General features: G+C 36.3%; 3 protein-coding genes across 4 annotated transcripts; 1 reads left to right on the top strand and 2 right to left on the bottom strand.

The window, feature by feature from the left end:
* The first annotated feature begins 34,061 nt into the window (after positions 1-34,061).
* On the top strand, positions 34,062-118,130 carry LOC128867177 (uncharacterized). Its single transcript, XM_054108271.1, has 7 exons — positions 34,062-34,254; positions 55,096-55,514; positions 70,459-70,680; positions 83,355-83,452; positions 86,518-86,649; positions 116,074-116,493; positions 116,916-118,130. The coding sequence occupies exons 1-7, from the start codon at positions 34,062-34,064 to the stop codon at positions 116,926-116,928; spliced, it is 1,497 nt and encodes a 498-aa protein (XP_053964246.1). The 3' UTR covers positions 116,929-118,130.
* LOC128868453 (transcription initiation factor TFIID subunit 4-like) lies at positions 106,886-107,822 on the bottom strand. Its single transcript, XM_054110554.1, has one exon. The coding sequence runs from the start codon at positions 107,686-107,688 to the stop codon at positions 107,017-107,019; it is 672 nt and encodes a 223-aa protein (XP_053966529.1). The 5' UTR covers positions 107,689-107,822; the 3' UTR covers positions 106,886-107,016.
* Positions 118,131-133,238: 15,108 nt separating the features above from the next.
* LOC128866559 (uncharacterized) lies at positions 133,239-138,845 on the bottom strand. Of its 2 annotated transcripts, none has more exons than XM_054107389.1 (10): positions 138,749-138,845; positions 137,698-138,685; positions 137,461-137,638; positions 137,244-137,402; positions 136,887-137,152; positions 136,662-136,785; positions 134,584-134,864; positions 134,249-134,516; positions 133,943-134,179; positions 133,239-133,597 (listed from the first exon to the last, which is right to left on the bottom strand). In XM_054107389.1, the coding sequence occupies exons 1-10, from the start codon at positions 138,772-138,774 to the stop codon at positions 133,314-133,316; spliced, it is 2,811 nt and encodes a 936-aa protein (XP_053963364.1). In that variant the 5' UTR covers positions 138,775-138,845; the 3' UTR covers positions 133,239-133,313. The 2 variants fall into 2 exon arrangements, with proteins under 2 accessions (XP_053963364.1, XP_053963365.1); XM_054107390.1 differs by having other exon boundaries at positions 137,698-138,682.
* Between the last annotated feature and the right edge of the window lie 5,334 nt (positions 138,846-144,179).

Genomic DNA, 144,179 nt, shown 5'->3' with positions numbered 1-144,179 from the left:
CGAGGGGGCCAATTCTGGAGAAAAGGGAGGGTTGAGGGGGATGTGAAGTGAATTGGAACCCTTTTGTCATTAATTTTGTGACCACAGCTGCTGCGGTGTGAGCTGGTGCGTTGTTCTGAAGGCTAAGCATTTTTTTGAAAATCACTCAACTTCCTCGATTCAAACGACTGCTGAACACGCAGCCATAGGCCGATTTGGCTGAAACTTGGTGTGGGTTCTTCCAAGACATGCTGCTAACTAAGTATAACCTCGGTACGTGCCAATAGTGCCATTTCTCTGACTTTGCACGGACTTTTCTAACTCATTCGTTTTCTGAATCACAGCAGCAACTTCCTAGACAGAAGCAGAACGATGGCCGAACTAAATAGAAAACTGTCAGGCGGGGGAAAGGTTTACTGCTTTAGCAAATTCAAAGTTTGTGTTGGGAAAGGATGAACGAATGTATTCTAAAAATTGGTTACTCTCCTTTTGCTAGAGTTAAATTAAAGGCCTTGTTAAATCTTATATGTTTGACTGCCTGATTGACCGTCGCCTTTTAAAAATGAACAACACAGCGAAATTTCTCTTTGAATTAGTTGGGGAAAGTAGCCTTGTGTTACTGATGCTGGTCCATCCAGATATACCTCAGGAAAGCTTCTTTATCTTGGATTATGGTACTGCTATACTTCACTAGAGAGGAGGTGTCGCTTACTCTATGAATCTATGAAATAAAATGTCAGAAGTTGTATGCAAAAAAAAAAACAAAATAAATAAAAAAATAAATCGATGCTGCTTCCCCATAAAATTTATTGTATGGTATTTCAGTGCTCTCACCATAATATTTCGGAAAAAATATTAAAATTTACCCATTTGAAAGTACAGTATGGCGCAAAATTAATCATCCTATCGGAAAATTTATATTATAAAGTAAAGATTTGCATCACTAAAGTTACCTTTTTTTATTTAGTAAAAAATGTATTTAAAAACAAAATTAGATATTTAGTCTTGCGCCACCTCATAGCAACAAAAATATCATCATTTCGATGCCGTTGATAGGTAGGTGAAACGGTTGAAATGCCAGTGTTGCACACCTCAAGTTGCACTAAAGCGTCGTTTTGATACCATTATGAGACCTCCGACAGGAAGATATCTACAGCCAACCAGAGCTGTTGATAAGATTCTTCAACATTTTTATACAGACCTTTTGAGCTTGAACTTGTACGTCGTCTGCGGGGATTTCTTTGGGAAAAAATTATAAGAAATTAATTATGTTTGTAAGAAATCGTTTACTGCAGGTATTTTGAAGTCGGCTTAGGTTATGTAAAACTTTATATTTTTCCGGCATATTTAAAATCTTTAATAATATATTTTATATTTTTCTTGGAAAACGGCAAACTTTTTTCGTTAAACGCTCTAATGAACCCTCTTATATGTATATTACTTGAGCTTCCACTGTAAGCGCTTCTTTTTTTAATAATTTTTTCAATAATAAGTTATTTGACCCTTAAAGCGACCAATCACGACATCTGGCGCTGTACAAACTTACGCGTTTTAAAGCTTACTAAAAATATAAAAAAAGGCGACAAATAGGCGAAAATTCCAAAAGTTTCACTAAACATACGAAACTACGAAACAAATTGTCTGACGAGAAAGTAAAAGTTCACAATTCACTTTTTCGAGGCGCTCAAATGTGTTTCTAGGGGCGCAAATGTGTACATATAAAAACTTTTATAAAAATAAAAATATGGCTAATGAGCTCATTTTCATAAGCGCTCTTGTGTGAATACATGCAAAGTTACATATAAATGGAGGACGAACCTTCAGTTTTTCACTAATTATGAACACACATTTTTTGTGTGCAATTTACGTTTGTGCGCCGGAAAGTATGCCTTACTTGCGCTTGCAGCCCGCTTATTAAGCAAAATTCGCTGCATCGACGCAGTATTTATTCAGTGTCATACACTCGCCTCGCCATCGCCTTCAACAGTCCGCATTTTCACCGTTCACCGTTCACCGTTCACCGTTAACCGCCTTCGTTCGTCACTCATCGCTGCACTTATTAACGCGTTTGCGCTCTGTTGCAACGAGGCTAACAGCACACTTGCATCACTTTGAAGTGCCTCTAAAAGTATGCTAATGACATTTAGCTTATTGCACGGCAGCATATGCATGTTTGCTCGCACACACACACACACAGATGCAAGCGTGCAAAAAATGGTTATATATATTATGCAAATATGCGCTTGTGTGCGTTGACATAAGTGTAATTTCAAAGTGCTCTACTTGGCGCTCAAGGATAGTTGAGTGGAAAAGTGAATTTGGTGTTACATCGAAAAATTATTTGAAAATTTAAGCGAAAACTTTGATTGAAATGAATTCTGATTTAATTTTTAGTTTTAAAAGTTGGGAAAAATGCAAGAAATTGGTTGAAAATTTCCATATCAAATTAATCAAAAAATTTCCAATTAAAAAAAGCAAAAAAAGTATCAACTGCATGCAAGAAAAATCCAAAATTTAAGAATTAATAAAACTTGAAAAAGAAAAAATTTATTTTTGGCTATTGGCTCCGAGGTTTTAAAAAAAAATAAGTTGAAAAATCTGAATTTTCAAAATATCGAAATATATAAAAAAATAATATAAAATTTACCCACTAGGAGCTTCATGCCTAAAACGTCAAAAATTGTCAAATTAAAAAAAAAAATATTTTTTTTTAGTTTAAAAACGAGCCTGAGGGTGTGGCTTGGTAAGATTGACTATTTTTTTACATAAAAAATTCATTACGCTTTTAATAAAACATTTTAAATTTCATGCTGCAAAAGTTAAAGTTGCTGAATTGTGAAAATGTTTATTTTTTTAGCTGAAGAGCGAGCCTGTGGGTGTGGCTTGGTGAAGCTAAAAAAATATATGGAGTGATGAACAAAAGTATTGGCACAGCAAGACACTTTCGCTTTAACATTACTTTTTGTCCACTTATGAAGTGATTTTTAATCGCAAAAAAAAAAAAAACGGGCTAGACATAAGAACTTATTACCAATCATATTTCCTTCAATTCATTTTATTATCTGTTATATTTAATTAACACTAATTATAATATTAAAAAAAGTACTTATTATAACGAAACAAAATTATTTGCACACTTCATTAGAATATAAAAAAACAATAACAGAATAGTAAAATATAAACAAATTAATATTTTGTAGTCAAGCCCTTTTGCTGGTCAAGCCCAGCCGTCTTGGCATCGATGAAACCAATTTTTGGGTGGTTTCTGCCCCAATATTCTGCCATTCCTCCACCAGTGCCACCTTCAACTCTGCTTTTGTTGAAATATCACGCTTCTTAACGCGCCTATCTAGCTCTTCCCACAAATGTTCGATTGGGTTTAGATCAGGCGACTGAGGCGGATGCGGCAATGTATGTTTGATGTGGTGCGCAAGCCACATACGCACATCATGAGCAGTATGCTTCGGGTCATTGTCGTGTTGAAATGAAAATGAACCGTGCAATTTCAGCTTTTCGGCACTTTTTTTGACGTTTCTCTTCAGGATTTCCATATAATATTTTTTATCCATAATGCCGTCAATGAATTCCAGCTCACCAACACCTGCAGCGGACATGCAGCTCCACACAATTACTCCTCCACCTCCATGTTTTACAGTCGCAGCAAGGTTCTGTTTTTGCAGTTCGGTGTAAGGCTTTCTCCACACAGTTTGGCGGCCATCAGATTGAAAGATATTGAATTTGCTTTCATCCGAGAAGAGTACATTGTCCCAAAAGTCACTTGGCTTGCTTAAGTACTCCTTCGCATAGGCTAAACGCTTCTTTTGGTTCACTTTAGAAATGAGAGGTTTGCTCTAGCCACGCGAGAATTGTAGTTCTCCTCATGCAATACCCTCCGGAGCGTTATTGGATGAATATCCTTTCCCATCTCTTCCTTAACTTCTGCTGCGATTTGTGTGGAGGATATTCTTGGGGGTTTTTTTACCTTCTTGACTATTTGGCAGCGTTCGCGGTCGTTTAAAGCCTTAGGCCTGCCCGATATTGCGAAAATAATAATTTTTGAAGCTAAAAAGTGACCCCGTGGTTTTGGTTGGGTAAGACTGAATACAAATTTTATGCAAAGATTTGAATTTTAACATCCACTATTTTTTTGTAAAACATTTTGAAAAAGTCTAAATTCGGAAACTGCAAAATTTTTTTAAATAAAATTTTCTATTTTTTCATTCATTCATTCATTTTAAATTTCATGTTGAAAATGTCAAAATTCTCAAATTGCGAATATAATTTTTTGTTTTAAACTGAAAGGAATTGCCGAAATCATTGCGATTCCATAGCCCAATAAATACGCCACGTTTTACATCGTCGTACCGATCAATAAGTCTGCTACCGACAATATCCAAAATATTTGAGAATCTACTCTTTCATCGCTTAGAGCCCAAAGAACAGAAATAAATTATAACAGAAATAAATCTAATTCCCCAACATCGGTTCGGACTTAGGCGAAAATAGTCGAGAAGTGCAAAGAGTCACTCACAAAATGAATAAAGACTTCAACAGAAAGGTAACCATAGACTCATTAAAGATTGGAAATTCCGACGCGAAAACTGATACGAAAGCTAAATACTTAGGCATTACAATTGACTCTAAACAAAACTGGAAGAACCATATAATAAAAAAAGAAATGAAATTAAAAATCGTTTGCGACAACTGTACTGGCTGCTAGGACCTCAGTCAAAGCTTTCGCTGCAAAACCAAACCTTAACTTACAAAACTAATATACAATTGCACCAATTTGGAAGTATGGTATAGAAGTTTGGGGCACAGCTTCTAAATTCAATTTGACAATACTGCAACGTGCTCAGTCGACGATACTTCAAACAATAACAAACGCACCATGGTATATACCAAACGCCGACATTCACCCCGACTTACACATCGACACAGTTGACGAAGCAATACAAATAGCGTGCAACAGGCACATAAGCAGACTTCTGACGCACACAAATCCCACGATAAGGAAGCTTCCTGCTGAAGAAAAATTCAATAAGAAGAGACTTAAACGAAAAACACCAACTCATCTTTTGTAACATAATAATAAGAATTATATTTGTGTACTTATCTAAATTATTGTATCATAATAAATATTGCATCAGGTCAGTCCATAAATTCGTGCGCTTTTTTAAAGGTGGTTTTAAAATTAATAAAAAAGATGTTTAAAGTATTTATTAATCAATAATATATTTTCCTTCATTTTTTGCAATGTCTTCCCAACGTTTAGGCAAATTTTTAATTCCCTGCTCAAAAAATTGTTTGTCCTTGAAGCCAAAATACGCTTCGATATCCCTTTTTATAGCTTCTTTTGAGAAGTAGTTCTTGTTACTCATATGGGATTGAAGTCCACGGAAAAGGTGATAATCACAAGGTGTAATATCCGGAGAGTATGGTGGATGCGGCATTAGCTCCCATCCGAGCTCGTTCAGCTTGCCTAATGTTTGCCTTGCGGTATGAGGTCTTGCATTGTCGTGGTGAAACAAAACTTTTCACTTTTATTCACTAAAGACGGTCGATTTTTTTGAGTGCCTTATTTAGGCTTGATAGCTGATGGGAATAATAATCAGCAGTTATCGTCAGGTTTAGTTCCAGAAGTTCATAATACACAATACCGGCCATATCTCACCAAATAGACAGGAGAATCTTCTTGGGGTGAAGGCCATCTCTAGGAGTCGGTTCTGGTGTTTCATCTTTATCTAACCATTGGTGTTTGCGAACAAGATTATTATAAAGGACCCATTTTTCATCACCAGTAACGATACGGTTAAAACAACTTTCGATTTCAAGCAGTTGCAGCAGCTGAGAACAAACACATTCACTCCCTGCTGAAGCTTGGGGACGGAAAGTCTATGCGAAACCCATTTTCCCAACTTTGAAACCTTTCCCAACTGAATTAGGTGCCTGTGAACTGTTCCATGCGATGAATTAAACCTCTGAGCTATTATATCGATTTGAAATTTGGCTCAGCTTCCACGAGTTCGAGCAAGGCATCGGAGTTAAAGACTTCAGAATGACCAGCGCGCGGGGCATCCTTCACGTCGCAGTTACCACTTCGGAATTTTGAAGACGAAGTTATGGAATGGCTCGACACAAATGAATTACGTATTCTTAAATGATTCTGAAGAGCAATGGCTTTACAGTATCACTTAGATAGCCAAATATCTTTAAAACAAATTACTTACTGTTAATATAGACAGGTGTAATATTTTTTTGGAGGCAATAAAAAAAACAAAAAAAGAAAAGCTGAAAAGTCAACCTGTGGGCTTGGTTAGGTAGACCGAATTTATATAAAAGACAGAAAATTTAAAATTTTGAAATGAAATATAAAAACTTTAAAACAGAAAGAGGAAGCCCAGACTTTCATCACGGTTCCTATTTGCAATGCGGCCCAATCTATATTAAATATAGAAAATTAAATTTTTTTAATAAAAATTCACTTTTTTTTTTAATAAACTACTTTCAACTTCTTGTTGAATAGTGAAAACTCCGAGAATTATTTGTTTTCTATGTTGAAAAATTAATTTGTGAATTTGGCTTGGAAAGACTAAAATCAAATTAAATGCAAAGATTTTAATTTTTGAAACAATATTTAATTTGTTTTTAATAAAACAATTTAAATTTTATGTTAAAAAAATCTAAATTCCTAAGCTGCGAAAATATTTATGTTAAACTGAGAAGTGAAGCTGTGGGTTTGACTTGGCAAGTCTAAATTTATACGAAGTGTATCGGCCGCCGTAGCCGAATGGGTTGGTGCGTGACTACCATTCGGAATTCACAGAGAGAACGTAGGTTCGAATATCGGTGAAACACAAAATTAAGAAAAAACATTTTTCTAATAGTGGTCGCCCCTCGGCAGGCAATGGCAAACCTCCGAGTGTATTTCTGCCATGAAAAAGCTCCTCATAAAAATATCTGCTGTTCGGAGTCGGCTTGAAACTCTAGGTCCCTCCATTAGTGGAGCATCATCAAGACGTACGCCACAAATAGGAGGAGGAGCTCGGCCAAACACCGAAAAAGGGTGTACGCGCCAATTATATATATATATATACGTATCATATAAAAAGAGAAAGACAAAAAATGTATATGGTACTCTATAGCAATTTTATCACGAAAACGTTCATTCCTCTTATCCTCACTCAAATATTTGAAATTTTCCGTTTTCATATCTCCCTTGCACAAAATAAATACTCTTACGCCCATACATTTATGCCAGATTGCAAAAACTACATTTTCGAATAGAAATCGCTTTCAAAGTATATGTCGCCCTGTAGCATCCACTCATTTGTGGTCAGCTTCAGTTACTATTGACCTGCCTCTCCGAAAAAACCTCTGCCAAATGTATTTCTAATGTCCAAATAATGATTTTGGTATATCAAACACAAAAAATGTTTTTAATTAACAGTCAAAGTCAACACAGAAGCCAAACAGATGCACACAAAATGAATCGTACGCAGTGCATAGATGGTAGAGAAAAAAAAAACATTTCATTGGAATTTGCGCATTCGTAATGAAGGCAGGTCACCTCTATAGTAGATGCACATCGACGTGTGCGTACGGCTGTGTGGTGATATTTGCCTATTAGGCAAAAGCTCTGCAGCAGGTGCTTGATAATAAATTGAAATAGCAATTCTGGACAAAAGTGTGTTCGAATGAAGAGACTGTAGATTTTCAGCTTACCGAAACTACGTATTTGCTTTGAACTTCAGAGGTATGGCTTGATAGTGCGTATCAGTGATGTGAATGTGTGTATGTATGCGTTTGTTGAGAAGGAGGCCCAAAATTGATAAATTAAAATTTTAGTTTGCGCTTTGGGGCAAGCAATGCGATACATTCAGAAATGATGTACTGACAATCAGTTGGAATTTAAGCTGATTCAAAAACTAGTGCCGGATTTTAGTTGCTGAGTTCTTCGGCGGAACTTGCAGTGAATTGCTCGTTTTTGCTATTATATTAAATTTTCTTTTGTCTTTTTTCCAAAAAAAACGAGAAAAAAGCATATAAGCTGGTTTTCATTGTTCAGAGTATTCCAAGAATGGAGAAGACAATGACAACGTGAACTAGAATAATTAACAGAAATCAACACGAATTTTGAGCCTTTCTTGCATTTGCACGATATTAAACGAAAATTTAGTAGGATATAAAACTTCGTACCCAGAAATTTTCTAATAATTAGGACCAAAAAGTCTTAAAGCTTGTCGACATTTTTTTTATATTTTTATAAAATTGTGGTTTATATTACAACAGAAACCATATATGTATGTATGTAACTTAAAGTTTTAAAGTTTGTGCAATATCTTAAATTATTGAAATATATTATAGAGGGAGAAAAAGGCCAGCAATGCACTATACGCAGTACGAGTTACATGGGGTCTATCTCCTGCTATAATGTATTGGTGCTACTCAGCTATAGTAAAGACAATTTTACATACTATACGGCGCTCTGGTGTGGTGGACTGCACGTAGAAAACTGACACATAAAAAGCCTATGGAAAGCATTCAACGTCTTGGTGCACTCTGCACAACAGGTGCATTGAGAGCTACTCCAACGGCAGCGCTCGAAAGAATACTCAACTTGTCACCGATTGATATTGCGGCGGAATGCCTAGCAGCTAAATCCGCCGTAAGACTCAGCGCGACAGGCGAATTTACCTGTAAAACATTCGGACATAGCTCAATAGGCATTAGTTATAGGCTCCGAACGGACTGTATGACTCCGAAATGGAATTGGGTGAAGAAATTCCGAACAACAATAGAAGAAGAGGGATGGGAAAAAGGGAATGAACCCTAACCCAAATACTCTTAATATATTTACTGATGGCTCGGAAATGTTACACGGAGTAGGGGAAGGGATCTATTGCGTTGAGCTAGGCATCAGGCAACCATTTAAGCTTCCTGACCACTATAGTATTTTTCAAGCAGAAGTCTTTGCTATAGGTAGAGCTGCGGAAATAGCATTCGCAAAGACATCAAGCAACCCCAAAATAAATATATACGTTGACAGCCAAGCTGCGATAAAAGCAATAAACTCATATGAAATTTTATCTAAAAATGTTCTAAGAAGCAGGGAAGCCATAGAGGGATTAGCCACAGACAGACGGTGGAATATCTACATATTGGGAACCCGGACATAAGGGCATTGTAGGAAACGAAATTGTAGATGAGATTGCCAAAAGCGCTGTTACATACAATTTGAACAAGAAAACGACATACTGAAACCTCTAAATACGATATACAAAGACATCACTGCGGACACGGATAGATAGGAGATGGAATAATCTAGCCACTTGCAAGACCGCCACTTGCAAATACGTCCGATTCGTATTAGCGCTGTCTAGAAGAGAAAGCAGAACTATAGTAGGTATGCTGACAGGCCACAATTTGCTAGCGGCGCACACATACAAGACAGGAGTTACGAACAACGATAGCTGCAGATTTTGCAACGAACTGGAAGAGAGGGAAACGCTAGAACACCTTCTATGTTCCTGTCCTGCATTAGCTAGAACCAGATCAAAATGCTTAGGAGCTTTACAATATGAGAAGTTAGAATACCTCTCGGGGATAGAGCTCCAAAGTTTACTTAGATTCGCAAAAGGCGCAGGCTTATTACAAGGTGTCTACTAGAAATAAACGTAAAGGTCTAGCTCCATCTGGTAGCACTAAGGATCAATAGGTCTATGTGATGGTTTTCAGCCAGCCACGTCAACCTAACTTAACCTAAAAACAAACCTATTCAAACAATTTTTAACGAAATTTCAAAATTTTAATACGCAATTTCGAATAAAAATTTGAAAATTCTTATTAATTTCCACTGAATTCTCAAACTTTTAATTTGGCTAGCGATTTTCTGCACTTTCCTCCATATAAAACAATTTTGGAGAGTTCGTTATATGGAAAAAATGCAGGACGCCGTCATAAAAAAGTTATTAAAAATCAAGGTAAATTTTGAGTCAATCAGCGTTCACACAATAATAAAACAAAATTTAATGGGCTATACAACTGCATACCAAGAAATTTTCTAAAAATTTTGCAAAAAAGTTTGAAATTTTGAAAAATATTTTCTAATTTTTTTTCGTTAATTTTGTACGAAAGTGTAAAATTTTGAGTTATATGGTTTCAGTTGTAGTACAAAAGCTGTTTTTGATAAAATGTAAAAAAATTAAAAAAAAAAAGTTGGTACTTTGCAATATATCACGATGCTATTGGTATATACCTATGAAATGAGACTTTCAGCTATTAGTCCATAAATGTCGCTAGGCGTATTTTTAAACCTTAGCAAATGTTTCGTTTTTCTCGTCTGTCACCTTTCCACAATATTCAGTTCATTATTTGTTTCATTTCACACAACAATGCATTTTTGTCGCTCTTAAAAATGTCGAATTTCGTGCCTTCAAACTACGATTTGCGGATATCGAAAAACCACTTGTGAAATGCTGCTCTCCCGGTGCAAAATGAAGTCTTTTTTGCACCGAAACGTTACGGGTGATGAAAAATGGGTGTATTTCTCGAATCCCAAGCGTAACCCATCGTATGGTCCGCCCGGCCACAAGCCAAAAACAACGGCCAACCCAATCGCTTAGGCCGCAAGGCAATGCTGTGTGTTTTCTAAGATCAGCGTGGTATGATTTGGTACGAGCTATTCAAACTAGGTGAAACAGGTGACGGTGCACGCTACCAACGACAGCCGATTTACCGTTACACACCGAAAACGCCCAGAATATGCCGATCGGCGTCGCAAAGTAATTTTTCTTGATGACAATGCACCGCCGCATCGAACAAGGGTGAGCGGGTATTGGTGGAGACGTACGATTGGGAACCGCTGGTGCATGCGGCTTACTCATCAGACTTGGCGCCTTCCGATTATCATTTGTTTGCATCGATGGGCCACGCACTTTCAGAGCAGCGCTTCAATTCTCACGAAGAAGCCAAAAAATGGCTCGATGATTGGTTTGCGGCCAACGACGGCCAATTTTTTGGCGGGGCATCCACAAATTACCTGAGAGATGGAAAAAATGTGTCGCTAGCGATGGTTATTATTTTGAAGATTAAATTTGTTACCATTTTTTGTTAATAAACGTTTGAAATAAAAAAAAAAAGTGAAGTGAATTAATGAACAGTGTGAACAGAGCTGTATGTAAGACTTGTTTTTTTACTGAGTTCGCGAAAAAGTGCATAATCTAAAGAGAAAAAAAGTTATAATCATACCATTTAGTTGTGGTTTACCAGGCGACCACTGCGCCAGTTATTAAAGGCTCAATCATTCAGTTCAGCATTAAATGATCAGTGGGCGAATATTGTGGGGATTATCCATCAGTAATGTAAAAAGCTCTCGACTTTTCATACCTGCAGTTAAAAAATATGTGGGTAATTCATCAATTATAATTACTTGGCATATTTCATATTCAGCGCATGTTATGGGACATATTTTCATAGTGACACAAATGAATGGCAGACCATAAAGTATACACAAGAAATTAAAGAAAAATATAAACAATGAAAATTTCTAGCAATAATAAAAAAAAAAAAAAAGTTGCGAACATCATGAAATCAGATGCGAAAAACAATAAATCGAATGTTTGCGAGCACATTTGTCACAGCTGTCAATATTAGTTGTCCTTCCGTGTGTGTGTGTGTGTGCGTGTGTGCTTGCTAACCACTGCCATAAATGCGCTGAATGCCAGCTGGCCACAACAGCAAATAAAATGTAAATCATGGCAAAAGTGCTCGCAAATGGGCGGAAAAAACATAAAGTCACATTTTTTTTAATAATGCACACAAACACACGGCTATGTTTTTGTGTGCGGTCGTATTGTATTTGTATTTTAATTAATTCTTTAAATTTCAGGCTCATAATTTGTATGCTTGTAGTGTTCATTATGATTTTGTTATTGTGCTCATATTGCGCTTGGAAGTCATGTATGCATTAATGCTTATATACAAATACAAATACAACTACCCACCGCATATGTTTGCGCGCCTATTTTTGAGTGAAAGAGCCATTAAAAAGCATACTTTATTGCATTAGCAGAAAAACTTGAAAGCGTCGAAAATCATTTGCGTGAAATTAACAAAAATTAACACAGCTGCAAAGAAGGCCGCAAAACATGAAAAGGCGACAACAACAAACTGTGTCAGCGCTAACAAGTTGGCGGTGTACATGCAAAGGTGCGTATGCGAACTGATTAACATTTCAGTGAGTCATGAAAAAAGTGTGGCACAGCCAATGCAGGGAAATGTTAGCTTTAAGTGAAAAACAATTGAGAAACGCAAAAATTTAACAATTTGGAGGTAAATATCTGGTGGCTGATAAAATAAAAATTGGCTAAACTGCAGCAGAAGGGAAGTAATTTATGCATTGGGTAATCAATTTCTTCTAATGCTTCGCATTGCACACAAAAAGGTTGGTCTGTTGTTACCTGAAAGCATGGTGCGCTTAATTCGTAAAATCGAAAAATTCGTAAATTGTTTTTCTTGTCACTATTATTAAGGGGGGAGCCTGGTTTATAAGGTCAAAAAAATCATTTTTTTTTTTCATTTTAAGCGATTCCTAATATATTCCAGAATATTCACTCAAAGTTACAGAGCCTAATTCTCAATATTTCCGTAGATACAAAGCCAAAGGTAGGCGAGCGTTAGGTAGTTACGCTGTGACCGAACAGCTATAGTACAAACTTTATCTTCTTTTCTCGACTTTTCATTTTTATGATTTCTTCGAATTGGCGTACATGGATGAAAAAAAAACTAATGAACCTTTTGAAATGAATCATAGCTTGTTCCCTTCAGTATTAAATTCTCTTCTATTTGAACTAACAAAATAGATAAAAAAAAAATTTTCAAGATTTTTATACCAAGTTGAAGTGAATTTTTTTTTATAGAAAGGCATTTTTTTCTTTAAAACCTCCAAAAAGTTGAAATTTTGGAATTTCTCTCAGTTTTCTTAGTTCATCTAGAATCAAAAATCATGATAATTAGAAATCCATTTGAGTTTTTTGCTTTAGATAATAATTACGAGCTGCATCTTGTACGCCAGTTGGAAACTCCAGCGTTGCAGCGCTCTACTAATTTCTATGTTAAAAATTTTTTTCAACTTATTTTAACCAGTACAAAAATTTTTTATACTTTTTAAATGTTCTTTAAAAGAAAGGAAAAATTTTGCAGTGCTAAATAAATTTTTTCCTTAAAAAAAAAAATCGCAAAGAGATGCAATTTTTAGACCTCATAAACGAGGCTTAAGGGATAAGAGTAGTCAGAATTAAAAAAAAAATAATTTTTTTTTGCATTCTCTTAAAGTATAATATCTTGAAAATATTGTATGAAAATTTGAAGTAAATCCGACAAATAAAGGGTGGTTAAGTTTTATGGGCCGGTGTTGATATTGAATAAAATACAATTTTTTTAGCAAATTATTCTCATTTCTCTTTATTATGAAAATATTGGTATAGCTCAATTACGCACGGAATAAAATATCGGCCAAACGGCCGCCGCGACGGCACACCTCCATCCGATGGTCCAAATTTTCGATGACGCTGTGGCATAATTGAGGTTCTATGCCGTTAATCTGCCGAATTATCTCATTCCTTAGCTCTTGAATTGTTGCTGGCTTATCGACGTACACCTTTTCTTTCAAATAACCCCAAAAAAAGAAGTCCAACGGTGTCAAATCACATGACTTCGGCGGCCAATTGACATCGCCGCGACTTGAGATTATTCGGCCATCAAATTTTTCGCGCAAAAGAGCCAAAAAGCCTGAATAACTTTAACGCGTTGCTCGATTGTGTATATTTCCATGGTTCCAATTAAGTCAGTCTGAAACTGAAAAATGCTAAATGAAATGCAGAAAAAAATTTGGCGTTTAACCACCCTTTACTTTTCGAGTAATTCAACAATTAACAAAGGGTGCTCGGGCGCTCCGGAGTTCGATAGTGAAATTTTAAATGCGTTTTTTAAAAACAAGGTTTTTTGAACTGGACATCGCTATAGTAGATTTCAATAAAATCTATACTACTTTTGAAAAACATAACAAATCATGCCTGATCGAATGATTTTCTTTTCAAAAATGTCTAATTTTTTTAAACAATTAATTGTCGGTTTTTTTCTCGAAAATCTGAAAAATATTTCCTGAGGCCGCTATGTTGTCAATTTTGAAAAAAAAAAAACGAAAAAGCTTCGATCAGACACAAGATTATTTATTGATAAAACTAATTTCTCTTGTCCGTAATTTGTCTTGTCCTAATTTTATTTTTGTAAAATAGCGCAAATGGATTAGCAAAAAAATTCAAAATCATCATTTTTTCGGGCCTCTGACTACTCCTAACCCCTTAAGTATATCTTATGAAACTAAGCAATTCTTTTTACAGCTTGGATTTCATAACATTAATAATTTGCAATGTTGCAATTTGGTTGAGTATTTGTGTTAGTTTCCAATGTATGTAAAGGGTGGTTACATTTCAAGGGCCGATGTTGAATGTGAACCACACCAAAACGTCAACGACACCGTTGGACTTCTTTCTTTGGGGTTATTTGAAAGAAAAGGTGTACGTCGATAAGCCAGCAACATAGAATCTCAATTATGCCTCAGCGTCATCGAAGATTTGGACCATCGGATGGAGGTGTGCCACCAAAGCGGCCGATATTTTGTGCCATACGTTATTGAGCCATTCCAATATTATCGTAATAAAGAGAAATTGTATTTTATTCAAAATCAACACCGGCCCTTGAAACTTAACCACCCTTTACATAACTTTAAATTTTTCCAATTATCTGCTGAGTTGGTGTTGGTCGTTTGAGCCGCCTAGAGCTTGCGCTTTCAGTTGATGGAAGTTGTCGCACGCCAGTATTCGTATGATTTGTTCTGCGTTCGCGTTTGATATCTGCTACTGTATCGATATTTTTTGTTTGTTTTTGTTTGGTATGTGGGGTCTGGTTCAAAATGATTTCGTACATGCAGCAACCGTCGTCTACTGCGACGTGTGTCTACTACTAAAATATTCCCTCTTCCTTTTCTGGGGAGACTCCCTTCCCGGAACTACTTTCTGCATTACTTCGGGTGAGCCCAGAACGAAATCCATAAATTGGACCAGTTCTATTCATCCACATCTGGGTGCACTATGCTTGTAACCAAATTCATGCTATAGGCTCGTTATATTGTGTCTCTATCTGTGCGGCTTCGCTTTACTGTACTGTGACGAGGTCTCTTCGTAATTCGCCTTCAACGTATCTTTTAACAGCATTCTAGTTATCCTCGCATTCACTCAGCTGGCCGATCACGTTGGTCAGCGCCATGCCCCCAATCTGCTGCCTCACAGCACCTCTTGCCACGAGCCATCTGTCGCAATTAAAAAACGTGTGTTCAGCGTCATCGTTCGGTGCTTCGCAGTGTATGCACCTGGGGTCACTTACCTTACTCATGCGGTATAGGTATGTCGATGTTGAGGTCGCGATGAATATCTTCATTTGGGACGTACCAAGGAGCATCCGTTATTGTTCTGAGTATTTTCGATTGTAGTCGTTCAATAATGTGGATGTTAGTTTTACTTGTAGTTCCCAGATTTCTATGCCGTATACTCAGATTGGCGCAATCACAATTCTGTATATATGTATCTTATTTAGCAATGACACTTTCGAGTGTTTGTCAAGTAGCCAGTGAAGTTGTCTGAATCTGTTTTTTATCTCATTTCTTTTCAGTTTTTTTCCTTTTCTTTTTCTTTACCTCTACTTTTTTCCAGAGTAGTTTAGAGTCAATAGTCATTCCAACGTATCTTTGGTGTATTTCGAGATTTGTGAATTGTTTATTGCCAGGTTCTTATGTGCTTGTGTGAAGGGAATATCAGATGTGTGCTACACATATAGTACAGGCCCTAGTAGGCTTGAAGGACTTTAGGTTCCATGAGATGAATGTTAGAGAATTTGTCTCCATATTTTACACAAAAGTATTTGTTTGCTAAATAGCTGTTCATGTACGGTTTAAATTTAAATAATAGTCCCTTGTGCCAAGATACACAGCAACACAGGTATTTTTGTTATCAATTTCTGACAATGATTTATTTGTTACTTAATGTACCTGTACCTGTTGACATAGTCCGAAATGGTGGGCAGGCATTAAGTTTCGCGCCAGTAGTATTTGGTCAAGGCGGTTACGAATAAGTTTTTAAAAAAGTTTGGATAATGATGGCTATAAGCTAATTGGTCTGTATGAATAAGCTTCAGAGGCGTCTTTATTAGGTTTGGGTATTGCAATGATTTCCGCAACTTTCCATGGCAGTGGAAAATACTTCATTCGTAATGCAGTGTTAAATATATTTCTCAAGTAGAGAGTGGCTTTGTCAGTTAACTCTTCTTGAATTATTCCTGTGATTCTTGTGGATTTATTTACGTCAATTATTGTCTCAATTTCCGTGCGTACTTCTTTCGAAGATATTTTTTTATTTGTTAACTCGAGTAAAATTAAATTGATAAATTCGTTAAATCGCGTAGTTGTTTTCACCGCCAATACAACTGTGTATTCAACTAAATAACTAAATGTATTCATATAAAAACAAATATTGTATTCGCTTCAATTCAACGGAAAAACAGAAAAGCCTTGAATTTATGTTTTGATAGTTCAATTTTCTTTGCTATTTTCCAGATGACACATTTCGCCAATCATTTATTGCTTTCTCTTGTTTAATCTTGTGTTATTTGCTGCGTCATCCACATAAGTAGTGGAACGCACATCATCTTCATTCTCGCTTTACTCGGAATTTGAAGAGTCCTCACTATAATTCCACTCGTGAAGATCATTAATTTTTATTACATTCTCTTGCTTTTCTATAAATAACTCCTCACTATCAGCATTAGCTGACAGCCTTTCCCCACATTCTTTAAAAAGACGTATTCCGAAGCGCTTTTTTTTTAATTTAGGCATTTGACTATCACCGGCAAAAAAATAACCTTCGCAAAATTTAGAACGAAACTATTTTGCCACACCACTAACAGAAATATAATTTGGACGTTGGGTCATAAAGCCTTTGTAGAAAGCCTGCTGCATTTTAGGAAATTCATTTTCTTACTGTTTCACTGGATGCATTTCTTTTAACGTATTTCCCGATTTAAAATTTTTATATCGCACAAACCGATGACTTCAGAAATCCATATTTAGCTGATATGTCTTTAACTGTAAGCCGCTTGGTGGAATCGTTCAAAATTTTGAATTTAGTTTTGAGTGATAAACATTTTCAATTGCTCTTTGCAGCTACTTGACAACACGGAATAGAACCGAATAGAATAGAATATTATGTAATTTTATTACGGGTTTCACTCAGTTTTACTCCATTGTTTAAAATATACGAGTATTTATGCAGCAGGCGTTGTGTGGTCACAGTTGAAGGAGTTTCCTCTGAAACTTCCATTGCCTGCTCTGGAAATGATTTAGACGAAATGATTGAGGCCCACTACTCTTTGTGTTATTTATCAGCGACCTGAGCAATTGCTTCTCATTTGCGAATTTTCTGTCATATGCTGACGACTTATAAATATTTTCAGTTATTAGGTGCGCAACTAAGTTCCCGCTGTTGGTCAATAGATGCCGCCAGCAGTGTGTGCTAGTCGATTCTAACATAACCTAAACGTCATAAACCAAGCTTAAACATATGGTAAGCAAACTGCTTCGACACATTAATGATTTAGTTTTGGTATCATAAACTTTTGGTTTTGTGAAAATGTCTGATTTTGTGCTGAATAATCGTCATTTGCGGGAAGTGTTGATTTTCCTCTTTCATTCGAAAAAAAAACGGCGGCTGAAGCGCATCGAGAGCTATAAAAAGTTTATGGAGATGCTGCTTTAAGTGAAACAACGTGCCGAGATTGGTTCCGTCGCTTCAAAGATTTTAATGTGGGCAACCGTCCGCGTGAAGGAAGGCCAAAAACCTTCGAAGACGCAATGAGGATCCGTGTCAAACGCAAGAAGAATATTTAGTATTAGAAGTTAACAACCAATCCATTTCCAAGCGATTGCATGCTTTGGGAATGATTCAGAAACAGAGGACTTGGGTTTCTGATGAGTTAAAACCAAGGGATGTTGAACGTCGTTTTTTCGCCTGAGAACAACTGCTCCAAGGGAAACCATCACTGGGGTTCGGTATCGACTTCAGTTGATGCGATTGAGCCGAGCACTGCGCGAGAAGCGGCCGCAATGCGCGGAGAGGCATGAAAAAGTGATTCTACAGCATGACAACGCTCGGCCTCACGTTGGCAAACCCGTTAAAACCTACCTGGAAACACTGAAATGGGGAATCCTACCCCACCCGCCTTATTCTCCAGATATTGCGCCGTCACTTATCATTATCACCTGTTCCGATCGATGGCACATGGTCTAGCTGACCAGCAGTTCCATTCATATGAAGACATCAAAAAATGTCTTGATACGTGGATAGCCTCAAAAGATGAACAGTTTTACCACGACGGTATATGAGATCTACCAGAAAGATGGGAAAGAGTAATAGCGAGCGATGGGCAATACTTCCAAGGATTCACTTGTAACCATATTTTCAGAAAAAAGTTGTACTTTCATCAAAAAAATCTGCGATATAAGAAATAAATAAATGGTCAAAATTTTGCACTAACTCACTTTTATATACAATAGTTGCAAAACGTTTTTGTATATATGCAAGAAATTTTCCATTATAAAAAATCTAAAAAAATTTCCTCCAAAAATACTTTTATCTCCACAATCGCAACTAAATATCTCATGCGAAACTATTCAATCATCACCAATCAACTGAATCGGGTACATGGCGGCGTTTCTTGGCAGCTGCAATGAAATTAGAGATCCCACATACAGAAGCGTCAACCGCCAGCAGCTAAGTATTTGTGTGTGTGTGTGCATTTGTAGTGGTGTCTGCAAGCAGCATAGATTGACACCGACATTAATTAAGAGGCAGCACATTAGCTACAACACCTACATATATATATACACACACACGCACATACACACATAGCATTTCGATTTGTCACAATGAGGCCGATTCGCAGGTGTTCTAGCCACAGTTGTTGTTATTGTAGCTGCCAACACACCACCACCCGCATTATCAACACGGGTAGCGGTTGGGTTCACATTTGGTTATCTACCTGTGCGATTTCTCTACAATATTTATATGAGTACACAACATATGTATATACATATCTACATACAGACTGTGTGTGGCACGCTGGGCATTTTGCCAGCCACATCTTGGCAGCGGTGATGATTAATTTGTGCCATCGCACATCTGCTGCGCTGTGCTTACATACATACAAAAATACACAAATACAAACTCATATTTGGCTATATGCCTATATATTATTATATATATATATGTGTGTATGTATATTTATATAGCAGATACTTGTATTTGTTGTATGTCTATATAGTAGATACGATTTATATGAATTAGAGTAGATTAATTTGTATGCTGGCGCACCGGCTGTAGCGAACCGGCAAATGACTAATAACCGGCAAGAAAGCACGCGCTATTTGCTATGCGAGCTACAAAAGCAATAATGGCAGCAGCAGCATCTCGATTGAGTCAACAAAATCTGCTGGTCTATTGTCGAATAAAATTTGTAGTAAGAAAAATAAGATATGCAAGTAAACTGAGAAGAAAAATCATCGAAAACATTAACAGCCACATTTAAAATGTTTATTTATTGCAAATTTTACTATGCGCGGAATTTTCAATGAAAAATTAAGTAAAGCCGCTAAAGTTTAGAAATTTATTATTTTGCTGAATTTTCGCTTGAAAGATATTTAAAATATTTGTGTTTTTTGAAAAAAAATTTTTTTTTTGAAAGAAAACATTTGGATTTTGCATTTTATTTATTTATTTCTATTTTTTGTGTACGAGTATACTCGTTCAGGATATACTTATACACTGCGCGACAACACGCTAGCACATTAACATTTTTACCAAATTTTTTTTATTGGTTTTTTTGAGTTCTCATACTTTTTTGTAGAAAAGTGTGGCACGTTGTCTAACAAACGCTGTATGAGTAGGATTTTTAAATTTTATACAGTGAAGGACTGAGGTCTACATATACAGTAGAAGCCCGATAAGTGCAATACCGATAACTGCAATTTCGCGGAAAGTACAATTCGATTTTGAGTCCATAGAAAACTCGAAAAGAGCAATAAAAATTTGCAACTTTCGGGCGCAAAAGAATTCTTGTTCGAAGAAATTTTTTACTTAATACGGCAATGTATTTGCGTTCATCACGCGCGAAGACACAGCTTTATAGCTATGCACAGTTATGGTTCTCGGAATTATTGCGACCAAAAACACTGTTCTCACGCTTTGTGATTTTTGATTTTTACAAATAACTGAAAATTGTAGCACTGATATCATAAAATATGGCAACGAATTGTTTGTGACATTCAACACGCGTTAGTTTCAAGCTGGTTCTTGAGAGTAAAACAATCGTTCGGAGTTTGAATCATTTTTTTGCTTTCATCAAATAAAATCATTGGAAAAGTGAAAAAGAATCTACATTTTCTTACACTGAAAGAAAGAGGTGAGATTCTCCAAAAAATTTAAAAAGGCGTTAAACAACGAGATCTTGCATTCGAATACAAAGTTGATTGCGCAACGATTTGGCGAATAAAAAAACAATCCCGTTCATTAAAAGAAAATGCATACAATTCATTTTCACTTGGAAATAAACGGAAAACTTTGCGGTTTGGCAATCATCCAGAGCTCGAGAAGCGTTTGTACCAGTTTTTTATGAATCAGCGGCGACAAAAGATGAAAAGAGTGCTCCAGGCAACAAAGTTTCAAAAGATCGAATCAGTGTTCTTTTTTGTGCAAATGGTGATGGCAGCCACAAAATAAAACCATTAACGATCGGCAAATCTATGAATCCGCGTTGTTTTAAAAATTTTCGTCTACCGGTGAATTATGCTAGCAACAAGACTGCTTGGATGACGCGGGATATTTTCAAAAAGTGGTTCTTTGATAATTTTGTCGAAGAAGTGAAAAAATTCGCCAAAGAAAATGATGTTTCACCTAAAGCATTACTCTTGCTGGATCAAGCCCCATCTCATCCGCCCGAAGAAGAATTAGTTTGTGGTGAGATCGAAGTGATGTATTTTCCGGATAATTGCACAGCGATTTTACAGCCAATGGATCAAGGTGTTATTAACTTGACAAAAATTCAATACAAAACATTGCTAATGGAAACCATAATTAGTGAAAAAGATTCTTCATTACATGAACTATTGAAGAAAATTGATTTGAAAACCGCCATGTTGAGCCAAGCATGGGGGAAATTGCTCCCTGAAACGATCGCTAAATGCTGGAAAAGCGTATTGGGTACAAGCCCAACAGTTGACGCGATTATTGAATCTAATTCAGACGATATGCCATTGGATATCGAAATTGACGACCCCCTTCTTGTTGGAGGATTACAACGGTTAAATGAGATGGTCGAAAACTATGTGGCTGAAGCAGACACAGATGAAATCCGCAATTGGGTTTTGGAATTAGGAATAGATGAAGGTGATAGTGAAGCCAATGAACCCGAAGATACTACTCAAGAAGAAACAACCGAAAAAGTCCAGCATGAATCGATTTTTGGCTGTGTCAATACAATTTTGAAATGGGGTGAACAGAACGATGTACTGTCATTCAATCAGATCGCTTGTTTGCATGATATCCGATCAAAAGCACTTGAAAAGTGTTACGAGAAAACGTAATCGAAAATAACAAAGTTTTTCCAAAAAAAAAAATAATTGAATTTTGGAGCACACACTCATATGCCCTTCGGCATTGATCTCTTTGTATTAATTTCAATAAATATGTGTTCATTTTTCTTGAATATCGACCTTTTGAGCTTATTAATTGCATTGAATAGAGTTAAAATATTTTTCCCTAGGTATTCCTCGATCCACAGGAGAAATTCGCAAAAGTGCAATTTTTCGCTAAGTGCAATCATTGCTGAAATTTTCCAATTGTACTTATCGGGCTTCTACTGTATATATGTACATAATTGGCGCGTACACCTTTTTTGTTTTGGGTGTTTGGCCGAGCTCCTCCTCCTATTTGTGGTGTGCGCCTTGATGTTGTTTGACAAATGAAGGGACCTACAGTTTCAAGCCGACTCCGAACGGCAGATATTTTTCTTATGAGGAGCTTCTTTATGGCAGAAATACGCTCGGAGGTTTGCCATTGCCTGCCGTGGGGCGACCGCTATTAGAAAAATGTTTTTCTTAATTTTGGTGTTTCACCGAGATTCGAACATACGTTCTTTCTGTGAATTCCGCGTGGTAGTCACGCACCAATTCATTCGGCTACGGCGGTCTACATACAGCAGGATATTTTCTTATTTCGTAGAAGGTAAATAATAATTGAAAAAAAACTGTTGATGAAGTTTTTTCAGAATTCATATTTATTTATAAATTTACAGAAATTATGTTACTTCACTTTTTTTATAACAAAATAATTAACAAAAGTACAAAAATATGGTATGACAAAAGTCTCCATACAGCTCAATTTGCTTAAAAAACAAATGTTTACATTTTAAAACTAGCTTTTTGAAGACTTTTAGTATTTCGTAGGCCCGCCACCAATCAATCACTATTCGAAGACATCGTGGCATTGATCCAATTGGTAGGATAAGTAAGCTCTTACTGTATTATTTGGTTCAATGCCTTCATCAGACAGTTCTTTATCGATTTTGCGCTGAATTTAACTCTCTATAAGCTAGCAAATATGCTCTATTGGACTCAAATCCGGATTCTGCGGCGGTGTGTTTAGTTGCCTGGGTGCGTAATATAAGAGTCATTCTTTGACATTTAGTGTTTAGGGTGATTGTCCTGTTGGTAAACCCAACCTTGCCCAAGACACAAGCATTCTACTGATGACTTCAAATATTGCTCCAATATCGTTTCATTGTATATTTATTGTATATCGGTTCATAGTACCTTCAATAAAGATCTTATTTCCAACGCCAGATGCTGCTATAGCTCCCCAAATCATTACGCTACCACAGCCGTGCTTGAGAGTTGGTATTTAATTTTTCATCAAATTTCCATATTGACATTTCTTCTCCTGAATATTTTAGTACGGCCATCACTTCCAAGTTCAATATTTCTTCAATTTATCAATAAATAAAACTTCACACCAGAAATTCATTGGCTGGCCAATATGCGCCTGTGCAAACTCAGAGGCTTTTTACGTGGTGTCCTGCTGAAGTGGCCACTATTATTAAGATATCTTCTAATAGTTCTTGAATGAAAACTTTTTCTGGATGTCTCGACGATATGTTGCACCAATTTCGGAGTACTCATTCTCAGCCCTAGGGAAGGACTGAATGCTAACCCTGGGCAAACCGCTGTTCGGGAGTCTCGAACAACTGTCTGGCTTAGTCGTTATCAACCTAATTAGGTTTTTAAACCGCACAGACTGGATATGGGTTTGCTGTAAATTACTGTTAGACAAGCTGGTAATGAGGATGTGGCAACAAAATGCTGCGGTAGCGCTAGTTGGTTTCTGGAATAATCGCTGCTTTAGTCAGCCAACAAAACTTTCAGATTTTGCTCGATTTCCTTTAATTTATAATTTCTAGAAAAATGTTTCATATGAATTCTTACATTTTAGAATTACATCGACTTTTTTTAATTTTTTTCTTTTTAGCAGTTTAAAATTTGCGAAAAATTGTCTTGATTTCTTTTTTTTTCATTTTTCCTTCACACGACATATTTTTTGATATGGAGAAAATTCGCAACATCGTCAAACGGAAAAAATTATAAAAAATCAGCGGAATTTTTCAGTATTTTCAAATTTGCACTTTATTATAATAAAATTTAATGAGCTAAAAAACAGTTTACTACAATTTGTTCCAGAAATTCTAATCAAGAACCTATGGAATTGGGATGAAAAGTGTGCGGAATATTTTACATTTTTGTATAAAATTTGAAACTTAAATTTGCATAGTTTTTTTCAGACACACTTGTCTTTATATTATAATACATTTATTATAAAAATATACTTAAGTTTAAAAAATATATTTATTTCTGAAAAGAATCAATAAACATTCAAAAAGAGAAAATAGCAAAAACCGGCAAGAGTTGATGTGCTATCGCTTGCCGTGGGCTGTAATATCAGTATTTTCGCTTTGATTTATTTGCTTGTGATTTCAGGCGGCATTCGTTTTTAATCTCGACAAATTTATTCGCTTAATTAGGACCACAATTTATACGCCACTTAGATAATGGAAGCATTAAATTTGCCACACATACTCGCATTATCTGCATGTATATGTGTGCAATATATACATATGTACATACATACATTATGTCTTGTATATATCATTATTAAACAATGCCATACGCCATCTGTCATACGGGGCGTAGAGTGGCAAGCAAAAATACTTTTTTTCGCTAAAAGCCAAGCGCCAAATAAATTTAGGAAGCTTCTTATTTGGCACAAACATTATTTTTGCTTTAGATTTTTTATAATATTCAGTCATTTTCATTCTACTCGCTGGTATTATGCGTTTCAACGTGAATTGAAATCTAGAAATGCTGGTAGTTTCAATTGAAAAATTCTGAACCTCTTTTTCATGTGTTTGAGTTATTGAAATATTTACATCAAAACACCATCAACGGGGTCGCTAAATTTTGATTTGCTGATCTTATGCAGCTCATTTTTCCATCCTCTTTGTGAAAAGCGCAGTAGCAATGCAGCTGAATTTTACTAGCGTATGAACGAAGCAACATAGATTTTGTACCGTCCAGATATGGTACATTCATTCTTCAATACGACAGGTATTCCAGCAGACTTGAAAAGTGTGGTTTTTTGTTAATGTAGAGAAGCATTTACTTTTCAGTTATGAGCATGATTTGACCTTGGATTGCCGCGGTGAAGTTGCACTCGATTTAACACGTTGAGTGCCACCATACAACAAAAAAAATGGGGTTCGTCCGGCCACGATTTTTTTTTTACATAATACAATAGAATATTGTTCAACAATTTTGAATATCCGACTTTTCTTAAAATATATGTAATATTCGATAAATAGCGGTACTTTTTGTTTATGGTGACACGTTGGTTTCACAGGGCCTGGAGATTGACCGTTAGAACTTCTGTGCCACATGCGACCAACGTGTCACCACACATTCTTCTTTGCACTTTAAACCGATTTGATCATGTTTTAGCCTTCAAGCTTTAGCGTCTATTTTGATTTCAAATTGTTTGAGTGAATAATTAGTTAGTGATTCTGTGTGCGTCGGTGAAAAAGTAAAAAAATGTCGTCTTATGAAAAAACACAAGAGCATACACTTGCGCTGTGGCAAGAACTTATGTCCGATGAGGAAAATGAGAGGAGTGATCCGTTTGCTAATAATGATACATCGGATGAATATCAACCAAGCTCAAGTGGTTCCGACTGTAGTGAATATAGCGAACCACCTCCTCGTAAAAAAAGAGCAGAAGTAAATCTTGAGGATGAACCATCAACTTCAAGACGCGAAATGGACGCTTTTGATCAAACGTTTTCTAGTGTTATTGAAAATTTGCAATTTTCCGATTCCAAAGAAGAAAATGAAGAAGTAAATTTATCTGAAAATATAGCAAACAGATCTCACACAAACGAAAGGAGTACCTTTGACTGGTATCATGCAGATGGAAACAAATTTAAAACTTTTTCTTTCACCGATGAGTCTTCTGGCTTTCAAAGTAAGCTATGCTATATGTACAATAAAGAGCCAGTGGACTTCTTCAAATTGTTTGTAAATAACGATATATTGGACCTAATTGTAAGTTGTCGCCATTGGAAGCAGGTAGATATATTCAATATCTTAATTTTTTTGTGTTTAGGTACTGGAAACAAATCGCCATGCTTCTCAATGCACCCAGAAAGACTCTTTGCCGAATTCCCGTATTCAAAAATGGACTCCAACTAGTCGTAATGAAATTGAAAAACTTATCGGTATAATCATCTGGATGGGGTTGTGCCCATATCCTTCATTGCAATCATATTGGCAGAAAAAGTCGATTTATCAGAATTACTCGCCCAGCATAATGCCAAGAAATCGTTTTCAATTATTGCTGAAAATGCTGCATTTCAAACAATAATGAGGATCTAACAGAAAATAGGTTACATAAGCTTTCACCATTAATTGAAAAAATTCGGGAATCATTTCAGCAACGTATTATTCCATCTGAATATGTCTGTATCGATGAAACACTTGTACCCTTTCGCGGAAGACTAAAGTTCCGCCAGTATATTGCAAATAAAAGACACAAGTTTGGAATTAAACTATTCAAGCTGTGCTTGGAATACGGGTATACCTATGATTTCAAGGTATACTGTGGAAAGTCGAAGGATGAAAACATGATTGTACCATCTAAAGTTGTCATGGACCTTATGGAAAAACTACTTGATCAGGGTCGTACACTTTGTACAGATAACTATTATACGTCTGTTAGTTTGGCAAATACTTTACTGCAACGTAAAACACATTTGATTGGTACTCTGCGATCAAACCGAAAATTTAATCCAAGAGACGTAATTCAAAGAAAACTGAAGATAGGAGAATGTATATCCATGGAATCTAAGGAAGGTATTGTGGTTCAAAAGTGGAAAGACAAAAGAGACGTTCTTGTCCTAAGTACGAAGTACGGGGAAGAAATGATAAAAGTAAAACAAAGACAACGAGAAGTAGTGAAACCAAAAAATGTAGTTGAATATAACAAATACAAATCCTACATAGATATATCTGACCAAATGAAATCTTACAATACCTGTCTTTGCCGTTCTTTGAAATGGTATAGGAAACTTGCCATAGAACTAATAACAGGAACGGCTTTAGTGAATGCTTTTGTGGCTTATAAAGAAGTAACCAATGAAAAGGTATCAATAACGGAATTCAAGGAAAAAATTGTTGAAAGTTTATTCGAAAAGGATCATGAATTGGACGTACCAGAACCAAAAGCTCATAGATTGGAAGATCTTGGTCGATCAAAGCGCCGTCGGTGTATAATATGCTACAAAAGAATAGCTGAAGAGTCGGGTTGAGAACTGGCTACCAGGAAAACACCGCAAACCACATTGAAATGCGTAGCATGTGAAAAATACTATTGTCTTCAATGTTTCTTTGACTGCCATAAAATAACACAAAATTCAATAAATTGATGTAAAAATGTTAATGTATATTACTTGAAGTGAGTTTATTTTCTTAATGAATTGATGTAAACATATTTAGAATTCGCTGTAACTAATAAGTTTATTTTAATCAAAAACTGTATCCAAAAGCTATTATTTCTCCCTACAAATATAAATAAAACCTAGACGAGTAAAACAATCCGTTAATTTTAATCACTTTTTGAATAGGCCATATGATGCCACATTGGTCTCATACCCATAGGCCAAGCAGCATAAACAATAACATGGCTCTAGTATGGCGTGAATACACTACTACAAATAGCCTCTATGAAGCAGCTGCATCAGCACAAACCGAAATCTCACACATTATACCGTGAGACCAAGTGTCACCACGAGGCCTGAAAGTCTCTTCGCACTGTGAGACCAACCTGGACTCACATGGCACTCAGCGTGTTAATTGTGGTGAAAGCCTTCACTCGGAATTCACGGTCATCCACAAATCGAAGAAAACACATACGTAATTATCTTTTCATTTTCTCTTACTTATTTAAGATAGCAATGCAGCTTCGATTTCTCAGAACTGTCTGCATAATTTTTCTATAGCGGTTTGCTTTTAAAAACTAAACATGAAATTGAGGCATTTTGTCCATGAGTTTTCCTTGTGAAGGCCTTTTATTCATTGCTTATCGAAGTCCTGTCTGCGTTTTTGATGCATCAGAAGTTGAATGCTCGGTCTTAAGGGAGTATGACCGTTTTAAACTTGAAGATTTTTCCAAATCCATATAATTTGAGGTGGATCATGGTTTTATGTATTTCTTTATGGGTAACAGCTAATACTGCTGCACAAATAACCAGCACCCATTTTCTGGGGAAGTCCATCAATCAATCGTTTAGCGGTGGTTTTTTCACTAAGAGAGAACTGCCATAAGCAGACGGTTGGATCAAAGCAGCATTCCATTAATACTGGAAAATAGTGGACATATTTTCATCATTATAGCTGCTGCACTTATATGTAGGCGCTTAGCTCCAATCCAAGCCAACCGGAGAGTTGAATAATTTGTGTCTGTACGCGCCCGTGTGGGTGAAGTCCATGTAAATTCTTGAGAGCCATTTATGAAGCTACCAGAATAGTTGACAGTACTTGGTGGCAAAATCTTCTTTATAACTCAAATCTTGTATGTACTTGAGAGCGAAGGTACCACTTTTTTCTTTTTCTTGAGCAATTCATCTCGGCTCCTGGATGGTGGCTTGAGAGCGTTAATATACTGGGAAGCTTTACTCATTCGCAGTAAGGAAGCAGATATTAAGATATATAAGTCATCATCATCATCTATTAGCGTTACAGCCCGGAGTGAGCTCTAGCAGCCTCAGCAATCTCCCTCCATTCAACACGAGCCAACACTAGAGATTTCTAGTTGTTGACGCTTAATTTTTTTAAGTTCTTGGTGACGATATGAAACCAATTTTCTTTGTGACCTGTCATAAAGGATTGTAGTCTAGCAGCGGGTTTTGTGGCCATCCATCATCCATGCGGACGACGTTACCTGCCCGTCTGGTGCGTTGCGACTTGCTGCGTCGTACAATCACCATTGCAGAAACTTAGCAGCTCATTGTTGTGCCGGATTCTGTACTCTTCCTCTTTCTTACGTAGTGGGCCAAATACTTTATGCAATGTTTTGCGCTCATATATTCTCAGGCGCTCCTCGTCTGCAAAATTCGTGCTCGAAATTTCAGCGCCTTAGCTCAACACGGGTCGAATGAGCGATTTATAAATATCGAGTGTGCACTAACGTAAGAGAGATTTGGATTTCAGGAGATTTATGTTGGTATAGTATGCACGATCCGCCCTCTTTATCCTGTCAAATATATAGTCCTGCATACTGTTGTCGTTACTTATGAGTACGCCAAGCTATGTAAATTTGGACAAGCTCTCAAAACTGAAGTCTTCGATGTGAATAACGCCAGATATATTGCTCTACACTTTTGAGATCCTCAAATAGTGGGTTTTGCTTATGGTTATTGCCAGCCCTACCAAACTCGATTATTTCTCTCTATCGCTATAAAGATGTTGTCTAGGTAGCGTCTACCACGGCCGACAAAGGCTATATCGTCAGCGTATGCTATGGTCAGAACGGAGCGGGAGAATAGATGCCCCTACCTCGTGAAGTATTTAATGCATAATGCAAAACTAGATTGAAGATGTTTTTTGAAAAGGCATCAGCTTGTTTTACTTCGCTGTTGATATTAAATGAGCTGGTCATATTTTGTTGTATAGAAAGTCTTCCTTTCATACCTTTCGGCGTAAGCATCATCAAATGAACCAGCTTTGATGTGATTCTTAATTCTTAATTCTCTATGGATGCTGTTTAACGCTTGGGATATATAAATGCTTGCCTTAAAATCATAGTTCTCCAAGCACTAACGGTAATCAGCACCTTAAAAGTAATTTTCCTATTTGAGCTTCTATTTTGGACAGTGAAAAGTGGGTCCCTGAGTTACCTTTACTAAAGTCCAGCTTCATTTTCTTTCCTTTTATGAGTTGCAAATAAATTCACGTTCTTCACGACTAGTATCGATACCTACCATCTACCATTTTTCCAACTGCATATACCTTCCTTCTCTTGACACACTTATCTTCCTTTAACCGGTCGCGCTTGTTCCGACATACTTTAATTCAGTTTTTTCTTTCTTAATCAAACCCAATTAAGTGCGCAAAGTTTTTCCCGTTGACAGCCACTTAAATTTGGCCCATGAATACCTCAAATTAATTGTCAGCTATTTAATTAAATAAAAAATACTTAAATATGAAAAGATGAGCGTTCTTTTTTAGTAGCATACTTTACGGCGACTTGAAGGCGAAAGTTTGGTAAATTCAGCCAAACAATGTGCAGCTCAACGTCATGTATCACACACACACACACACTCGCATGCAAAGTAATTTGAAAAAAGTACGCCGAAAAAGTTTTAAGCGCCTGCAAGTCATAAACTTGGAGGTCGAAAGAAGCACCCACAAACAAAATTTACGAATAATAGCAACAACTATAAATTCATGCGCTCAACGCAAAAGACACTACTTTGAATTTCGAATGCAGAATTTTCTTACACAAAACTTAGTTGCACTACTCCTTTCGGAAAGGAAAACTATGATGCATACAACAAACACACAAATAAAAAATAAGAAGGACGTTAAATAAAAAGGCGTAAAATAAAAGCCAGAGTGCAGTTTTTGACTTGTTGTCGCTAAAAAAAAAACCAAAGAGATTTGGGAAAGAGCAAAAAAGTGAAACTACCTGCAGGGAGTCCTCTATCAGACTATAGTAGCGCAGTTGCCTTGTATGCAAGTGCGTAGCAAAAGTTAGTGAGGAAATTTTTAATTAATTGTAAAAGTTTCAAAGAAACACTGAAAGCCCATAAAATTCTGGTTAATTTGCATAACAGCAGCGTGAACAGAATTACGCAAGAAACTGCGAGTGTTGTTCGTGGCCATGTTGGGTCAAAGTGGAAACATAAGCAATTGGTATGTTAAAAGAAGAAGAAGAGCGAGCAAATTTGTTTAAGGAAAAGTGAAAAGAAAATGGGAATGGCTGAGGAGAAGAGTGGGTTTTCATTGAAAATGAAAACTACGCAGCACGAGCTTGTGGCTAAGGCGCAAAAGTGGTGTCGTAAATAATGATTATGGGGAGGCGAGTGCCTCACATTGAGCTAGAAATGCAGCTAAAAATTATGTGTTTGTTTGCGTTTGAGCAGAACTCGTCAAAAGGACCGTCTTTTGGTCGCTTTTACGTGTATACTCATATACACATTCATATTACGACGATAGGGATAATTGGTTACGATGTCACAGGAGTAAAAAGTTTGGCATAGGAACTAACTGGGCAGGGCACCGATGAAAAAATTTCTAAACGAAATTATGGTTTGAAAGTTCCTTAAGTAATCTGTGCGCTGCCTTTTGGTGAATAAATGTCAAGTCACCTCAGTAAGTTCTAGTGCCTCATCAGGATATGTGATGTTGCAACGTTGCTGCTTATAGGCAGTTGAAGAAACTTCTTATCCTAATCTATATTAGCTATTCTTCTTCCTCAGAACTAAGCTCTAAATTTCTGAAAATCATACTATCCTCTTATTTTAAACAGAAATTGTGCAAATGCTTTCGATGGGGTTCTTATTTCTTGCCCTGCTCATTGTCGCCAATTTAATATACTATGTAAAATCTTGGTTGTTTCCGCGCCCTTCTATTATTAGCTCATCGAACTTACTCTTCAACAAATCAATTGTAACGTGTGCTGTGTGGCTTGTGGCCCCGTCCTGTTGAAACTACATGTCGTCTAAGTCCATACCATTCAATTGCGGCCAAAAATAATCGTGTATCATGTCGCGGTATCGATTTCCATTCACAGTAACGTGGCGATCGTTCTCGTCAACGAAAAAATATGGGCCAATTACGCCGCCGGCATGTAAACCGCACCAAACAGTGATTTTTTCGGGATGCAACGGTGCCTCATGAATCACGTGTGGATTGCTTTCTGCCCTGTAACGCATATTTTGCTTGTTGACAAAGCCATTGAGCCAAAAGTGAGCTTCATCACTGAAGATGATTTTTTGGAATTATTTGGATTTAAAGTAGCAGCAACAGAACGATTATTTTCATAAAAAATTTGCACGATTTGCAATCGTTGCTCAAGTGTGTAGCGTTCCATGATAAAATGTATACTAATGAAGTTTACAAATGACAAGCGAAAAATAAAAAATATTGTGTCGTTCACCCTCCCTATCGGAAAAAAGTTGAAGCGCATCTATTGAAAAACGCTATACAAGCATCTTCAGTGTAAAATCGCCACAGATAGTCGCTGGATAGTCGTAGTAAATTGTATGTATACTATCATTCATTTTGCGCGCTACCCTCGGCAAAGCGACTTTATAATATCTTGAGTCGCACCATGATTAGCGAGCTCATCTATACTATACGAGTATGCGTTCGACCGAACGCCACCCTTGTATTGCTAAGATTGCAGTTGGCATATTCTTCTGTTCCGCCGTCTGCCGATGTAGCAGAAGCTTTTGACAAATTCCACCGTGTACCCGTCTACCAAAATGTTTCTCGCATTATTGTGGTTGACTCTCGTAGCCTTCACCTTGGCTATGTTGACCTCCAGTCCTACAGTGAGTGCCAGCGAGATTAGTCTGTCCGCCTTTATTTCTATGTCAGTGAGTTTGTGAGCGAAGGGGCAAATGTTATTGCCGATATCCAGGTGCTCAAGATGTGTGGTCAAACTCCATACGATGTCACGTTTGCGCATGGTAAATTGGCTCATGACGTCGTCCAGAATATGGAGAATAGGAGGAGTGATAGGATCGGGCGTTGGGGGTGATTGGGTCACTGATGTTATCATTGTAAAGCTCTGCCAGTTCGGAGTTCTCATAAATGGCTCTGCATTATTGCGTTAGTTTTTATGAAATGGTTTCTTAAAGTCAACGAACTGCATTTAACTTGAGATGAATGTCAACTAACACTTTTCCAAAAGAGTAAAGAATTTATTATTTTCCGATTCAGAAAAAAATTGGAAAATATTTTGTTTATATATTTGTGTGAATTCTTGATAATTTTTGCCGCATTTATACCCCGCGAAAGTCAGTGAAACTGTCAAGTGTTCATTGAGGCCATCTGATGTTTCATAGAATGTGGACCAGAGAGAGAGACTGGTGTTAGGTGAGGCATTAGGGGATTGGTGTCATAAGGGCTTTCATCATGAGTATGAGTATGAGTATACGAGTACACGCACGTTGAGAAGATCGGAATATATTTTGAAAATATAGAAGCTTTTTCAGTTGCTCGCACACTATTACTATGGCACCCCAGTTTGTTCTAGGACTTATCTGACTAAATGTTTAACTGCTTAACACTAGAAAGACCAAAGCCGTCAATTTGACCTAATAAGACCGCATACCGTCAATTTGACGGCAGCGATAATAGTAGAAAACAATGCTTTCAGCCTTGAAATCCAACGTAGAATCTCTCTTGCCAACAAGTGCTACTTTGGACTAAGTAGGCAATTGAGCAGTAAAGTCCTCTCTCGACGAACAAAATTAACACTCTACAAGACTCTCATCATGCCCGTCCTAACGTATGGCGCAGAAGCTTGGACGATGACAACATCCGATGAAGCGACGCTTGGAGTGTTCGAGAGAAAGATTCTGCGTAAGATTTTTGGACCTTTGCACGTTGGCAATGGCGAATATCGTAGACGATGGAACGATGAGCTGTATGAGCTTTACGACGACATAGACATAGCGCAGCGAATTAAGATCCAGCGGCTTCGTTGGCTGGGTCATGTCGTCCGAATGGATACAAACGCTCCGGCTTTGAAAGTATTCGATGCGGTACCAGCTGGTGGTAGCAGAGGAAGAGGAAGGCCTCCTCTGCGTTGGAAAGATCAGGTGGAGAAGGACTTGGCTTCACTTGGTGTGTCCAATTGGCGTCGGTTAGCACGAGAGAGAAACGACTGGCGCGCTTTGTTAATCTCGGCCAAAATCGCGTAAGCGGTTATCGCGCCAATCAAGAAGAAGAATGCTTTCTACGAACTAAGTATCCGTTTAATTTCAAATTTAAATTCTGTGTAACTTGTTATTGCCTTGCTTGTTTACATTAAACTTAGTCGTTGTTATGCAGACTGACAGAAATTGTTGTTGCATTCAATGCAAACCGACAAAATTGAGAGCGAGAAAGAGAGCAAAACAGGTGTTCAATTGGAATCGGAGAAATGGGAAGCAGAGAGTAAAAAACTAAAAAATGAGAAAAACGTATTCAGTAGTCGTTGGTGTTTTTTAGTGGGCAGTCGTGATTTCGTATTTGAATTCTGTGTAAGTTCTTATTGCTTGGCTTCTTCTCCACTGTAAACGTTGGTATATTTTAGAGGGTTATAAAAATGCATCGCTGTCTCACTACTTCCCAAATACAACAAGAACTGTCGCGATTGTGTGATACACAAGAAGATGTATCAGGTGATGAGAGTTTTGACGATTTATCAATGAATCTCTCTGAAAACCTTGATGCAGAATTTCAGACGGAGCAGGTCACTTCTTCATCAGACGACTCCGAAGCAGATTTCCCTGATACAGGTAACACTTTTACTGTAAATTTGCGCAGAGGTCGAGGGATTTTTCGTAGATCAATTAGTGGCGGACGAACAGGGCGCGGTGGACGCTCATCTAGGACAACTTCGGGGCCAGAACTCGGTATACTACAGATAGCAAGTGACGGCACGCTTTTGAAGTAGGACGTTGCAGTCAGCAAAATATACTTAGAGAAATCTCAGGACCTACTCCATACGCCAAGCGATATATTGAAAATAACAAACCAATTTCTGCGTGGAGGCTATTGATTGATGAGTACATTCTTCGACGTATAAAAGAATGTACTGAAAAGGAAGCACATGACAAGAGTCAAAATGAAACTTGAAACTTATCTCTAGACGAACTAGATGCCTTTATTGCTTTGATTTATGCTCGTGGAGCCGACAACATGAGCCACCTTGATTTGGATATCTTGTGGTCTGAAGATTGGGGGCCACCCGTTTTCAATAAGACTATGAGTAAAAATAGATTCAAGGAAATTATGAAATACTTACGATTTGATATGAGAAGCACGCGTTCTGTTCGTTTAGCTAATGATAGATTTGCAATGATTTCTGACATATGGAAGAAATTTATAGATAATTGTCAAATGTGTTACATTCCTGGAGAAAATTTGACAGTCGATGAGCAGTTGTTTCCATCAAAAACTCGCTGTCCATTTTTACAATATATTGCAAACAAACCGGATAAATTTGACATAAAGTTCTGGCTGCTGGTGGATGTCGAGAGTATGTATCTATGTGGTGGATTCCCTTATCTAGGAAAAGACGAAAACGGTCCGAACGATATTTCATTACCCCAACATGTGGTTTTGAAACTAGTACAACCCTATTTCAAAAAAGGGCGAAACGTTACCACTGAAAACTTTTTTACGTCGATAAATCTGGCTAAAAAACTAATGGTCGAAAAGACTAGTATTGTTGGAACAATGCGGCGTGCAAGACGAGAAGTACCACCAATTTGTAAAAATATTCGTACCACACGATATTAATCGTTTATACTGAAATCAGAGACTAATACAACTCTTACTGTCTATCAAGGAAAACTAGGAGAAAATGTTAATATTTTGAGTACTTTGCATCCAAATGTGAGCATAGGAGTTGATCGGAAAAAGCTTCCCGAGACAGTAAAATTTTATAATGAAACGAAGTTTGGTGTTGACATCATTGACCAAATAGCACGAAAGTACACCGTAAGAGCTGGAACACGAAGATGGCCCATTCATGTTTTTTACAGTATACTTGAGTTAGCAGCTATAAACTCATGGATTCTGTACCGAAAAGTTGCGGGAATAAATATTTCTCGGCATGATTTTATCTTACAATTAGTGAACGATCTACGTGCAGAGTATTTGAAAAAAAGAACTACTTCAGCTACGACTCAAAGGCAGGAAAGTAATTTTGAAACAAGTGAACAATCTACTACAAACAATAAGAGGCGGCAATGTCAAGTCAATCATAAATGTAAAAAAAATAGAACTTGTGAAAACTGCACAATATGTAAAAATGCTGATTGTGGTAAATGTATACAAGATTTTAAAAAAATATTATTTGCTATCCTTAATTTGTAACTACTAATAAAAATAAAATTTTAAATATTTTTGTTTAATTTCAAAGCGAAATATACAATAATTTCATGTGCATTCTGATTGAATCTCTAATACCGTCAAATTGACGGCTGCGGTCTTTGAAGGTGTAGTTAGATACGCGACCCTTCTAGTGTTAATGATTTGTTGAGCCACATACTGATTTTGAACGAACAGCGCTTGCATGCGGCAGACAACCTCTAATGCACCAACTAGAGAGCTGCTCGCAGGTATCGTCATGTTTGTATTACATAGGTCACGTGAATGATAAGGAGCATCCACTGCGTATATCTTATTTCATGGGAAGAAAGTTCAACTATTTTTTTAAGTTCTTATAAAACAGCGAGTAGAACGAAGTTGAGGTTTTTATTACTACGAGTACATACTTTTGAAATATATTTATATATTTTTTTTCTCAAATTAAATTAACTAGATTATCTTTCGTTTGATATCTGTACTAATATCATAGCTTGAGCATAACTATTTAAAACAATTGTTTGAAAAATTTGATCCTTTGAAAATTTTAATAGGACTATGAATAAGTTCGTGCGGTTTTACAACAGATGGCGTAACTTGATTATTATTCCATCGATCCACATTTCCAAACATTCATTGGAGAGCTACTGTCGTAAGGCACAAACGTCAGTATAAGTTTTTTATTTGAAGCGTAAACAACAATATTTTTACCACACTTGAAAATGTCGAATTTCGTGCCAAATAATGTGTTTTTGCGGGGAATTCTTCTTCATTATTTTAATATGAAGAAAAAAGCAGCCGAAAGTCATCGTATCTTGGTGGAAGTTTATGGTGAGCATGCTCTATCTGAGCGAACGTGCCAGAAGTGGTTTGCACGCTTTAAAAGTGGTGATTTTGGCTTGGAAGACGAAGAACGCGAGGGTGCGCCGCCAAAGTTCATGGATACCGAATTGGAGGAATTGCTCGATCAAGATCCGGCTCAAACGCAAGAAGAGGTTGCAAAAACTTTGGGAGTTGATCAATCAACCATTTCCAAACGTTTAAAAGCCATGGGAATGATCCGAAAGGTAGGCCATTGGGTGCCGTATGAATTGAAGCCAAGAGACGTTGAACGCCGTTTTATGGCATGCGAACAACTGCTTCAACGGCACAAAAGAAAGGGTTTTTTGCATCGAATTGTGACTGGCGATGAAAAGTGGGTCCATTACGACAATCCAAAACGTCGGGCAACGTATGGATACCCTGGCCATGCTTCAACATCGACGTCGGCGCAGAATATTCATGGCCTGAAGGTTATGCTGTGTATCTGGTGGGACCAGCTGGGTGTTGTGTATTATGAGCTACTGAAACCGAATGAAACGATTACGGGGGATGTCTACCGACGACAATTGATGCGTTTGAGCCGAGCACTGCGAGAAAAACGGCCGCAATACGCCGATAGACACGACAAAGTTATTTTGCAACATGACAATGCTCGGCCACATGTTGCACAAGTGGTCAAAACATACTTAGAAACGCTCAAATGGGATGTCCTACCCCACCCGCCGTATAGTCCAGACCTTGCGCCATCCGATTACTATCTCTTCCGATCGATGCAACATGGCCTGGCTGACCAGCACTTCCGTAATTACGATGAAGTCAAAAAATGGATCGATTCGTGGATTGCGGCAAAACCGACCGAATTTTTCACAAAGGGAATCCGTGAATTGCCAGAAAGATGGGAAAAAGTAGTAGTAAGCGATGGACAATATTTTGAATATTAAATTTGTAACCATTTTACGTCAATAAAGTTTCAAATTTCGAAAAAAAACCGCACGAACTTATTCATAGTCCTATTAAGTCCTTTCAAAAATTAAATTGATGGTAAAATAAAAAGCTGGCGGCCGCCGTAGCCGAATGGGTTGGTGCGGGATTACCATTCGGAATTCACAGAGAGAACGCAAGTTCGAATCTCGGTGAAAGCAAAATTAAGAAAAACATTTTTCTAATAGCGGACGCCCCTCGGCAGGCAATGGCAAACCTCCGAGTGTATTTCTGCCATAAAGAAGCTCTTCATAAGAAAAATATCTGCCGTTCGGAGTCGGCTTGAAACTGTAGGTCCCTCCATTTGTGGAACAACATCAAGACGCACACCACAAATAGGAGGAGGAGCTCGGCCAAACACCTTACAGAAGTGTTTTATTTATTTTTTTCTTTTTTTTTTTTTAAATAAAAAGCTGAGTATGTAGATTTGCTATATATATAAAATCAATAGTTTCACGAACATATAAAATATTTTCTGGATAACTTTTACTGTCACAGTTTATTTTACTTTTACTGCCAGCAGTAATTATTTTTAATTATTTTAGTTTCGTGTACAATAAATTTTTTTTTATTATTTTAGTTTTGTGTACAATTGAACAAACTCTTTTTTTGTTAAAAAACTTTTCGTTTGCAACTCTTTACCTGCTGCTCATACCACTTGCGACAAATTCCTTTCCACTCCTGTGAAGCTAATCAAAGTATCTATTTGTGGCAGCTTACATATTCACACACACACTCATACAACTGAATACATACATGCACACCAAAGCTAATGTAATCTGCTTTCCACATAACAGCTACTAGCATAAGCTGCGCATATGAGAATATTTCTGTTCATTGTTGTCTCATTTTTGTGGTGCTTAACTTTTATTAGAGTTGACATTAACGAACTGGCTGAGCAAGCAAGCAAGGATATTCAGCATATGCTGCGCTCTCGGTTATGCAAAACTACAATGCTGCATATGTGTGTATGTGTGTGTGTGCATATGTAAGTGATGCTGACACACATTCTGTTTAATGCCATAACGAGTACTCATACAAGCGTACAGCGCAATTTCACTCTTTTGTCCATGGAGACGCTTAAAAATAGTCTGAAATATATAAAAAAAGTTGCAAAAAATAAAAATGAAAATCGTATGCATTATAAATAATAATAACAAGTGACTTCAGCGTGACTTTGGCAAGCAGAAAGAATCCCTAGTGGCTATAGTTGAATCTGTAGCTGCCACAGCTGCAGCTTTTGCGCTATGGGCCTTGAAGTCCATTGCAGACACAGTTGGCCAATAAAGAAGTTCTACATACCCACACATACGTGAGTATGCGTGCTTGTATATGTGCGTGAATGTTTCTTTGCTGCAACGTAAGAGCTTTACTATGCCAGCGGGTCAGTAGTGCTTGCATGACAGCGTCAGGTGCATAAAATTAAATTAAAATAAAAGCGAATTAAAAAAGTTGCTTTCAGTTCTGAATTAATTTCATACAGAGAGGAATGATATTTTATGCATACATACATACATATCATGAAAATTTAATTATACGTGTGCAGGTGCAGCTGTTGGAGTAAGTTGAAAGTGGGATATCTGCACTTTAAATTATACTAATTTGGTTTCAAGTCCGCTGGAGTGAAGTTAAGAAATTCAATTATTTTCTTGGGTGATGAAAATGATCGAAAACGAGCGTTGTCTGTATTGATTCCAGTAACTTTATCGCTTGAGTCGTTTTGTCTTCTTTATAATAAGTCCAAAAGCGTATGGTTTGACCCTTTCTCGTTTGTATTCTGATGATCGATCCGTGCACAGTCTCCTTATCGTGTGCTCGCCAAGTCTGCAAAGGAATCTTGCTGCTTCCGCAATACTTGCATATTGTATAGAATTGAGCTTAGGTTTGCACTGAGATTCATACTGGTCATGCAGATTTAAATACTAGATAAAGTAAAGCCTCTGAGCACTTTCGAGTATATATTTTTCGTGAGTCACATTTATCTCACGATTTAACCATCGTATCTGAGTATATTGAAGCGAAACCAGCTGCGTGTTGCAGCCTTCCAAGTTGGTGGTAAGAAAAGTGAAATTTCAATAAATTATTCGGTATCACTCTTGACAGGATGGAAAGTCGGAGCAAGCGATCAAAGGAGGTAATCAATTTTTGGACCAAATAGAGTATCGAAAGCAACAGCAAAGCGATAATTCCAATGATTTTGTTCCGCTTGTATAAACGTTGAAAGGTCAGTTTGTGTTGGTAAGAAAATCGTCGAAAATGTTGATAAAATTATTGGGATCGAGAAGACTATCCCGCATTTGAGCGCTTATGTGATTGATAGGGGACTGATATTTAACCAGGTATTATTTAGATCAAAATAAATTCAAGGAAAAGCTCTATGTAGTATTAGTAGTAATTCTTTATTTATTTATAAATATTTCATCTTACATTACAATAATTTTTACAATAATTTGTTTAAATATACATATAAATACATAAAGGAAGAAATAATAAATTTGTGGCAATAACAATGTTGTCTGTCACAACTCAAAAATTAATCAAAAATTTAACTCTGCAATAAGAAAATTTCTATAGCGTAAGGCTGAGTATATAAAGCAAGTTAGTATTTTCCAATTGTGGCAATTAAGTATATCTATTACTTCTGCTTCATTTAGCTTCGCTGCGTTTAGGTATTTTATTCTGATCTCCTTCAGTACCGGACATCTTCCTAAGAAGTGCTGCATATTTTCTTCCTCGTTTAAATTGCAGAGGGTGCATATTTTCTGAGCATTTCCATACGTAGTTGCATTTAGCTTCAGTAAACCACATCTTGCTTTGAAAAATGTCGTAATATCAGCTAGCCGCATATCTTCTTTAATATATGATTCCCCTTTTGAGTAGTCTAAATGTTTATAAATTCGCTTCGCGCTTGACTGTGCTTTTTGCCTTGCCATGTTGATATCTTTTACTTTCATTTCGGTAAGAAGTTGCACACAGCGATCTTGCCAGTCTATAGAAGTGATGTTTTCTTCAAACTTCAGACCGAACTCCATTCCCATGTCGTTCAGACGTTTAAGCCAAAACACATTTTTATTTAAGATGCCTTGTGTTAGTTTGTGTGGGAGTCTGTTGCAATTATATTTGTAAATAGTTTTCCAGATATACTTCATGTATAATTCTAAAGAATACATCTGGCTATCTTCTATATTAGTTTCTAATGTTATTGCATAATTTGGAGAAGCTCTATGTGTGGGTGCCACAGAAGTTAACGCAAAGGAGCACTTCGATCCAAATTGCCATCTACGATTCTTTGCTGAAATATGAAACGAAAACGCTCCATTTTTTAAGCAAATAGTAATAAGTAATGAAAAATGGCTCGCCCGCAAGATCAGCAGCTGGAAAAGTTCGTAGTGAACTTGCAATGAGCCAACACAAACCGATTTCTGATCCCCGATTCGGCTGAGCTGTGTGTTTGGTGAATTTGGAAGGGATTCATGCACGTTGAGCTGACTCCATGAAGCCAAACACTCAATTCGAACTTTTACTATCACAACCTCTACTACAGCAACTGCCCACATTACAGCAGGCTATAGACCGCAGGCGCTCAGAATTGGCAGAAAGGAAGAGTGTAGTATTTCATCAAGCCAACCTCAAGACGCACAATTAATAATTTTTCTCTTATGACTTGCGACCGCAAACCTATTAATTCGTTAAATTAATTAATTGTCATCTACTGTACAATTCAGGAAAGCTTCGAATTCAATTCATATCCGATTCTACTAAAGATAAATTCCCATAAGCTAAAACACATTTTGTTGACTCCTAATTGGCCGCAATTAATACGAAACAGGCATGATCACCATATTTGCTCATATTCCTTGACCTACATACCATGCATGTGGCTCACTCTATTAAAGTTAACGTGCGTTACGCAAGAGAGTTCATGGCAATACGTTTCTATTGGCTCTTTCCCCAAATTAGTCACAGCGACATGTCAACAAAGAGTTTTTTTATGGATTTTTAAAGTTATTCCTCACTTCTTCTTACTTTCCCAAAAACAAAAAAAAAATTAAAAAAATATTGCAATAGTTTATAATCCCATTCGTTCGCACAACCGAACAACGTGGCGTATACGCAACATGCCACCGAGGTAGTAATAAAGTAGCAGTGTCCATAGTTTCCGGAAAAAAACATAACTCAAAATACTTGATTTTGTCGCAAACTGTTAAAGAAAAATTGCAACACAATCCCATCTGGTATAACATGCGGAGAAACATAACTATGTTTTTAAAGGAATTTACAGCAAAGAATTAGCTGATCTTCGTTGTATACAAAATAGTAGAATTACGCAGTATGCGTAGCAAAAATGTGAGGAACTCGATTTTGAAAAATTTTTAGTTGTGCTACTTTTGAAAAATGTACGTTCTGCGTTTCCCTTTGAGAATGGACGCATTGCCTGCACGTAACTCATACGTCACGTCGCACTTTACATTGCAATTCGCCTTCGGCAAGTGTCGATGCAGCGCTGTTGAGTTGGTTTGCTGTCTTTATTTTTCTTTTGCTACTCAGTTTGGCTGCTTAATAATTTTTTATTGTTGTTATTGCATATGTGCAGAATTTTTCAATTTAAACTCAAGACAAATTGCAATTCTCCAATGTACGGTGTGTCGAGCGAAGAAAACATATTTCAACTTTTTATTTGTTTTGCGCCAACAGAACAAATAAAGAAACTATATTTTAAATTTTGTTGGAAGTGAAGAAAGTTGCCAAAAAAGTAGGCGTGGTTGGAGAATAAGGCAAAGCAGCAATTTTTAATGTAGAAGAAAGCGGAAAAGAAAAGGACAGGAAGAAAATTAGAATTATAAAAAATAACAATCACAAACGGCTTTTGTAAAAACTCAAGGTTGCGCATTGTTTGCGAAAAGTCAGAACGAAAAAGCGACAGTGTGTTAAAAAAACGAATTAAAAAACTACAAAAACTTTTTGCTTAACTTGACTGTGCTTACAAAATATGACCATAGTTCAAAGTGCCTGCTTTGCCTGTAAGAAAAGCAATGAATTTGTGCAAATGAAAGCAACGTTGAAATGAAAGTAAAGTTAAAACGAAAAAACGCAAAAGAAATTAAACGAACAGAGACAAAACCCTGAGGGTAAAAATGCTTTTGCGTGAAATATTAGATTCTCAAAATTTTATTGCATTGTTTTTTGTCTTTGTGCACATTTGTTTTTTATTTGACTATTTTAAAGCAAATGGTGTGCAACTTAAATGGGTCAGAGAAGAAAAATGGAGGGCAAGGCAATTCACATATTTTTTAATTTTTTCGCAAAATCTTTTGTGCCTTTGTCCGAGCTTACTGTATTGAGTTGCTTTTATTGTTCGTTGGTTAATTGAGACTGAAGTGAATGATGGTAGAGGTAATTCGATTTAAAAAAAAATTTCTGAGGAAATAAAAAAAATGTAAGAAAATTAAGAAACAAATTAAAAAGCAAAGAAACAAAATCTTAAAAAAATGATATAAAAACCCTAACAATTTTTTTTTTTGAAGAAATATTAGATAAAGATAAATAAAAAGGTGCACTTTTATGGACGGACTATATTGAAGGTAATTTACTTTGATAAGAAAAGTGATCAAAGAAATTCATTGATTTTACAATTTTGTACTTTGGACGAATAATTAAAACTTTTTGAGAAATAATGGAAAAAAAATAATAATTTTTTTTGGAAAAATTTAAAACTTTTTTTTTTGTAATATTAAAAAATTAAAAAAGAATTTAAATTCTTTTGTTTTCCAAAATTGTGTACTTTGGAGGAATAAAAAAAAAAATTTTGGCAAAAATTCAAAACCATTTTCTTTCCTCAAAAAAATAAAAAAAATTGATTGAATTGAATTAAATTCTTTTGTTTTTTGTGTCCGAAATAATTGAATAAGTAAAGAATGAACTGTCGTTGGTTGTATATTAGGGACATTTTTTTATAAAAACAAACAAATCTGAAAAGAAATTTGTACAAAGTTTTTTTGTGAGAAATAATTAAAGAAATTAAAAAATGTTCCACTTTTATTGTATTTTTATACAAAATAAATTTTAAAAAATTCTAAATATTTTTTGTTTGAAGAAATAATTGGAGTAGTTAGAAAAAAGGGTCCAACTATGGTCTTTATTGATAAGAATTTTCTTTTACAAAAAAATGACAAAAAAAACATAGGAAAACCGAAAAAAGGACATCAAAGCGTATTTTTTTTGGGTTTAAGAAATAATTAAAAAAGGGGAAAAAGTCTGCATTTATTTTTCATTTTTTTATTTTTACACTTACACAAAATTAATTTAAAAAAATTAAAAAATTTTTTTTAAGCAATAATTGTTGAAGGCCAAAAAAGAGGTTTTCATTTATGGACTATACTGAAAACGATTTCCTATTACGAAAAAAAAAAAATTCTAAAAAAATTAATTAATTTGAAATTTTTTCTAGAGAAATGTGTGAATTTACTGATTATACTGAAAATAATTTTCATACAAAAAAGAAACAAAAAATAATTCTTTTTAAAGAAGTACTGTAGAAGGTAAGAAGAAAAGTATTCAAAAAGTAGTCTTTGCAAATTTAGACCAGAATAATTGGAACGTACGTTCGAATCTCGGTGAAATAGCAAAATGAAGAAAAAGCTGTTTCTAATAGCGGTCAGCCGTCGGCAGGCAATGGCACACCTACGAGTTTATTTCTGCCATGGAAAAGCTCCTCATAAAAAATGTCTGCCGTTCCGAGTCTGCTTGAAACTGTTGGTCCCTTAATTTGTGGAACTACATTACGACGCGCGCCGCACATAAGAGAAAGAGCTCGGTCAAACACCCAAAAAGGGTGTACGCGCTAATAGTACATATATATATAATTCGGCCAAAATCGCTAAGTGGTTATCGCGCCAATCAAGAAAAAGAGGTCCTTTACAAACTTACTCTTCAAAAACATTTTTTTTCCTGACCAAACCATGCATAATTGACCCCAATGTGGATGCGCAAGTGGTTAGCAAGTATCAACCAAGTTATAGTAATATTGCTTCAGAAAAAATTGTATGAGTGACTTTGCCTTTATACGGTTGTCCCCGTACATTTATCCTCTCACCTATCTGTTGTTTCTAACTAAACTAAATGGGTGGTGCCTTCACTCAATCATAATTTACCATTAAACATTGACCAAGCCTAGCCGCACTCAGGACCGAGATATGGCCTGACTTAATTTAACCATCCGTGGGAGTTTCATATAGTCCTAAAGTAGAAGATATACGAGTACCAGCGGTAAGCATTTGAGAAATTCTAAGCTCAGGGCTAGCGACCTGCCATCATTTACTGTCGAAGTAAATTCTGTAAGGTGCATTTCAAATAAGCTGAAGAATAATCCTTTTTTTATTACAATAATACCCTTTATTCCATGCAATCGCCTTCCAATTAGATATAAATGCTTTGAAATCAATTTGAGTGGGTACTTCAGATCACCAATCTGAATGTACTTCTGTGACTGCAAGACTTTTGCTTTCCACGTCAAATGCGTTTTTTATTCATCCAATATTTTTAAAAAGCTGGAGTGCAGAAGAGCTTAATTTGCTTAGTTTGCTGGTTCGGAAATGCTATTTTTGGTGAAAGAAGAACGGAAAAATAGAATTAGGTATCAATAAATAAAACAAACACACAAATATTTTTTATATCCTTGAAAATGCAAAAATAAATCAATACTCGTATTACCTTCACGGCTTTATTTTAGTACGTCTGAGCCCTGCCACTCTTCACTTTGCCTTGGCTTGGTGTGTAAGTCACATTCAAGACGCACAGTAAAGTGGATGGAATGAGCTTACTCTTCGTGGCTTTCTTTATACTGTTCTTGGAACTCTGTTTTTCTTAGTCAACTTAAATTTTAAAATTCTCGCCTCATGTAAATTTTGATTGGTTTTTGATGAGATGAAGCAAAGTTTTCATGGAAATTTCAATGGACGATGAAGTTAGGTTGGCTATGGTTATCAATTATGATTACATTTCATGTTTGCACTTCGATCTCAGGGTCCTTTGTGCCCCAGGTAAGTGGATAATCTTACACTCTAATTGCACCTAACATAGCAGTACCGCCTCTGTGAAAAAAATAGTACCAGATCATTGATAGGACAGATTAAGGAGCACATTTCATTCGATCTGAATACTCAGGACAATATAAATGATTTAGTTTTGTTTGGCAGATTCTGAAAATGGATTTATGGGCAAAATATGGGTACTATGGATAGATAGATTGCAACGTTTCTACACTAATGCTAAGCATTTTCGATCAAATATCCCTCAAGAATGGGGTAAACTTGGCTTTACCTTTATCGTGAAAAACCGATAAATTCCCGAAGAGTTCAAAACACACTTTTCAGTAGTAAAAACTTCCATCCATATTTACATAAATACATGGTTGTTTTTAAATATCAAAATCTCTCTTCTTCTCTTTTCTTTTAGTAATTTTTTAATCGCTCAAATGAGGAAATTGTTTACAATCTCGTATCATTGTTTCTATGCGTCGATATTTTTACAGGTTTTTAAGGTATCTGAAAACTTTCAAGCGGAATAAAAGAAAATAACTTCTTTTTTTAAATTAAATCACACTACCTAACTGATATTTTTTGTACTTAGACATATTCCATATAATATTCGCGACAATCAGCCCAAAGGCCATGCAGGTAAAACTACTACTTAGTTTGTATAATAAGTATTTTTAACACTCTACAATACTCTCATCATGTCCGTCCTAACGTATGGCGCAGAAGCTTGGACGATGACAACATCCGATGAAGCGACGCTTGGAGTGTTTGAGAGAAAGATTCTGCGTAAGATTTTTGGACCTTTGCACGTTGGCAACGACGAATATCGCAGACGATGGAACGATGAGCTGAATGAGCTTTACGCCGACATAGACATAGCGCAGCGAATAAAGATCCAGCGGCTACGTTGGCTGGGTCATGTCGTCCGAATGGATACAAACGCTCCGGCTTTAAAAGTATTCGATGCGGTACCAGCTGGTGGTAGCAGAGGAAGGGGAAGGCCTCCTCTGCGTTGGAAAGATCAGGTGAAGAAGGACTTGGCTTCACTTGGTGTGTCCAATTGAAGCCAGTTAGCATGAGAAAAAAACGACTGGCGCGCTTTGTTAAACTCGGCCAAAATCGCGTAAGCGGTTATCGCGCCAATTAAGAAGAAGAAGAATAAGTGTTTTTACTATTCAACCTTTTAAGAAAAAAAATTAAAATAAAATGTTTGAGGCAAACTAATATAATAAAAATTTTAAAGTCGTTTAGAAATATTACAACAAAAAAAGAATTATATTTATTTAAAAAGGTAAATTTCAGGATTTTGAAAGGTTTAGAGTAATTTCATAATTTTCACGGTGGCCACCGGCTATGGGTTGGTACGTGACTACCTTTCGGAGTTCAGAGAGAACATAGGTTCGAATCTCGGTGAAAGACCAAAATGAAGACAATTTTTTTGTAATAGCGGTCGCCCCTCGGCAGGCAACGGCAAATTTCCGAGTGTATTTCTGCCATGCAAAAGCTCCTCTTAAAAAAATATCTACCTGCGGAGTCGACTTAAAACTGTAGTTCCCTCCATTTGTGGAACAACTTCAAGACGCACACCAGAAATTGGAGGAGGAGCTCGGCCAAATAGCCAGAAAGCGTGTACGCACCACGGCATACTCACAATTTTCTAAACATTTTGAATAGAAAGAATTTTGATGGAAATTAGTCGGATATTTAAAAACTTTGCATAAATTTTCATGCTTGGAGATGGAGCAAAATGAATCAGCCTATGGGAAGAATAATAATTTTACAAATGGTGTCGTAAGTCATCCATATTTGAGACTTCTGAACAGTGAACAGCTGCATGGGGCGAGTAAAGGTCAAAATAAAGATTTCGGTCACGCAAAATATTTTTTTTTTATTTTGTAAGAAATGCATTCAAAAATTAAATTGGATGATCAATTTTGTGATTCCTTCTTTGATTATAAAAAAATATGAATTATATTCAAAACCTACCACTCGTTTCATTAAGCTTAGCCCGAAAAACTTGGCAGTGTTGTGGTGAAAGTTGAGTGAAATTGTTTTGGAATCGGAACCATTTCCAACATTTAAGCTATTTGTACGAGCAGTCGCATGGATGGTGGTTGAGTAGGAGCTGATGTCCATGGGGAGCCACTTTCAATTTATCGTTCAAAGTAATTTTTTTTTTATTGAAGTAAAAATTAGTCCCACAAAAAAAAAAGTGTTTGAGAAATGACGTATGACTAACACAATATTTAAGATCTATAAAAAAAATAGAAAGAATTGATGCAAACAAATATACAACTCCAAAAAAATTTGTAAAGAAAACGAGTTATATTTAAGACAAAATGATTTCTTAGAAGCTTTGAATAGGAAGTAATAAAGTACTTTCATATAATATTCACTTAAATATGTAATTAAGTGCAGATAGTGCAATCGCGCTTGCCCCTCCAAAAGCTCTCCTGCCTAATGAATGCATTTTATGCATTTGATTTCAAAATAAATCCAAGTACTCACATACATACAAAGAACCTTAGCTCCTGGTCACACACACACACACAGATGCATAAACATTCATTTCTCAGTATGCCTCAGCATTTCGCTGCATTTGTCGTAATTTAGTTGCCTTACCAGCGCTGCCTGCGTTTTTCCCCATTTTGCCGCACGTTGGCGGTTTTTAGCAAAGTACTGTTGCAGCATTTTAGGATGCCAAACTCACACCAACAATCATTAATTATATAGATAGAGTGCTTGAACATAACGAGGGCGTTAAAATCTGGAAAATTGCGTGCATTTGCAAATTATAATGGTGATGAGAGTGATGATAATGAGACAAAGCAAAAGCAGCGCAAGTACACACACACACACATGCGCGCGCCTTTACATTCATTTAAAAGGAAGTTAAACTGTAAATCAACACTTAACTGGCATAGAAACGGAGCAAGTGAGGAGGTAAAGAAAATGAAAGGGCGTGCAAAATGCAGTAAATTTTCGAAGTGCGCAGGTGGGCACTCATGCATAGATATACACATACACACACACTAACAAAAGGAGTGCGAGAAAGCGAAATGCATTGCTGCGAGTTTTAGGATGCTTGGTATTTGCGTGAAAAAGTTCTACTGTCCCGCATACATACACTTCAGTACATACATATGTATAAGCTCACACATATATACACGCATATGTAAGAGTGTTCGCGCTTAAGTAAATTTCCGTGCACTGCTCAGCTGGAATACCTTGCCACAAAATTAAGCAAAGCAGCAGCAAAAGTATGAATAGATTTTGCTTACATAGCCAAACTGCTGACATACCTGCGTGCATACTTCTGCATAAGTGCAAGCATACGAACGCAAATGTAGGTGTGTGCAACTGCGTACTCGCATTAAGAATAGTGAAATTAATTTTTGATCCAACGCGCTGCAGCTGGAGTGAAATCTTATTTGAGCATTGCGCTTTGGTGCGCAACATTTTTTCTTGCTGAAATATTTAATTCAATTTGTTGCCAGCGCTCAGCCGGTGAAAGCAAGATTGCTGCAGAATTGTTTTTTTCATAAAAAATAAGTGAAAGGAAATGCAATAATGGCGCACAAAGTGATTGTGGACGTTGAGGTAGGAACGCAATCAAAATTTAGTCCAGTCACGCAAATGCTGGTGGATCTGTGTAATTCCAGTAGATTGATTCACAAATTGCACTTGAAATTTTCTGGCTACATTATTCTCTAGGGTCAGCTACAGATAACAAGTGGACTAAGTTGTATACCAGTAAAATATTATTTTGACTTTGACTATCTTTCGCCGAACGAAGAACACTAAGCTTGCTGAGGTGGTGTCAACCGAACTTACAAATTCGGATCAAAATTAAAGTCGACAATAAAAGCAAAACTAACTTAAAATTCTTCATTTGAAAACGAAATATTCTTCATTGAAACAAAACTTTCGTAAAACCTCTTCAATAAAATATTTCAAAACTCTTATAAAATCTAAATTTTTCATTAAAAAATTAAAAAAAAAATGAAGTGAGAAAATATTAAATCATCTTCTCTTTTTATATATAAAAATGGATGTTTGTCTGTATGTCTTCGATGAACTCAAAAACTACTGGACCGATTATTATAAAAATTGGTATATACATATATGTATTTTTCCACGGAAAAGATTTGGAGAATATGCTCATTGCTGCCACTCGCCACCAGGTGGCGCTGCAGAGTAGCAACTTCTGCCCCGTTCAACCGATTTTTTCGAAATAAACATTATTGATTTTGTTTATGGTTAATGGTTTAAAATGAATTGAATATTTGTGTACTGATTTTTCTTTAAAGCTATTTTTCTTAAATTTACTTTAGTTGTTGGCTTAGCAACGTGCGCCGGGTACAGCTAGTTTTATATAAAATCTAAACAATTTCATTAATAAATTAATAACAAATTAAGTAAAAAATATATTAAAAATAAAAAGGAATTAATATTTTTCACGTACAAATTTTAAAGTCTTCATAACAAATTTCACAAAATTAGCAAAACCATGTATGAAAACTAAAAATTTTTTATAAAATAAAATTTAATTAAAAAATCTCCAAAAACACATTGAATCAATTTATATGAAATCTAAAATTTTTCATTAAACAAATTTTTTAATTTTTAGATTAAGTAAAAAAAGATTAGAAGCAAAGAGTATTTAATATTGTTCAAATAAGAACTCTAAAATTTTAATAAAATATTTCTCAAAACGAACAAAAAATGTAATTAAAAAAATTATAAAAAATTTCGAATGAACATTTTTCTTAAAAAAAAATATTTCATAAAAAATTCTTCAATAAAACATTAAAAAAATGTTTTTATAAAATGAAAAATTTTTCATAAAAAAATAAAATAATAAATTTTAGAAACAGAAAGTATTCAATATTCTTTATATAAACTCTGTACAAAATTAAAAAAGAAAATTAAGTTCAAAAAAAATTATTTCATGAAATATTTAAAAAATTACCAAAAAGATATAATTGAAAAAAATTATAACATTTTTCATATTATAATTAATTATAAAATTATAAAATTTTTCAAACCATACATTTTTTATAAAAAACATTAGAAGAAAAAAATCTTCAAAAAATATTAAATAAGTTTATATAAAATTTAAAATTTTGCATTACACAATTTTTTTCTTATTTCGATTAAGTGGAAAAAGGCCAAAGGCAAACATTATTGAATACCTTTCAACTTCAAAATTAAACTTTCACGAAATATTTCACAAAATTAACAAAAAAATGTAATTCAAAAAAATATTTATATAAATTTTCATATCAAAACTAAAAATTTTTCATTAAAAAAATTTGTATATGAAAACGTAACATTTTTCTTAAAACAAAAAAATGTACAGAAAATTTTTCAATAATGTACAAAAATTACTTATAAAATTTAACATTTTTCAGAAAAAAACTGCATCATAAATTTCAAAAACCAAAAGAATTGTTGGTGTGAGCTCAGAGCTGTTAGGAAATATTTGATAAAAGAAATAAAAACAAATTTTTTTTTTTTTTAATTTTAACATGAAAATGTAATGTTTTTGCTGAGTACCTCGAAGGCATCTTTATGCCATATGGCACTTTGAGCGCAGCCAGAATGCAGCCATTTAACTATGAAACTGATGCCGAAATTCCCCTTGTTACTTATTCCGAATTGCTTGGCGAAATAAATCAAAAAAGGCGCCTGTGTATGACCTTATTCCTGCCGAAAGGATCTAAAACAACTTCAATAATGAACGGCACATTCAAACTGCATTACATCTCTATATATTGGAAAAATGCTGAAATAATTATGTTTAATAAACCAGGCAAGCCAACGCATGATGTCACGTCTTATCGGCCTATCTCGCTTCTACCAATCATATCAAAACTGATGGAAAAACTTTTAATCAAACGTTTCAACATAATTATTAAGCAAAGAAATATAATACCAGTACATCAATTTGGTTTTCGCACAAAACATTCTACCATTGATCAAGTGCACAGAATTACTCGCATCATTGAAAACGCCTTTGAGAAAAAAAGTGTGCTCTACTGTCTTTCTGGACGTGTCTAAGGCGTTTGACAAAGTTTGCTACGGTGGGCTCCTCAACAAAATAAATGCGCTTCTATCAACACAATATTTTAATATTCTAAAATCGTACCTATCGGATCGTTTCTTCCGAATAAAATACGAAGACACATATTCCGAACTTAGGAAATTAAAACTGGCGTCCCACAGGGCAGCGTGCTGGGGCCAATTCTCTATATTATTTTCACATGTGATTTGCCTAATGACACAAACTGCTCCACAGCCACTTTTGCTGACGACACAGCCATCTTGTCGGTAGGAGAAACCCATATTGACTCAATCAAAAACCTTCAAATTTATTTAAATAAAATCTCAGAGTGGACCATTAAATGGCGCATAAAACTAAATGAAACAAAATCGGTTCTTTTAGACTTTACAGAGAAGAAAATCTGCCAACGCCAAGTATTTAGATATGACACTACATAGATACCAAGCTTAGATGGAATGCTCACGTTAAAAGAAAAAAGAACAGTTAGAGATCAGGTTTAGAAATATGTACTTGCTTATGGGCAACCAATCAGCCTTATCCCTGTACAATAAAATTCTTGTATATAAGCAGGTGCTTAAACCAATTTGGACCTATGGGATCCAGCTATGGGGCTGCTCAAGCTCAACCAACAAAAAATCTCTACAAAGACTTGAAAATAAGGTACTACGATGCGCGGTTAATGCACCTTGGTACGGCCGCAACACCGATATCGAACACGACCTTGGCATAGAATCAGTTGCCACTTCGATCAACATAAACGCCAAGTCTCATATGGAAAGACTACGTCACCATGTAAATAGCGAAGCTTGATGTTGATGTTCTTCATATAAAAAGTTTAAACCTTTCGTAAAATATTTTATAAACAAACATAACTGAAGAAAAAAATGGAAACTTTTCATAAAAAAAGTATCATAAAACAATTCTCCAGTAAATAATTAAAAAAAATTTATGAAATTTAAATTTTTTTATTAAAAACAAAAAACAATAAAATTAATTAAAAAAATACTCAAAACAAAAATGATCTAATATTCTTCATAAAAAATTAAAAAAAAAATTGGTATATGGAAACTAAAAAGTTTTAGTTTAAAAATTGGTCAAGAAAATATTAAATATGTTTGAAAATTTAGAATTCTTCATAAAAAAATTTAAAAAATTATTAAAAGCAAAAATTATTTAATATTTTTCACTTATAAATTTAATATATATATAATAAAATATTTCGCAAAATTAACAAAAAAGATAACAAAAAAAATTTATTACAAAATTTATAAAGTGATTACATAAAAAACTAAACATTCTTCAATTAAAATAATAATTTAAAAAAGATTAAAAAGTTGTATATAAAGTATACAATTTTTGACAAAAGAACTAAGTACGAAAGATTCAGAACGAAAAATAGTTTACATATGTCATGAAAAAATTTAAAGTTTTTATCAAATGTTTCATAAAATTAGCGAAAAAACATAATTTAAAAAAAAGTGAATTGTTTATATGAAAGATAAAAATTTTTCAATGAAAAAAATTTCATAAAAATTCTTCAATAAAGTAGTTGTATGCAAAATCTAAAATTTTCATAAAAAAGTTTAAAAATAATAGGCAAAAAAAGACACGAAACAAAAAGGATTTAACATTCTTAAAATTAAACATTTTAAAGCTTTCATAAAATATTACGATACAATTTTTCATATGGAAACTAAAAATGTTTGATTAAACATATTTTTCATAAAAAAAATTCTTCAATAAAAAATTTAAATTTTTTTTATAAAATCAAAATTTTTTTATAAAAAAAAATAAAAAAATGAAGTAAAAAGTAGCATTAGCAAAAGGTAGCATTTAACATTCTTCATATAAAAGTTTAAAGTTTTCATAAAATGTTTCACAAAACTATTAAAAAGAAGCAACTTTTTTTAAGTTATAAAATTTTCCATGTACTAAATTTTGGATTTAAAATGAAAACCTTCCCAAACTATAATTATCAGTTCCTAGTGAAAATAAAACAAGGAATTCAAGCTATGGCGAGACTGATGGCTCAGGCCGATTTCCTACTTTTTCTAAGCTTGCGCTTTTATTTCTATGGTAACAAAAACACTTGAAAAAGATTATCTTACTAATGGCTGCTATACTGGGTTTTGTATTTTTGGAAGCTGCAGTTATATTAAATCACCAATGGCCACATGTGCTTTATATGTAAGAAAACGAATGGAAAAATAGTCAAAAATTAACTCGATTTTTAGCGACTTCAAACTTCCACACTGTACTGTAAAATTGCATACCCGGAAGTTCTGTAAATATTCTAATTGGGTTAGGTTAGTCAGGTTGCCAAAATACTCGGTGGCGCTAAGACCCATTGTGGTACCTGCATCTGTTTTTCCTCCCCTAACTAAGTTGCTTACACCACTTAGTTTTTTTTAAGAGGGTAACTAGTCCTTCCCTCTAATTAAAAAGTAGATAATTCTGTGGGCGAGCTTTTCCATTTTTTTTAATTTTTGTGAATTTTGTACCGGTTTGGAACTTCGATTTATAAGTTTTTTGTTAGGTTATGAACAATATTTTTTATAAAAAGTTAAGCATGAAAAATTTTGCGAATGCTGTAAAAAGTTGAGTCGATTTAATTATGTGACCGCCAACCACTCGGGTTACTGTGCGCATAGCTCAATTAGTATTACTTCTTTTCATTTTTACCAAAAAAATATTCTTGAAAATACTAAACTAAAACTAAGTTAATTTAATTATAATTTTTATGTTTAATTCTTTTGTTTCCCTCTACTTTTTCTTAGCTCTGGCTCTCTCTTCTACTTATTTAAATTTTTATTTTCTTACTGTAACATCTTCCGTTTCCGCGTTCTCTGAACTGCTTTGATTTCAGCATCTTCCTTGCTTCTTCTGAATTTCTTCAGTCACCGACGGGCACTGACCTCAATGTCACGCACCTCCACTTGTCCCACCAACTGCTTAATTATTTCTATTGTCTTAAGCGGTCAGGATAGCATCGCCTCATGCTCGCCTCATTCGTGTCGGCTGCTTTGTAAAAGCCATTTGCGCTATTTGAGTAATTTACGTAATTCTTCACCATCTCTAATATGCCTTTAGCCTTTCTAATTTTATGCCTTCTCCGCATTTCTTATTCTTTCGATTCCCTCCACTTTTGCTACGCTCGCGCAACTCTGTAATAGATTTTTAATTGTGCACTTTGAATAAAAGCTTGAGCTTCAGCGCGCTGCTTAATTAATTTATTCTTATTCATTCATTCAATATGCGGAATACACTTAAACTTTCAGCGCGCTTTGACTCCCTCGCCCCCTCCGTCTCTCTCTCGTATACACACTTTCTCACATTGTTTTACCCTGTCTTACTTGCAGGTCGCACACACGACTCATCCTACGCGCTCTATCACATCGGCCAGCAGGCCTCAGCGGGCGTTAAGCAATTCACCGAAACAGGCAAGAGTGATTTGCTAGACAGTGTTACTGGTGAACAGCAACAACAACAAATGCACCAACAACAACAATTGCTTCAACAACAAAATGCCGTTAACGGAAATTCATTTGGCGGCTTTGTATCAACGTCCACAGCGACCACGATGAAGGGTAGTGGCGGTAGCGGTAGCGGATCTGCTGGCGGACGCAGCGTTTTCGATGAGTTCAACATACCGGCAGTGTTAGTGGGCGATGGACGCCAAGAGGCGAAATTCTTTGTGGACAGCAATCACAGTCTGGTGTCACTAATGACGCGCATTGTACCATCGCCCGATTGGTTTATCGGCGTCGATTCGTTTCAGGTAAGTGGATGGTAGTACTTTTAAGAAAATTAATGGAGTAGGAGGTGATTCGTGTTTTTCAAATGGCGTTAATTAAATGGGTGCTTGCATGAGAATGAGTAGTGTAGACTAGTTGAAGGCTGAAGAGGATTTTGAGCCGCTGTTTGATTAGTGAAAAGAGAGAGGAGGTAAATTTGAGTAGGATTTGCAAAACTGCTTGGATTAAATTATGTTAAATAAAGAAAGTGTTGATGTCGCTTCCTATAGGGAATTTTCAAATTAGATTTTTTTTTAACTTTATTAGCTTAGACTTTACCACATCTGCTAGCAAAAACGAAGGGGTATAACGGTTGGCGGCCGCCGTAGCCGAATGGGTTGGTGCGTGATTACCATTCGGAATTCACAGAGAAATCGTTGGTTCGAATCTCGGTGAAAGCAAAATTAATAAAAACATTTTTCTAATAGCGGTCGCCCCTCGGCAGGCAATGGCAAACCTCCGAGTGTATTTCTGCCATGAAAAAGCTCCTCATAAAAATATCTGCCGTTCGGAGTCGGCTTGAAGCTGTAGGTCCCTTCATTTGTGGAACAACATCAAGACGCACACCACAAATAGGAGAAGGAGCTCGGCCAAACACCTAACAGAAGTGTACGCGCCAATTATTTATTTTTATTTATTTATTTATAGCGGGTGGCACCAACGCATGTCTCGTCTGATCGGTAAAGGTTTTGGGACTTCAATTAAATCTTCTTTGGATAGATTTGTATCATATAATAAACTTCAAGCAACCAGCTAAACCACTAGATTGCATGCGATTCAGATCTGTAAGAGACTTTAGATTTCGACATTCTAAAATTGTTGACCATTTTTGTGTAAACTCCGGTAATAAAAAAAGCTATTATAAGATCTCTTATCACCTGTGCATCAGTGGTCTGATCGAGTAGACTCTCTCTTTCGTGGAAGTCAGGAGGATCTTATCGAGACTAGAACGCACTGTGACCATCTATTGTACCAGAGTTTTTCCTACTACTTTCGGCCCGGTATTAGATGCTCTGGCTGGTAGTCTATCATCACTTGATTTTTTCTTTCAAGAAGAGCCCTATAGCCTGAAACACAATGAGAGTTGGTACGGACACTATACTGCATTGGATAACAGAGAACGCATGGACTTCGATCCAATAATTCTATCCCTTGACTTCATGCCATCTAGAGTCGTGCTTAAAAAGATATACAGGATGGTGCTGCCAAGACTCAATTGTAGTCAAACTCTGAAAATGAGCCTGGCAAACAGCGTTTTCGCATTTTCCGAACGCCTCCATTACCGAGCTCTGTTGACTACATGGAATCTAGCGAAACAAAACTACACTTTGCGCTTGGAATGTAAGCATCTGTGTTTCAAGCGGAGGTGTATGCTGTTAAAGAAGCGATGAACTTTGTTGTGGAAAAAAGGGAGGGAGGTAGATCTGTGGAGGCAGATATGTACCTGCAGCGACAGCAAAGCCGCGCTCATGTCCTTAGACAGCCCTCCAACCACTTCAAGGCCGGTTGAGTCCTGTAAATCTAGGCTGAACTATGTCGGTAGACATAATAGCCTGATGCTAACATGGGTCTCGGGTCACGTGGGTTTCGCGGGTAACGAGACTTCTGACTCTTAGCTAGAATGGGCTCTGAGATTAACATCTTTGGGCTAGGGCACTCCCTTCTGCAGCCATCGAGGCCACGGTTAGCACGCGGGTTACTTCAACCCACAAACAAGCTTGGCAGACTGAGAGAGGCTGCAGATGGACAAAACTGATGTTACCTGTTATGTCAGAGCGGCTGTCGCAGAACCTCCTGTCATTAAGCAAAAGGAACTGCAGACAGCTGGTGGGACTGATGACGGGCCACTTTCTATGGGCGAAGCACATGGAAAGGTTGGGCATCTCAGACAGTGTACTCTGCCCTCTCCTCTGGAGAGGAGGATGAGACGGTGGACCACTTTCTGAGCATCTGCCCGGACTTCGCTCGAATCAGGCTCGAAGTCTTTGGCAATGATGTGTTAAGAAGCGACCACCTTGGCTCCTTGGCTCTACGAGATCTACTCAGATTTCTTCGGAGGTCGAGTAAATTTAAAGAAAATTAAAAAGGGAACCCGAGTGCAGTACAATGGACTTAATGTTGTCTGAGTGCTGTGCTTGCTAGTTGTCCCGCCAAAAACAAAAAATATATAAACCGCACTACCCAACAGTTTTAATTTGAAAAAATGTTCTCACAGGAAGCACTGAGAGAGCGTAAAGGGAAACTTTACGGACCTGGACTACGGATGTGGTGCCTAATTCACCGGTAGCGGGAAGATACGCAACATATGTGACCGGAACAGAAGAGCTCACACTGTTGCGGCTCTCTGACTGGTGCAATGCCTTTTCGCCCGTATTAAAAGCAATAAGGGAGGCTCGCGTGTCCAAATAGACTATAACAATTTACTACTCGCAAGCTGGATTAAAAACACTACTGCACCACAACACTTCTTCAACAGAGAATGTAGGAGGTCCTTAAACGAGCTGGCTACAAGCGTGCAACAAATGTAGTTGGAGTCCTCAGACACGGAGATATTCATAGTTACTGCGCCGCTGATGAGCTGGAAGGAAAAAAACTAGCCAACAATTAGTTAAATCTGCGCATGGCAAGCGCACCTCTACATTCTCATGAAAACGTCTGGTTAACTTGGCTTTCAGTGAAATATAAAACAACAAATGGGCCAGGGAAGTCTATATACTGGCATACAAGACAACTCCTGCCAAGGATCCATGAAAAAATGTCTTAATCTTAATCTTGGTTCACAGTTTCTCCATTGGTTTAGTGATCCCTATCGATGCAGCATTCTGTCTCATGTGAGTGGATGGAAAACGTATGACCTTCTCTTCAATTCAGAGTGGAAAACATAAAATATTGGCCCTTATTATGAGCAACATTCGATCTTCGACTGAAGTCGAAAATGCTGATCGAACGAATTTTCATTTGGTGCTCATTCGCTGCAGAATAGGACTATTGTGAATTTCGATCGGTCGACGCATTTACAATGGATAATTTTTTCTCAGCTGATATAGCAAATCAAAATAAAAGAAAAAGCGATTGGATTGAAATTCTTTGTTAACAACATTTTTAATAGTTAAAAAAAGTATTTTTTGTGAAAATCATTACAACGGAGTTGTGGTTCGACAATTCGTCGGACGATGAAAGATTAGTGGAACTAGCTAGGAGTAGAAAACGGTTGAGGGACGCAACCAGCCCCCTAGAAATGGTTTCCACTCAGTAAGTTTAGAATTTTCAAAATGTGTTGACGTAGTTAGTATTACGGAAATTTCTTCACAGATTTTTAAAGAACTTTAGATTATCTAAAGAGGCGTTTATGAACCTTCTATCCAGTACAGAAAACTAGTTGCAGCAGTGCACCCGAGCCATATCCATTCAAAATATTTTAAAGCTAGCAACAGTTCTGCGATTTTGTGCTCAGGGATCGTTTCAATTGAGCATTGGTAATGAAGGTGTGCTAGGACTTGCTCGACCCACAGTGTCTGTTGTTCTATCGGAAGTAATAAAGGACATACAACAAACAACTTGCTAAAGCGAGAAGTATCATTGAGAGAACAATTGGAGTCTTGAAAAACCGATTTAGATGTCTGTTTCAGGCAAGAGCTCTCCACTATTCTTCAAAAAAAAGCAACACAAATTATTAATATGTGTGCAGCTTTGAACAACACTTGTCTGTTTTACAATGTTCAACTTCCGGATGAAGAGTTATCCGATGAGACCCTCAACGATGATGCTGGAGTTATTGAAGCGAAGTCAAATAACAGAGAAGCAGAAAACATAAGAATTGAAATTCTTATAATATTATAGAAAAAACTAAAAAGTATTAAATAAAAACCTTTACGCCAAAGTTTCTTTTTTATTTTTGTTATAAATTTTCTTTACTCAAATATTCGTCATTTGAAAATAAAATATGTACTTCGGTTCCTCTACGTATTTTAATTTAATACAAACATCACAAAAAAAAACATTATTAACCTTAATCCATTTTGCTGCCGTTCTAACTGGTGGTACCAAGCAATACAGCTCCGTTGTAAACTCCTCCCACTTTTTTGCTGCTTGAACTTCGGTGCACATCCATTTTGCGAATTGTGGATTATCTTCCATCAATGCAACCATCCTTTCTTATTGCTGTTTGGTACTCACGACTTTCAACCTGCATAAAATTAACAAAATTAGTATAAGTTTATTATTTGGTTACTATAAAACAATAAATAATCACAACTTACATTTTAAAAATTTTTTCCACAATACGCTACACAATCGAAAGCAAAATTGCATTCGACTCTAAATTCGGTATACAACGAAAATTTCGACAGGGCTGCACTGCTCATAATACCAAATTGACACTCGATAACCAGCGAATATCGAAGATCGAATCCAACTCATAATAGGGGGCATTATCTCTGCTACTGACCCGCTCAGACTAAAACGTAATAATCCTGTATTAAAAAAGATTTTTCTTAGTGTCTTCAGATTTGGACTTAATGGCCATTCGAAATTTTCAGCACATCTTTCGATTTAGCTGGAGGGAGCAGTATTTCCAAGTTAACCGATTGCTACAAGTTAGAGGCTCCTCGAATGCGTCCGCTATGAGACAGATGTTGTGGAAGGCTCTTGGGCTAGATGTTTATTTGAAGGCGGCATCCTCCCGCCTTTTTGATGCAGTGTATGATCTTGAAGTTTGTTAATAAGAGGAGTTTAGAACCCATTTAAAAGCTCCACTAAAGTCTGATGGAGCAGCCGCTGTTTATTCGGCACTGCTTATTTGTTATTTCTAACTTATTTGCAGTTAACCTTTATACTTAGAAGTATTTACCCCGTCCAGTAGTCTGCAGCTTGGCTTCCAGAGAAAATATTTCCGTTACATGCCGGCTATGACTCGTCCGGTAGCCTGCAGCTTGGCTTCCAGAGAAAATATATCCGTTACATGCCGGTTATGACCCGTCCGGTGCCCTGCAGCTTGGCTTCCGGAGAAAATATTTCCATTACATGCCGGCTATGACCCGTCCGGTAGCCTGCGGCTTGGCTTCCAGAAAAAGTATTTCTGTTATATGCCGGCTATGACTCGTCCCGTAGCCTGCAGCTTAGCTTTTATGGAAAATATTTCTGTGATTCGACACTTGCGGTTCTGACCGGCGCTCTAGCAAATAATAATAATAATAATAATAATAATAATAATAATAATAATAATAATAGTAATATAAAAATATAGAAAATTGTACATCTGGTATGTTTTCAAAGAGAATTTAACTTTTGATTTTCTTATTTGCCATTTTCATATTAAATCAATTTAATTTTTCAATCTGAATGTGAGACAGAAAAAACTTGGAACACATAACTTTACCTATAATAAGTAATCACTTCCACGGCATGGCTTAAAGATTTATTTTCGAAAACCAGCGTAAAACGCAAACCATTGCTTTCAAACTTTAGCTGTCGAGTTTTGCCTAAATTCAGGGAACTTTATGCTACACCTTGTACGTAAAATATCTCACACATCTGTATATACCTACGCATAAGACAAGCGTGCATCATAAGTGTGCTCTGAAGCGTTATTGTTGCATGCCACACAATATATTCGTATGCGCTGGCAATTTTCGGTCGGTCCACTCAAAAGTCAAACCAATTTATTAGTGGCGATATTAATGCATTCACCGCATAAACCGCAACCGTTTGTGGCTGTCGACGCGCTGAGCTGATTATTGATGTAAAATAGTGGTGGGTAGCAGCCTACACTCTCCGGAAGCAAATTGCATGCAACCCCAGTGGCTAAATATACAGCGACAATGTCATTAAGATTATGTTGAAGTGTACTGTGGCGCAGCCTGGTTGACAGAGGCGGAAAGGACAAACAAGAGCAAGAACAACAGCAACAAGCGTGTGAGACAAACCAATCAAATTAAATGCAATGTGACAGTTAGAGCGGGCGAGAAGAGGTGAGATGTAGAGGGTGAATATCATTGTAGACGAAGATGGCAATAAGAGGAGCCATGTAAATGGGCGCCAAAGCAATAGGCTGCAAGCTCACAAGCCAGTGAAGTAACTGCTAATACCCTGACCGAGGAAGTTTTGTAGTTGGTGAGCCGAATAGGATGGAGGTACATTGATTTTTCGAAATTCAGGAGCAAAACCAAAAAAAAAACAAAAAACAAATTCAAAAAAAAAAGACAGAAAAGCAAATAGCATAAATGTCTGCAACCGTCAGTCACACTTAAAGCCAACGCATTACCATTTTTCCCCCTAACAACTTAGCTATCAACAAGCAGCGAGTCGCTCTACTACTCATCTACTCAGCTACTCCTCACCACAGCGCTCATTTGTGTAGTCATCATTATCTGGCTTGCTAGCTTTTCGCTTTTATGCTGATGTTTCTTGTAATTTTTATGACATGCAATAAAAACAGCAACAACGCTGTCTGAATTATATGTCTAGAATGTCATCAATAGCTTTCATCTCCAATTGCTTTCGATTTGTATTTGGATTTTGATTTCAATTTGATTGCTGCTGACTGTGAATATGTAGATGTGCTCGTCTGTCGGCGCTGCGTTCATGTAGACTTCAGCTTTACGTAGCAACCAGCTCCCTGTCAATACACATTTTCAGAAGTTTCATATACCACAACCCCTCTAAATTGACCACAGTCAAATATTTTATTTGAATCGCCCTAAATTAATGTCGCTTTTGGCTCTATTTCAATCTCTCTCTCTCTCTCTGTGTTCATTATTTTCCTTTCTTCATTCTTCCTCTACTGCGCCTGCCACACTCGTACTACGCTCGCTCAATCTTTCTGCGGTTCATATCACTCTAGCTAATGCGATTTGTGCCGATTTGCATTAATAACATTGACATTAAAGCTTTTTGTGTCTGTATAGCATACACTTAGGCGCATTCAGATAGCAACTCAGATTGCTGTAGTCGCTGGCAATGAATATCATTTTCGATAGTCTTAAGCTGACGGCAATGCTTTTCCAATTAATGGGCCGCGCGCATATAAACACATACATACATACATTGCCACATTCAAATTGAAACTCAATTATCAGCTTGTGAGGAAGGAAATATATTTAATGTATTTACCTTGTAAATATGTTTGCGCTTAAAAGTATGCTTTGTCATGTTGCTTTATGCGTTGTTTGATTCTCGCATTTGAAATAAGTAATGAAAAATTATAGAAAAGGAAAGTAATTCGATTGCTTATTTGCGCGGTAAATACAATTTTCTTCTTTTCTGGTGATTTTCGAAAAGTTTTTTACAAGTGGCGCTTGTAGGTATGCTTCAATTTTAAGCACTAAGCCGTAATTTAGATGGAAGTGGGAGTGGCAGTATGAGGGAGTAGGGTTGGTAAGTTGGCTCTCGGTTGGTTTTCCATTTAAAACCTTTAAAGAGATATACAGTCACTCACACCTTATTTGATACATAAACGATTTTTTTGTAAAATGTTCTGTATTTCAAAATATTTTGCGAAATATAAAAATACAATTTCGTTGGTTGAAACTTGTGCAGGGAAAAGCGATACTAAAGAGTGATTTTTTAAAAGCTATAGGAAAATTTTTCAAAAACACACACGTAAAATTCGGAATAATGCATGCAGTTGTTATTTAAATCGATAGTGCAGTCCATATAATTTAATGTTTAAAGATTATTTCCTGCTAATGTTGACCGCGACTGCGCTTCAAATGGCCCAATTTCTTTCTATTTCTCTCTCTTTCGAATGTTTCGGTCGGTATCTCACATATAAATGCATTAATATTGTCTTCCCATGCGGTTATTGAAGCAGGCTTGTCTGAATAGACATACGCTTTAACATAGCCCACAAAAATAATCTAAAGGCGCTATATCGCATGATCTGGGTGGCCAATTGACAGGTCCCGAACGTGAAATAAAATGTTCACCGAACTCGCCTCTCAACAAGTCCATTGTTACGCGTGCTGTGTGGCATGTGGCACCACCTTGCTGAAACCACATGTCATGCAAGTCAAGCTCTTGCATTTTGGCAAAAAAAAGTTGGTAGCGCTCACTATTCACAGTTACGTTACGAATCGCAGCATCTTTGAAGAAGTACGGTCCAATGATACCTCCAGCCCTTAAACCGCACCAAACTATGACCTTTTGTGGATACATTGGTAGCTCTTGCAATTCTTCTGGCTGATCTTCACTCCAAAATCGAGAAGTCTGCTTATTTACGTACCCATTGGTCCAAAAATGAGCTTCGTCGCTGAACACAATTTTTCGACAAAAAAGTGGATCTTCGGTCAACTTTCCAAGAGCCAATTTACCAAAAATTCTGCGTTGCGGTAGGTCGTTCGGCTTCAATTCTTGCACCAGCTGTATTTTGAAAGGCTTCACACCTAAATCCTTTCGAAAAATTTTTCCACGTTGTTGAGTAACAGAGGCCCAATTGCTGCGAACGGCGACGAATCGATAATTGATGGTCATCATTAAGACTGGCCGATACAGCTGCGATATTTTCTTCAGTTCGCACTCTACGTAAGCGTGTTGGTGGTTTGATGTCCAATAATGTAAATTTGGTTCTAAATTTAGTCACAATAGCTCGAATAGCCGCTTCAGTGGGTCGATTAAACTTGCATGCGTTGGAACCAATTGTCGAAGCACTTTTGCCAGTCTGAATGAGGTACCTCCAAAACATGCATTCTGAATGCCGCAACCGCTTCTTCAGGTGTCGAAAAACGTTGACCTCTCAGTTTGTTTTTTACGTACGGGAATAAAAAGAAGTCATTCGGTGCCAAGTCAGGACTATACGGCGGATGACCCATTAATTCGATGTTTTGGGTGCTCAAAAATGCAGTTGTTAGAGCCGATGTGTGAGAGCTCGCATTGTCCTGGTGAAGAGTGATCCGTCTTTGGCGATTGGTTTTCCTAATTTCTTGGAAGACAACTGGCAAACAAATGGTTGTGTACCACTCAGAATTTACTGTTCTGCGTTGTTCTAGTGGTACGGTTGCGACATGTCCAGTTTTTCCGAAAAAACAGGCGACCATTTGCTTGGAAGTGGTTCGTGCGCGAACAACTTTTGTTGGATTTAGCTCATCTTGAAACACCCATACAGTCGACTGCTGTTTACTTTCGAGCTCATACGCGTAAATCCATGATTCATCACCTGTCACGATGTCATAGACGTGTTTCGAAGCCCCACGATCGTATTTTTTGAGCATTTCCTTCGACCCATCGACACGAGCCTTTTTTTGAGCGATTGACAAATTGTGTGGGATCCAACGCGAACAAATTTTTTTGACAGTCAAATGTTTATGCAATATTGAATGTATGCTGGTCCCACTAATGCCTAAGATTGTCTCAATCTCACGATAGGGCACATGACGATCTTGCAATATCAGTTCGCGCACAACATCAATGGTTTGCGGAACAACAACTGATTTTGGACGACCTTCACGAAATTCGTCTTGGAGTGAACTATGACCACGATTGAATTCACCATACCATCGATAACCACTGGTCCTTGATGGAGCTTCATCGCCAAAAAATTAATAAAGTTCATCCATGCAATGTTGCTGAGTTAATCCACGTCGAAAGTTGTAAAAAATAATCGCTCGAAAATGTTCACGATTTAATTCCATTTTTGGGCCGCGATGAATCTTTTAAGTTACTGTAAACAACACAAATAGCGCTGGTATTTCAAAACGTGCTGAGTATGTAAAAGCCAAAAAATGTCAAACTTTGCGATACAGCTGTCAGTTGCCAGATTACAACACCAGGGTTGCCAAATCCCGAAATATAAAGGGCACCCCTCGTAGCACTTTGACTTTAAAGTCCGTTTCTTTGTCAAGAATCATATGTTTAGCTATCGCTTACCTCGTGTATGTCTGCGTGCATTAATGCCTATTGTATATCACTGATTGCTGACGAAATTCCATCCCACGCATACTTTGAAGACGTCATGATGTCGACTATGTTTCCTAGTAATATCAGATCTTCTGATAGTGCAGCTAAATTGCCTCGGATAGTTGCAAATCATAAGCGTATGAAAAACACATGCCTTGCATCTTCCTCTGCGAGTCACGTATCCTAAGGCGATGTAAGTACTTTTGGAAACAACCATGACCTGTCAATAATTGTGTTAGGTGGTAGTTAAACTCACCTTATCTTCGATTTAGCCATATCGCAATGTTTGGGATTAGCTTATGGGTCCACCTTCCCTTTGTGGAGTTTTCCCAATGTTCTTGTCACTTGAGTAAGGATATAGCCTTCTCTGTTTTTATGACCGTTGCTATGTTAGTTCGACCCTGCTCTTTTAGCGCATACACTCTTGCTCGCTCTTCTGCCAATATATCGGCGGGCATCATGCCTACGATCACCATTGTAGCTTCGTCTGAGGTGGTCCAATAAGGTGTGAGTGACTGTATGTCCATTCCTATATACCCTACAAGACAGTGCTGAGCGTTTTTTCATATAGGTGAAAATATATTCACTGTACTTCAAATGGCAAGGCAACTCATTTATTTATTTATTTATTTATTTATTTATTTAATTAATTAATAGTCTAAAAATACAATATTTCTTACAGACTATGAAAACAGATTAATGCTGAATAAATTAATCAAAGTAAAATTAAACTTATAATTAACTAGTTTCAATTGTAATGAGTGAAAGAAAAAGAATACATTTTTTATAATTTACAGAAGAAGATTAGATTAATACTAAGAATTTAGTTCAGCAATTCATTTAGAACCAATTTGAAGTGATTCTTTGTGGAACAGAAATCCAGGCCAGTATGATTTGAAAGCGAATTAAAATCACCCAGAGTTCTAGAAATCGGAGCATTGGAAGCATAATTAGCTCGTGCCATCCCTAACCGGAAAAAATCATGATTCCGTAAACTTCGCTGAGGAATATTGAAATTGATTTTCTCGAGTAGCGATGGGGAGTCAATAACCCCGTTTATCAAATCGAAGAGGAAAGTAATGGAGAGAATAGTCCTTCTAATATCTAGTGATTTTAGATTTATAAGCAAGCACCGACTTTTATAGGATGGAATTGGATCAGTGAAATTTAAAGAACGCAATGCATAACGCACAAAAGCTTTCTGGACACGTTCAAACCTACTAATATGACAAGCATAATATGGTCTCCAAATAAAGACGGCATATTCTAACTTGGAACGCACCAGAGACGTATACAACAACTTTAGAGTATATGGATCAACAAAGTCTGAACTAAAACGTCGAATAAACGCAAGTACGGAATAAGACTTTGAAATAGTGTGATTTAAATGTTTTTGAAAAGAGAATTTAGAATCAAATACCACACCAAGATCAGTAATTTCACTTCGATGAGATAAGCTAGAACCACAAATGTGGTAGGAAGTGGGTATAAGAGAACAAGATTTAGAATAAGAAATATAAAAACACTTGCTTATATTTAAATCTAACTTATTTCTTTTACACCAAGAATCAACGTTATCTAGATCAGATTGAAGGTTTAAAGAGTCCACTGTACTTGCAATCCTCGAGTATATCTTTAAATCATCGGCATACAAGAGAAAATTTGCGTTATTAAAACAACTAGAAATGTCATTAATAAAAAGTATAAAAAGTAAGGGGCCCAGTATACTTCCCTGAGGTACCCCAGAGGACGCAATGAAAGAAATAGATGACACACCATCAACATTTACAACACATTTCCGAGAGGAGAGATAGGATTTAATCCATTTTAAAAGAGTGGAATGGAATCCTATAGCACTCAATTTGGAAATTTGGCTGCTATATGAAATTTGACTATAATTTGGCTGCTCTGACGAAAGTTCTAGTATGAAATTTTGTTGTGTTTGCTATAAGATCGCCATAGCCGAACGAGTAGATGCTTGGCTAACATTTGAATAAACGTGAGTTCGTGTCTCCGTGGATGAAATAGCGAATTATTATGTAAGAGTTTTCTGATGAATACAAAGAGATATCAATTTTATATATTTCTAAATAAAACATTTTATGATAACGAAAATGAGTAATTTTTGTCATCAGTGCTGATTACCTTTTAACGATTTTAACGAAAATGAGGTGTTTTGTCATCAGTGCTGATTACTTTTTAACGAAAATGAGGAGTTTTTATCATCAATACTGATTACTTTTTGATAACAAAAATGAGAAGTTTGTGATGATGAAAATTTTATATATTTCTAAATAAAAAATTTTATGATAACGAAAATGAGTAGCTTTTTTCATCAGTGCTGATTTCTTTTTAACGAAAATGAGGATTTTTTGTCATCAGTACTGATTACTTTTTAACGAAAATGAGGAGTTGTTGTCATCAGTACTGATTACTTTTTGATAAGAAAAATGAGAAGTTTGCGTTGATGAAAATTTTATATATTTCTAAATAAAACATTTTATGATAACGAAAATGAGCAATGTTTGTCATCAGTACTGATTACTTTTTGATAACCAAAATGTGAAGTTTGTGTTGACGACAATTTTATATATTTCTAAATACAGCTTTTTATGATAACGAAAATGAGTAGCTTTTTTCATCAGTGCTGATTTCTTTGTAACGATTTTAACGAAAATGAGGATTTTTTGTCATCAGTACTGATTACTTTTTCATAACAAAAATGAGAAGTTTATGATGACGACAATGAGGAGTTGAGTTGTCAGCAGTTATAACATTGTAGGAATAAAAATTATTAGTTGCCTCATCTTTTAGAGCATAGTAGATATATTTCTCAATTGTAAGAAGTTCCTATTGGTAAAAGAGAGATAGAATATCACACCAACAAGGGGAAACTGTCAGGACTTTCCCATGGCTAGAACGAAAATGTGAAGTTCTATGAGCATAGTGATGATGAGTATGAGTACTTAGGTATATGATAATCAGCTGTCTTGTAGGGTAAATAATTTATATCCCCATATTAGCAAACGTAAATATTCATGCAAACAAGTGCATAAAACAGCAGCTCTCCCGACAAAGCAGATTTTTTCCATAAAACTATTAACGCCTGTGAGCGGCCACTTCTGATAGAAATAGCTTTTTCTACTACTTCGTTGTTTCAGGTTTTCAGTAAGAATCAAACTCAAAACTGTCAGATTACGAACCATTAGAAAATGGTATACTACAAAATCGATTAGACGCCCTTGTAACAGGTGGCGCTAAAGTAATCCTCCTATCATAAAATGCTATAAATTTTGCGATTGGCCCATAATGTCAGTTCTGTTTTGACATTTGTGTAGCAAACACATGCGAAATACACGTTAATAAACAATGTTACGCTATACTGCTCCAGAACGCGGAATATTGCTGACTATTTATTTGACCAATAATCGGTCGGTGACTTTGGCACAACGTGAATTTCGTCGCAGATCTCCTCGCCGTCCAACGCCTACTGGTGAAATACTGCGACGTTTAGCCGCTCGCCTCGAAGAGACTGGCACAACACGAGATGCTGCCAGGCGTGGCAGACCCCGGAGTAGCCGTTCTGCAGAGAATATTGCTGCTGTAGCCGAGGATGTCATGGAAGCGCCGTCGACATCGACCAGACAACGTGCCACGCAAATGGGTATCAGTCGACGGTCCTTACAGCGAATTTTGGTACAAGATTTGAAGATTTTTCCATACAAAGTCCAGACGGTGCATCAGCTGTTAGCTGCTGACCGCCAATCACGTCTAACATACGTTCAAGCCATCCTTAATCACCACCAAGAAGATGATTTTTCATCAAAAATAATCATGGGTGATGAGGCCCATTTCCATCTTAGCGGGTACGTAAATAAGCAAAATGTACGCTTCTGGGGCACTGAAAATCCGCGTGTAACCCACGAAGAGCCATTACACCTGCTCAAAGTCACTGTGAATGGTGAGCGCTACAGAGCAATGATCAACGAGTTCTTTTTGCCGCAACTTGATGAATTGGGATTGGAATCCATGTGGTTCTAACAGCACGGTGCAACGGCACATACTGCACGTGCCACAACCGATATGCTGAAGGATGCATTTCATGGGCGCCTAATCTCCCGTTTTGGCAATTTGCACTGGCCAGCAAGATCGCCTGATTTTACCGCTCCAGACTTCTTTTTGTGGGGCTTTTTGAAGTCGCGGGTTTATGTCAACAAGCCTCAGACTCTTGCAGCTCTTAAAGACAATATCCGTCAAGAATGTGAGGACCTATCGCCGGAAGTTTTGGCCAAAGTGATGGAAAATGCCATAGAAAGGGCTCAAATGGCAATCAACTGTGGCGGCGGCTATTTACATGACATCATATTCTCGACTTGATGTAAAAAAAATTAAAAGACCAAATAAAAATAATCCACAAGAAGAATCAAAGTTTTTCATTTTTTTTTAAATTACAGCCAAAAACATTGAAAGGTTATTTTTGCGACACCTTGTATTTATTAAAAGACTATTCTAGAAATTGTCATCTTCCGTTACGATGGTGTGGTTCTGTTTCCTTAAAATAAACAAATGCTACTATGGAAAAGGATATCTTTGGGACTAATTTTGCTATACACAGAACTAGTCCAGAGGTTCTGAGTTGTGACGCTCACTTCCATTATTTGGCATTTGGCCGAGCTCCTCCGTCAATTTGAGGGATTCGTCATTATTTTGTTTCACAAATGGAGGGACCTACAGTTGTAAGCCAACTCCGAACGGCAGATGGTTTTTCATGAGCTTTTTCATGGCAGAAATACACTCGGAGGTTTACCATTGCCTGCCGAGGGGAACAAATAAATGAATAAATATTAAATTCTGTCAAGCAAAAGTGCCTGATACTCCAGAAGCGTAATTAGTTAAGAAAAGTACGCGTAAAATTGTTTATTGATGCCACAAATCAACTGTGATTTTACTCAATTTATTTCCGCATTTAACTGCGATTTACGATCTTAAAATGTGCAGCAATAAATTATTTAATTATTCTCAATTAATTACTTACAGCTCTGCGTCGGCGGCTCCTGGATTGACACTGTGACCATTGAAATGGATCCACTCGATGCGGGCACCGATAATGGCTTCACCTTCACCGCACCCAATTGGCCGACATCGCCGCAAGGTGTCATCTATCGCATCACATCACGCTATCCAGCACATCCGGCGAGCAGCTTCTTCTATCCGAAGAGCAAACGATTACCGCCAATAGCGACATTTCAATTTATTAAGGTAAGCGAATGAGCGGTGATGAAATTGCGCGACCGTAAAAGTAGGCAATTAAATACGGCAGTGTGACGAAAATGGCAAATACCTTACAGATATATTTTTTGTGGAGGTATGTGGCATGTGTGCATGTGTGTGTGTGTGTGGACGAATACATGTACGCACACATATGTCAGTTAATGATAACATATGCGTGGATTGCCGCCCGCTGCGCTTCCTTTGATATGTTGATTAATTGACCAACAACAACACAGCGCCAATGTTGAATGTGGTCAAACAGCGCGCCTCTCAGCAGGCTTGCTTGTTGATTTTTTTATTATTTTTTATATTTTTTATTTTTTTTATTTATTTTTTGTTTTGTTTTTGTTTTGTTTTTGTGCTTCGTTGGCAGCTGTTGCCGCACTTAATTAACAGCAAATCAGTTGCACTTGCCACATACAGCAATTTACGATGACCAATATTAATGTGTGTGGCATATTTCACATACACACTCACACATATACGCACACACGACAGGAAAAAAAGTGACTAAAACAGTAACAGACGTGCAGTTGAAATGAAATAGAATAAAAACGAGCATACTAATGACCTATTAACGGCACCGGCCACCTTAGCTGCGCAACTTCACGTGGCTGCGCTGTGTGTGCGCGTGTGCGTGCATTGAAATAAATAAAATCAAATGTGCGTGCATAAAAACTAAAAATTACTTATGTGTCGGCGCACATTTATGGCCTGCAAGTAGCAAGAAATCACGCAAAACTTTCCACCACAACGTCGGCTCACTCATACATACATACAAACGCCTTTATGCCTTCGCATTCCATTTGAGGTAGAACAAAAAACAAAAAAAGCTTTTAATTACATAAAAATTACAAGTTAAATGCAGGCGCTGGGATTCATTACACTCACACACACACACACAGCAACTACTACAGTGCGTTCGCCCTTTTACGCCGTTTCCTTTGCTCTCGCAATGAGGACATCCGCTTAATTACAGTGTGGCACATAAAAGTCGGGAAAAGGGGCGTTGAAATGTGCGCAAATTTATAGTAAACTGAGTGAAATGGGCGTGAATTGTGTGTACGTGTGCGATTCTTATTGCCTTGTTGGGAAATAGAAAACGTCGCACTAAGCAGACATAAAAATCGTTTTAATTTTGTGGTTGACTTTTTTTTGCTTTCAAGATTCGACTCGAGGCGTGATTTTTACTCATAGCTTCCTTTTAGCTGCAGATACCAGATAAACTACAATAATTTGAGTTTAAATCCTGACTTTCGTAATCAAGAGTTAGAGTACGATTTCCAAGCGTTTTTGACTTCGTGAATCCGAATGTACACTTAGAATAGCCTCTGTACGTCACATATTCGAAAAATTCCGACTTGAAAGTGTGCAAAAAACACAATTTTCATTTATATTTGAGGTAATGCAACATCATCATGGATATTTTTTATTTGTTCCAATTGCCCTAACGGTATCTCAAAGTTTGTCAAAATGTATCATTAACGCTTAGACCCTTTATTGGCGGCTTAGGGGAAAAGATCCGCCTCCTATTTGTGGCGTGCGCCTTGATGATGTTCCACAAAGCGCCGACTCCAAACGGCGGATAATTTGTTTATGAGAAGCTTTTTCAAGGCAGAAATACACTCGGAGGTTTGGCATTGCCTGCTGAGGGCGACTGCTATAGAAACAACTTTTTTCAACATTTGATGTTTAGGAAAAAAATCATAATCTTCATCATCAGGAGCGATTACAGCTCAAGATGAGCTTTAGCTTCAACCACAATCCTTTTCCAATCTGCGCGCTTCATAGTAATAGATCTCCAGGTCTTAACTTGTAGCTTTTTCAGGTCGGCTATGAGGCTTCTACGTCTTTGGACTCGGGTTGTTAGGTAATTCGTTGTTAAGCAACAGGTTTGGGGGTGGCTGTCTTCCATGGGCACAATGTGCCTTAAGCATCGAAGCCTTTGGGATTTAATGTGTATCACGACATCTTATCCATGGCGTAAGCTTAGCAACTCGTCGTTGTTGCGTATTGGGTACGTTCTACCGGGACGTTCTATGGGGTTAAACACCCTTCGGTGCACTTTTCATTCGAAAACTTTTGAGTTCCTTTCGTCTTTGCTTGTCAATGTCCAGCACTGGCAGCCACAGAACAGCGCTGGCAATATTATTGCCTGGTAGAGGCGGAGTTTTCATTCACGCGTTCGCTGTTTGGACTTTAGCAATTTCGTGATCTTTGTTTGCTGCCATTATTCTGTCTTGTATTGCGTCGCAACTACTGTTGTCATTTTTTATTAACACTCCCAAATATTTGAAGCGTTGAACACCTTCAAAGATAAATACCCCGAATTTGATGTTTTCAGTACTTCTTCTTTCTTCGCAGCGGGAGACTTTCAGTTTCATTTCGTTTTGCCTTCATTTATTCTAAGGCCTACTGCATTTGCACGACATTCAATATAACAGAAGGTTTCAATTAGATACCTTTTGTTCCTTACCACTGCTATCGTCTGAAATATTGGAAAATATCTGAAAGACGAATTTAATGCTACACTCTTAGACTTTGATAAGCAGCTGTTAAGGCTTAGTGTCCTTCAGACAAAGAAAAACACTGTAATGGTGCGCTGGGTATATAACCAAAAAATATACTTTGAAAATAAGCTAATTATAAAATAGCGGCATGCAAACCCTTACTTTTTGTTTATTATTCTGTTTTTCTTAATTAAATAATCTCAAAAATATTTCACTAAAATGCTAATTATTCCCAGTTTGCTAATTTGAATTATATATTTGTCAATCTCGTTATTCGCCTGACCCAATGCGATTGATTAGGAATTCCAGTTGTAAATTTATCAACTTACCGAGATTTAACCGCGTTCCCGTGGGTCCCACACTGCGCAAGCAATTCAATGATTAATTGACACAACAAAGCCTGAGATTTATTGGAATTGAAAATCCCCAAGCAAAATAATCAACTACAAGCGATTCAATCAAGCAGCCAAGCGAATGTGATCGAGGTCAAATTCTTGATGACTAAAGCTTCTTTGGTCATTTGGGAGCTGACGGCGTAGACTCGCACAATACAATGCAAATACAATAACAAATAAACGATGTCAACACTGACTGGGCATAAAATAAAAGGCATGCAAATATACTTAAATGTGTGTATGTAAAATATAATAATTACTAGGGTTGAGCTTCCTTGATTTTGACTGTTTTTTTATTATTCGGTACAAAAAGAAACGTAGTGAATAGATAGTTCTTTGTAAAATTCATGAGGAAAAAGTACTTTAAATAGTTTGAAGCCCACAAAATTATCGAAATATCAATTTTTCATAATACATTTATTTCAATTAAAATTCAAAAGAATTATTTTGTAATGGCAGATTAGATGGAGTTATACTTAGTGAAATTTGACATAAATGAGATGACAGATTTATAGCGGAATTATGGAATACTGGAGATTATTATAGTATATTTGGAATATTTATAGTAAACGATCTTTCAAAAGTGACGCCCAAATATCAGTAGTGAATACCTCCTAGACAATACCTTTCTATGACGTCTTTGACATTTTTATAGCAGAACAGAAATAAAATGAGATAATTTTATAGCAAATTAGATTGAATTAACGCACATTAAAGAAAAGTATCACAGACTAGAAAGAATTATAGTCGAATTATTGTAGAATTAGAGAGAATTATTGAGAGAGAGAGAGAGAGAGAGAGAGAGAGATAAATATATGATCAGAGGGAATTGTAGACAAATTATAGCGAGATTTTAAGGAATTATAGCATAATTATAGCAAAACTACATTAGATTAATAGCCGTGCAGAAAAGTTTTAGTATAATTATAGCATTTTAGACAGATGTATGTATGTATTTTTGCAGAGTTATAGCAGTTTGGATTATGTGGTAGAATTATAATATGATTTTTAGAATAATCTAAGGAAATCAGCGAAATTATAACACATTACAGGGAATTATAGCACAAATATAGCATAATTTTATTGAATCATAGTATAACTTTAGAAGAACTACAAAATATTAGAGAGAGAGTTATAGCAGTTTAGAAAGGTTATAGTAAAAAAATAGCATTTTAAAAAGTTTATAGCACAATTTTAGCAGAATTATAGCGGATTGAAAATAATTATAGCAAGATAATTATAGCATATCAGCGGAAGTTGTAGTAATAATAGGTTTATCAGAATAATCTAATGAAACGAACATACTTATATTACACTGGAGAGAATTATAGCACAGTTATAGGATAATTTTAGCGAGTTATTGTATAACTTTAGATGAACTACAAGAGATTAGAGATAATTATAGCAGAATTATAGCAGTTTAGAAAGATTATAGTAGATACATAGCATATTAAAGATAATTATAGCATAATTTATGGCATGATTTTATGGAATTACAGTGCAACTTTCGAAGAACTACAAAATATTAGAAATAATTATAGCAGAAGTGTTGCAATTTGGTCGAATTATAGCAGTTTGAAAATAATTATAATTATTATTTTATAATTATAATTATAATATTAATTTAGTAAAATGACAGAATATGTAAAGAAACTAACATGATTACAGCACATTATGGTGAGTTATAGCACAACTATAGCATGATTTTAAGGAATTTTAGTAGAAATATAGAAGAACTATACAAAATTTGAGAAAGTTATAGTAGCATTATGACAGTTCAGAAAGATTATAGTACATTATAGCATATTCAAGAAAATTATGGCACAATTTATGGCAAGATTTTATGCAATTATAGTAGAAGTTATAGTAAAATGTCAATCGTTTAACAGTTTAAAATATTAATTATTAATATTTAAATATTGAAACTAACACCATAACAGCAATTATAGCTCAATTATACCAAGATTTTAGGGAATTATAGTGGAACTTTCGAAGAACTACAAATATTAGAAGTAATTATAGCAGAATTATTGCAATTTGGTCGATTTATAGCAGTTTCAAAATAATTATAGCATACTAACAGAAGTTATAGTAAAATGTCAATATAGTAAAATGTCAATATAGTAAAATGTCTGAATAATATAAAGAAACTAACATGATTATAGCACATTATGGAGAGTTATAGCACAACTATAGCATAATTTTATGGAATTTTAGTAGAAATGTGGCATTATTTTTAATATTATTGGAATTATAGTATAATTTTAGAAGAACTAAAAAACAGTAGAAATGATTATTGATTAACTGTACGTTGTAAGAGAGAATTATACCATAATTTTGATGAATTATAGCGGTTTCTAAATAATTATAGCATATTAGCGGAAGGTATAGTAAAAGTGCAATAGGTTTATCAGAATATTCTAATAAATTAGAGCACATTATGCAGAATTATAGCACAATTATTGCAATTTAGGGAATAGTATAACTTTAAAAGAATTAAAAAATAAAGGTAATTATAGCAGAATTAAAGCAGTATAAAAAAAATTATAATATTCCTACTATAATAGAATTATAATAGAATAAAGAGAATTATAGCACAGTTATAGCGGTTTAGAAATAGCATATTATTATTATTAGCATATTAGCATATTAGCAAAAATTATATAAGAATTTCAGCAGATTCATCAGAATAAACTGAAGAAGCGCAACACTTCATCTTATAAGAACAAAAAAAAATCATTTAGATATGAGATAGATCTAGAAATAAATTACCCCAAACTTTTTACAGAACTATGCATTTCTTACACAAACAAGAAAGCCGCCTGATTGCTATTAACCCTCTAATGCACAAAACTGAATCTCTACAAATCAGAACTATCTATGTATAACTGCTTATTTTATACGGCAAAGGCTTCCCACCCTAATGTATAAGTACGTAGTGTGTAGGTGAAGCTAACCAAAGCTCGCTTCCATAAAGCCGAATGGAATACTTAAAGTCTGTGCTGGTATACCAGTACTCGTATATGTATTGCATATGCATATGTAACTAACTAAAAATAGGTATAAGGGTTCGTAAACTTATAGGTATACTCATCCCGGTATATAAGATTTATATGCTGCCTTGAGCAGCTAAAAGTAGATGTACCATCAATTTAAATGCTGCCTGACCATCATCAAAATAACTGGGCTAAAACAAAATTCATGTATACGCCCATTAAAGTGTCCCACATAACCACAAATCCACAAATATTACGCCCACCAACACAGCCAAGTAGTTACACGCACATGCAAAAATCTACTTGGGGCTAACTGATGTTGCAAATAGCACACAGATGATGCTAATGTAAGCAATGCAAATGCATACGTGTGCGTTAGCTTTACTACCGCAATAGCTCCATAAATATGAGTGCGTGTATGTATGTGGGCATAATTTTGCGAAACTTATACATCTTGGTGTGCGTTTACTTTATTACAGTGGCCGCTATTTATGTGCCATTCGGTTTATGTGTGTGGGTGGTGTATTGCGGCTAGGCCATTTCAACGAAAGTACGCAAGGGCTCATTGTAATTATACAAACGCCTCCAATTTCTATTTTATGACCGCAAGCGATGCTAACTGAGCATCAAACTCACAGAGAGTGGCGTACGATGGTGAAGTGGACGAAATTTGGAAGCTACCAACGGCGGTAGTCGTAACCGCAGAAGGCAGGCAATGTACGGCTATTTGGCTAGAAAATGCAGCTTTAAGGGTTAGAAAGTAATTGCGAAAGCAGCTAAACCACAATGCTGGCGTTAGTAACCCGCATTAAATTTGCCATTAGAGCAGCAAACGGTCTCGGGTTGATGCAGTCTGCTTAAGGCTGGTAGCTTCAGTCATCACCATTAGCAAACACGCGAGTACTGGATGTAGCATTTAAAATACCTACTTCTACAGCCGTATCGTAACTCAAGCCTCTAGCTATGCGCGAAGCGTTCAATCAGGCGAGTGGAAAATTTAGATTGGTTCAAAAGTCGGGCAGACAAATTTAGCTCCATATTTTGGGAGGTCAATCTGGCAATAAGGAGTTTGTGTACGATATACAGCTAGTGGGTCTTGGGTTAGGGCAACGCATTGCGCCTTTTCATTATTCAAAAATTCATGCAACTGTATTTTATTTTTATGGTAAATGTTGGCTGCAAGCGCTTTATGTGCAACTCATTCTTACGAGTACTCAGAAAAGGACTATGCGCTTAAATTCCGGCATTCACTCCGCTTTCTGGCTTATTATCAGAAATTTTGTTATTAGCCACCTTAGCTCCTATGAAAGTGAGCCTGACACTTCCCATACTCACCAAAATTTCTACACTGCATATTTCTGAGATGTGATGTGAATATATTTCTTATCAATGCCACGCTACTGAATCGTAGTGGAAAATATTAAAAAAGGGCAACAAATCTGAAATCAAGATATGGAGTAAAACCCGTATAAGAAATAAGTGACCTATAAAAGTAAAAAAATTAAATGTGAGAAAACCCCAAAAATAAAAAAAAACTACTGAAAAACTCGTGCTGCACTCTAAAGCACACAGAGTTTTTTTAACAATAAAAAATTGAATAAACAAATGCATGCCAGCAAAATTACACAGAGTAGGATAGAATGCGTATATTTGTTTGTCCTCCTGCTGCGCTTACATCTCGTATACCCGCCATCGCACACGAAGCCGCCTGGTACACAGCTCATTTACACATTCCAATCGTACTTAATCTCTGCGGCAAGGAATTTTCAGCGTTGCGATAATCCAGCGTAGAAAATTTCACAGTTTTTGCACGGATTACAGGCTTGTGGGTTGCCTGCTGGAATGATTATTGCCATGCTTATTTTCGTTGTTGTTGTTTTTATTTATTTTGCTGTTGCTCATTTGCTCGCTTCTACAAGTCAAGCCAAGCAAAAGGCGTTAAGCTTAAGCTAAAGCAGCAGGAATTTTCTTAGTGCCACATGCATACATACATACATACAAAGCTAAGAAATAAGTAAACAAACAATGCTGAGGCATTTGAAGGGCTCGATGAAAGAGAAAAGAAAGCCACAGCAAGCTTATAAGAAAGTATGCTGAAGTCTGCCGCGCAAGTAACGCCAAGCCACGACAAGCAAATTGAGCTGCCTGCAGTAACAGCAAAAAACGATAAGCACAAAATTGTAACGATAACCACAAACAAATACTTAACAAACTGCGCCGCTTGTGCTTAAGTCAATGGCAATAGCAAGCGCAACAACAACAAGAAACACATTGTTCTGCAGCTCAGCTAAAAACAAATTAAAATGCGCGACACCACATATTTTATGTTGCGGTGGCTGCCGGCAGTCGTCTGCACTGAAGGCACTCTTCGTGTAAAGCTTGCGAAGGCGGTATTAATGTGCAACGTGAGTGTGTGTGGATGTGATAGAGAGAAAACACCCTGTAGTAAAGAATGACGGTGGTCTATTGCAGAGCTAATGCGACACTATCCATTTCATGACTATTTTTAAACTACTCAAAAATAGATGTGGAGTGGAACAGTCGTTTTATGCAGGTACGAAAAGTGGGCATGCAACCTGAATTGAAAGACTTTCTTTTTCTAAAAGCGGGCAATAGCAAACTTCCGCGTAAATTTCTGCCACGGGGAAGCTTCTCATAAAAATAAAACCATTTACCGCTCGGTTAGGTTAGGTTAGGTTATAATGGTTGCCCAGAAAGTGGACTCACGTGGGCGAAGAGGGTATACCCCGCGAATAGTGCTCCGTGAGGACTCCCACGAAATTTGAGAGCTGACATTTTATCATCCACAGAATATTCCTTGAACGTTTCGGATCCACCCGGGACCAGAAAGATTTCGCAATTTCATACGTTTGTGTACTTGCCCAGCACTCGCTGAGTTGATGCCTATCCCATCTTTCCGGGAGTAGAGCGCAGGTTGTCAAGTGAATCCCCATTTTCCCCTTTCGCGAGTACAATACCTCATGGGTCCCTTGTCTGGCCAACTCGTCCGCTTCGCAGTTTCCAGTAATGTCACTATGACCAAGTACCCAGGTTGGCCTTATGCCAAAGAGTTCGGATGCAGTCGAAAGTGAAACCAGGCATTCTCTGACCAGTTTCGAGTGCTCCATAATAGAGCCCAGAGCTCTAACTGCCGCGTGGCTATTGGAGTGGATGTTTACCTTGTTATTACGCAAGTAAGTAACCAAATAGCTGCTTCTTTGATTGCCACTCTGAGTTCACTGTAAACTATAGGTCGAGCTCATCGGCCTTGCAATTTCCTTCAGTACCTCAACGTCTCGGAACTCATATAAGACTGACTTTGAAGACGGTGCTGATATCATTTAGAGCTGTCAGGTATTCCTGAGCAACCTTTGATCGTAGTAAATCTGCCTCCATTGATTTCATAGCCGCCTGGCTGTTCGAGAAGGTATTTGTCATAGTTTTTAAAACACGGGCCTTTGGTGACAGTCTTCTACTATCTGTGTGAGTGCCCAAGTCAGGCTGTTCTACGACATAGAATGCTGGGGAAATTCTCAATGAGGAATTTGGTAGAAAATGCAGGAAAGAAAATAAGTGGCATGGGCAAATTTATAGTCGAATCAAGACGGTTTGACTAAATAACGGCAGTGGTTCTACTAGTGATGCACCAAAATGGTACCTTTTGTGCTAATTGAGTCTGGGGAGTGTCACTCAGACAGCACCTCTACCACCCAATTAACCCTAATTCTCATCCCCATTTTCTTTTTCTCCAGCAATGGAGTACTATGCGTCTTTGGTGGTACTACCTGAAGTTTTTTCAGGTTTCCTTTGATTAATTTTTGCCTGTGTTCCTTTTTCTGGGCTAATGCAAACTTGTTGATACCGTTGAATCCTGATTTTAGACCCTTTCTGTTATTTTTTTTTTGAATATTTAAATTGTGTTTTCGAAAAAGTATACTCTCACAAAACTAGTACCAGGAGAATGCGTTCCACGGATCTGCAGAGCTGGAATATCATTACGTTGCGTCTGGGAAAGTATTACGCGAACAGCGCGCGAGAAGCAGTGTCGTCTCTTAAAGAGCTAATTCGGTACTAGTTCTAAAGTGGTACGACTTACTGCTTGGTAGCAGATAACCCTGCTGGTGGTGGGTAAGCTGGTAGCTTCTAGGTGAAACTCGAAGTGTTAGCTTATACGAATTTGAAGCGCAAAACAAACAAAAACTTTACTAAATAAAGAATTTATTGAATAGTTTTCGTTAAAAGGAAATGTGCACGAGCAAACTTTATGAGAAGCGAAAAGTAGATTGAAGTGCTGGCAAAGCACAGCAGAATACTAAACAGGGATATTCTGCACCTCGAAAAAATCGGAAAAAAGCATACAAATAAAAGTATTAAGAGGAGAAAAGGTGATTAACGAGACAGGTGATGATAAGTGAAATAAATCAGGTGAGTAGTGTATCACCTCGATACGGGGGAATTTTTTGTCCTTTTTTGTGTTTTTTGGGGGTGAGGTTGGGTTAAAAAAACCTTCGCACCATATAGTGATCGTCGCTACCACGTGTGGGGTGATTCCACTAAAAACCTCCCTCCTCCTCTCTGGGATCTTGCCCTCAATCTCGTGATTGCTTACGCATTGCTTCGAGGTAGAGGTCCAAAACAGTGGAGATCTAAGAAGAATACCGCGAAGGGCACCGAAAAAATCGAAGATACTCAACTACAACAATTATTGGATGAAGACGCATGTCGAAGCCATGGTGATATGTCTCAGGAGATCGGTAAACGTTTGCACGCGTTGAGAATGGTCCAGAAAGCAGGTAACTGGGTGCCACATCAATTGAAGGAGAGGGATATCGAGAGACGTTTGGTGATGTGTGAGATGCGTCTTGAACGGCAGAAAATAAAAGGTTTTCTGCATCACATAGTCACTGGGGATGAAAAAGGGATCCATTATGATAACCCTAAGCATCGAAAATCTTGGAGCCTGCCAGGTGAACCCGTTCCATCGACAGCGAAAAAAGATATTAATCCTTCGAAGGTCATGTTGTGCATCTGGTGGGCTAAGTAGGGTGAAATCTATTATGAACTCCTTAAAACATCTGAAACCATCACTGGCGAACCTTACCGATTGCAGCTAATGCGGTTGAATCGAGCTCTAAAAGAAAAGCGGCCGGTATGGGACGGTAGACATGACGAAGAGATTTTGCTGCATGACAACGCCAGGTCACACGCTGTTAAATCGGTCCAGCAATTTTTAGAGAGACGGAATGGGGGAATCTTGCCAGACATTGCACCTTCGTACTACCATCTGCTCCGATCAGTGCAGTCAGCCCTTCTGGGAGAGCGGCTCACTTCTTGCGAGACCATCGCAAACTGGCTCAATGAATGGATCAAGTCAAAAAAGCCCGAACTTTCATCAGAGGAATCCGTATGCTACCTGCAAGATGGAGTAATGTTGTAGCTTCCAATGGCACAATAATTCGTAATTTTGGCTAAGAAAGGAAGGAAACTTATTTCCATACCCAACATGAAGTCCTTTTTGGAGATTAAATGAAGCCTCCTGTGGGTTAGAGTCAAATGCGAGAACAGCGGTGTAATCTGCAAAAGCTCCGACGATAGTTTCCTCAGTGACTGGTAAATCGTGGGTGTAGAGCAAGTATAGGGTTGGGCGCATTATATTGCCTTGGGGTACACCAGCTAAACTGGCAAAGTGTTCTTCGATTTGCTTAACACAGAAATGTCGGTGTACGAACTGACCATAGACATTGAAATATATTTATTGTTTTAACATTGCAATAAAAATAAAAAACATTAAAAAAGAGTAAAAAGAAAAAATATTTGTTGGAGTATGTCTAAAAAGTGTTCTAAGTTCATTTCCGATGGAAATATTATCATCAATGTGCTATAGCGAATTTTCACAAGGATAATTTTTAGAAAACTCGAACCCTAACCGTTTCCCGGTTTATGAGCCAAAAGTCTAAGGACTACACTGCCCCAGGAAAATATTTGTCAGAAAATTGCAGGCAGACACAAAATTCGTTAACAAAACCATTTACTTACAATGTATAGTATATTTCCATCCTTATTTTATACGTAGGTAGGCATTCAATAAGAGTTCCTACGCCTAAAGCGGAAACCTCTAATCCGGTTGGTGAACTTTTTTCTCATGCAAGTCACATTATTTAATCTAACTAAAGAGAAACAAATTTCATTTCATCATCATTTATCACAAAAAACTTTGACAACTTTCCCAAAATAAAAACAAAAACAGCGAACAATAGAATTCACGAGACTAAGTGTCTGTCAAAATACAATTAAATGTTCAGACCGTGCAAACAAAAGCGCGCACACTAACACAGACGCACACACTAGAACAGACGCACACACTAACACTCGCGCACACCTACGCCACCTTAACATTCAACTACTCGCACTGGAGTTGCCACTTTTGTTGACTTAACGCCAGCGCCGTGTTCACTGCCTGTCTGAGCTGAGATGAGCCGCATTGAGCGTTTCCCATTTAACCTGATTGCTCTGCTAATTGGCCATTTTAGTCGCGCCTTTTGTCGACTGCCGTTATACTATACAGCTACACAAAAATAGTGCTTTAGTTGGTTGCGGCTTTGGTGTTTCAATTTGTGCCAATTTCCTTTTATCATATTTCGAGCGCTGCCTTTTTTCTCTCTATCTACACGTTTCAAACTAACTTTTATGTACTTACATTTATTATTGTTGTTTTTTTTTTTTTTTGCTCTAAATATTTCTCTTTGCATTTATTTTTGTAGCTGAAGGAGTACGAGCTGAGTGAAGTTTTCAACTTTGCCGAAGATGATCGCAAATATGAGACGGTGAAGACACAAACGCATTTGGAAGCGGAACACGAGTAAGTCATTAGGAAGCGCAAAAGTTGAAGTGATGAAATTTTAACTAACGAATAGAATTTCATTAAGCACACTAAGAGGAAAAATATGTTTCGTTTTTTTGTTAAAAGTATGTTTTAAATTTATAATGTGTGAAATTTTTGCATAAAAAGAAACACAAAAAAAAATTTAATATACTTATTTTGAAATTGTTCCACCCAAATATTTAGTTCATATTTTCTGCAATGCTACCCACTGAAGTTCAAAGACTTATAAGAAAATAAAACTTTTAGATTTTTCAACTTCATTTGACTTAAATATTTGCCAGATTTTGCCGGTATGAATATCTAAAAAAGTGGTCCATGGGATAATTTCCATATTAGTGAGGTCGGTATTTGAACACAACTTCAGAGTAAAACTAATTAGCTTTACCTTCAACAAAATTTAGTGAAACTTCACGAATTTTTGACACAACATTAATTCATTATACACTAAAAAATCTTGGACCAAAATTTTCATTAGCTGCACTAACATCCTCTACCCGGGTAGCGAAACAGCTGCATGGCCGAGTGTAAGGGCTTCTTAATCATATTGACCATAACGGTATTAATTGCAGCCTTCAGAGAAGGAGTGATTTTATGAGAATGCTTCCTGGCTTCACCCTCAACTACCTCCCATATGTGGTAGTCCAGAGAATTAAACTCTGAGGAATTTGGGGGTTATAAGTTCGGTGTTATGTGGTCATGGAAATTCTCAGGTATCCAATCTTGCGTCGCCATCCCTTTGTATGACGGAACAGAGTCTTACTGAAAGATGTATGGGCTATCACCGCGTACATTATCAATCCAAGATTTCACTACTGGCTCTAGAATCTCGACATATGGAGCAGAATTCACGCAAACTCCTTGAGTAAAGAAGTGTCTTCGCATGACATGCCCTTTGTTGCTCACAAAACCTCAAACCCTAACAGTGGCTGGAAACTTCGGGTGCATGACCACAGGAACCTCCGTAGGATTGGAACATAGCCAATCTGTAATCTCTGCGGTTGGTGCTGATGTTGTTTAGAAGGCATTTTGATCGGCTAACTCACTGTACTCGTGTTTCCTCCGACATAAAATGTCTGAGGCGTATAACGAGTATACCGAAAATGTCCATAGACAACTTGACGGATAAGACCCTCTGAAGTATTAAGCTTCCGTGCAAGGGCACTCATTGATTTGGAAGAGCCTCCTCAATGTTCACCTGGACTTGTTGATTACATTTTTTCCTTCCGCATATTTTTCCCGTTTAGAAACTGCTGCTGCATCGCTTAGGGGGTTACATACGTCCAGCAGCGCCAAAAATGCGCTGAAAGAAAAACCATTTTTAGAAGGGATAACAATAGAAATAAATATAAAAAAATGTATCCATTGTCTATTAGTACTTAGACTTTATTAAAAAAAACCTTTTTCTTTACAAAAACGAAAAAAAGTGCTCCACGGCCTGCATCACTTCTCCTTGAAATGTTGATGGAACTGTAAAAAGTAAACAAAATCTTGTAAAATAAAGTTGTTGTTATAGTCTGTCGAACCGGATTTTTGAATTTCATACATTTTCCACCATAACTTTGTATCTATGGGGATTTTTTACAATCGACTTCCACAGAGATACGCCTAAAACTACAAAGAATAATAACCTTAAAAAAAAAATTTTGTTTTCAAAATTCTGGACGCGATTCATGATGACTTGTCACAGCTTTCTGCACAGAAAGGTCGAATGCTATTGTATTCTCAGCTGTCAAACTATAATTGGCGATATCGATAGTTCTCTATAGTTAAAAATAGCTCCATATAAAGGGTGGTTAAGTTTTAAGGGCTGGTGTCGATTTTGAATAAAATACAATTTTTTTAGGAAATTATTGTCGTTTCTCTTTATTATGATGATATTGGTATAGCTCAATTATGTATAAAATAAGACACCGGCCAAATAGCCGCCGCGGCCTCGACGGCACACCTCCATCCGATGGTCCAAATTTTCGATGACGCTGAGGCATAATTGAGGTTCTATGCCGTTAATGTGCCGAATTATCTCATCCTTTAGCTTTTGAATTGTTGCTGGCCTATCGACGTACACCTTTTCTTTCAAATAACCCTAAAGAAAGAAGTCCAACGGTGTCAAATCACATGATCTTGGCGGCCAATTGACATCTCTACGACGTGAGATTATTCGGTCATCAAATGTTTCGCGCAAAAGAGACATTGTTTCGTTAGCTGTGTGACAAGTGGCCTGCTGAAACCTCATATTGTCCACATCCATATCTTCTAATTCCGGCGATAAAAAGTTCGTTATCATCTCATGATAGCGAACACTATTCACAATAACTGCCTGACCGGCCTCATTTTGGAAAAAATACGGCCCAATGATGTCGCCGGCCCATAAACCGCACCAAACAGTCACTGTTTGTGAATGCATTAGTTTTCCGGCAATCACTCTTGGATTATCATTCGCCCAAATGCGGCAATTTGCTTATTGACGAGTCCACTGAGGTGAAAATGTGCCTCAACACTGAAATCATGAAGTGCGCGATATGCATTTTGATTTGAACGTCCAGTTTTATAATAAGCTTGAATAACTTTGAGTGTATCTTTCCATAGTTCAAATTGAATTAATTGGGAATTGAGAACTGTCAAATTAAATGCAGAAAGAAACTTGACGTTTAGGCGTGGTTTCCATTCAACATCGACCCTTAAAATTTAACCACCCTTTATTTCATGAAATCCATACCTAAATATTTTGAAACCTATATTTTGAAAATATGAAAATATGTCAGATTTTACCCCCATAATTACAACTTACACAATATAAAAATTTGCAAATTTTCACAAGTCTTGATGCTATTACAAAAAAAACAAATTAAATAAAAGAAGACTAATAGCTTCACTCAATGTGGTGCCCACCAACCTGTAACTTTCTTCCTTTTTTGCATTTTTTTTTTGTATTTTCTTATTTCCGTTTTTATTTATTTTTTACTTTTGTTTGTGTTTTTTTGTTTGATTTACTTGACCCTAAAATTACACGAGCTTTTCAATTTTCTTTCCGTATTCCGCAGTTCCACCATTACTAATAACGAACTCTCCGCGAGCATTGAACGTGAACGCCAAAATGAAATATCTGCACAACCCACTTCGGTGACGGAAAAAGATCGCATACGATCGCGATTGTTGGCGAAAATGAATCCGGGGTGAGTAAAAGTATTGAAAATTGTTGAAGAATGGCAAAATTGCTTGAAACGAATGCAAAAAATTTTTTGGGGGTAAGAGGAAAAAGTAGAAGAGTACGTAATATTTTACATACATATAAATACACACATTTGAATATACACATTGAGGCTACCTAAGTTATGAGATATGGCAACGGAAGTATGTATATGTCAAATAAAATTAGATATTTTTAATGGCAATCATACTCCAAATGATTTGTCATACGAGAATTTTTGTGTAGTTTACAGGTACTGCACCTGGTGAAAAATGTATTAAATCTTACGTAGAAAAGTACCGAACCCATAAATGTTAAACAGATGTTACTAACATTTCCGTTAAATAGGGCAATTTTCTATTCATTATTTCTGTGTTACAAAAAGTTAACAGAGGAGAACTAACATCAGTAAAGAGAGAGAGAGAGAGACAAATGTGTGTTAGTTAATAAAGCTGCAATAGTAAAGTGAGCTAGGGAGTGACTACCATTCGGTGCAAAATGTATTGTGGACATGAAACATTAAATTATAGCAAAAGTGATTTCTAGTAATGAAACATATCCATTTTCGGATCCGAAACTTGGTTGGTAACGTCGACAATGAACGCAAAGCTGCAAGCGTTTATAAACAGGTGTCTGCGATATTAATTAAGATATGGTGACCAAGAGTTATAACAAACGAGGAGCTGTGGAGAATAACACACCAAAATAGCATCAACAGTGAAGTAAAGAAAAGAAAATATGGATGGATGGGATACTCTGCGAGTAATATCGCATGCCGCCTTGATTTGGAACCCGCAAGGAACGAGAAGAATAGGCAGACCATTAATGACTTGGCAAAGGACTATACGCAATGAAACTAGAAAATATTTTAATGTACTGAGATTTATGTCTAGAAATAGAATTGTTTGGACAATTTTTTGTTTAATCCTTAAGCACCTAAGATACTCCCTTAGGTATAACTATATATAATTATAATTTAATAACAATACAAATAATAATAATACATGCAGTTAGTAGCATAAATAAGTATACAAGAGCCTGATTTATGGAATTGTTTGACGCTAAAGCTTTCCTTAATCAAATCAAAATCAAAATCAAAATATTTTACACATGGTAATTGTGTACTGGGATAAGCTTTCATATGCGCCTTAATTTAGCGACAAATTTTAGGTACCGTTATCCACGCTTTGCTTTGTCTTTGATGCCAGCGAAATTTATTTATAACAAAAGTTAGTATACAGCAAACGATTGTTCAGTTAGCATAACATTTATTTTTAAGTATTGATTAAAAAAGTTAATGCTATTAAAAGGAAATAATTAAAATGAGTATAAAAATTTAGGGAAGTACGTTTGGTATTAATTTTTGCGACATTTTTAGTAATGAAACTAAAAGGAAAAGAGCTTTTTGATGATTTAAAAAAACTGATTATAAAAAATGACAAGGAACATAAATCATTGCGAGAAATCGGACGATTGATAGATAGGAGTTTTGCTACAGTTCAAAAGATTGTGAATAAATATAAAAGTGCGGGAAGCACCACTAATAAAGAGCGTTGTGGGCGTCCGCCGCTCTTAAGTCCCAGAGAAAAAAGCTTAGTCGTACGCAAAATCAGGACAAACCCCAAAATAAGTGTCCCCAAATTGAAATCTGAAGTTGAAAAGGGGACTGGAAAAGAATTTAGCACCCAAACTATTTGCCGGATTTTGCATAGTGCTGGTTATCATGGGCGCAGTGTTAGGAAAAAGCCCTTCGTGAGTAGTGTCAATCGGAGTAAACGGATTTAATTCGCAAAATATCATGAAAAATATGACCAAACGTTCTGGAACCAAATCATATTTGCTGATGAGTGTAAGTTTAGTATCTATGGATCTGATGGCCGTTAAAAAGTTTGTAATGCGGAATTAGATCCAAATATTATGACCAGGACTGTGAAGCATGGAGGGGGCTCTGTGATGATTTGGGGATGTAGGGCTGCGAACGGGGTTGGAAACTTGGTATTTATCGAAAATATTATGGACCGATATGGTTATTTAAATATTTTGAAAAACATTTTAAAAGAAAGCGCTGCGAAATTGGGCCTTGGTGTAACGTTTATCTTCCAGCAGGATAATGACCCCAAGCATACATCCAACATTGTACGAGAGTGGCTGTTATAATAGGACTATGAATAAGTTCGTGCGGTTTTTTTCGAAATTTGAAACTTTATTGACGTAAAATGGTTACAAATTTAATATTCAAAATATTGTCCATCGCTTACTACTACTTTTTCCCATCTTTCTGGCAATTCACGGATTCCCTTTGTGAAAAATTCGGTCGGTTTTGCCGCAATCCACGAATCGATCCATTTTTTGACTTCATCGTAATTACGGAAGTGCTGGTCAGCCAGGCCATGTTGCATCGATCGGAAGAGATAGTAATCGGATGGCGCAAGGTCTGGACTATACAGCGGGTGGGGTAGGACATCCCATTTGAGCGTTTCTAAGTATGTTTTGACCACTTGTGCAACATGTGGCCGAGCATTGTCATGTTGCAAAATAACTTTGTCGTGTCTATCGACGTATTGCGGCCGTTTTTCTCGCAGTGCTCGGCTCAAACGCATCAATTGTCGTCGGTAGACATCCCCCGTAATCGTTTCATTCGGTTTCAGTAGCTCATAATACACAACACCCAGCTGGTCCCACCAGATACACAGCATAACCTTCAGGCCATGAATATTCTGCGCCGACGTCGATGTTGAAGCATGGCCAGGGTATCCATACGTTGCCCGACGTTTTGGATTGTCGTAATGGACCCACTTTTCATCGCCAGTCACAATTCGATGCAAAAAACCCTTTCTTTTGTGCCGTTGAAGCAGTTGTTCGCATGCCATAAAACGGCGTTCAACGTCTCTTGGCTTCAATTCATACGGCACCCAATGGCCTACCTTTCGGATCATTCCCATGGCTTTTAAACGTTTGGAAATGGTTGATTGATCAACTCCCAAAGTTTTTGCAACCTCTTCTTGCGTTTGAGCCGGATCTTGATCGAGCAATTCCTCCAATTCGGTATCCATGAACTTTGGCGGCGCACCCTCGCGTTCTTCGTCTTCCAAGCCAAAATCACCACTTTTAAAGCGTGCAAACCACTTCTGGCACGTTCGCTCAGATAGAGCATGCTCACCATAAACTTCCACCAAGATACGATGACTTTCGGCTGCTTTTTTCTTCATATTAAAATAATGAAGAAGAATTCCCCGCAAAAACACATTATTTGGCACGAAATTCGACATTTTCAAGTGTGGTAAAAATATTGTTGTTTACGCTTCAAATAAAAAACTTATACTGACGTTTGTGCCTTACGACAGTAGCTCTCCAATGAATGTTTGGAAATGTGGATCGATGGAATAATAATCAAGTTACGCCATCTGTTGTAAAACCGCACGAACTTATTCATAGTCCTATATAAAAAGCTATAATTTTGTTCCTTATTAAACTTATTAAAATTTTGTCATTATTTGGATTAAATATGATTTTTGTATTTCATTCATGTAAAAAACAGACTATTTTGTTATAACTTAGGTTGTTTGAAGGAATCGTTTGGGGGAAATCGAAAGCGTGTCCGGTGTGTACTTACTTCTGTTACTAACTTTATACAGTCAAACTTCCATACTACGAACTTCTAAAACTCGAATTTTCTATAACTCGAACTAAATCCAGAGGCAATAACTTTCAGATACCAGTACACACTTCATTTTTGTACCACAACCCGCACTTCTCTGTCCCGAATTTCAATATAACTCGAAGTATTATTTTTTCACATGCTCTCTAAGTGCTATAACTCCCGCAATTTTGCCCTGATTGGCCTGCAATTGCACCGGAGACGTAATTGAAAAGCCGTCAGCCTTTCTAAATATGCAAAAATCATGAAAATCGGCTGTAAAACAACAAAACTGTCAAATGAGCTGCAGCATTCCCTAATTCCAAGCTATCTTGGCTAAATTCTTTGCGTTAAAGTTCTATAACTCCCTCAGTTTTGCTCTGATTAACTGAATTATTTAAGGGAAATTACAAATTATGTAGTTCTTGAAATTTTTTCAGTGTATTCCGGGATATGCTCATGCATTTGTTTTTTTTCGTTTTGACGTTGCTTCTTTGTACAGCGTTCGCTTATAGTCATTATTAAGCACCATAGCAACAGATTCGGTTTTGAGGGGAATGGAAAGTGATGATGAGGATTCCGTGGAGGAAATTATTTACGGCGGATACTACCACTGATTGTCTTAGTAATTCTTTTTAATGAAAACTTCAAAAGAAAATTAGTTTTCAATCACTAATTTCTAGTTACTTTACGGCTTAGTAACTTTTACTTATTTCCTATCTCTTTCTCTGATACTTTTCTCCTTCCCTCCTTGACTATCCACCCCCTTTCCAGAGCTTTAAATACAATGGGCTTTTTAGTCTGAGTGTTTTAGGAGCCACCAAATCTCCTGGTGCTCCTTGGCTCGACCTTTTCAAATTTCAACTTTTACTTATGTTTGCAGTTTCTTAAAAAAAAACAACCGTAATAATATTCTATAACTCGAAGTCCCCATAAGTTCAACATTTCCATTGAATATTGGTGATTCGAGCTATAGAGGTTTGACTGTATGATATTATAGACTGCTTTGAAAATGAGCAAATAAGTGCGGTAAAAACTATTATGCCACATGGATTTTTCCAAGTTTTGAGTAACTTAGAGTTAGTAAAATTTTATGATGCAAGGAAAGGAACCACATTGAACTCCGTCAGGACACTAGCGTATTCCAAGTATCACAATTAGTTATGAATCCGAAGAAAAACGACCTTAAGGCACCAAATAGAATGCCAAACGTTCCCGAAATAACCGTTAGAACACGCCCTAAGTCAACTCATCATAGTTCTGTTTCTCTTTTGTTAAGCTGCCACATCTATGGCATTAATATTCCTACAAAAATTGTCTCACAATTGCTTGACATTCTTAAAAGTTACGACGTCTTGAGTAAATCTACTTTTGGATGTTTTTTCGATTTCTTGCAGCTTTAAAAATAGATTTCTATATGCAACAACGAGTTTGTTTTGAAATTGACGTTAAAAATGCGAAGTAATTCAAAGCTCCGAAAACCCTATGGTTGGGAAACTATTTCCGAAATGATACTTTAAAAAAACAGCCGTTCATGAGTGGCTTAAACGCTTTAGAAGACGTTGTTAATACAGGATGACAAATGTCGCCGTCGACATAGAAAACTGATGGAAACATCAATAAAGTGAAAGAAAAGTGAGCCGCAAATTAACCATCAGAGCGCTGGCAGAGGACTTGAACATTGCTTATGGATCCGTTCAGCACTTGTTAGTCAACGATTTGGGTTAGCGCCTTCTTGCTGCAAAGTGGGTCCAAAGGGCCTGAATTTCATGCAAAAGAGAGACCGCGTTCATATCGCCAAAGACATAATTTTCAAGGCTGAATCCGACCCAGCATTCATCAAACGCATCGTTACTGGAGACGAGATCTGGGCTTAGCAGTACGACACGAAATCCAGACATCAGGCGAGTGAATGGAGAGCTCCAAATAAACTAAGACCAGAAAACCAAAAATAAAGCGATGCTCACGGTTTATATGGATTACAACACTATTGTAGATCACAAAGTTTTGCCAAAGGGACTGTTTTTTGGGCGTTTAAAAATATCAAAATAAATAATTGGTGTCTACACTTCTGTTAGGTATTTAGCCGAGCTCCTCCTCTTATTTGTGGTGTGCGTCTTGATGTTGTTCCACAAATGGAGGGACCTACAGTTGTAAACTGACTCCGAACGGCAAATGGCTTTTATGAGGACCTTTTTGTAGGTATGCTAATGTCTGCCGAGGGGCGACCGCTTTTAGAAAATACTTTTTCATTTTGCTGTTTCATGCACGCAGATTTGGACCTATGAACTCCCGAATAGTAGTTACGCACCAACCCATTCGGCTACGGCGGCCGACGTTTACGTGAAGCAATTCGCCAAAAAAAACAAAAGGATTTGTGGGAAAAACTTTTGGATTTTGCCCCATGATAACGCATCTTGGCACAATGTCTTCATACCCTTGAATTTTCGACCAAGAACGAAAAGAGTACCATCCAACAGCTATCGAAGTCAACTGATATGGTTGTCTGCAATTTTTCTCTCTTTGATCGAGTCAAAAAACCACTGCGGGGAGCGCATTTTATCAGCAGAAAGGCAGTAAGGGAAAAAATCGAAGACGGTTTTAACGACTACATGGAAAATGAGTTCCTAAAATGTTTCGAAAGCTGTAACTGCGTTGCAGTTGCTGGGAAGTACTTTGAAGGCGATAATATCACTTTTGAGGAATAAACTTGTACTTTGAGTTTTCTGAATATATACCGAAAACTTTTTGATCAAGGTGGTATGTTCACTTGCATTCCCTTCGTAATGACTTACTTTGAAGCATTCGTACTCATACTCATACTTCGCTTTACCCTCTTAGCCGCTATTTGGTATTAGCGATGCCATTACATCAACGTCCAACACTAATTCTCCACTTAAAATATTCTCTAATGGAGATAAGCAGAAGTCTAATTGAATGTGCACATATCTACAATACATGCAAATACAGAGCCAAGTATGTTCATCTAAGCTTTAATGATACCCTCTTGACACCAGTCAAAACTTAGGCCGCATTACTTAGGCTATTTAACAACTGACAACTGGATAGATTTGAGAGTCTGAATAATTTAAAACGGTGGAACAAACAACTTTGTTGTATTTAGAAGGGCATTCATTTGTATAAGTATATCCAGCAAAATACTTAAATGGGCAGATATATAAGTACACACAAACATTCATAGTTACAAGCGCCAACAACTAAGTGGAATACTGGAATAAGGACTAGTTTTAATCCGTCAATTCTGCTTCGGAAATGCAAACTACGGTGGCATGGTAAAATGACATGCAAGTGATTTACAGTGTTTAGTTGCTGGCTATTTGCAACATGTGAAGGCGAGCCAAGTGCACCAGGGATTAAATTAACTTTCAAATCCATAAAAGCAGCTTGAATAAATTTCTCTACCTAGAAATGCTAGATATACAGTTAGAAGCAGCGTTTGCTTGCAATATCGGCACACATAAATCTATGCGGATGGGCAGAGCAAAAAACAAAAAAATACAAAAACAGAAATAGCTCGAAAACGCCTTTTCCATGCTATGCAAATAGGCTAAATAGCCTACACTGTACGCCCATTAAATTGGCACACTAACTGACTGACTGATTAACCAAGTAAGTGGCCTGGACAGAATAGCAATTTTGAATGACTTACAGCTTCAACTTACGCCTTTTTCGGGTATTCGAGTGAGGCTGAATAGTGTGCTGAATAGCTGAGTAGTCAGCTGAAATAACGAGTCGGCTGATCAATTAGCTAATGAAGGCTCTGCAAGCATATCGCTAGGCCCAGAACCCTATCTAGGTGTAAACTTTGCATCGATTCAACTATTGACGATTGATGACTTCATGAGGTCTACCCATAGAATACTTTGGTCTGAGTTGGACTCCTACAGAGTAGAGAACTGCTTTGTGAATTAACCAAAAAGGAGATTAGGGACTTTTCTCCTAAAACTTCGTAGGAAGGACCAGAGAGTACTGTTGGGTGTAATCAGAGTTCACAATGCCTGTGGTCAGCATATCATCAGCATAGCATCAGAACGCTGGCAGAGGACTTGAACATTGCATATGTATTCGTTCAGCACTTGGTTGTCAATGATTTGGGTTAGCGCCTTTCATGCAAAAGAGAGACCGCGTTCATATCGCCAAAGACATAATTTTCAAGGCTGAATCCGACCCAGCATTCATCAAACGCATCGTTACTGGAGACGAGATCCTGGTTTATCAGTACGACACGAAATCCAGACATCAGGCGAGTGAATGGAGAGCTCCAATTAAACTGAGACCAAAAAACCCAAAAATAAAGCGATGCTCACGGTTTACATGGATTACAACGATATTGTAGATCACAAAGCATATGGCTAACGGATCTCTTAAGTTTCATCTATCAACCCAAAAGATTAGCGGAAGAGTGACCTCAAACCAATTTTTTTGTCTTATCATCCATACTGTATCTATGCTATCTCTCTATTCCTTCCACTGTAATCTATCCGAGTGTAATACAATAGTCTTCCTGAGTACTTGGACTTGTCCAAGCTCCCACAAATCTAATATAATCTAATCTAGGCAGCTGAATTGTTATCAGGTTTATCTGATTAACTCCATATTTTTGAGACTCACTGCCATTTCTTAGAAAGTATTAGTCAATATCATTTATAAATATTAGCTGTATATTGTTGGCTAAATATGTAGTTTAAAAATCTGTACACCCTTTGCATACTCCTATTTAGCACCTCAACTCAGCACGAGGTAATCAGCTTCACTGGAAAGGAAACTGGTTCTACTCTCTTACTTTTTAGCTCCGTAAAATTTCAGCTCATAGCGAGTGATGTATGTCATCGAAATCATCAGCTGAATAGATAAAAGTTAGCTTGTGAGTACATTGAATGGAGCTGAGTAGTACGTAGAGTGGCAAAGTGAAGAGCTGAATTACCAACTGAATGGTTAAATTTAAAATTTCTTCGTAGCGAGTGATTTTCAATGGTAATTGAAATTTCAGCTTCTAGCGAGTGATCCGTATCGCCAAAATGATCAGTTGAATAGATAAATTATTAGCTGAATAGATAATAGGTAACCTGTGTGTACTCTGATGGGAGCTGAGTAGTAAGTAGATTAGCTAAGTGAGCTGCTGAATAGCTGAATTACCAGCTGAAGTAGCAAAATCGAAATTTATTTCATAACGCGTGATTTTAAATTTTAATTGGAATTTCAGCTTCTAGCGAGTGATACATATCGGCAAAATTATCAGCTGAATAGCTGAATTAGTAACTGAATAGGTAAAAGGTAACCTGTGTGAACACTGATGGGAGCTGAGTAGTACGTAGAGTAACAAAGTGAGCCGCTGAATAGCCGAATTATCTGCAGAGTAGTATAATTGAACTTTACTTCATAGCGAGTGAATTTCAATTTTAACTGAAATTTCAGCTTCATAGCAAGTGAAAAATTTCGTCAAAATTATCAGCCGAATAGCTGAATTACTAGCTGAATACATACAATTTTACCTGAATACCTGATCTGTATATTGAAGGGAGCTGAGTAGTACGTAGAGTAGCAAAATAACCTGCTGAATTGCTAAATTACCAGCTGAATAGTAAAATTTTGCCTGAATAGTTAATTTCTATATTAAGTAAAGCTGGGTAATACAGCGCGTAAAGAAGTTCCATGCTGAATATCTGAATTGGTGGCTGAATAAGTAAAGCTCCACTTGCGCAGCTATTGTTTATATTGGGTAATGCTAAGGGGTATACAGAGTACTGTAATTGACCAGTGAATAGCTCACTTATCAGCTGAATAGATTTTCTCGCAAGAGGTAATGACAATATTGAGTCATGCTTGGTAATATATGGAAAATGTAGTTCTACATGGGTAGCTAATGCCTATATTAAGTGATGGCAGATCGTGATCAGGGTTGTTTAATGTCTGAATAACCAGCTGAATAACTAAAACTCTATATTAGTAGAACATATCGAACATGTCGATATGGTGATAATAGCAAACAGAGCAGCAGAGAGAAACGAAAAATAGAGTAAAGAGATCTGCTGCTGAATAACTAAATGAGGTGAGAAGTAGGCTACCGAATAGTTGAACTTCCAGTTTCAGATGTTCACCAATATGAAAAAGTAGTGACAGAAGCTGCTGAATAACTGAATTATCAGCTGAATTAGTAAAAATGAGGAAGGAGAAGCGAAAAATATAGTAAAGATATCTGCTGCTGAATAACTAAATGAGGTGAGAAGTAGGCTACCGAATAGCTGAACTTCCAATTTCAGATGTTCGCCAATACGAAAAAGTAGTGACAGAAGCTGCTGAATAACTGAATTATCAGCTGAATTAGTAAAATTTTATCTGAATTGCTAATGCATATATTTTGTGATGCAAAGTAACACGCTGAATTGCAAATTGTGTGGCTGATTAGCATAACTGCCAGCTGAATGAGTTGCTGATTAAGGAAAAAGGCATCTAAATGATCGACTAATAATTAAGTCATACGCATATTCAGTTGTAGGTCTATAAATTATTAAATATGTTGCTGAATATCTAGCTGAATAATCAATTAATATATTTTCCTTGTCCAGTCGAGGTCTCATAGGACCTTAAAATTCTGCGTAAACTTCAAACTTTGCGACATATTTCTGATTTACCTGGCGTTGCTAGAATCTCAACTAAAATTATTGACTTCCTTCACATTCAGCAGCATTATTTGGCAAGTTTTCGGCCACCGGCACCAGCGAGTCGATATAGCTACTCTTCCGCTGCTACTGTACAAGAAGAACGCTTCTTGTTACAAAAAAACAAACAAACGAACAAGAAAAAAAGATGACAACAGCTTCCGCTTTACATTTTTAAACTAACTAATCTGAACGCTGGCAAAACAGATTCAACAGAAATACAACAACTAAAAACTCAGAAAGTACAAAAAAGTGAAATTTGCAGGCACAGCTACTCCTTCATTTCGCCGCTTCAACCAAAACTAGAGATTCACTTGAAGTGAAGTACAAAAAAGGGACCAACGGGAAGTAACAAAAGGAAGCAGTGTGAACTAAAAAATGAAGTGCTACGGTTGTTGAGTAGAAAAAGATAGAAGAATTGGAGTACAAGTAGTAGTTTAAGTAGCAGTGAATGAAGGAGTCGAAGGTGATGTAACAGAAGGAGGAAGCAGTGCCACACGACGGTTTGGAATATAAAAGTTGTAAAGTTCGAAGGTGACAAGCATTGCCTGCGATTCCTTCTACTACTTGTACCAGACGCTGCTTTTGGCACTGGTAACCTGAATCTTTAATGAATAGACAACAGCAAAACCAAACGATGAGAACGAATAAAGCATGCAACGCATGAAAAAGTGTCACTAAGTCACTGGGGATGCAAAAAAAAAACTAAAAAATAAAAAAGGTAAAAAGAAATAAAGAAAAAGAAAACTAGCGAGTATGATAACTGAACACAAAAAGCGAAAACTGCAATAAAGACAGTGAAGTGCTTTAGAAGCGGACGTGTTCGAGTGCCAAAAAATTAAAAAAAGAGTGGGGAGTGGCGAGTGGATAGCCAAGCACAAGATGAATCACTGCCAACATTGGGCCGGCTGCGATTTGACGCTGGATAGTGCGTTCTTCCAGCTAAGATGATGGGTGGTGTATTGAAGTTACCTTTGTGGTATTGATTCGCATGCATCTTCGCAGTCGAAGCACCAGATAATGGAAGCGATGGTGCAAGTGACTGGGAAGTCGAATTTTTTTAATATAGTACAGAGGACCTATCTACTGAGTTTGAATGCAGCGCTATCTTTGTTTTTACATTAGCAACATAAATAACATCCGCGATGTGTCAGAAATTTAGTTCACTGCTAGAAAATTATAAAATCGGTCGTTTCTTCCAATGGGTTGAACAAAACTTGGTTGAAGACGCGCATTTTTACCGAAATATCATAATTTCGAATGAAGCTCATTTTGCTCGGCGGATAAATTAAATAAAAAATATGTAAATAGTAATCGGCGTATACACTTCTGTTAGGTGTTTGGACGAGCTCCACTTCCTAGTTGTGCCGTGCGTCTTCCTGTTGCTCCACAAATGAAGGGACCCACAGCTTTAAAAATACGGATCAGATTTGGAAGTTAGAAAATTCACATTTCGCCCCAAAGAAGCCAAGACATCCACAATCAGTGACTCGTTGATATGGATTTTGATCGGGTGGCAATACTACATAATAACTGCCCATTTTTTTCGAAATACCGCAAGAGGCAATACATTTCTCATTACCATCTATAAATGAGCACTGCCGTGGCATGTAAAACAATTTTCCCTTTTGTCAAATACTAAAAATTGGCGCTTACACCCTTTGTTGGTCTTTGCTCGTTCTCTTTCTATTATTTATAGTTCGCGTCTAGATGTTAATCCTCAAATCGCGGGGGCATCCAGTTTTATCCCGCCTCCAAACAACGGATGATTTTTTATGAGCGGCTGAAATACACTCCAAGATTTGTCATTTCCGACGCACTACCGCATGGTATACACGGTAGGTAGGTAGGTAGGTAAGATGGCAAGAGTACCCCAGGTACGCTACAAGTAGCACTTACGTGCCGTTTTGATACCATAGAGTGGACCACTACCTGTGAAAGGATTAAGGGAGGAGATAAGACCGTCTACAGCCATCCAGTGCTGTTGATGTAGCGGAGGAGAGAAAAGGGATCTAGGCTGGAGAATTTCTTCAAGTCATCCCCAAAGGGGACGCTGAGGAATCTCAAGCGCCTAGCCGCCAAAGCCGGACATCTACAGAGAAAGTGTTCCACAGTCTCTTTCTCTGTAGGATCCCCACAGCTTCTGCAATGGGGGTTGTACGGAATTCCAAAAATCTCCGCGTGAGTGCCGATCACCCAGTGGCCAGTGATCACCGCGATGAGTTTGGAAATTGAATGGCGGGGGGTTCCCATCACCTTAAGCGTTCTGTTTATGTCGTATTGAGGCCATAGTGCTTTTGAAATGGCACACGATGAGACAGACCTCCATCTGTCTTGCGCTTTTCTTAGAAAGAAGTTGTGTAGTTTCCCTTTAACGACGGCCAAGGGGATACCGATGTCTGAGAAGAGGGCAGCTGGACTCTGTTCTGCCGCCCCCTTCCTGGCAAGCTCATCGGCAATTTCATTTCCCTCTATATTCCTGTGCCCAGGAACCCAGATGAGGGAGATGTTTCCTGCCCGTTCGAGGCGTTTAAGTTCCTCCTTACAGGAGTTTACGAGAAGAGAGCTGCAATGCGGCGACGACAGTGCCTTGATTGCAGCTTGGCTATCGGTAAAAATATTTATGTCTCCCTCCCAGCAGCGATCCCGAAGCATTTTGCATGCCTGCAGGATCGCGAAGACCTTTGCTTGAAAGACGCTGCTTGTCTCCGGCAGTTTATGGGAGACCGAGAAAACTTGAAAAAACTTATTTTGTCTAGGATATGAAAATTACTGGCAGACCGAAAACTGCGCGCTCTGCTGAGAATATTGCTGCTGTAGCACAAAAAGTTGCTGAACAACAGCAGCAATCTTCAACATCGATGTCTCGACGTTCAACGTTCTTAACAATAACGCATCCGTGAATCGACTGTTTGTCGGCTTTTGTCTGCAGATGTGCTAATGGTGGATATTTAAATGATGATATTTTTCACAGACACTTGTTAAGAGCCGCATTTTGAACAAAATTAGTGAAGCCTGTAAGAATCTAAATATTTATAAGTTTTTATTTTTAAATAAGGCGCGTCTTTTGAAAGACTCTTTATAAAGCCAATTTAATTGAATATAAATACGTAATTAGTGCGATTTGGAGTAGTACATGAATACATACATATTTAGTAGAGAAATATGCAAACAAATCGGCATATATAACTTAGGTAAGCTTTGGATATCGCGCCGTAGCCTTTGCCACTGGGGCTGCCGCTTATCAGCCGTTGGGAAGCACGCCAGCTATGTGCGTATGAATGGATATCTACATAAATATCTGCCTACATATGTACCTATGTATCAATATCGATATCGTCGCCTTAGTTCATTAAGATAAGATAATATCGCACTTTGCGGTGCGTACAGTATAAACAGACATCAGTGCTATCTACCAACTACACACGCACACTTACCGGCAAATGCGTATTTAAGCATTTAATTACAAATTGATGGATGTGCAGCTGTACAAAAAAAAAAAAAGGAAAACGCTAAATTATTTTGAATTTTTTTTCTGAAAATATATTAATAAAAAAATCAAAAATTATTTACTACCGAAATGGCTGCACCACATCAGTCAGCTCATCACTGCAGTGGCGAGCAGAACGGTTGCTGCCATACTCAGCAACAAAATTAACTGCAAATATTGGTTTAAAAAAGTTTTTGTTGTGCGGTTTTGACACTTCACATCCATCAATTCTACACATACAGTAGTTCGGCATGCCACCACCACCCGGCTATGGACCACCACCGCCCGGCTATGGACCGCCACCGCCACGCGCTCAAGTGAACATCAACGTAGGACCACCACCGCGCCCTCAAGGCGCCAATGTGGTTATCGTTGGAGGTGGTCCACCGCCACCGCCACCAACTGTGTTTGTAGGTGCACCACGGCCGCAACCGACTACCGTGGTGGTTGAGGGCATGCCACGGCCACCAGTAATGACGGTTACCACTTCAGGTGGCTGTTGTGCGATTTTGTGATGCTGCCAATTTTTATAAGTTTTTTTGTAGTGCTAGTGGCAATAGTTTTAAAAAGTTACATTGATTTGTAAAAATATGTATTGTGAAAAAATGTATTTAAATAAAATATTAAGAAAACATAAAGCGAAATTGATGAAATGCTATTCTGTGCAGAAGCCATTTGGGTTATCTGATGAGTGATTATTTTTTCATATTTTGCGGGCAGGAATGATTCACGATAAATCAAGTATTCCGAATTGTAGTATGAGTATTTTAAAATGGCAAAATAGCTGGAATAAAAAATAAATATAAAAACAAATTTTATGTTTCAACGTGTTTTATTCCGCAAAACTCAACTCAATGCCATTATTGTAAAAAATTGAAGCTTCTCGTGTAACAAAAATTAACTGTAGGGCAAAAAAAAAGTTTTTTTTTTTATATTTACTCTTTCCAGGCTTGAATGTGCTATGGACTTAGTTCAGTAGAAAAAACTGCGAACTCCTAATTTTCAATTGACTTTCAAAATCTGGACTTGGGGGGAAAACACACACAAATTAATCACCTTATACGAAAACTTATAATTTTTGCAAATGGCGTCGCACATCAGTCATTTTTATAAACGTAACTGCTGCAGCATACAAACAGACAAGCTACGGAAGTCGAAATTAAAGGGTGGTTAAGTTTCAAGAGCCGGTGCTGATTTTGAATAAAATACAATTTTTTTTAGAAAATTTTTGTCATTTCTCTCCATTATGATAATATTGGTATGGCTCAGTTACGTATGGAACACAATATTGGCCAAATGGCCGCCGCGGCCTCGGCAGCACACCTCCGATGGTCCAAATTTTCGATGACGCTGAGGCATAGTTGAGGTTCTATGCCGTTAATGTGCCGAATTATCTCATCCTTTAGCTCTTTAATTATTGCTGGCTTATCGACGTACACCGTTTCTTTCAAATAAGCCCAAAGAAAGAAGTTTAACGGTGTCGTTGACGTTTAGCACACCTTCAAATTCAACATCGGCCCTTGAAATTTAACCACCCTTTATTCATTCAAAACTCCATCACTCAAAAATAAGCTTTTTTACTGAGTAAAAAAGTTATTCAAACAAAAGTTGTCTGTCACTTACAGGAAGAGACTGCTTACAGTAGTCTTATATATAAAAATGGAGACATTTTCTTGTGTTCGTTAGTCGCCGATTCACGCCTAAACGCATTCACCGATTTCAATCAAACTTTCACAGATCATTGGTATTGGTCCATAGATGGTTTATGTGAAGTTTTAAAAAAATTGGTAAAAGTATGCGTGCGTTGTGTAAGTGTGAAAAATACAATATTTGCGTGTTTCCCTTATACGGACATTACATATACGGAATGAGAATACACGCAAATGAATGAATATACACAGACATGAATAACATTGTTTCGATGTCGAGTGACGTATGCGACTGTATTATTCGTAACGCAATAGTTGTCCTCTCTTTTCTTTCCTTTTTATGCATGTGCCGGCATCAAAGCACATTGCTTTTTTTTAAACTGGAAAAATATTTTGAGCTTCATTTGAACGTTTTATGATTTAGATAAAATAAAAATTCGTTAAATATATTTGATTCCCTTAATAACCATAAGCCTGTATTTTTCGAAGTTCAAAGTTTTTGGACAAATATTGAAACGTTTACTTAAATTAAATATTAAATACATATATAAATGCGCAAATGTAAAAGTTTAGATGGATTTAAAATATACGAAATTATTCAGCGGTTGAATCCATACATTTTTTGAAATCCATCAATATGGATCGACAGTCGCCATAAATGTTCTTTTAAAAAATAAAATGTGTTAATTTGATGGTAGCTCGAGTATTAAGATCAGGTTTCTATTAGTATAACTTTGTTAATTTTTTTGTGGTGAAAGTCTAAAACCAAGAAAAGAAAACGCGAAAGCCGACGAGCAAATTAATTGTGTGGGATGAATGTACAATGGGACGTAAAAAATCAGTAGAAGCATTGGATAGAACTTTGAAAGATTTACGTAATAATCAAGAAATATTTGGTGGCGCTTGAATATTATTATCTGGTGGTTTTCTTCAAAATTTGCCAGTAATTCCCCGTTCAACACCAGCAGATGAATTAAAAGCATGTTTAAAGACATCCAATTTATGGAGGCACGTACAAACTTTGACTTTGAAAACAAATCTGCGAGTTTATTTGCAAAATTATGCATCGGCTGACGAATTTTCAAGACAACTTCTGAAGATAGGAAATGGACAAATTACTATTGATGCTGCAAGATAATTTTTATAATTTCGCACACACAAAACAATAATTAGTTTCAAGTGTTTTCCAAAGATTGCGCAAAATTATCAAAATCACAATTGGTTAGCTGAAAGAGCAATACTGGCTGCGAAAAATAAGGATGTTGTTCAATTGAATGCGAATATTTTAAATGAAGTGCCTGGTGAGATTGTAACATTTAAATCAATTGATACAGTTATAAATCAAGATGACGCTGTAAATTATCCAACAGAATTTTTAAATTCCTTGGATTTACCTGGACTGCCGGCTCATCGCTTACAATTGAAAGTTGGTGCACCAATTATTTTACTTAGAAATTTAAATCAGCCACGATTGTGTAACGGAATAAGATTAGCAGTCAAAACGGTCATGAATAAACTTATTGAAGCAACAATTTTAAAAGAAAAATTCAAAGGTGAAGAAGTATTGATTCCGCGTATTCCGCTGATTCCACCAGATTTTGCTTTTGACTTCAAAAGACTGCAGTTTCCAATACGTCTTGCATTTGCAATGACAAAAACAAAACACAAGGACAATCGCTGGAATTATGCGGAATCGACTTAGAATATCCATGCTTCTCCCACAGACAATTTTATGTATCATGTTCATGTGTAGGAAAGTTCTGTTTAGTAGTTCTGTTTATTTATACCACAACTCAGGGCAAAACAAAAAATGTAGTTTACGAAAAGGCTTTGTGTTAGTTTAAGTTTAAAATTAACATTAATTTTATATTGTAACAAAAGAATAAATACACATAGAGTGAATTTAAATCGAGTGTTCATTATTCATTTCTAATTTTGATATGCCTAGCGAAGCAGGCAGAGGGTCCGCTAGTATACCTATAAAAATATACAGTACGAGCAGAACTGCGTGCATGATGACTTTTTCGGCCGTCGTAGCCGAATGGGTTGGAGCGTGATTACCATTCGGAATTCACAGAGAGAACGTTGGTTCGAATCTCGGTGAAATACCAAAATTAAGAAAAACATTTTTCTAATAGCGGTCCCCCATCGGCAGGCAATGCCAAACGTCCGAGTGTATTTCTGCCATGAAAAAGCTCCTCATAAAAATATCTGCCGTTCGGAGTCGGCTTGAAACTGTATGTCCTTCTATTTGTGGAACAACATCAAGACGCACACCACAACTAGGAGGAGGAGCTCGGCCAAACATCCAAAAAGGGATATATATATATAATATTTGCAATGCTTTTCGAATTAAAATTTTTCTGGAATTTTTTTTCTGCCAATAACGTTCATTCTTTAACTAAAAGCATATAAATTAAACTTTCAAACTTAATTCAAAATTTCGAAAAATTAAAAAAATTGTATCTAAATTCTGAAAAATTAAAAAAAAAAAAATTGATTTAAATCTGGGATTCTAGAAAAATTTCGAGTAACCGATTTTTATTTTCAACCCGTTTGTTGTGTTCTTTACATATTTGAAAAGATTAGAAAATTAGCAAGCAAATCAGACGAAAACTGAAGGACTTATACAACTTTGACTGAAAGAATTTAGGCAGGGCAACTAGGTACTAGGCAGTTTTATAGCTCATTTAATTTTGGTAAAATCAAGTACAAGTTTTAGACAACTAACGATTTGCTTTGAAGTTTATATTCATATTCATATTTCTGTTTTGTTTTTTCGTGATGGCTCTTGAAGTTGACTCTTCTCAATTTTCTAATTTTGTTTGTTTTGTAAAAGGTCTTGCGCGTGCTAAAAAACTTTCAGGGGCTACCGCGCATTGTCTCATCTATTGATGAAAAAACCAAAAAAATCTGAGAAGAGGAATTTTTCAACAATGTTACAAATTCATGGCAAAAAAATTAAATTTTTCGCAACCAAAATCAAATTTTTTCCAAAATATTTGTTTTAAATCATAGTTTCTCCTAAATTTACAAAAAAAAGGTGTTTCACTTTAAAAACTCTGTAGTAAAATTTTCAACTCAAAATTATGAAATTTTTTGAAAATGATACAATTTTTTTTTAATTTTTCCAGTTTTTTTTCTTACTATCAAATTTACAAATTAACCAATCTTGCGAAAAATTAACGAAAATGACCAAAATTACAAAAAAAATGAAGGAAATATTCCACCTTAACCACCAACCAAAATGTGCATCTCAAAATTATGAAACTTTTTTGTAGCTACTATTAAATATTTTTTCAAAATTCTTTCATTTTTTTCTCATCACACTCAAGCCTACAAATAAACCAATTTTCCGAGAAATTCACGACAATGACTAAAATACGTGGATTAGGTTAGGTTAGGTTAGGTTAAATGGCGAGGGGCCCACTTGGACAACAAATTAAATTTTGTCCGTTGTGATACCATACAGGGGGTGGGGAGAGGAACAGGAAAGGGAAAGAAGCCAGACATTGGATTAGAGGATTTTATAACGACAACCAACGAGTGGCGATTTACGTTTGTGTTAACCGCTTCAAGCTACTGATGAATTTCACCAGATGTGTGATATTCAAGCCCACAACATCCGCTGGTGTAGCGAAAAAGTGAGAACCCAGATGTTTAAACCTTGGCCTGACGAGAGCAGGGCAGCTGGGAAGAAGATGCTTAGATGATTCCACCTCGTCCACGCAATGCCAAGCCTCACCACATGTACACCTAGCGGACAGTGTCCGGTGAGCATACCTACCAAATTCGGTAGCTGTGGCTTTGTTAGCTTTAGAAGTTCTCTTGAGCGCCCACGAACTACCCGCGACCAGAAGGACCTCGCGACTTTGCACGTTTGCGCACTAGCCCAGCGCTCGCTGAGTTGACGCGAGACCCATATTTCCAGTAGCAGACCACAGGTTCTTATACGAACTCCAACCCTCTCATATTGTGATTAAGCCGTCTCAAGGGTTCCCTGTCTGCCCAACTCATCGGCCCAGCAGTTTCCCTCTATGCCGCTATGATCGGGAACCCGAATGAGTCTAATATCGAAGTATTCCTATGTAGAAAATAATGCATAGATTACTTGACATAAAAGCGCACTGTTGAAAAAGCTTTAAAAGTTTGCTGCTCCTTCTCATACCATAAGCTGGGATCCACGACCCAAATATTATACACTTTGTGATTGCACATTTATCTTGAGAACCGATTCATACACTAAAATAGGCAAAGTATAGATATCATTTTTACGAAATCACTAATGTTAGCTAAAATTATGGAGAAAGTCTTGTAACCGTTGGCCTGTATAACTGAATGCAGATTTTTGGTTGATGGCATCATTAGCTCAAGACATTTGCTGTTATTACTGCTGGAAAAACTATTTCGTTGCACGAAAGGTATAGCAAAATGATCATCGGCAAAGGCATGCCCTTATTCACTATTAACGACAAGAACCTGTGCGAACTGTGGTTACAGAAGGATGTTTTGAAATGTAAAATAAGTGAAATTTCTGCGCTATGTTTGGCATTTGGCCGCCTCGGGGGAGAGTTTATAACCAGTTATATCGTGTTTTTATGTTGACTTCCCCAGAAGGATCGATATAGTGTCGACAATTCAGGTGTAATTCAGATCTTTAACATTGTTAAGAAATCTGTTGCTTTCAAGTTCGAAGCCCGAAAGCAAATGGAAATACAAACTTTCAGTATTTTTAGTTATGTTTTTCTAATATTTACTTTTTTCACTTAAAAATATAAACAAAATATTGCACATAAAACCAATTTCATAAGTCAGTTTCTTCTTTTAATTTACAGATAATTTATAGCTAAATAGGTGTAAATAGTGTCCAAATATTCTTGTCATATCCGTCCACACCTCATAATATCACACAACAACAACTACTCGGCTTCGGCGGTATGACCACCGTCTCTGTCACCACCGTTGTAGGCTGCCGCCTCTGATTGCCTCCTTCTACTACTACCGTTGTTGGAGGAGCAACGGCTGCAGCAGGGCCCATACCAGAATTTACAACGACATTAGATCCCATTGGCGCTGGTGTTGATGAATTTACAACAACTGTCGATGCAGGCGGCTGTTGTACGCCCGGCGTATTCACAATCACAGTCGACGATGGAGGAGGAGCTGGTGCATTCACAATTACTTCTCTCGGTCCAGACATAGCTGAGGCTGCAGCTGCTCCCATTGCCGCTCCGGCAACCATTGATGCGCCAAGCATCAGGCCAGCGGCCGGCAGTAGAGGTGCAGCACCGCCAACTACAACTACCTCGTTTACCATTGGTCGTGGTGCTGCATTAACGTTCACATTCACTTGTGTGGGTCCAGGAGCAGGTGGCGGACGCGCGGGACCAGGACCTGGTGCAGTTGCCCCAGGTAGACGACCACCAGGGCCACCCATACCAACTCTTGCTGGACCAGGGCCGCCTGCACTCATACCAATTCTTGCTGGTCCAGGACCACCCATGCCACCCATGTTCATTCTAACTGGACCGGGAGCGGCTCTAAATCCCATGCCACCGTGTCCACGCATATTTCGATTATGGTGGCGAGCGTTCTCTGATTTGTGCGAAAATTAAAAGTTTTCAAATAAATTTTCCCTCATGCTTTTCGCGGTAGGCGTGTAACTGTTCAGCTTCGTGAAGCAATCGTTTTCAACTGTCTTGTGGTTTTTCAAGGCATTGGCAGCAGACTTTCTTGTGAGTAAATACTTATTTTAGCTCTTTTGCGGCAAATCAATCAATGTCTAATTATAATTTGGATATATCGAAAAGGGTTCGTCATCGGCTCGTGACATCTCTTATCAGTTGGCATTTAAGCTGGCCGCTTCGCCAGCGTCGCCAACAGTAGGAAGGTTGGTACGAGCTATAAAAAATCACATTAACTGTTTATGTATTATTTCACGGCTTAAAAATTTAACTTAATTACAGGCAATCAAAAAAAAGTGTTGTCATCAGTTTCTTTCTATGTAACAATGATTAACAGATCGATTAATGAATTGACTATAAAATATTTGACACGTCATACAATTTCGGCGATTACTGTGCACCTGCGAAATATTTTTTTTTTTTTTGTTCTAGTGTTGGAAAATGGCTGAGTAATGTTTGTTTTTGGAGAAAGGCTAAGCGAATGTTTTTAATAAATTTTGGGGTAAAATATTTAGGATTAACAGAAGAAGTTGAAAAGTTAATACGGTTGATAAGGCAAAAAATTTCACTAATATCACAAATACTTTCCAGACAATTTGCACCACTTAGTGCCTTATTAGTTGTTATAAACAAACGAAAATCCTGCTTTCAAGCACTAGCAAATCATATCAACCAAATTCAAATTTACAGTTTTACGAAAAATGTATTAAAATGCGACCAACCTGGCTGCTCTGGCCTAATAATTGGAAATACTAAAGGGTGATTTTTTAAGAGCTATAGGAAAGTTTTTCATTTAATGTTTGAAGATTATTTCATGCAAATGTTGACCGCGACAGCGCTTTAAGTGGTCCATCCGCTTAGTCCAATTTTGGCACACTCCTTCCAATTTTTCGGCCGGTATCTCATATATAAATGCTTGAATGTTGTCTTCCAATGTGTTAATTGAAGCAGGCTTGTCTGAAAAGACATGAGCTTTAACATAGCCCCACAGAAGTTAATCTAAAGGCGTTATATCGCACGATCTGTGTGGCCAATTGACAGGTCACGATCATGAAATAAATTGTTCACCGAACTCGCCTCTCAACAAGTCCATTGTTACGCGTGCTGTGTGGCATGTGGCACCGTCTTGCTGAAACCACATGTCATGCAAGTCAAGCTCTTGCATTCTGTGCAAAAAAAATTTGGATATCATTTCACGGTAGCGCTCACCATTCACAGTTACGTTACGTTTCGCAGCATCTTTGAAGAAGTACGGTCCAATGATACCTCCAGCCCTTAAACCGCACCAAACTGTGACCTTTTGTGGATACATTGGTGGCTCTTGCAATTCTTTTGGCTGATCTTCACTCCAAAATCGACAATTCTTATTTACGTACCCATTGATCCAAAAACGAGCTTCGTCGCTGAACACAACTTTTCGATAAAAAAGTGTATCTTCGGCCAACTTTTTAAGAGCCCATTCAGCAAAATCCTTTCTCAAAATGTTCCACGTTGTTGAGTAACAGAGGTCCAATTGCTGCGAACGGCGACGAATCGATAATTGATGGTCATCATTAACACTGGCCGATACAGCTGCGATAATAAAATTCAATGATTTGCAAGCGATGTTCGTTTGTAAGACGATTCATGGTTAAATTATAGACCAAACTGAAGATGTTTGACAGTGTACGAAACACGAAACGTGCGTCAGCTGCTTAAACCAACTGTTTAAAAAGATAATAGCTAAAAAATCACCCGTTTTATTTCCTAAGCTCTTATCTTTTATTCTAAATTACTGAACATTTTTGAGAATATCCTAGAAATGGATAAAACTATCTGCCGTTTGGGTTCGATGTAAAACTACAGGTAAATACCTCTAGCCAAGACTACGCTTAGTAATCCCTGCAAGTTTCATAATGGAGTTCCATAACTTTTCGGTTATACTCAAATACCTACAGCAAATCAGTGGAAAATCAATGGTGTTTTTTGAAGAGCTCGAGAAATCAAAATGATAAAAAAGGGTGGTTAAGTTTCAAGGGCCGGTGTTGATTTTCAATAAAATACAATTTGTTTAAGAAATTATTGTCATTTCTCTTTATTATGATAATATTAGTACGGCTCAATTATGCATAGAATAAAATATTGGCCAAATGGCCGCCATACACCTCCATCAGATGGTCCAAATTTTCGATGATGCTGAGGCATAATTAAGTTTCTATGCCATTAATGTGCCGAATTATCTCATCCTTTAGCTCTTTAATTGTTGCTGGCTTATCGACGTACACGTTTTCTTTCAAATAACCTCAAAGAAAGAAGTCCAACGGTGTCAACTCACATGATCTTGGCGGCCAATTGGCATCGCCGCGACGTGAGATTATTCGGCCATCAAATTTTTCGCGCAAAAGAGCCATTGTTTCGTTAGCTGTGTGACAAGTGGCACCGTCCTGTTGAAACCACATATCGTCCACATCCAGATCTTCCAATTCGGGCCACAAAAAGTACGTTATCATCTCACGATAGCGAACACTATTCACAGTAACTGTCTGGCCGGCCTCATTTTGGAAAAAACACGGCCCAATGATGCCGCCGGCCCATAAACCGCACCAAACAGTCACTCTTTCCGGGCGCATTGGTTTTTCGGCAATCAATCTTGGATTATTATTCGCCCAAATGCGGCAATTCTGCTTATTGACGAATCCACTGAGGGGAAAATGTGTCTCATCACTGAAGATGATTTTCTTCGAAAATTCGTCATTCATTGTTGCCATTTCCTGCCACCATTCTGTCCATTGACGACGCGTTAAATGGCCAAGAGGCTTTAGTTCTTGAGTCAATTGCACCTTGTTTGCGTGTAAATGCAGGTCTTTATGCTTCATGTTCATCACCGACGACTGTGAGAGGTGCTATTGTTGGGCACGACGAGGAGTTGAGGTGAACGGCTTTTCAACCACACTATCGCGAACAGTAGCAATATTTTCTGCAGTAGGAGCTGTGCGAGCATGCGCTGGTAGGTTTTCACATCTCCTGCAGACCCGGTTTGCTCAAACTTTTGCACAATTTTTCCGATTGTGCGCACATTTGGACGATTATATTTACCGAAAAAATCACGAAGTGCGCGATATGCATTTTGATTTGAACGCCCGTTTTGCATAATAAGCCTGAGTAACTTTAACGCGTTGCTGGATTGTGTATATTGCCATGGTTCAAATTGAGTTAGTCTGAAATTGAAAAATTTTGAATAAAATGTAGAAAAATTAACTTTTAGGTGCGGTTTGCATTCAACATCGGCCCTTAAAATTTAACCACCCTTCATAAAATAGAAATATTGTGGGAATGAATTTTTGGGTGTACCTAATTTTAATGCTTCAGATGGATGGTTAAACAAATGGCGAATAAGGAATAATGTTGCTTTCAAATGCGTATCTGGCGAAGCTGCAGATGTAAACCAGGATGGTGTCGAACAGTTTAGGACAAAACTGCCATCTCTATTGACCGGTTACAAGCCTCAACGCAGACGAAAGTGGGCTTTTTTTTCGTGCCTTACCTGACAAAACCCTCGCTCTTAAATCCAAAAAATGCGTGGGCGGTACACTATCAAAGGAAAGACTCACAATTTTGTTCTGTGCTAACATGGCTGGAGATAAGGAGCTGGTTTTGCTTATAGGTAAAGCAGCCCGTCCTCGATCTTTTAAACATGTTCCAATCGCAAAACTGCTAGTGGATTCGAAGTCTAATAAAAAAGCATGGATGACTCGAGAAGTAATGAGTGAATGGCTGCAGCAGTTCAATCGAAGAATGAAAGCACAGGATCGAAAAATTATCTTGTTTTTATATAACGCGGCTTCTCACCCAAAGGAATTAAACTTAACCAACATAAAAATTATTTTATTGCCGCCAAATACAACGGCAGTTAGCCAACCCCTTGATCAAGGTATAATCCAAAATTTTAAAACTTTGTATAGAAGCTAAGTTTTAAAACACTAGTATTGAAATGTAAAGACTTGTACAATGTATTTAATCGATATATGTACATATATGTATTTATATGTAATACTAAAGTATGCAAATATTCTTCACTTCCAAAAATTACTTAAATAAACTAGGTACAATACAATTTATATGTGTGGTATATATTTTGTGACTTCATCCCTTATAAGCGGGCATCTCCCATAGCCGGACAAAAACACTGCGACGGTGAGTGTCCGGTTATAAGGAATTTCACTGTAGTCGAAGAATAAAGGCCAAAAGGTAAAGACAAGTTGAGAACAACGACGAATCGACATTTCAAAGGCTTCTGCAACACAGTTTTCCATTCTCAGCTGTCACACCATAGTTATCGATGTTGACAGTTCGCATATAGCTAAAACATCACCCGATACTTCTCTGGTGAAGCACCAACATGCGTACCGTTGTACGCTTATGCGATTCGATCGAAACGTCGCAACAATCAAACAAACGAATCCACAAATGCTTGCTAAACTTACTTGCCTTTTCCTTCGCACTGTTGTTGTTCCTTTTGTATTTGCTTCTTCATTTCACTTTCTTTTTGATGCTCCAAAGCCAATTTATTTGGAATTTTATTATTATTGGCGTCGTGACACTGAAGACGAAACCATGGTGACTCCCGTTGGTTAACGGAATAAGTGCGGGAAATAAAAAAGAGATATGCAGAGGGAGTGAGATTGTATCTGGTACATAGCATTCGACACAGAGGTAACGAGCACAGTCCCACGGAACAAGATGCCTACATATCCATGTGTTGAAAATCCTCTTGAAGTGTGTACATATACAAAACGGTTATGTTGAACGCAAACACCTTTATTTTTATTTATTCCACGCCTTCAAATGGCAAGTGTTTTAAACGAGGCTGCGGCAGCGTCAAATGAAAATAAAAATGGAAATTTGGAATGCAAATTTAAATTGAAATTGAAAATTTCTTAGACGCAAAGTAGGAAAAAGACCAACAAACAGGTTGGGTTACATAGCGATGGCATGTGAATAGGTGTTGTATAGGCGCTGTATTGTGTATGTTCGCGTTGAAGAAGAACAAATGTTTAAAGGTGAAGCGAAAATGAAATAATTTGCAAATTAATTCGTAATAATTGGAATGCACATTTTCGGTAAAGGAAAAGCTTGGAACTATCATTATCGCAAATAGTGCTTAGGTTTAGCATATTGAGTGTTAGTTGAAAGGTCTTTAGTTTGATCGCTAGTTCTTGGATAGAAAACTTTTAAAATTGCGAGAAAAATAATATCCTTACACCTGTCGTTCATCAACAAGCGGCTGTAAATCTCTTTGTGATTTTTGGCCATGCAAAACTTCTCACTAAAATGTTCAATCCAAGTCATATGTAGATAGAAACTTATCCTTCCTACGATACTCAGGTCTTTAAAATCAGAAGGAACCTTTACATCCGCTTAGGAACCGTTACTCCCTCCAGGAGCGCATCCTAATGCATGACGTAGATGTTCGAACTATACAAATTTAAGATTAGAGAGCTCTTGGAGTGTTTGAGAGAAAGGAAACTGTATGCACATAAACACATATGCGACATTGGCGAAGGCGAATATCGCAGACGATGTTGCTAATGGTCGCATGAGCCTTACAAGGACATAGAGCTTTAGAGCGGCGTATAAATATCCAACGATTCTGCTCTAGCTACATCAACTTGAACGAAAGAATACAATTATAGGTAGGTAGGTATAGTGTTTGTGAACTGACCTGCTGTAGGCCTATTGTGGTTTCCTCAGTGCTGTCACTCTCCTTACTCTTCACTATCCGCAATCAACCAACTTGTGGCTTTAACGTACCTAACAATCTTTGTTAGTTTTAAATTGGCTACATCTGCTCAACTTATCTTAAAATATTGGATCTTCTTCTACCGAGAGCCATGCAGCTGCATAGAGTGTGTTTTACAGTTTCTTCTTCTTGAATGTTTTTACATCTTCTGCAGTAGCCGTTATTGGGTGCCCCCAGTCTGCAGGCATGTCTGCCTATAAAAAGAATGCCAAACATTTTTCTCTCCTCCTTCCTGTTAGTTTCAACAGTCGGTTTGTGCGACCCATACGACACGTTATTCCTATTTGTTGCACAGGTCAGGGACTGAGTCCACACCACGTCGGCAGATTTTGTGGTGCGTCTATCTATTAGTAGTTTGCAATACCACACTGAAAGTATTCGACAAGGCACCTGCTGGTTGTGGCAGAGCAGCTCTTTACCCCGCGCAGACGAAATGGAAGAAGGATTGGCTTTATTTGTTGTTTTGAATTGGCGCCGGTTACTTAGCATGAGGAAGAAGAAGCGACTGACGCGTTTGAGGAATTCAGCCAAGATCGGTTACTGCACTGAAAAGATGATGATGAGTAAGAGGAAGTCGAAATAGGGAAAAAAGGTGAAGAAAAGAAAAGCGATTAATTTGATGATGATGGAGAAGCAGAAAAAGAAGTAGCAGAAGAAGCAGAAGTAGAAGTAGAAGTAGAAGAAGAAGTAGAAGTAGAATCAGAAGTAGAAGTAAAAGAAGAAGAAATCTAATACATTTGAGTTGTTGATGATGCAGAAAAAGAAGTTGAGGGAAATTAATACGACAAAGAAAATAAGACGAAGAAGGGGATGTAAAAAGAAAAAGAAAACGTTTAGTGTGATGAAGAAGAAGTGGAGGAAAATTAAGATGATGAAGAAGAAGAAGTGCAGGAAAATTAATACGATGAAGATAATGATGACGGCCATGATGAAGAAGAAGAAGAAGGGGAAGAAAATACTAAGATGATGATAAAAATAAGAAGAAGAATGGAGAGAAAAATAATTCGTTTCAGATGATGATGATGAAGCTGAAGAAGGCCAAGCAAAATAATTTGTGTGAGATGATGATAATAAAGGAGAAGAAAGGGAATACGCTTAAAATAAGTTCATAACTTCATAACTCTCACTTCAGCAGGATTTTTTGAAAGCATTCATACAGGCAAACATTTTCTCCTTGCACTTTTCCAATTCTCTTTTGGTGTTGCCCGTCATTTTCACACATGGCAACTCTGTTGCTGGAAATTGCTTTAATTTTTGCAGCCTACAGCCAACAACAACATTGAGAAGAGCGGGTACACAAAGCGTTTTGTCGAACACTCGACAACTCGGCGCCCTTCGACTTTTCTCGGCTCCCCTTCCTTCACGAGTTATGAAGAGAAACAGCAGAAGTTGTTATTTTTTTAGAAAAATGACGAAGCAATGTTTTATGCTATTGCAACAATAGCAATAACACAATAATATAAATTTCAGAAGTATCAGCAGTTGAATCAGTGGATGTTATTGCTCCACTCCCCCAACCACGATTAAAAGCCCATGCTTTTGAAGTCAAAAATTATTCCCAGAACTTGATGAACGAACATTATAAACATGTTTTTCCTTATAAAATGTTTAAACTTATTGCTCCACTCCCCTAACTACGATTAAAAGCCCATGCTTTTGAAGTCAAAAATTGTTCCCAGAACCTGACGAATGAGCATTATAAACATTTTTTCCTTATTAAATTTTTAAACTGTAGTCGGCGGCAAGTTGGGTGGTATTCCGAAATCGTGCGTTACTTGAATTCCTCATGTGATTTACTTTTTCAGTTTTTCTTTGTAGGGTATTTTCATTACATAGACCTCTGCGTATTTACCTATGCGCCTACGCTTTTAATATCATCGAGTCAATCAAAGTCAGTGCAAGTTAAAAAAAATAATCGAATATTGAAAACACGCATTCAAATTCCAGTGAAAATTTCTCGTTACAGCAGTTATTTTTTACACCTGCACTCCTCTTCTCGTCACCTCCGATTTTTTCCATTATCCACCAAACCATCCACTGATTGTTTTTCCAACTTTCAACTTTCTCACCTCGCACACAACTACCACCTCACTCATCTTACCCAACTCCACTCACACAAATATTGATTCACCGTTTTCAATTGAGGTTAATGGAAATTGCGCGAAATTAATTTCATGTAAAATTGTAACAGCGCAAGCAACTCGGCATTCACATTCTTGCTGCCACTATGCCATACGTGCCACATACATAGGTGCAGATACTTAGTAACACATGCAAAAGTGGACAAGTAAAAGGATGACGCATACACATACATGCACAGAATACTGGATAGAATTATAGCCTAGGCATTTGGAGGGGAAAAGGAGCGCATAACACGAACACTTTATAGAATATCACATACCAGCTTATCTACACATACATGCACCCACGAATGTGCCATAAGTAATTGCTGACACAATTTTTTTCTCTCTCCCCTTGCTTTTGCTTACAGCTACAATAATAGCAGCAACATTGCTAGCAATGGCAATAACGCGAATGTAGTGCCGAAAAATGATAAAAATGCCATCATGCAAAACATTGCCAACAGCTATCGTCGCTCGGAGGCGAACTACAATTCCTCTTCATCAGCACCAGCATCCTCTTTGCCGTCCTCGTATGCTGCTACTAACTGGATGGGTCCGCTGCCGAAACGTCGCCGCACGAAATCTCGTACGAAGTCACGCGATTGCCGCGTCAGCCACTGGTCCGAGTGGTCGTCCTGCAGCAAAACTTGCGGCATCGGTGAGATGCATCGATATCGGAAGGTCATCAGGCATGGCAAGCGTGGCGGGCGGCCATGTCCTGCGCTGCAAGAGTCAAAATGGTGCGGCACAGAGAAGGGTTGCCACTCGCCGGCGACCTACTTCAATTGGTAAGTGAATTGAATGCACTACAGAAATATTTTTGTGTATGAGTGTGTCTGTGTGTGTGTGTGCGAAAATGTGCATTCGAATTTATCGTGCTGTCAGTGGGGTGGCTTGAAATGTTGGATTGACAGTTGGACAAGCAGTGACATTCAGCAGGACAAAGATTGACAGTTCAACTTTTATGTGTGGTCATAAGTAAAAAAGAATAAAAAAAATGTGCGCATTTAAAAAATATTGGAAATATCAATTTGGATTTGGATTTATTGAAAACAGCGCGAGGAATGAGAGACCGCATTTTAAAGAAAATTTGCATGGAAGTGGAATGTAAGGCACATAATTCAGAGTAGAACTTGCACACATAAATATGGTTGAGAATTTTATAGCAATAAATTTAAACGGTAAACAAATTTTTTTCGTACTTTTTCAGGTCCACTACATGAAGGACGCAGCGCGAGCAAGCGTAGTTTGTAACGTAAGCGTATGATTTCTTTTACAAAAAAAATACCAAAAACACAAATAAAAAAAAAAATGAAATTAATAAGTAAGTGAAGCAAAAAATATATAAAAACAGTGAAAAGTATTTAAAAAAAATATTTAAAAGATATATATACACACTTACATGAAAAATAATTAATACAAAAACATGTAAAACCATTTAATGTTTGCTAGTACGCGAGCGAATGGGTATTTTGCGATGACGATTATATTTTACGATCATCAAAAAATTTAAAAAAAGTTTGAGTCAAAAATATATATTTGACAAGCCAATAAAACAAAATTAAAATTAAAATTAATTAATTAAAGTTTATGTTTAAAATTTGATGTTTATGAAGCAAAAATATTTGAAAATTTTTTCAATTTTTTTCCACCATCTCAACTTCACAGCCGCGAAATTTTGCCAGCAACATGCATCTGGCTTGCCGTGAAATGTTGCTAGCAACATTCATTGTCAAATGAGAAGAAACGTCAAGTATGTGAGCACCACCCCTGAAGCAATTGACAAATTTTGGCAAGAAAAGTGTTCTTAAACAAATTAAGGCACATTTATATTGACACAAAAAATATAGAGAAGACTTACACTCTTCGAGAAAAAGTTTTGGTTAAAAATGCCATATCATCGGAGTACTCGTATTCGAACTCAAACACTTCACCCGCAAACGAGCTGTCAGTCTCCGCTCTGTTTTAAATGAGCTGTTCATTCTCAACAAATGTTGCTGGCAACATGTTGCGCGGTGTCTTCACAGCGTACACTGAGTACTTTCTGTGAGATACATACCAAATTTCACGCATATTTCAAGGCAATGCAAATTGTATGCATTTTTTTTTTAATATTTATTTAATGATTTGATCCTAACATACAAGCACAAACCTTATAATTATTAGTGCTAGTCACAATAGGCTACAATTCTCATAATAAAATTTACATTTTGACTGCCATTGCACGTGAAACACGAACCTAGTACTTTGCTTTATGCTTCATTGTTTTGTAAAATAGAATCTGAAATTATTTTCGTTTTATATGAAAGTTAAGATTTTAGTATTCAGTTGTTTTATTTCAATTTACAATTTTTATAAAAAAATAAAATATTACATTTTTCAGATACAACTTGCGATTTGTCAAACGAAACCTTTTTTTTTTTAAAATCACATCAAAAAAAGATTTTTAAATAAAACAAAAAAAATTCCATATAAAATGTAAGCCAACCATTTTTAGTTTACAACTTTAAATTGTTTTTGTTTAATTGAAAGAAAATTGCGTATGTTAGGTAGAGTTTGCTATTACTCTACGTTTTTTCCTTAAGAAATGCAAAGAATTTCAAAATTAAACCAAGAAATGTTTACCAATAATAAATGGTATTTTAAAAAAAAATTTTTTTAAACAATAGAAACATTTAGTTTGTTATTATTATTTCGAATTTTTGTTCTTTGTTTTTGGAAAATTTTATCATATGTAAATTTTTCTTGTTCTCAGATTTAATGTGAAAGCGAAATTGCGTTACATAATAATTTTTAATTTACTTCTTAAATGTTTTCCAAAAAATGTTGAGTATGAGTTTGGTTTTAGACAAAGAAAATTATACTCAACGCTTCTGGGGGGACTCTAATTCTTCGATTAGAGATTTAAATTCGAAGCAACTTTTTTATAAAGTTCAAAATTCTTTTTAAAATTATTGAAAGATTATTGGCTGTACAACTAATTAATTTCGTTTTTTTTTGTTAAAAAACCATTTATTTAAGTATAAGTAAAAAAATATTTTATTCAAAATATTTGCTATCGGAAGCGGCAACTTTTTTCCATCTATCAGGCAATTTATGGATTCTATCCCAAATAAACTTCTCATCTTTTGCGCCGAGAAAGTCATCATGCCATTTTTTAATACCTTCAACATTGGTGAGCTGTATTCCAGAAAGGTGATTCTGCATCGACTGAAACAAGTGGTAAACAGAAGAAGCTATGTCTGGGCTATAAGGTGGGTGAAGTAGAATTTCCCATCCGGCATTTTCCAAATAATTTTTCGCCGGTACTGCAATATGTGGCCGAGCATTGTCATGATGGAAAATGAATTTCTCGTGTCTCGTCGCCTATTCTGGCCGTTTTTCGGCTATTGCTTGCTTCAAACGTATCAATTGTTGCTTATATAGCTCTCCCGTGATCGTCTAGCCCAATTTAAGAGCTCATAGTACAGCACATCTTTCTGATCCCATCAAATACACAGCATTACCTTCAAACCATGAATATTCGGCTTTGGTGTCGATTTGGCTGGTTGGCCTGGCTTCACATATGATCTTTTACACTTTGGGTTGTGGTAATGAATCCACTTTTCATCGCCAGTGACAATACAATGCAAAAACTATTTGACGATTAAGCAGCATTTCAGACTTGTAAAATCGTCTCTCAACGTCTCTTGACTTCAATTCGTGTGGCACCCAATTTCCTTGTTTGTGAATGTATCCGGCTACTTTTAAACGTTTACAAATGGCTTGTTGAGTGACTTCCAATGTTTTTCCAAGTTCTTCCTGAGTTTGACATGGATCTCGATCGAGTAATGCCTCCAAGTCTTCGTTTTCAAACTTTTTTGATGGACCTGATCGCTCTTTGTCTTCTGTGTCAAAATCACCACTTTTAAATGGTGCAAACTACTGCTGACACACTCTAACCTCTGGAGCATATTCAGGATAAGCTTCTGAGAGTAAACGATGTGCTTCTGGTGCACTTTTCTTTAAATTGAAGAACAAAAGCAAACCTCCCGCAAATGTTGTTTTGTTGGAACATAATTTGACATTTTGACTGTAATAAAAAAAATTTGTGTGTTTACTAATATTCTCTGTGACATATCAAATTTACTAGATTTTTGGCGTGCTTTAACATAGAATAGCTGTCACTGTCAAAATATTGACTACATAAATAGATATAAGGTTAGTAACAAATACAAATTAATTAGTTGTACACCCGATATTTGTAAACTTAAAAATAAATTTAAAAAATTTATTAATAAAAATTAAAAAATCGTTTATCTAAAAATTTTACATATTGTAAATGTTGATAAAAATAAAGGCTCATTTTGTTTATTTTTAGAAAGCAAAATTTTCTAGTTTTGAATTTTTCAATTAAAAAAAACATATTCAAATTTGAATCAAAATAAATTCTCCTTTAAAAACATAAGAATACTTTTGCAAACAATAAAGCTTTAATTAAAAAAAAAAAAAATATTTAAATCAAGTAGGAAAATATCAAGGGCAACCATTTATTTTTTTTTTTTCGAAAGGCATTAAAACTTTAATTTGAAATAAGAATTTGAAAATTAAAAATATATGTATACTTTCAAACTCTTTTACATTACAAAGATTTGTTTAATATGTTTTTGCTTTCACTAATTTTAAATCCTTTTCCTTCTAAAGTTCTTAATATGTTTCTGCATCTTGAATTAATCGCTTTGCAAAATACCCACTACCGGATACGAGTAAGCATATTTCGGTTTTAATGCAATACTTGGAACACAAAACTAAAGTATAAAAAAAAAATACAAAAAAGTTAAATAAAAGAGGTTTATGTTTTAATGTAGGAGTAATAAAAAACTGCAACCAAAACTTACAAAACATAGAACAAGGGATAAATATCAGCAATGTAGGAAAAGCTGAAAATAAAAACATTTAATGGAACAACTAAGTAAAAATTCCAAAAAAATTAAAAAACGCGAATTCAGAATTTACGAAGAACACGAACGACCTTAAATGTAATAAAGTTTGAAAAGAAATTATCTTTTAAATAAAATAAAAGTATGATTAACTACAAACTTTAATTTGAATGATCAAAACAAATGGAATTATCATTTTAGTTTGTATGTAAGTAGCCTAGGCATAGGAAACCTGTGAATATCGATTTTATGTTTTCCGCAGAGCTCTAGGCCTGCATTTCATTAAAACAAAAATGTTTCTTCGTTAACAATTGAAACTCTGCCTGGTGGATACTTGGAAATATACACCGAAATTATTTTTGCTTTGTAACAAATTTGAAAATGTGAAAAGCTGTACTAAAAAGATTACGTTTTAATGAAGCACAGCCTTGAGTTCGAAACAAAATAAGACAAATAATTTTTAGTTGCATCAAAACTTGGAAATAAAAGTAAATAATAGTTTAAATGAGTTCTTATTTAAAATACAACACATAAACATGTAATGAAATGTTTCGTAACCAAAACAAAAATAAAAAAAACACATGGACAATATATATATTAGAAAAAATTCAGATCGAGAAAATGTAAACAAAATATAAAAAACGCATAAATCAGTAAATCGTTGCTGAAACATGCCGCAGCTACTATTTGGTATAGAAATGTTAAATAAAGAAAAAAAATGTATTTAAAAAAAAGTTCTTAAACATTTTTTATTTGAATTGGAGTTTATGTTATGCTTAAGTTGTTTTCTTCAAAAGAAAACAATAATTTTTTTAAATATTTAATTAGAGCTTTGATAAACAATTTTTATTTATGATATTGTCTTAGTTAATATAATTTTTTTTTTACTTTATTTTATAATGCTTTGCACGTAATTTTTTTCTGCAAAAAAAATATGTTTTTCGGGCTTTGATAATTTTTTTTACTCTATTTAAAAAGCTTTGCATGTTATATAATATTTTGCCTGGAAAGGAAGACATTTTTTCTACAAAAACCAAGAAACAATAATTTCTTTTATTTTTGAATTCAAGTTTTGAGCAAAAAAATTTCGTTTTTGATATTGCCTAAGTTGTAACTAATTTTGTTTTATTAACTTTTATTATTTAAATGTTTTGCATATTATTTTTTCCCCAAAAAAAGTTCCTTTTTTTAACTTGTTTTTTTTTTTATATCCTCTTTATTTATTACAGTCTGTTATATATTAACAAAATGTAATTTTTCTGCGGCCGCCGTAGCCGAATAGGTTGGTGTGAAATTCATTCGGTGAAACACCAAAATTAAGAAAAAAATTTGTCTAATAGCGGTCGCCCCTGGGCCGGCAATGGCAAACCTCCGAGTGTATTTCTGCCATGAAAAAGCTTCTCCTAAAAATATCTGCCGTTCAACATCAAGACGCACACCACAAATTGGAGGAGGAGCTTGGCCAAACACCCAAAAAAAGTGTGTACGCGCGAAATATATATATATATATATATATATATTAGTGAAAATCGTATTCTAGGGATCAAAATAAGAAACTTTGACGAAGGAACCATACCTCTAAAACGAATTCTGGTGTCCCCCAATTTGGGTCGAACTTTTGGGTAGGGACAAATTTTGAAAAATCCCACTTTGACCCATTTAGAGTGCTCCAATCGAGTCCAAATGTATGACCGACCCCCACTAACTTTGGACGGCCGATCCACCCATGCAAGTGGCACACCCCCTGGAACTCCCCTGGGGGGTTCCCCATACAATCATTTTAAAATATCACCATTTTCATCAGCTAAATGGCTATGTTTTTTCTTTATTTTTATTTATTTATAATAATATTTATTATTTATTCATAATAATATCTATTTTTTCTCTTAAGAAATTTATTTAGTCAGAACATATATAAATGAAAAAATTAATTTAAGTGACTTATAGATAAGAAACTAAAAAGTTCGACCCAAATTGGGGGACATCAGAATTCGTTTTAGAGGTATGGTTCCTTCGGCAAAGTTTCTTATTTTGATCCCCAGAATATGATTTTCACAGAGCAATGGGCGATTTTTTTGCCTCCCCACAAATCGACCCCGGCCTAATATATATTTATATATATTATATAGAAATTAATTTTTGGCTTAATTTTTTTTTGACGCCCTATGCTCCCATAGGAGTTAAAAAAAACTATATATGTATTGACATATTAACTTTTTGCTTGTGTTTATTTATTTGTTCTTGTTTATTTCAATGTTTGTAACACAAAAATAAAGTTTCTTATTAATTTTTGTTTGAATTTGAAGGCATTTCTTTGTTTAGGAATTTTCCTTTATTTCTTAATTTTTTGTTTTTTGTAGTTCCTTAACTTTTGAAATTTTTTTAGTGGAACTAATTTCGTGATTAAAAGTACTAATAATATTCATAATAATAATAATAATAAATTTGTTGCAAAAATTTGATTCCAAAACAATTTTAGCATTAAGGGTTATCGATTTATTTTTATTCGATTTTTCGTATTTCATATTTCGTATTTTATTTGTATTATTTTTTTGGGACGATTTAGCACTCCCACCTAAAAGATCTATTGCGCCGTTTTCATGTGTTCAGAATATATCCCTGGCCCCAGCTTCCTCAATAAATGTGAGTGAAATAACGACATTTTTTCCATTCTCACCCAGCCGTTTCTGTACAAGGTGGCGCAAAATTATTCACCCTATTGGAAGATTTATAATTTAAGTTTTAAATTTTACACTTCTTCACTAAACAGCTGCAGCACACGAATAGATAAGCAAGCTCGTAAAGGTCACATTAAACATTTCCATTACTCAGACTATTTTTTTAATTTTTCATTTAATAGGAAAGTCCCTCAAAAACCAAATTGGATGATTCATTTTGCGCCACATTGTATTCGCTTCGCACAGCCTAACGCTCATTAGCAATAAGAGGAGGTGACCTTTTTACTTACTTACTTACGGCAGTCCTAATTTCATCGTGGAGTGATGCATCCATTCTTCTTCTTCTTCTTAATTGGCGCGATAACCGCTTACGCGATTTTGGCCCAGCTTAACAGTCGTTTCTTGAGCCTTGTAGAGTGTTAGTTTTGTTCGTCGAGAGAGGACTTTACTACTCAATTGCCTAAGTTGCCTTTGTTGGTGCAAACTTGTAGAAAATATATTTTCCTTGTGGGTGCGAATTTCTAGTGAGAAAAGGCACTGCATATCTTGTGGCGCTTGGTTGTTGGTGCAAACTTATAGGAAATAAATTTTCCTTGTGGTTCCTAATTTCCAGTGCGAAATAGCACTGCCTGCCATGTAGCGCTTGGTTGTTGAAGCAAACTTGTAGGAAATATATATTTCCTTGTGGTTGCTAATTTCTAGTCAGAAATAACACTGCCCACATTTTGGTGCTTATTTCCGTTTCCTATCTAGTGCTTGTGCGTTCGTTGAGAACCTACATATACCAGTGATATCGTCTGAACCTTTGGTGGAGATTGTCTTCAAAAACCCTTACAATGGTTCGTCTGCCAATTAACCGCCAATGAACTACCGCTTAGACATTTGTTTGAATACATTGATGGCTCTACGTCTGAAAGCTTTAACGGTGAAATAGAGAAAAAATTGAAGGATTGTGAGAAGCTTTCTTTCGTCAATTATAAACCAATTATATTCACACTACCAGATATATCCAGTGAAAAAGATTTAAGTACGGATCAAAAATACCTATTTGATATTTGTAGTGCTATTATAAGTGGACATTGCAACGACAGCTTAAAAAAGAAAAACCCCAAAAAAATTGTTCATTCCAGGTGGCTTACTATAGCGAATAGAATAAATAAATTTATATTTTTCCAGTAATATAGAAAAGGTCTTCATTTACTCCTTTTGCATATTAAATATATTTTTAAATATCACGGTAATCGTTCTTAAGGAGTAAACTCCAGTAGCGTGTCGGAGCTGACACACACACCTCTTTTTTTTATTGTTTGATTTGTTTATTCTTCCTATGTTTATTTTGATATCTGATTTTGTTTTGTTTTTTTTTTTCTTGTGGCCGGACCTTTGATTTATTTGCCATTTGGAAATTTAATTTTTTCATTTATTAATTATTCGATTTTTCCTTCTTTCTTTTGCTTATTTTGATTTCCTCTTTTTTTTGCTTTGGCTATTTGTGTTATAAAAATTTATTTATATTTGTGTTTTATTTACATCTCTTTTATTTTTATTTTTTTTATATTTTACCATAATTTTTTTGTGATTTAGTAACTTTTGCTGGGTACCTAGAAAACACTTGACCCAGGAGGAAAGCCACTTGTGGAAAACAATACTTTCTGTCCACTTTCTGGACAATACCAATCGAAAACTGCCCCCACTAGCTTGGACTTCCGTACACGAAATCATTTTCCTTCATTTCAGCCAATCAAATAAATCAACTGATTAACTTTTAATTGAAGTAAGCAATTCAAATATTTCAATTAAAAAAATATATATAAAATGTAAAAATATAAACACACTGTGGAAAGAAATAAAAGTGGAGCCAGAAATGTAACATATTTTCTTAGAATTGAAAAAACTGCAATAAAAAAATAAAAAAATAAAAATGAAGCCCAAAAATGCTTAATATTTCAAATGAATTAATACATAGACAAATATGTGTACGTATGTATGCATTTAAGATGCTAATGTAAAAATCATAAAAGCATTTACAGATTTAATTTGAAATCCATGCAATTCGATATATTTTCAAGCTCAGTACGCAAGGAAAATATTTGAGTTGTTCAATTGAAAATACAAAAAAATAATAACACAAAAAATTCAAATAAAATTAAGAAAATCAATTGTAAATTAATATATTATAAAACTCAAATAGTAGATGTAAAAAAGTAAGAAATTTAATCGAAGGTAAAAACAAAAAAAGAAAAATGAAAATAAAATTAAGTAGTGTAGAAAAGATGAAATTGAAAGAAAAGCATAGGCAAAGAGAAGAAGGAATAAAGTCGTGTACTGTGCAACCACACACTCAGATTTTGGTTTTGCGCATGGGAAGATTGAAGCATTGCTGCAAGATAATAGAAGACGTGTACGATATTTTTTTGTTGTTGTTTTTTTTTTCTTAAGCCACGCATATAAATTTGATATCTGTAAGTACACAATAAACTCAAGGGCACCCGGAAATAAAGTGCAAGGGCCAAACTCTAAAAGACATGCCAGTACCTGGTGTGCATATCTGACGCAGAGAAGAGCGCGACATTTGGCGCAGTTTACTGGTGAAACAAATTGTGAAACTGTGTTGGCATAAAAAGAAGAAGAAAAATATTTATAAGTCATAAAGCGCTATAGTTTCAAGCAAGCCGTAGGCTCATCTAACATGCAGATTCACGATTTAGAGACCGGTTTAACTTCCGTTTTTTTGCTTAATATTAAATCTTGTTCCTCCACTATCCATCGTACGATGGTCACACCGTGCTGAGTTTCTTAAAACAAAACTTTAAACTTTAAAACAAAAATTTAAAAAAATTTAAGTAAGTTTTTTATCTTTCTCCGGATTCGCATACTCACTTTTAAATTTTTTTTTTTAGTTTTAATTTTATTTTTTTTGTTTTCTTTTTGTGTTTGCTGAGTGTGTTGTTGTTCTTAGTGCACAACAATTTGCAACTCCAAACAAGGTAAACGTAACGTTGATTACAAATTTAAGTAAACCGTAAAAACAAACCAGATTTAAAAATATAGCCTAAGAAAAACTGTTTGAGCGAAAGAAATATAAGAAATATACGGATCGCAGTAGACTTAGCGGAGCGTTTAAGGGCAACCTTAAAACTAATGCAATTAAATAAATTAGTAATAAGATAATCAAGAATTGCAAATACAAGATGAAGAAATACAAGTGCAGCGCAAAATGATATAAAATAATGAAATTAGTTCATTTTGAAATTTACTTTTAAAGCAATTTTTTTTTATTTGATTTCAAAATGTTTTGCTAAAAGTATAATAAAAATTCCGAAAATTTATTTAAAATTAATATCGAATGTCTTTTGCTTCTTATTTTGAAAATTTAGTCTTAAAAATATTTACGTACATTTAAAAATTGTGTGAAAATTAATTTTAATTGTTTTTTTGGTTCATTAAAAAAAAAATTAGGAAACTAACACACACATACATTTTAAAAAGTTTTTTTTTGTTTTTAAAATTAAGTTTTTAATATTTAGGGGGAAAAAACCATAAAAATAAAATACAAAAAATATAAAAGGAAGTTGCTTTTACCCTATGTTCAAAAAGTACCGGGAAGGTGATGTTGACTGTTTTCTTCGATTGCCCAGGCGTAGTGCACCTTGAGTACCTTCCATCGGACCAGACAGTCAATAAAGAATGTTGTTTATCCGTTTTGAAGCGTTTGAGAGATGATGTACGTTGCAAATGGCCGGAAATGTGGGCAAACAATTCTTGGATTTGCATGATAATAACGCGCCATCGCACCGAACCCAGATTGTGCTGGATTATTTGACCAAACACCAAGTAAATACCATCGTGCAAGTCCCGAATTCACCTGATATGGCCCCGTGCGACTTCTTTTTGTTTTCTAAGTTGAAGTTAGCACTTCGTGGAAGGAGATTACAGTTGATAGAGGAGAACAAAGAGAATGCGACGAAGGAGCTGAAGGCCATCCCTTCGTCGGCTTACGAGGAGTACATGGCGGCCTGGGCTAAACCTTGGCGAATGTGTGCTGCTTCAGACGGGTCATATTTTGAAGCAGATAAAGTAAATTTGCCTAAAATTTAGTTCTGTTTTGTTTTATTTAAACATTCTCGGTACTTTCTGATCATAGGGTATTTAGTTTGAAAATATTTCGAAAATGCTCTTTAAAATCAGTTTTTTTTTAATAAATTTTAAAAACATTTAATAAATTTGAAAAGTTTTTGAATAATGTTCGAAATATTGAGAAGATTTAATTTTATTATTTTTGTTAATTAATTCTTTATTGAATATTTTTTCCATGTTTTGAGAGACGTATTCCTGGTTTCTGTTGTGTTTTTTTTTTGTTTTTGTTTTTTGAAACGTTAATTTAAAAGAACTATTTGAAAGCATTTATATGCTACTTTTGAAAATATAACTTAGAAATTAAAACATAAAAAAAACTATTGTAATAAAAATGAGTTTGAAAATTTTTGGACAAATATAGGGTCCGCCATATAACTTTACGGAATTAAAAATGCTATAAAAAAGAAACTACTCAATATTTTTCCATACTGTTTTTTTATTTTAAAGTACAATCGTTCCGGTTAATGATGGAGCACAACTTCATTCATATGGCTGCCTCGGCTAGCCATGCACCATCCCATACGATCGGTCCAATTTTTCAACACATTTTCGATTGTATGCGGCTGTATTTCAGCTATGACATGATGTTTCTGGTGATTCACGAACACTCTTGGCCACAGGTACCACACTTTCGGGTGTACGCACGGTTTTTGGTCGGCCACGCGTTGGTTTGTCAATAAACAACCCAGTTTCTCTTACTTTTTTCGCAAAGTAACGCACATACGCTTAATTCGGTGCTTTTCTTTTTCCCATTGCCGCACGTAATTTTCGTACACATTCTGCAACATTACCATGATTTTCAAAGTAATGTCGTAATATTTCCGAGCGTTCTTTGAGCATATACACAACCATTTTCGTTCAGCGGAAGAATAAAACTAGTTTTCTGTCAAATCAGATGACAGCTAAGTGTTACCATTCTTCAAATAATACCTAGTTCAAATCCGTAACGATAGATGGCGGGCCCTTCAAATAGAAATATTTGAAATATTGAAAATTTACTTTGAAAGCATTTTCGTTTCTTTAAGATATTGAAATAATTTTCAAAAGAATTTTAAAATTGGTTTTTATTTTTGAATTAATTAATATTGAAAATATAGTTCTGAGGGATCTAGTTTTTTTGTTTTGTTTTTAGATATGTTAATTCTGAAAATGATTTTAAATTTTTTTGATTTTATTTTCTGTTGATTATGAAATTTTTTTCGAGTACTAATGCTGAAAAATTATTTTGAAGCTATTTTATATTTTGAAAACAAATTCAATGATTTTTATAGATTTTGGAAACATTTTTATCTCGTAAATTTAAGAACCTTTGAATTAATTTCTAACCTATTCAAAATAATTTTCAAAATATTTGTACAATTAGTTTTTACTTCTTTTAATTAAATTTGTTTAAATATATTTTGTTGGGGTTTCGTGTTTTTTATTTCAAATGTAAATTCTTAAAAATTATTTTGAAAGAATTTTGCTGTTGGTTTTGAATAATTTTATTTTTTTTGTTTTTTAAAATATTAATATAATTGTGAACAATTATTTGGATGCTATTTGTGTTCTTTTAATCTTTTCATAAACATAAAAAGAAAGAAGAACATCAAAAGAATTATAAAAATTTATTTGAAACACAGCAACAAAAAGGCAATTTGAAAAAAAGAAATGCAACAATTTTTTTTACTGTTGATAAAAGTTTTATTTGAAAAATATTTTGATAAAAATATAAAAAACGGTTAAACGTGTTTATTAAAAAAAAAAAATCGAAATGCAGTGAAATAAAAGAAGTTCAATATATTTTTTTTATTAAATTTAAACCTTTCATTTCATTTAAAAATATTTCAATAATTTTCAAAGTTAGTTTTTTCGCCTTTTAATTACACTATTTGGAAAAAATGTTGAAAATACATTCCTGTGAAATTCCGTTTTTCTTTTTTTGTTTTAAATTATTTCTGAAAAGTTATATTCCTTGTAATTTTTTGTTGGTTTTGAACATTTTTTTGTTGGTTTCGAAATTTTTTTCATAACAATTGTCAAAATGTAATTGAAACAACATGGCTTAAATCAATTAGAAAAAATTGCTAAGCTACTTTTTAATTGGTTTTGAAAATATTTTGAAAATTAAATTCAAAATAATTTTTTTTGCTATTTTTGAATTAATTTGAATTAAATTAATTTTATTATAAATATTAAATATTTAAATTAGTTTTATTAATTAAAGATATTAATTATTAATTTTAAATATATTTCAATATAAAAGTAAAATCATTTTAAAAATAATTTAAATACTTTACATATTTGAAATAAATTTTTGATATGTTTAAATAACTTTTAAAATGTTTTTACTATATTAGTTAGTTTTTACTTCCTTTAATTAACTTTTTTTGAATATTTATGGAAAAGTATTTTTATGAGATTTTTAAATTTTTTGTGTTGTTTGTTCTTTCTTTTTTGTTATGTTAATTTTGAGAAATTATTTGAAAGTAGTTTTCATTGCTTTATAAAATTTTGTTTGAACATAAGAACATAAAATAAAATTACAAAATTTTACTAAAAAAAAGCATACAAATTAATTTCAAAAATTTTAAACAGTTTTCTTCTTTAATTTTGAAAGTATTTTGAAAATTAGCTGGGAAAGTATATTTTTAGAAAATTTTAAAAACTTTTTCAAACTTAGTTTCTACTTTTTCTGATAAATTTAGCTTGCAACTATGTGAAAAATATTGTTCTTGGAGATTTTTTTGTTTTGTGTATTTAATTCCACAATAATATTTGTCAGGCATTTCGGCTTTGTTTTTGAAAAATTAATTTTGAAAATGTTTGAAGCGATTTTAATAAATTATTTTAATTTGTATGATTAGTTTTGTACAAACTGAGAGTCTTTCTTATAGAGTTAATTTTTAAATATAAAATTTGCTGGTTATAAAAGAGTTCACACTAAATACATCATAGTAAATACTAAATGAAAAAAAAAGAACATAATTAAATAGCTAAGAGTTTCTGAGTTAGAAAAAAGTCTCCAGCCATAACAAATAAACGGTCAGTAAGTCAAGATTATAACTTTCTCAAAGTGTCTAATATTATAAATCAGCCATTGTTCAGTACGAAAAATATTAAATTTTAGCTGTATGGCGACCCTAGGCATATATTCATTATCTTTTGGCAAACGACAGTAGTAATGACGATTGATCTAATTATACCCATACATTTCAAAGCTCTATCACCTAATTTTCATTAGCGATGAATTCCAGCGCTCATTTCACTAATTGCTATAAAATTCGTTTAAAAAATATCTCTCACATTTAAGCAACTGAAAAAGTTGACAGATACAGCAAAAAACAAAAAAAAAAAATACAGAAAAAAATTGGCAGCTCGTTTCACTGTTATCTCGCTGATCAATATAATGATGAAGATGATAATAAATGCAATTAAAATTTATGTAAAAACAAAAAACGCAAAAACAATATAAAAGTAATCTATAAACTGTAAAATTAAATGATTTTTGTATAAAGTATGAAATAAGTAAATATATAAGCATATATATAATGTGAATGAGATACATATATATGAAATACAAAAACAAAAAAAGCAAGGAATGATATTTGTTTTAATCCATTTTGGAAAAAAGTGAACACAGTTCGATCCATTAAGCAGGAACCAAAATTAGGTGAGTAGTTCAGTTTCATTTGAATCATTTTGCTACGGCGATATAAAATACAGGCGGCATACAGAAGGTCTAATAAGCACATTTTCCGACAAAATGTAATACAACTTATCATTGAAAACAATTTAAAAGAGCTTGAATATAAGAGTATTTCTGAAAAGGATTGCCAACTATCTAAAAAATTTAAATAATGAGATACGCACGTAAATTTATAAATTGCAAAGTAAGTATCAGACGAAAGGTGTTGAAGCACTCTTTGAACAGCAAATTTTTCCAAAAAGGGTTGCCACCTGCTCAAGTTAATTAAATATATAAGTTAATTAAAATATAAAAGCGAAAGGTGTTTAAGATTACTCTAAAGGGAAATTATTTCCAAATAGAGTTGTCACCCATCCACGAAGTTTAGTTCTCGGAATATGTGAGCTGATAAATGTATTGCAAAATTGATATATCGCGAAATGCGAATTTAGTTCTTTAAATATGTGAGCTGATAAAAATATTACAAGGTGGGTATCCCACGAGAAGTGGTTAAGATTACTTTACATTGGTATTATTTCCAAATAGGGTTGCCACCTCTCCAAGAATTTTAGTTCCTTAAATATGTAAGCTGCTAAAAATTTTACAAAGTGGATATCACGCGAAGGGCGTTTGAGGCTACTTTAAATTGATATTATTTCCATATAGGGTTGCCACCTCTCCAAGAATTTTAGTTCTTTAAATAGGTAAAAAGTTCCTTAGTTCCTTAAATATGTAAGCTGGTAAAAATTTTACAAAGTGGATATCACGCGAAGGGCGTTTTGAGCTACTTTAATTTGGTTTTATTTCCTTATATGTAGGGTTGCCAGCTCTCCAAGAATTTTAGTTCTTTAAATCTGTGAGCTAGCAAAAATATTGCAAACTGGATATCACGCGGAAGGCGTTTAAGGCTACTTTAAATTGGTATTATTTCCATATAGGGCTGCCACCTCTCCAAGAATTTTGATTCCACGAGAAGTGGTTAAAATTAATTTAAATTGGTATTATTTCCATATGGGGTTGCCACCCCCCCGAGAATTTTAGTTCTTTAAATAGGTAAAAATATTGCAAAGTGGATATCACACAAAGGGCATTTAAGGTTTCTTTAAATTGGTATTATCTCTATATAGGGCTGCCACCTCTCCAGGAATTTTAGTTAATATAAATAAATATGTAACTTGGTTAAAATATTACAAAGTCACTATCACTCTAAAGGTTTTTAAGAATACTTTAAAGCGAATTTATTTCCACACACGGTTGCCACCCATCCCAGAGTTTTATTAAATTAAATATGTAAGCTAGTTAAAATATTACAATGTGGGTATCACACGAGAAGTTTTTGTTCTTAAACATGTTAGGCCGGTAATACATATATTTTGGTAGAGATGCCACCTGTCTCAAAATTTTATTTAACAAAATGTGGTATCTAAACAATATAAATTAGCAAAAGATTTTTGATAGAGCATTAAACAACATATAATTTTCCATAGGGTTGCCACCTACATGTGTCAAAAAATAATTATATATAATATATACTCGTATATATAATTGACTCGTACACCCTTTTTGGGTTTCTGTCCGACCTCCTCCTCCTATTTGTGACGTGGGTCTTGATGTTATTCCACAAATGGAGGGACCTACAGTTTAAGCGGACTCCGTATTGCAGCTACTTTGATGAGGAGCTTTTACATGGTAGAAATACACTCGGAAGTTTGCCGAGGGGCTAGAAAAAACTTTCTATCGGTCTGGTGTTTCATGCACGGAGATTCGAACGTACTCCGAAATGGTAGTCATGCACCAAGTCATTCGGCGCGGCGGTCAAAAAATTATTAAATAAATAATTTCTAGCGCGGAAATGAAATATTTAATCAAGAAAAATTTGTGAGTAATTCTGGTACTTTTCTGATAAAAATTGCTTTAAAAATTTTCGACTGATTTTAAGTTTACTGTTAAAACTAGAATTACAAAATTAGTTTCAAACGAAGACATATTGGTGGGTAATAGCAAAAAAAAAAGCATTTGATCTCGAGGATGTCGATCGATTCCTGATACTTTTTTGACAGACTCTTCTTCAATTTGAAAGGGTCCTACTTGTATAGTTCCTTACTTGTATAAAACCAATTTTTATTTTCAAGCTTTTTATTCTCATCAGTTTAAATCTAACGCATTTTCTTAAAACACTATTTCTTAATTTCACATTGTGTAATTTTTCATTTTCCTATTTCACCATCCCACTCAGCACTCCAACGTTCAGTCCTCTGACGTATCAAGGTTGGTAAAATCAATTTTAATGCACCAGCCATTATCAAACAAACACCAGAGAAGGCGAATGCGGCATTATAATGATGAGTTAAGTCATTCAGAATTGCGGCAGCAGTGGTGCCCAGAAATACGCCAAGACCCATGGCCAGAGTGGTGAGACCAAAAGCATTGGTTAGTTTCTCCAAACCTATAACGCGAACATAGATAATGGCGCGTAGGGTTGAAAAGAAGGCTGGAAGAGGGGAGAGAAAAAATGATTGAGAAAAAGCAAAGTTAAAGAAAAGTGTGCAAGAGAGTATTTTCGCATGAAAAAAGAAGTGATCGGCCTGGTTTCGTAATTCCCTTCCTAGTAAATTGCAATTGAAAAATGCAGTTGTCAGAAAATTCGATGCAATTCAATCGGCAATGATTTAAAGAACCTACCCGAATAGGGTTTGCTGCTGAGGTAGGAATGTTTGGTTAAGTACTTTAAATGTTTAAAATAAAAAATGCTTTATGCCTTGTAACGAACTCTCTGCAAGACCTTCTAGACCTGAATTGAGTGAGCAAAAAATTAGTGCAACTGATAACCACTCACCTGGCGCCACTCCATAGCAGGCCGCATATGTGTACTGAAACCATACCACATCCTCGCCATAGAATGCGCTCACAAGGACTGCCAAGCCGCCGAAGACGATGCCGCCACCACATATGTAAGTCGTTTGGGAGCGATACTTATTGGCAGCAAAACCGGAAATAATGCGGAAAATGAAATTGGAAAGTCCAATAGTTGGTGAGATAAGACTCGAGTTAAACGGATCCACCTCAGCGCGTACTAAATAAAAGGTTGATAGATTTTATATAAAATAAAAAAAAAATATCTTTCACATTTGCTGTCACTCACTGCTGGAGTACACGAAGGGTATGTTGAAGCCCATGGGAAAGAAGAAAGCCGACAGCACCAACAAACGAAATTCCATAATACTCAACATATTCATATCGAACAGCTTCGCAAATGCGTTAAACATCTTCGAAGGCATCCAATTTCGCGGAGATATAAACGCCAAGTAGGGGTATTTATGGCGATTACGCAGCTCTACAACTGTGCGACGCACTGTCCGATGCTGGCGTTGTGCGCGCATAACCGACAATGAGTATTCAATACTTGGAGCCTAGAGGTGCCAAACAATTCAAACTTTTTTAAACTTTTGTTTACTTTTCTTTTTTTTGTGAATTTACCCGCTCTTTATCGATTAAAATTCGATGACCCGTAGAACAACGGTGTGTAGTGACTGCCTCATCAGATTCATATAGAGCGATTCCAGTATAGAAAAGGTCTTCTCTTTCGATTGGATCTAAACGGACGAAAAAGGTGGGTCGCCCTTGTATATTTCCAACATCTTCCTCTACCTCATCATCGCGCTCCACGACTTGAGTATCAGCGGAAGCTGAACGTTTTCGTTGATAGCAGCAAGGGCACATTCTTTCAACAGTCCGTAATCTTTCTGGGTCATATACCTCTGAAATGGATTTAAAGCGAACAAATGAGTATTAAAATGGCTGTGAATGGGGTAAAATTAGCGTTAAATATTCCTGTGGATTGAAGTAAATGAAATACAAAAAACAGCTGCGGGTAGCTTTGTGTCCGGTTAAGTCTAAGAGAAATTGTAAGTAAGTGGAATGTTCACAAATATTAGCTGCTGCATTTACTATGGGACTTTGAAAAGTGGGGATTTCCTTTGCTAAGACATGTGTTAAGAGACTTGTTTTATCTAATAACCCGGAGATGCTCGAAAGCTATTTATATAAAAAATTTTTGCGAAATCGGAAAAGTCATTCTCAGGATTAGGTCTTACAAAAAAAAACAACACAGTTTAATATACAATATAATATTAGTATAGGTAGTACTAATTTTCATCCATTTTAGGGGAAATAGGAGAGTAAAGCTGAACTTATTCTAAAGAGGGAAGGGACGAAATGTAGTAACCTAGTGATATCGTGAAATAATACCGTGCGTCAAACGAAAAAAAAAAACAAAATTTAATTCTGTGCTCTCATAGTATTTTTCTGATAGGTTGTGAAAAATAAGGAGATACGTATTTTACCAAATACCTGTATTTGTATCAGCAATTTTAATGATTTTACGCCACCTCGAAGTCTACAATTCTCATTTTATATAAAGATTCTAGGATACTATGGCAAAAGCCATATCTGAAATTATCCAAAAAATATTTATAATTGAGCTATGGAACTCGAAAGTACGCTCACTAGTTTTTGTTTTATAAGCACACACAATCATGAGATGAAGTCGACTCTGTTATAAATCATCAAATAGGAACAATTATTATCGAAAACATCCATGATATACTTGAGTACTAACCAATCGCAGGAGCGATAGACAAAAGCTCTAACTTACAAGATTAAATCAATGAGAATCCAGTAAGACGGGTAAGACGCTCTTAAAAATATCACATAGCAACCCGATTTCAACGATTAAGCGTTACGAGGAATAAAAAAAAAAAAACAAATCTCGAAATCTCAAATGCTCTGGCTTGAGACCCGCAACAAGAAAGTGTATTTAGAGTAAAATACCTGCATGGCATGAAACCTTAGGGTGAAGTGTCAAACACGTTGTAAAGGGGTTTTTAATAAGAGGGTTTATTTTGATATTCAAAGAACTCTGCTATTTTTTAATATAAATGATCGAATGTTTATTTTATTATAAAGGGGAAGGAAGGTATGCCGTTAATAATTCCAGGCAAACGACCACCACGACCACGCTTACAGGGCAATAACCTTTTGACGAAATTTTGCATAACCGAATTGCAAAGTGGCTGCCCTATGTCCTCGATAGCCTCACGAATTCCACCTTTGACGTTTTGAATCGACCCTGGGCTGTTGGCGTAGATCTCCTCTTTCACGTGGCTTCAAAGAGAAAAGTCACAAGGTGTTAAATCACAAGATCTCGGTGGCCAATTGTGATCACCTCTCCGAGAGATAACCTTCATGTTTAAAGGCTGGCCTGTGACCAATCTGCAATAAGGCATGGTTCGGTTGGCAAATCATGGATAATTTCAATAAAATCATGCTGTGGCAAAGACCTACGGGTACCCATTTCATTGCGCAGCAACTGGAGCTTAGCCCAAATTTTGTTTTATCCTTGCATAATTAAAATTACATTTCAGCGTCGAAATTAAGTGAAAAATGTTCCGAATATTTTACTTCATCTACCTGAATTCATTTTGTTTCAAAAGCGTAAAAATATAATGGAAAGGAATGCTTGCGCAAAAATTTGGAGAAAAAATTGTTCATCTTACCAATCATTTGCTCCAAACCTCTATTGGTGATGGGCGCTGATAGTGGCCCATGAAACTGTGAATAGCGCACTTCGTTAAAGGGCACTCTGATTTCAGATACACTTGTTGAAGGCGAAGTGGCCTCCTGTAACACAATTTATTCTATAAACATTTTTTTAGTTTCACAATTCCTGTTTTAGAGTATAAAGCTTCTCCAAACTAATTGATGAAATATTAAAAACTCACCTTTTCCACTGTTGCGACTGGTGTCGGTGTAACCTCAATATACGTGATCGTCATGAGGAGAACGCACAGCAGCAGCGCTGTGTGAATGCGTGAGGCGTTGCGCCAACCAATTTTTGGGCAAATTATTGCATTCATAAAGGAAAATATTAAAATACCAGCACCGGCGCCAGCACACGAAACACCATTGGCGATGGGACGATAACGTTCGAAATAATAGCCAACGATCAATTGTGAGGAGACCCAAATGAGACTTAGCGAAGGACCACCTGAAACCGAACAAAAGTGAGATCATCAAAAACAAAAAAAAAAAACAGAAAACAAGTAAAAAAATTAAAAACGGCTTCACCTTCAACTCACCCAGCACACTATAAAAGAAAATCAACGTTACGATGTTGTCACTGTAGGTACCGATCAATATGAAGACAATCGAACATACAGAGCCCACCAATGCCACTGGTCGAAAGCCAAACCTATTGATGAATGCGCTCGCCACAGGTCCTACAATGAAATAGCAACCTTTCAACGCATTTACTTTAAATTACATTGAGAATTGTGCATATGTTGCGCTCATTACCAACTTGAATCGAAGCGACGAGTACTATAGTCGTATCCGTCTGGCCAAATTCGTCTCCGATATAGGGCAGCAAAATGCCGACCGAAAAAATGATGCCATCCACAACAACCTGACACAGGAAGGACATGAGCACAATGAACCAGCCGTAACCGCCATCCGGTGGCACAATCATATACAACTAAAGATGCGGAGGTGAGCGGTAGAGAGTAATTCTAATTGTATTACATGGGTACTTACAATTCCATCGTCAAGATCTGTAAGCCCACCTTCGAAATTCGGTTCACTGGACAAGGATGATGAACTATCAGATACTAGGATTTTTACTACCGGCCTTTTTGCTGGCATATCCGAGTCCTGTAAACTTTCGGTTTCGTTTACTGATTTAATAAACTGTGAAGAAAGTTCTTCCATTCCCGTAGTTGCCTCTGTAGTGGATAGCAGTTCAGTACTATATCGAAGGTTTCGTTCTCCTTGGCTGTCCACACTGGCTGAGGCACCGTAACTGGGGATACCATAATCCTCTAGAGAATGACTTACTTTGGGCAATATATAGGAAGATCCAGCACGTAATTCAGGTTCGTTAACACTCGTGCGTTTTTTCGTTAGCTTCTTCGGACGATGCTGTAACGTTTGGTCCGACTCCTCATCATAGAGGCGCACCTCATCTACTGATGAGAGCATACTATCCAATGAAGTCTCAGCGATACTACTTTCGGGTATAGGCTCCACGGTTTGCATGCCAAATTCGGCAGTGGTTTGTGTTGTTTGTGCACCGACTTCTTTGGTATTTCGTTCGTCTACCATATCTGCTGCACTCTCTGTACCCGATTGTGCCACTTGAAGTAGATCAGTACTAGACATGGTCTGCACCTCGATCTCTGCTCTACTCTGCCGATCTTCTATGGGGATTAGAGAAGTTTGTCCAGAGAACTCATTGGTTCCGGGTTGCGTTATGCTGGGAGGAATTATACTAAACGAAGTTTGTGTACTTAAATCTCGATTGGCGTACTCAGTTGCTGTGCCAATTGATGCTGAGGTCAGAACGTTTGTAATTATTTTGGGCTCGTCGTTTCCATGGATAGGCGAGGGCAGAGGCGTTGGTGACAAAGCAGATTCAAAAGATGACGCATTCGCATCCGTACGTAGAGGAGAGGAGGTGAAACTTTGCACCGAAGAATATGGCGTGATCTCGTTTGTTGAAGATGCTGAGGCATCCTCTGGTCTGCTGTAGAAATTCAAGCGAAACAAATTTTCAATGATATGCAGTGATACGTACGGAATAACTCACCGCTCTCCCCGTGATTTATCGCCCATTATATGGTGTAATTACGAAGAAAGGTTGAGCGTCAAAATAAATTTTTTGTCATTTTTCCTATTTGAGTAAAATTTTGTAAGTCAATAGCTTTGTCATAAAGCAAAATGTCACAAAAAAGCAAAAAAAAATATATATATAAATTCGAAAAAACTGACTTTAAGTAGGCAACCAGATCAAAAGTTAAATACATTTTTCATAGTGTTGGAAGATGTAAGCGGGGATTTATATTTTCGGTACGAGACTTGCATAAAGATTTGAGGTTTCTTGTATGAAAATTTAAATAAAGTTTTATGTAGACCGCGAAACAAGATTTTCATAGAGGATTTACATATACAATTTAAGGATTTTCATAGCGAACAACTTTCAAAGGACGAACTACCTGTTAGGGTGCTAACGCCCAAACAGCCAACGTATCGTTGTAATCTTTACATCTTTACAGGACAATAGATGGTAGGGGACCATGCAGCCAGCCTTATGTTTCCTTTCAATCCCATCTGCAGAATCCGCAAGGCAGTGGGAGTGAAAGAAAGCCTTTTTCATTATTTACTTGCATGCCCAGATCTAGCTAGAGCAAGACTTCGCTCTTTCGGTAAGCCTTTCCTACGGCAAATTAATGAAATCTCAGATACAGAGATAAAAAGTTTGCTGTTGTAGTTGGATCTCACGAAATGGATAACACAACACATTACAGGCAACTTTTTGAGATCCAATTTTTAGTGAAATCTGGAATCCTTAGAAAACCTTTGAAAATTGCACATTGCATAGGAAGATTGGTGCCTCCCAAAGAACTTACTTGCATGAACGAGTCTCTTGCCCATATAATAAAATATGTGTGTATTAGAGATGTCAGTCCCGAAAATCATGGGACTAATTTTAACAAAATCAAAAGGCTCTTAGTTTATTGACACGGCATTACAAAGTAAAATCCCGAAATATGTAAACTCCCAAAAATATTTTTTTCTTAAAATAATACTAATTTTAGAAAAATAAATTTATAATTTCCAAAAAATTGTATACATTCTTTTTATTAAAATAATGTCTTTCGACGGATTTTTGATCCCTTATTTTTTGTTAACGACGCTATACTCTATATAAAAAATTCGAGTATGTAAAGGGTGACCACTTTAGAGATATCGAATTTTAAATTGAAATAAAATAACGAAAATTAATCTTGATTGGACAATCTTTATTATTTTTGTGTCGAACCATGTCATTAATGGTTCATTTTTTTAAAAGATAATCCCTTTCAAATGTTGGTCGCAACTGCGCCGTAATTCGTCCATCCGTAAACATCAATTTTGAATGATTCGTTGGAGGGACATCGGTCGGTATGTCGAGAATAACTTTAGTAATGCTGACTTCAAATGCCTCAATCGAATCTGGTTTATTTATATAGCACTCAGATTTTTCATACTTCCACAATTAAAAGTCCAAAGTTGTGATATCACACGATCTTGGTAGCCAGTCCACTGGTCTAAGACGAGAGATAAATTACTCACCGCCGATAAGTAAATCCATTGTTTCACGATCTGTATGGCAAGTAGCGCCGTCTTGTTGGAACGTTGGAACCAAATGTTACGAAGATCACGGAATTCAATTTCCGGCATCCAAAGCCGTTTATCATGGCGCAATAGCGTTCGCCATTCACTGTTGCATTGGCGCTAGCTTCGTCTTTGAAGAAATATTGGCCGATGATTTCTCCAGCCCATGGACCGCACTAAACGATTATTTTCATTGAATGTTCCTGAACGTCTTCGGGTTGCTTTCAGTCCAAATATGGAAATTTTTCTTATTTATGAAGCCATTAAGCCAAAAATGGGAATCATCGCTGAACATCGCTTAGTTGGGCGGCGCGCGCAATGGACACTTTTCACAGAGCGTCGCTTTTCGTGACAAAATTATACGATTTGTAAACATTGTTAAGGCGTAGGTCTTTGGAAGATCAAATATCAATGAATACTGAAAAAAATAATGTATTTAGTTTGACAGTAGTCACGCGAGATCTGTCAAAAAGACCCTATTGGAAAAAGTGCCGCCAATCTAATTATCCTTTACTTTGGGCTCCAAATGCATACCCAAAAAACTCGAGAAATTTTGGTTAAAAATTGTGATGAAATTTGAAAAACCTTTACTAAGTTTTAAATTTTGTTCTATATCGTTTTGTTCTAATATGAACTACATTTTTATGAAAAAGAAGTGCTGCGTTTTTAATTTTCTTATAGGGTGCATATAAGAAGGAGTAATGCGGGTACGAATTTATAGTAGGAGGGCACGTCTATATGTGTCAGGTGCTTTTTCAAGAGCTTGCGAACTTAAAGAGATAATAAAAAAAAAAATTGTTTTGGATTGATTTTTTTTAGATAATTTCATGGCATTCATTTTGAATATGATAACCGGCATGTGTCTGCCGTGACTACGAGTTTTATGTTAGGTTTGATCAGTGCAATTCGTGCTCATTTGTTGGAACCAAATATCGTGTTTAGCTGATTAATTTTTAGAAACAAAAATTCAGTCAGTGTGGCTCGATAGGGCACGCCGTTCACCGCAACGGCAGCTCCTTTCTCATTTCGAAAAAAATAAGGACTTATGATGTCACCAGTGTGAACAAATTTAATTATTTTTTTCAAAGTAAATTACGATTTTCAATTTGCCAAACCCAAGGCGAATCTATTAAAGATGGTCTGCATAAATCAGCTGAGTGGTTTTTTCTTTCGCTGTGCCCATGTAGCTGTCAGCTTAGAATAAAACACGGCGAATTCATTATTTATTTTCTAGTTTCTCAATACTTTGCTTTGACAATCAAACGTACAGAACAGTGTTGTTGTCCTAATGCCACCACCTTTAATGAATGCGTCTTGGCCAAACCTTACTGAACAGAAATGGCAACACAGTTTACCATTCTCAGCTCTCAAACTAATGTTTTCAACATCGATTATTCCCATACACCTAAAATAACACCCTTTACATATATCATTGTGATCTAAGTAATGTCCCTGCACCAAAAAGCCAAATTACTCAGAAAATATTTCAGTTCGTGGACTCATATTTGAGAGTGAAAATTATACCAGCTCGAGAGTAACTATATTTGTACTAGGCGCTAAACGACCAGATGGAAGTGTATGCTACAGGAAAATTCTTCCTTAAACTATAAATAAGAAATTCTCCAGCGTTAATATAAATATTATTATTATAAACAAAAACATTAAATGCATTGATGTGAACCACTATAGAGAGGACTACTTGCAAGCGACATCTATACAAATTGAGGACTTTAGTGGAAATTTAACCCTATCTGCCATATACTGGCTTACATTACGAAAGATATTAAAAGTGAGCAACTGGAAAAAACTCCAAGCTTTGACCTCTCATCTGACCATTATCCAATATTACTATGAAACCAGACCTAACCTAAGCTGCAAGACACATAAATTTTACAATAATTATACGAACTAGGACTATTTTCGTAAAATTATGGGGCAAAGCCTTAACTTTATAGTCCCCCTAAAGAGCGGAAAAGAAATAGACTCCGCAATCGCATACTTCAATGATGGTATAGTGTATGCAACAACAATCTCCACACCTATAATCAAAATGAGTAACAACAAATACAAATTATCTCATAAAATCTTGGAAAAAATCAGAGAAAAACGAAAACCAAAGCAACAATGGCAATCTACAAGTACACCAGATATTGAAAAAAGGCTGAATATAGCAACAAAAGAAATTAAAGATATATTAAAAGTGGATAAAGACGAAAAATTTCCAAAATATATCGCAAATCTTAAGGCATCAAACCCCTGCAAGGACAAGGGAAAATTCTTGGGCGAAAACACTAAAAGAAAAAGCAAAAATACGAAGAGCAATTGAGACGAAAATTGACGTAAATAAATCCCCGGGATATGACGGAATGAGAGGAGGATTCCAAAGGAGTTACCTGACAAAACCACTCTCTACTTAAGAAATATATTTAATTCAGCATTACGAATGAAGTATTTTCCACTGCCCTGGAAAGTTGCTGAAATCATTGCAATACCCAAACCTAATAAAGACGCCTCTGAAGCTTCTTCATACAGACTAATTAGTTTATTATCATCATTATCCAAACTTTTTGAGAAGCTTATATTTGATCGCCTTGACCCCATAATACAGGCGTAAAACTTATTTCCTTCACACCAATTCGGATTTCTTAGAAAACATTCAACAATAGAACAGGTACATAGAGTAACAAATAAAATATTGTCAGAAATTAATAACAGAAATACATGCGTTGCTGTGTATCTTGATGTAGCGAAAGCTTTCGATAGCGTGTGGCACAAGGGTTTAATATATAAACTTAAACAGTATCTTCCAATCGACTAGGGGGCGTCCATAAATTACGTGAGATGTTTAAGGGGGGAAGGGGGTCAAGTCAAATCTCATCTAATCATACGTTGGAGAGAGGGGGGGTCTCGGCAAATATCACGCAATTTTTTTTCTGATTGAAACAAAAAAATTGTACATGCTTAAGATTTAATCTCAAGCGTAATCGTAGTATGATTAAGATCATTCACTAATTCGTTCGAAAGAAAATAATTTCATTCATACTTCGACGTTATACATTACTACTGTCAAACCACCATATTTGTTTTATACCAAATAGCTCAATTTAATCTGAATTTGCGGTACAGTGTAGCCCGTCGGTTGTTTTCGCGCCACTATGAGCCGAACGCCCTATCACTCAGGTTGACGTTTGACAATTCCGGACTTTAAAAAACATGACGGAAAATCATTTGCTCCATTTCTAATACGCGTACCGATTCAACCGCTGAATGCCTTCATCAGCAGGCCTATTGATCTCTATTGCCCAAGTATACGTGATGATTTAGAGAAAATATGCTGCAGTACATGCGGTATTTACTTCGCATCTATCACAAGAGCTGCAGAGCACAGGAGAGCAGCTCACATTGCACCAGCTAAGCAAGCGCGTATGTTCCGCAAAGTGCGACCCTCACGGATTGTCACAAGACGAGCTAATGAGTTACTGTGCGCAAGCGTCAACGGCTTAGAGTGGCTAGATTAGAACGAAGTTGAAGGAGCACATGATTTTACTGAAAATCATATGGACATGTTGGTCCCAATAGTCTCTCTTGAAACCGCGCATGATTCTCCATGGACTGAATTAGAGTAGATATTCTTTTTTTAATCGCAGTAGTTACGATTTAAGTCTGCTATTGTTAAATTTTTATTACACTTATAACTCTCAGCAATATTGATTACTAGTCTTAACTAGTGGTAAATAAAAGCACGAAGCAAATTTTTTTTCTTTTTACAATAACAATCCAACGCGCTTACATAAGAAACCCACATTTTGGAAAATCTCACGTGAGATTGGTGGATGGGGGAGGGGGTTGAATAAAATCTCACG

This window comes from Anastrepha ludens, chromosome 6 (assembly GCF_028408465.1).
Source record: "Anastrepha ludens isolate Willacy chromosome 6, idAnaLude1.1, whole genome shotgun sequence".
Classification (NCBI taxonomy): Eukaryota; Metazoa; Arthropoda; class Insecta; order Diptera; family Tephritidae; genus Anastrepha; species Anastrepha ludens.
The sequence above is the reverse complement of the archived record's forward strand: the minus strand, read 5'-3'. Positions and strand labels throughout refer to the sequence as shown.

Excerpts from the sequence above, each read along its gene's own strand:
- LOC128867177 (XM_054108271.1), top strand. The coding sequence starts at position 34,062 with ATGCATCGCTGTCTCACTACTTCCCAAATACAACAAGAACTGTCGCGA. Across the intron at positions 70,681-83,354 it reads CGACATTTCAATTTATTAAG|CTGAAGGAGTACGAGCTGAG; the intron begins GTAAGCGAATGA and ends TTATTTTTGTAG. Across the intron at positions 86,650-116,073 it reads TTGGCGAAAATGAATCCGGG|CTACAATAATAGCAGCAACA; the intron begins GTGAGTAAAAGT and ends TTTTGCTTACAG.
- LOC128868453 (XM_054110554.1), bottom strand. The coding sequence starts at position 107,688 with ATGCGTGGACACGGTGGCATGGGATTTAGAGCCGCTCCCGGTCCAGTT.
- LOC128866559 (XM_054107389.1), bottom strand. The coding sequence starts at position 138,774 with ATGGGCGATAAATCACGGGGAGAGCG. Across the intron at positions 137,639-137,697 it reads CAGATCTTGACGATGGAATT|TTGTATATGATTGTGCCACC; the intron begins GTAAGTACCCAT and ends CCGCATCTTTAG. Across the intron at positions 134,180-134,248 it reads ACCCTTCGTGTACTCCAGCA|TACGCGCTGAGGTGGATCCG; the intron begins GTGAGTGACAGC and ends CCTTTTATTTAG.